The sequence below is a fragment of the Jaculus jaculus genome, chromosome 19 (assembly GCF_020740685.1).
Source record: "Jaculus jaculus isolate mJacJac1 chromosome 19, mJacJac1.mat.Y.cur, whole genome shotgun sequence".
In the NCBI taxonomy this organism is placed as follows: Eukaryota; Metazoa; Chordata; class Mammalia; order Rodentia; family Dipodidae; genus Jaculus; species Jaculus jaculus.
The window spans coordinates 44,220,846-44,363,159 of record NC_059120.1 but is presented as its reverse complement, the minus strand read 5'-3'; the positions used below and the strand labels follow the sequence as shown (position 1 = coordinate 44,363,159).

The 142,314-nt window shown below is 46.0% G+C and overlaps 3 protein-coding genes and 2 non-coding genes across 7 annotated transcripts; 4 read left to right on the top strand and 1 right to left on the bottom strand.

Annotated features, from left to right (window-relative positions):
- Positions 1 to 13,057: 13,057 nt before the first annotated feature.
- Positions 13,058 to 13,164, top strand: LOC123456093. Its single transcript, XR_006634314.1, has one exon. It is a non-coding gene; the product is annotated as a U6 spliceosomal RNA (small nuclear RNA).
- Positions 13,165 to 18,458: 5,294 nt separating this feature from the next.
- Tmem167b (transmembrane protein 167B) lies at positions 18,459 to 26,337 on the top strand. Of its 2 annotated transcripts, none has more exons than XM_004659052.2 (3): positions 18,459 to 18,576; positions 21,890 to 22,021; positions 23,664 to 26,337. In XM_004659052.2, exons 1-3 carry the CDS (start codon positions 18,567 to 18,569, stop codon positions 23,744 to 23,746), a joined length of 225 nt encoding a protein of 74 aa, XP_004659109.1. In that variant the 5' UTR covers positions 18,459 to 18,566; the 3' UTR covers positions 23,747 to 26,337. The 2 variants fall into 2 exon arrangements, with proteins under 2 accessions (XP_004659109.1, XP_044994688.1); XM_045138753.1 differs by having other exon boundaries at positions 21,890 to 22,086; positions 23,668 to 26,337.
- Positions 26,338 to 28,001: 1,664 nt separating this feature from the next.
- LOC123456173 lies at positions 28,002 to 28,416 on the top strand. The gene has a single exon (XR_006634387.1).
- A 1,762-nt stretch (positions 28,417 to 30,178) lies between these two features.
- Positions 30,179 to 38,198, bottom strand: Cfap276 (cilia and flagella associated protein 276). Its single transcript, XM_004658919.2, has 5 exons — positions 38,073 to 38,198; positions 34,501 to 34,617; positions 33,222 to 33,337; positions 31,770 to 31,897; positions 30,179 to 31,150 (listed from the first exon to the last, which is right to left on the bottom strand). Exons 1-5 carry the CDS (start codon positions 38,133 to 38,135, stop codon positions 31,080 to 31,082), a joined length of 495 nt encoding a protein of 164 aa, XP_004658976.2. The 5' UTR covers positions 38,136 to 38,198; the 3' UTR covers positions 30,179 to 31,079.
- A 1,251-nt stretch (positions 38,199 to 39,449) lies between these two features.
- Positions 39,450 to 139,285, top strand: Elapor1 (endosome-lysosome associated apoptosis and autophagy regulator 1). 2 transcript variants are annotated; one of them, XM_045138576.1, is made up of 22 exons: positions 39,450 to 39,671; positions 87,303 to 87,423; positions 90,669 to 90,861; positions 97,753 to 97,900; positions 98,694 to 98,774; positions 99,482 to 99,587; positions 99,734 to 99,883; positions 109,676 to 109,764; positions 115,408 to 115,585; positions 118,326 to 118,454; positions 119,652 to 119,742; positions 122,798 to 122,903; positions 123,337 to 123,474; positions 125,914 to 126,177; positions 129,809 to 129,982; positions 132,909 to 133,089; positions 133,657 to 133,753; positions 134,456 to 134,557; positions 135,430 to 135,556; positions 135,650 to 135,828; positions 137,327 to 137,498; positions 139,006 to 139,285. In XM_045138576.1, exons 1-22 carry the CDS (start codon positions 39,519 to 39,521, stop codon positions 139,072 to 139,074), a joined length of 3,048 nt encoding a protein of 1,015 aa, XP_044994511.1. In that variant the 5' UTR covers positions 39,450 to 39,518; the 3' UTR covers positions 139,075 to 139,285. The 2 variants fall into 2 exon arrangements, with proteins under 2 accessions (XP_044994511.1, XP_004659105.1); XM_004659048.2 differs by having other exon boundaries at positions 39,451 to 39,671; positions 137,327 to 137,492.
- The last annotated feature ends 3,029 nt before the right edge of the window (positions 139,286 to 142,314 follow it).

Below are 142,314 nucleotides of genomic sequence, written 5' to 3'. Positions count from 1 at the left end.
CATGATTATAAAAAAAAATAGCCCATTGTAATTCCCTCCCTCCCCCCTGACGCTTTCCCTTTTGAAATTCCATTCTTCATCATATTACCTCCCCATCTCAATCATTGTACTTACATATGTACAATATCAACCTATTAAGTACCCTCCTCCCTTCCTTTCTCTTCCCCTTATATCTCCTTTTTAACTTACTGGCCTCTGCTACTAAGTATTTTCCTTCTCCCGCAGAAGCCCAATCATCTGTAGCTAGTATCCACATATGAGAGAGAACATGTGGTGCTTGGCTTTCTGGGCCTGGGTTACCTCACTTAGTATAATCCTTTCCAGGTCCATCCATTTATCTGCAAATTTCATAACTTCATTTTTCTTTACCACTGAGTAGAACTCCATTGTATACATGTGCCACATCTTCATTATCCACTCATCAGTTGAGGGACATCTAGGCTGGTTCCATTTCCCAGCTATTATAAGTTGAGCAGCAATAAACATGGTAGAGCACTTACTTCTAAGGAAATGAGATGAGTCCTTTGGATATATGCCTAGGAGTGCTATAGCTGGGTCAAATGGTAGATCAATCTTTAGCTGTTTTTGGAACCTCCCCACTGATTTCCACAATGGCTAGACCAGATTGCATTCCCACCAGCAGTGCAGAAGGGTTTCTCTTTTTCCACATCCCTGCCAACATTTATGATCATTTGTTTTCATGATGGTAGCCAATCTGACAGGAGTGAGATGGAATTTCAATGTAGTTTTAATCTGCATTTCGATTCTGGGTTCTTTGTATGTTGATGCACCAACAACTTGGGTTGTTTCCCGAGCCTTGTCCTATGAATTCAAAGAATGAAATCTACAGACCAGAGGAGAAGGTTCAGAAAGATTTGACCATAGCTTTTAAAGCTTTAGGAGAGAGAAGAGAAGAGGTGTGGCTTAAGCCAGGAAGTATGAGCCAGAAGCAAGGTGGAGCTCTTGCCCAGGAAGCCAAGAGGGGTTCCCAACAACTCCATGCCAGAAGGCCAAACTCTTGCCTAGAGAGGCAAGAGGGAGTTTGAGAAGTCCACCTGGGGACTCAGATCTGGGCTTTTTTTTTTTTTTTTATGAGAAGTGACTACATGAGGAAGATCAGGTTTGCACGATTTTATGAGCCCCATCGTCAGAACTGGCAAACCAATTTACTCTTGACGCTAGAAGTCTGAGGTTAAGAATCTTGGTATTCTCTAGGAACAGCATGGACGGACTCCCTAAGGGGGAAGAGATAAGGAAAGGCCAGACCCTTCTGACAGGTTCTGACCTGTAGAAAAGTGTAATTCCTACGCTTAAGACAAGTCTATCCCTTTGAGGTCCATCACCCCTAAGCCACCTAGCTGATTTCTGTCTGTCAATACCAAAACATTATTAACTAGTTAAATAAATGAGTAATAGGGCTGGAGAGATGAGTCAGCAGTTAAGGTGGTTGCCTGCAAACTCTAACTACCAAAGTTGGATTCCCCAGTGCCCACATAAAGCCAGATGCACAGTGGCACATGCATCTAGAGTTTGTTTGTGGTGGCTAGAGGCCCTGAGGTGCCCATTCTCTCCACTCCCCCTTCACTTCAAATGAGAAAAATCAGGGCTGGAGAGATGGCTTAGCGGTTAAGGTATTTGACTGCAAAGCCAAAGAACCTGGGTTTGATTCCTCAGGACCCACATAAGCCAGATACACAAGGTGGTGCATGCATCTGCAGTTCTTTTGCAGTGGCTGGAGGCCCTGGCACACCCATTATTTATCTCTCCACCTTTCTCTCTCTCAAATAAATAAATAATTTTTTTTTAAAGGAGCCAGGTGTGGTGGTGCATACCTTTAATCCCAGAACTTGGGGGGCAGAGGTAGGAGGATCACTGTGAGTTCGAGGCCACCCTGAGACTACATAGTGAATTACAGGTCAGCCTGAGCTAGGGCGAAACCCTACCTCGAAAAACTGAAATAAATAAATAAATAAATAAAAGGGAAAAGGCAAAAGGGAAAGTGGCCTTAAGAGAGCAGTAAAATCAAGGAAAGTACACTGAATGACTACTTGAAAATGAGGCTGTGAATTTTACCAACTAGCTAACTGTTCCGAAAAAACAGATTTTCCTTATAACAAAGAGAGAAAGAGATGTTACTAAAGACAAGGGAAATGACAAAAGAGATCCATTCATAAAAGAACAGTCAGTAGAGGCAGATATGGACAATTGAAAGAAGATGTATGACTGAGCTATATGAGAATGATTTGGGTGGGATTATCTGAAATGAGTAAAGGAAGGGGTTGCATGGATGGTTTCAGGCATGTGTTAGTGATGGGAAGGGAGAAGACAGGTAGGTAGCACCAGTCATATTCCAAACTCAGCTGGGTGTGGTGGCACATGCCTTTAATCCCAGCACTCACAGAAGAAGCAGAGGTAATAGGATCGCCATGAGTTCAAGGCCACCTTGACACTACATAGTGAATTCCAGGTCAGCCTGGACTAGAGCAAGATCCTACCTCAAAATACCAAAACCAAAACAAAGCAAAACAGCCAGTTGTGAAAAACAAAAAATCAAAAACCAGCAAAACAAAAAGATAGCTTTCTGGGCTGGAGAGATGCATGTGCCACTATGCGCATCTGGCTTATGTGGGACCTGGAGAATTGAACCAGGGTCCTTAGGCTTTGCAGGATGCACCTTAACTGCTAAGCCATCTCTCCAACCCTAGGCAGTGATTTTTAAAAAAATTTTTTATTTATTTATTTGAGAACGACAGACACAGAGAGAAAGACAGATAGAGGGAGAGAGAGAGAATGGGCGCACCAGGGCTTCCAGCTTCTGTAAACAAACTCCAGACGCGTGTGCCCCCTTGTGCATCTGGCTAACGTGGGACCTGGGGAACCGAGCCTCGAACTGGGGTCCTTAGGCTTCACAGGCAAGCGCTTAACCGCTAAGCCATCTCTCCAGCCCGGCAGTGATTTTTTTAATTTTGTTTATTTTATTTGCAAATAGAGAGAAGAGAGACAAACAGAGACAATAGGCATGCCAGGGCCTTCAGCAAAAGAATTCCAGATGCCTATGCCACCTTGATCATATGGCTTCTGTGGGAACTGGGGAAGCAAACTGGGGTCATTAGACTTCACAGTCAAGCACCTCAATCGCTAAGCCATCTGTCTGGTTCTAGGGAGTGGTTTCTATGTTTTGTTTTGTTTGTTTTTTGTTAACAACTTCCATGATTGTAAACAATATCCCACGGTAATGCCCTCCCCCCCCCACTTTCCCCTTTGAAACTCCATTCTCCATCACATCCCCTCCCCCTCTCAGTCTCTCTTATTTTGATGTCATGATCTTTTCCTCCTATTATGATGGTCTTGTGTAGGTAGTGTCAGGCACTGTGAGGTCATGGATATCCAGGCCATTTTGTGTATGGGGGGAGCACGTTGTGAGGAGTCCTGCCCTTCCTTTGGCTCTTACATTCTTTCTGCCACTTCGTCCACATTAGACCCTGAGCCTTGGAAGGTGTGATAGAGATATTGCAGTGCTGAACACTCCTCTGTCACTTCTTTCCAGTGCCATGATGCCTTCTGAGTCATCCCAAGGTCACTGCCATCTGAAAAGAAAAGCTTCTCTACCAAAAGTGAGGGTAGCATGAATATATGGCTATGAACATTAAGAGAAGGGCTTTCTGGGCAGTTTAATAAGCATAGTATGTATATTTAGCCAGATAGCAGCAGATGTTACACCCTGAGGGCTCATGACTACCCCTGTTTTAAGTTTTCAGTATCAGGGATGTATTCCCTCCCATGGAGTGGACCTCCAGTCCAATTAGAGGGCAGTTGGTTTCCAACATGACAGATATGCCACTATTGCACCCCTTGGCTCATTTGGCCTAGCTGGCAAAATTTAAGACTTGCAGTGTCCACTATTGAGTATCCTCACTGGTGATTTCTCTCTCTCCCATTGAACTGCATGCAGAATGGCTTCTTCCAGCTTTCTGTCAGCTGGTCTACATGGAGGAGGTTTTCAGCTCAGTTCCAGCAGGCTTTCTCAATGGCCTTGCAGCCCAAGTATGTAGAGTCTTTAGCAATAGGGTCTTATCATTTATTCCTGGTGGGAAACCAAGGGCCTCAGCAATGGCCTATAATGTTTTGGGGGCATCAGGAACCTCCCTGGCCAACAGCTCACTGGAAGGTATCTCAGCCCTGGCACTGAAAATTTTCTAGCAACAATCTATGGCCCCTGAGTGTTCCATTGTCCAAAAAATTAGGTTTCCATATGATTTATTTATATCCTCTTAGATTTTTTTTTTTTTTTCAAGGTAGGGTCTCACTCTGGCCCAGACTGACCTGGAATTCACTATGGAGTCTCAGGGTAGCCTTGAACTCACGGCGATCCTCCTACCTCTGCCTCCCTAGTGCTGGGATTAAAGGCATGCACCACCACGTCCGGCTTCCTCTTAGATTTTGATTAGCCCTCCCTCCCCCTTTCCTTTACTCATAGGCAGTGCCTGGCTACTACTTGTTCAAGAACCCACTTCAGGGTTGGTGGGTACAGCTTAGTGGTGGAACACTTATCTCTCATGTGGGAGAAACCCTAGATTTAAAACCCAGTAACTTGGTTGGAGAGATGGCTTAGCGGTTAAGTACTTGCCTCTGAAGCCTAAGGACCCTGGTTTAAGGTTCAATTCCCCAGGACTCACATTAGCCAGATGCACAAAGGGGTGCACGGGTCTGGAGTTTGTTTGCAGTGGCTGGAGGCCCTGGCGCACCCATTCTCTCTCTATCTGCCTATTTCTCTGTCTGTTGCTCTCAAATAAGTAATTTTTTTTGTTCATTTTTATTTATTTATATGAGAGTGACAGAGAGAGAAAGAGACAGATAGAGAGAGATTGAGAATGGGCGCGCCAGGGCCTCCAGCCACTGCAAACGAACTCCAGACGCGTGCGCCCCCTTGTGCATCTGGCTAACATGGGTCCTGGGGAATCGAGCCTCGAACCGGGGTCCTCAGGCTTCACAGGCAAGCGCTTAACCACTAAGCCATCTCTCCAGCCCTCAAATAAGTAATTAAAAAAAACAAACCAGTAACCCTAAAAACAAAACAAACAAGCAAAAATAACTGCCTCTTACCATTATCTTTTGTTGTTCTCTATGGAGTCTGACATTCCAATTCCCCAGGCCACATTCAATTATTCATGCAACGACTATTTACTAAGCAGCTGCCAAATATTGAGCAAGTGCTGTGAGGCTTTGAACACTAAGTCGTGCCTGTAAGCCTTGCAGTAACAGTGAGGATGAGCTGACAGGGTATGCTGTGGAAACGTGCTGAGAGAAGAGTGCCTGAGGAGGTCACAGAAAGCCTCCCCCCAGCAAATGAGATTTGAGATGAGGCCTGAGAGGTGAGGAAAGGAAGGAAGCATAGTGTGGCCCAAATACGTCCAGTACTTTACTTCTGGCCCTTGACCACTCTGTCCCCTCCTGCTGGAATACTTTTCTGTTTTCCTATTGAAACACTGCGTGCTTCCCATGCCCAGCTGAAATGCCTGCTCCTTGATCCAGCCTTCCCCAGGTTCTGTGGCTGGAGGAAGTTTCTTCTTCTTATTCCCACAGCACTCACTTAGCTTTCACTTTTCTTTGATGGCTCTCACTTTCTATTGTGTTTTCTGGTTATTTGTTTATTTATTTTTTCTTTCTGGTTATTTATATACACAACTTCCCTTTCTCTACAAAATCTTAAACTTACTGAGAACAGAATCCGTTGCTCATTCATCTTCTCTGTGCTCCCAAAGCTTAGCACATTCCTTCGTCTTTGAAGTCCTGTGACAAATTTTTTGTAGCATAAATTAAGACCTACTTGACATTCCTTTTCAAATATGTTGTAATTCAAATGAAGCTATTGTTGCAAGCTGGGCTTTCAGGCTTGAGCTCACTCTTTGACTAAACCAGAATGCTAAGGTCCCCAGGGCTGATCAGCGTTCACTACAATGACCTCAATAGCCCTAACAAACGGGACACTGTTCTTGATTGACATGTGTTTGGCAACAACTGCCAGTTCTCCCGGGGTTGGTTGAAATGAACGGAGGGAGGACTGTGAATTGGGAGGCCCCAGCCCAGTGGGGCTCTGTTTATTCCTCACACTTGTGTTCCAAGAGCCAGTGACCCAGGCTTTGGTCTGATGTGAAACATGCCTGCCGGGGATGGGTGACAGTGACGCTATGCGGGCTTTCCAGGGTCACAGAACCGCAATGCTTGGAACAAAAATCATCAAAGACCCGTGTCAGCGGAAAGCAGTGAAATCTGAAGCAATGTGATAACAAGCAGGAGGGACTTTGAAGTGAGACCTTGTTTTGTATCCTAACTAGCTGCATGATGTCACCCACGAGCTTTCTTTGAAACTCCTATTTAAAAATGTCCTGCAAATGTTTTATAAATTCAAAGATCACATCTTCACATATACAATACTTGTATTCTGTTAAACTTGTTTATTCAAAATTATAAAAATAAAATAAAAACAGCCGGGCATGGTGGTGCACACCTTTAATCCCAGCACTCAGGACACAGATAGGAGGATTGCTGTGCATTTGAGGTCACCCTGAGACTCAAGGTCAGCCTGGGCTGGAGTGAGACCCTACCTCGAAAAAACAAAAATAAATAAATAAATAAATAAAAACAAAGAAAATAAATTGGTGTATTCATTTGTCTTACCCAATATGTTTGGTCTTTGAGAACAAGGAATTTTTTTTTTTTCCCTCTGTTTCTGCAAGATGTACCAGGTATTGGTAAATACTTTTAAGTGAACATCACAGTGATAGCTAGCATTGAGGGAGCAATACCTCACACCTGCTTTTTTTTTTTTTTTCCCAGGCAGGATCTCACTCTAGCTAGTTCAAACTGACCTGGAATTCACTATGTAGTCTCAGGGTGGCCTCAAACTCACAGCGATCCTCCTACCTCTGCCTCATGAGTGCTGGGATCAAAGGCGTGCGCCACCACGCCTGGCTGTCATGCCTGCTTTTGTTGTATATAGTAATGTAAGGTTCAAGACCGACCAAGACCACAGAAACCACTTTGAGACAAAGATGAAAGCTTTTATTTGGGAAAAACATGAGCTGCCAGGACTGACTCTCAAGAGCAGAGCACAGCCAACCTGAGATTCCAGATAGTGGGCTTTATACAGCTCTTCAGTTGGGGGAAGGTGAGGAAGGGAAAAGTTGAATATAAAAAAGGTTTCTTTAGGGGAGATCTAAGATAGCAAGGGTGTGACACCCAGAACAGTGACCAGGTGATTTACAAGATAAGGGGGCAAGAAATCTAGACCTGGGGCATTGTTAGGCAAGGAAGGGATAATGGCTGGGTTGTTTCTTGGGGAATATGGATAACCCACTTTATTAGGTCTCTGTCATCACATGGTGACTCCATTTTTGGAGCCTGTCCCAACCTAACAAGTAATTCACCTTATCGTCTAATAACCTTGGAAAGGAGCTAGCATTATAAAGAAATTTTAGCGTTGGAGAGATGACTTAGTTGTTAAGGCACTTGCCTGCAAAGCCAAAGGACCAGGTTTGATTCCCCAGAACCTACATAAGTCAGATGCATGAGGTACACCTGTCTGGAGTTCCTTTCCAGTGGCTAGAGGCCCCGGCACATCCACTCTCTCTCTCTCTCTCTCCCCCCACCAAATGAATAAATAAAATAAAATAAGAAATTTAAGGGCTGAAGAGATGGCTCACTGGTTAAGGGCACTTGTTTTCAAAGCCTATGACCGGGGTTCAATTTAGAAGCCACTTTCTGACAGATGCACAGAGTGCACATATGTCTGGATTTTATTTGCAGTGACAAGAGTCCCTGGCATGCCCATATTCTCTTTCTCAACAAATAAACTTTAAACATAAAGGAATTTTGCAGGGCTAGAGGGATGGCTTAGCAGTTAAAGCTTTCGTCTGCAAAGCCAAAGGCCCCAGGTTCAATTTCCCAGGACCCACATAAGCCAGATGCACAAGGGGGCACATGCATCTGGAGTTCATTTGCAGTGGCTGGAATCCCTAGTGTGTCCATTGTCTCTCTCCCTCTCTTTCTCCCTCTTTCTGTCTGTCAATAAATTTAAAAAAATAAAATATTTAAAAAAAAGAAATTTTGCAACCAAGTGTGGTGGCACATGTCTTTAACCCCAACACTTAGAAGGCCTAGGTAGGAGTATTGCTATGACTTTGAGGCAACCCTGAGACTACAGAGGGAATTCCAGGTCAACTTGGGCTAGAGAGATACTCTACCTCGAAATAACAAAACAAAAATTTGCACAGGAGAAGACGTTTTTAATTTTTTGTTTAATTTTTTTCTGTTATTTTATTTGAGACAGAGAGAACAGAGGGAGAGAGAGAGAGAATAGGCACATCAGGGCCTGTAGCCATTGCAAATGAACTCCAGACGTATGCGCCACCTTGTGCATCTGGCTTACATGGGACCTGCAGAATCGAACCTGGGTTCCTAGGCTTTACAGGCAAGCGCCTTTACCATTAAGCCATCTCTCCAGTCCTCTGTTTCTATTATTTATTTGTGTGTGCATATGTATGTATGCCCATGAGCAGGCACAGGACAACCTCGGGGAGTTTTTCCCATCCTTCTACTCTTGCCTCTGCAGCTGGCCAGTTCTCCGATTCTCCTGGCTCTGCCTCCCATAGTCACAGGCATCTTGGCCTGTGTCACTTTGGCTTTACATGGGCACTAAGAAATATCAAACTCAGATAGCAGGCATGCAAACAAGAGCCTTGAACTACTGATGCATTGCCCCAACCCCTTCTCCCTTTCTTATTATCCTGAGGTAGGGTTTCACTGTAGTCCAGGCTGACCTAGAATTCACTATGTAGTCTCAGGATGGCCTTGAACTCATGGCGATCCTCCTACCTCAGCTTCCTGAGTGCAGGGATTAAGGCTGTGGCCCATCATGCCTGGCTCTCCTTGTTTTTTGAGATAAAGTTTTACTAGTCTGATATTGAATTTACAGAAATCCTCCTGTCTGCCTTTCAAGTGTTGGGATTACAGGTTTGAGCCACCATGTGTGGCTACGTTTTCTTTTTTCTTTTCCAGGTAGGGTTTCACTCTAGCCCAGGCTGACCTGGAATTCACTATGTAGTCTCAGGGTTGCCTCAAACTCATTCATAGTAAACCTCCTACCTCTGTCTCCTGAGTGCTGGAATCAAAGGCATGCACCACTATACCCGGCTGTGGCTATTTTTAATTTAGCTTGTTTGTTTAACATACTTTAAATTTTTTTTTACTTAAAAAAATTTGTTTGAGGAAGATAGAGAAGAAGAAAAAGACAAAGGAGGGAGGGAGAGAGAGAGAGAGAGAGAACGGGCATGCCAGGGCCTCTAGCCATTGCAAACAAATTCCAGAAGCATGTTCCACTTTGTACATCTGGTTTGTGTGGGTCCTGGGGAATTGAACCAGGGTCCTTAGGTTACACAGGCAGTGCCTTAATCTCTAAATCATTTCTCCAGCCTTATTTTATTTTATTTATTTATTTTAATATTTTGGTTTTTTGAAGTAGGGTTTCACCCTAGCCCAGGTTGACCTGAAATTCAATATGTAGTCTTAAGGTAGCCTCGAACTTGTGGCGATCCTCCTACCTTTGCCTCCCAAATGCTGGGATTAAAGGAATGCACCACCATGCCTGGTCCTATTTTTGTTTTTAATATTTTTATTTGAGAGAGGGAGAGAATGGGCATATAGGGGCCTTTTGCCCTTGCAAATGAACCCCAAACACATGTGCCACTTTGTGCATCTGGCTTTATTTGGGTACTGGGGAATTAAACCAGGACCAGCAGGCTTTGCAAGCAAGTTCCTTTAACCACTAAGCTATTCCTCCAGTCTCTCAACATAATTTCTTTTATTTATTTACTTTTCATTTATTTATTTGAGAGAGAGAGAGAAAAAAAAAAAGGCAGATAGAGAATGGGCACATTAGGGCCTCCAGCCACTGCAAATAAACTTCAGATACATGTGTCCCTTGTGCATCAGGCTTACATGGGTCCTGGGTAGGTGAACCTGGGTCCTTTGGCTTTTCAGGAAAATGTCTTAACCACTAAGCCATCTCTCCAGCCCTCTTTTTTTTTTTTTTTTCATTTCAGAGAGAGGGAGAAAGAGGTAGATAGAGAGAGAATGGGCACGCCAGAGCCTGTAGCTGCTGCAGACAAACTCCAGACACATATGCCACCATGTGCATCTGGCTTACGTGGGTACTGGGGAATCCAACCTGGGTCTTGAGGCTTCCCAGGCAAGCACCTTAAGCTGCTAAGCCATCTCTCCAGTCCTGAACATAGTGTTTAGAACATATAATTTTTCTTTCTTGTCGGGAACGATATCAAAAGTGATGGTTGAAGTTGCAGATAATAGATCACCAATTGAATTAATAATGAGAAAAAAAAGGTGTAGGGGTCTTAGGACTATATCTAGGTGAAAGAAGAATTTGATACAGAAAAATCAATTAGGACCTGAAGAGATGGCTCAGTGGCTAAGGCACTTGCCTACAAAGCCTAACATCCTGGGTTTGATTCCCCAGTACCTATGTACACCAGATGAACAAAGTGGCCCATGTGTTTGGAGTCTGTTTACAGTGGCTGGAGGCCCTGGCACACCCATTCTCTCTCTCTTTCTATATCTCTCTGATTGCCAATAAATAAATTTTAAAAAATCAATCAGGGCTGGAGAGATGCTTAGTAAAGCACTTGCCTGTGAGGCCTAAGGACCCATGTTTGTTTGACTCCCCACATCACAAGTAAGCCAGATGCACAAAGTGATACATGCACTATGTCACATCTGGACTTCAATTACAGTGGCTGGAGGCCCTGGTGTGCCAATTCTCATTCCCTCTCTCTCTGTCTCTCACAAAAACAATCAATTAGAAGCAGGCCAGTAAAGATTTCTAGATTAAGCTTCCCCCTTCCTAGATGACAGAAACTCTGATCCTTATCTAAGATAACTGGAAAAGCTAGAACATCTGGTCTTTATCCATACCTGGTCTTCCTCACATAGCCATTCACCATAAAAAACCTGCATCTAGCTGGGCATGGTGGCTCACGCCTTTAATCCCAGCACTCAGGAAGCAGGGGCAGGAGGAACATCATGAGTCTGAGGCCATCCTGAGACTACATAGTGAATTCCAGGTCAGGCTGAGCTAGAGTGGGACCCTACCTCAAACAAACAAACAAACAAACAAAAAACCCAGATCTGAGGGCTAGAAGTGGCTTAGTAGTTAAGGTGCTTGTCTGCAAAGCCTAAGGACCCAAGTTCAATTCCCTAGTATCCACATAAAACCAAATATACAAAGTAATGCATGCATCTTTAGTTCATTTGCAGTAGCAGAAGGCCCTGGTGCTTGCCCATTTCCCTGGCCCCTCCCTCTGTCTCTCTGTGTCCCTGTCTCTGCTTACAAATAAATAAATAAATAAATAGGGCTGGAGAGATGGCTTAGTGGTTAAGGCGCTTGCCTGAGAAGCCTAAGGACCCAGGTTTGATTCCCAGTACCCACATAAGCCAGATGCACAAGGTGACACATGTGTCTGGAGTTTGTTTGCAGTGGCTGAAGGCCCTGGTGCACCCATTCTCTCTCTCTCTATCTGCCTCTTTCTCTCCCTCCCTCCCTCTCTCTCTCAAATAAATAAAAATAAATTTAAAAAATAAAAAAAAACAGATCTTAGTCTTGAGGGGGGCTTCTCAAGCCTTTCTTGCTTCTCTGAGAGTTTCTTGCTTCCTTCTGATAAGAATTTTGGGGGTTCAGGAGGGGTATGCCAATGTATGAACCCCAAGTTTTAGATTCTGTCCTATCTTTTTTGTTGTTGTTGTTTTGTTTTTTTGAGGTAGGGTCTCACTCTATCCCAGGTATTCACTATGTAGTCTCAGGCTGGCCTTGAACTCATGGTGATCCTCCTACTTCTGCCTCCCAAGTGCTGGGATTAAAAGGTGTGCACCACCAAGCCTGGCTTCTGTCCTACCTTTAACAAAGAATTAGAAGGATACATAATGAATCATTTAGTTTATTGAGGGGAAAAAAAATCACAAATTATGGAGTTTATTTAAGGGAAAAATCAGAACTTGTGGGGTTTAGTAAACACACTCTTATGTGGAAGCATTGCATAGTTTATAAGGTATGTTTAGGAGAAATTGAGGTCTTTTGGGGGAAAGTTGGAGTGGAGCTGCAATCATGTGGGCTTAAGAGAAACTGAGTCTTTTAAAAAGAAAGATTAGAGAAAAGCTGCTGGCACGTGGAAAGTCGAATCTAGAAGCTTGTGTAGGGGGAAATGGGAAGACATCCCCCCCCCCCACCCCCGCCACCACACACAGACATGGTAGATGCAGAAAGCAGAGGAAAATATCGCAAGTCATCAGAGACAGGTTACCCCACACAGTAAAGCAGAGACGAGCAGGAAAGCCATCCAAAACAAGAAACAGTTTTATGCTCTTCCTCCCCACCTAGCGGGAAGGGGGAATCACTTGTATTCTTGTAGCCATAACTACTGGGGGTAGGGGGGCTGAGCAGAAGCAAAAAGTCTAGGTAGTGTGGTAGACGGGACAGCAGGGGGTGCTATCGATCAGTCTCGTCAGACACGAGTTCCATTTCTGCCAAGTTCCCCCTTTTTGTTTCTTTCTCTTTTTGGAAGGGTTATCTAGAAAGAGGAGGGGCCCTACATTCCATTCTTGTGTTAGGGCAAGATGGTATGTAGGGTGCAATCTCCTGGTTTTCTCTCTTGAGCCTCAATCCTTAACTGAAGCTGCCTTAAAAAAAAATGTTGGTTGGGCAGGAGAGATGGCTTAGCAGTTAAGTGCTTGCCTGTGAAGCCTAAGGACCCCGGTTCGAGGCTCAATTCCCCAAGACCCACGTTAGCCAGATGCACAAGGGGGGGGGGGCGCATGTGTCTGGAGTTCGTTTGCAGTGGCTGGAGGCCCTGGCACGCCCATTCTCTCTCTCTGTTACTTTCAAAAAAAAAAAAAAATGTTGGCTTTCTCCTATCCTCCTTCCCGTATGTTCTAGGTTTAAGCACCCCCTTTCCTATCCCTAAAGTTTTAAACTACAAATAAAATCTTTTTGCTGCTCGCTTCAGCAGCATCTATACTAAAATTGGAACCACACAGAGAAGATTAGCATGGCCCCTGCGCAAGAATGACATGCTAATTCGTGAAGCGTTCCATATTAAAAACAAACAAAAACCTTCTTTTCTTTTCTTTTTTTTTCAAGGTAGGGTCTCACTCTGGTCCAGGCTGACCTGGAATTAACTCTGTCATCTCAGGGTGGCCTTGAACTCATGGCAATCCTCCTACCTCTGCCTCCTGAGTGTTGGGATTAAAGGCGTGCGCCACCACACCCGGCTCTTTTCTTTTCTTTTTCTTTTTTTTTAAAGAAAGACTAACATACTCATGAAAATAATCATTTGTATGACAACAGCAAAAATAAAACCCACAAATGTATTAAAAAAAATCTTTCTGAACCTTATCCTCTGGTCCATGAATTTCATTCTATGAATTCATAGGACAAGGAATTGGGAACACCCCAAATTATCGGTGCATTGGTGCACAAGAAATGCAAAATTCTTGTATCATTATTGTGCAAGTCTTGTATAGGATGCATCAGCCACTGTGCATCAGCACTTCACCCCTCTTTTGGCTCTTACATTCTTTCCACCACGTCTTCTGCAAGGTTCTGGAACCTTGGAAGGAAATGTAGTCTTAATTACTAATAATGCTAGTGCTGCTGTTGTTTTAGGCTATAGGTGGTGTGGTGGTTTGAGTCAGGTGTCCCCCATAAACTTAGGTGTTCTGAATGCTAGGTTCTCAGCTGATGGATATTTGGGAATTAATGCCTCCTGGAGGCAGTGTATTGTTGGGGGCGGGCTTATGGTATTATAGCCAGTGTCCCCTTGCCAGTGTTTAGCATACTCTCCTGTTGCTATGGTCCACCTTATGTTGGCCAGTGGGTGATGTCCACCCTCTGCTCATGCGATCATTTTCCCCTGCCATTGTGGAGCTTCCCCTCGAGCTTATAAGCCAAAATAAACTTTTTCCCAGAAGCTGCTCTTGGTTGGGTGATTTCTACCAGCAATGTGAACCTGACTGCAACAGTAAAGTGGTACTGAGAGTGGGGTGCTGCTAGTCACCTGACTGTGTGGCTTTGGCCTTTTGGAGCTGATTTTCAAGAGGAATGTGGGAGGATTTGAAACCTTAGCCTAAGAGATGCCTTGCAGTGCTTTAAGTACAGTTTGATGGACTGTTCTGGTCAGAGTTGAAAGACCTGAATGCAGTAAGAACTGTGGACTGTGAGGTTTGGCTTATGAGGGTGAGAAAGAGCATTGCTTAGACTGGGCCAGCAGTTTGTGTGAAGCTTTCTGTTATGCTCATGTCCTGAGAAGTCATGCAGGGTTGCTTTGCGTAGAAATGAACTGGTGTGAGCAGAGGGATATGGCACAGAAAGAAAAATCTTTGGATGAACTGTTGCCCATTCAGCTGCAATTGAGATTGGTCCAGCTGACCTGCACTGGGGCAACAGGAAGAATGTAGACTCTCTTGAAGGGACCTGAGTGCTCAAGGAGTGTCCTGTTCTTCTAAAGTCTGCTTTATCCCTCCCCACCAGATTAACAAATGGGCACTCTACCTGGTATTGTGGAGTATACGAAATGCAGGAAAGAGAGGGTCATTGAGTTTGCAACAGTCTTGTGTTTTGGAAATGGTCATGGGCAGTGTGAAGCAGGTTTGCTGGATGCCTGCATGGAGACCCCCATGGGACCATGAGATGGCTGCTAAGGAAACCTGCCAGGTTGATGAAGTTTTCCACGACTGTGAGTGGCCTGGCTGGAGGGGTGGAATTGGAATGCCGAAAACTTGTTGCACATTCATCTGGAGTTTGTTTGCAGCAGCTGATGGCCTCTGGAGGGCCCATTCTCTTTTTTCTTTCTGCCTCTCTTTTGCAAATAAATAAATATTTAAAACTTTTTAAAAATTTTACTTTATTTATTTGCAAGAGAGAGGGAGAGAAATAGGCAGGTAGAGAGACACAGAGAATGGGCACACCAGGGCCTTCAGACACTGCAAATGAACTCCAGACGCATGTGCCACCTTGTGCATCTGGCTTACGTTGGTCCTGGGGAATCCAACCTGGGTCCTTTGGCTTTGCAGGCAAGTGCCTTAACCACTAAGCCATCTTGCTAGGTCCCCCCCCCCCCTTTGTTTTTTCAAGGTAGGGTCTCACTCTAGCCCAGGCTGACCTGGAATTCATTCTGTAGTCTGAGTGAACTTGAACTCAAGGTGATCCTCCTACCTCTGCCTTCCATGCTGGGATTAAAGGCATGTTCCACCATGCCTAGCTCAAAGTAATTTTTTTTTTAACTTTTACTTTTTTGGTGTTTGTTCTTTGTTTTAGGGTTTTGGGGATTGAGCCCGGGCTTTGAGCATCTGGGAGAGTACCGTATATTAGTCCTTGGGTTTTGAGGTTTCACTACATGGCCCAGGCTGGCCTGGATCTCTCTTCCTAAACTGGCCTCCAACTCAAATCTTCCTGCTTCAGCCTCTGGAGGGCCTGCTTTGGTTTTGAGCGGTCCTGTGTGCATGCACATGCAATCTGAGTGGGTATGTGGCATGGTTTAGTTTTTGTCCTATGCATCAACCATTGTTTTGTTATTGTCTCCTCATTTTTCTCAAGGCATTTGTCTCATATCAACCTTTTTTTTTGTTGTTGTTATTGTTTTTTCAAGGTAGGGTCTTGTCCTAGCCTAAACTAACCTGAAATTCACTATGTAGTCTCAGGGAAGCCTGGAACTCACCACAGTCCTCCTAACCTCTGCTTTCTAAGTACTGGGATTAAAGGCACGTGCCACCATGCCAGGCTCATATCAAACATTTTTGGCTTGCCTTTCTACTCCATAGAAGGCAGGTTTTCTTCTAGGAAACCAGGCAGTCTATGACCAGCAGATGGCACCACACAGAAAGGGCAGAGTCCTTTAGGCTCCTGAGCAGTCAGTCACCTGTCAACTTTAGCCTCCATTGACTTACTATAGCCACATCCTTTTAAAAAAATATTTTTTATTTGACAAAGAGAGAAAGAGAGGGAGTGAGGGGGGAGGGAGAGAGAATGGGTGCACCAAGGTCTCCAGCCACTGCAAACAAAGTCCAGATGCGTGCACCCCCTGGTCCATCTGGCTAACCTGGGTCCTGGGGAATTGAACTTGGGTCCTTTTGCTTTGCAGACAAACGCCTTAACTGCTAAGCTATCCCTCCAGCCCTTCCTTTTTTTTTTTTTTTTTTTTTTTTTGAGGTATGGTCTCACTATAGCCCAGGCTGGCCTGGACTAATGCTGTAGTCCTAGGCTGGACTTGAACTCACTGTGATTCTCCCATGAAATGACCTACCTCTGGGATTAAAGGCACCCCCACCCCTGGCTCCTAGCATTCACTTCCAAGTGGTGTATGATTAAAGATTCCAATTTGCAAAGTGATTCTGAAACTTTGTCTCCTCCACCAAGTCCCATCATTAGTCTAGTGTCTTTTGTCATCTTGTCAAAATGTCTCCGGAGAAACACTGATTGCAGATTTCTGGTTAAAGTGCTTGAGGTGACTTCAGCGTGATTTAAATGCAGGATATAACTCAAACTGTCTTCACAGTTTAAGGAAATGAAAAATCCATTAGAAAAAAAAAAGGAAGTTGTCTTAATATTTCTAACAATGGAATTTTTAGGATCTGAGGTTGCACCCCCACCTCCAGGTAAGGTCTCACTCTAGGCCAGGCTGGCCTGGAATTCACTATGTAGTTTGTGTAGTCTCAGGGTGGCCTTGAACTCACAGTGATCCTCCTACCTCTGCCTTCTGAGTGCTGGGATTAAAGGCCTGCTCCATCACCACCACCAGTTTTAGGATCTGAAATACGACTTTTTTGTTTAAGGCAGACTCTCACTATACCCTAAACTGACCTGAAACTAACTCTGAAGCTCCAGGCTAGCCTCAAACTCACAGCCATTCCTCCTACTTTGCCTCCTGAGTGCTGGGACTAAAGTTGTGCACCACTACGTCTGGCTATGAAATGTGACTTTTGTTATAACTTTCCTTACTTCATTTAGAAAGTTCAGGAGCAGCCTCGTAGATTTCCACCAGAAAAAGAAAAAAAAAAAAAGCCACCTAGTGAGTATCATTCTAAAGGCCTCTCTACCCCATACCCTCTAAACCAATGCTTTGTATGTTACGGAGCCATCCTACTACTGCAGTGAATACAAGAAAAATCCTATTCCACAGAAGACCTAAGTATCTGAAAAATGGTGACACTTTCTAGTCTGTTATGGTAGGATGCTAGTGACTGCTGTAGCGTACATATGTATGCTATCTCACGTGCAGTTCCTTAGAGTTCCAGCTTGGCTCCGGCCCTTCTCCAATGTCTTGTTGAAATGGTACCTTTTTTCTTTTCTTTTCTTTTTTTTTTTTTTTTTTGCGGGGGAGGGTTTTGAGCCTGGAATTCACCATGTAGTCTCAGACTGGCCTGGAACTCACAGCGATCACCTCTGCCTCCTGAGTGGTGAGATTAAAAGGCGTGAACCACCATGCCCAGCTTCGTACCTGATGCATTTATTATTTATTTTTAAAGATTTTGTTTTAATTTATTTATTAGAGACACAGAAAGGGAGAGAGAGAACGGGTGCGCTAGGCGTCTAGCCACTGCAAACAAACTCCAGACGCATGCGCCACCATGTGACTATGGCTTATGTGGGACCTAGAGAATCCAACCGGGTCCTTGGGCTTCGCAGGCAGGCGCCTCAACCACTAAGTCATCTCTCCAGCCCTATTTATTTATTATTTATGAACGAGAAAGAAGCTGACAGAGGGAGAAAATGGGTGCACCAGGGCCTCCAGCCTGTGCAAACAAACTCCAGACGCGTGCGCCCCCTTGTGCAGCTGGCTTACGTGGGTCCTGGAGATTCGAACCGGGGTCCTTAGTCTTCGCAGGCAAGCGCATTAACCACTAAGCCATCTCTCCAGCTCCTGTACCTGATTTCATTACCAGTTTTCATCCGTATCCACTGGGGAATGGGATGATTCTGTTCTTTGGTTTCTTGGCTAGGGTTCTCTTGATCCTGAAAGTCTTGTTCTGAAGGAGATAATGGCGGGAAACGGAGTCAACCGCACCCTCGGCGACGGTGGGGAAAAGGAGAGGCAGCAGGGCTGCTTCTCGGACCCTGGGACCCGCGTTCCCGTCGCCGAACCTCCAGCCGTGACTTTTTCACGCTCTTGGTCGGCAGCCAGCTAGTCAGCAGCACTACTGGGCAAGGGCAGCCGGCGGAGACGCGGCGGCCGCGGCCACACGTCAGCGTCGCAGAGCACGCTCTCGTTTCCGGTCGTAAGCACGCCAGCACCGCCCGCTCCGCCCCCCAGCTCGGCGATCGGCTAGCGATGCCCGACGGCGTTCGGCGCTCGCCTCGCGGGCCTTGCGCTTGCGTACTACGGCTCCTTGCCGCCCGGAGCCGCGGCCCGGATCGGGAAGTGTCAAGCGGGAGCCGGGTTCCCCCGCCTTCGCCGCCGCCACCGCTGAGCCCGGAGCCCTTCACCCTCGCCCCGGGCCCAGCCACCATGACGAACGGTGAGCACCGATGCGCCGAGCGGAGGATGGGAGCGAAGGACGAGGGGGAGACGTGGCGGGCGGGGCTGGGACTGACGTGGTCGGGCTCCCCGCCCCCTCCCAGCCCTGACCCCCCGCCCCCACCCCGAGGCCTGGTGGTGCCCCCAGCTCTCCCGGGCTTGCAGACCCCGCTGCAGGTCCGCCGTCCCGGGCCCGTCTGTCCCCCGCCCCGTGCCCACACCCCCAGTCTTCCTTTAAAAAACTTTTTACTGACACCTTGCATGTATATAGACACTATATCATCCGTGGTCATAATCCCCTCCCACTACTCTCCCCTTTCCCACTCCCGAATCCCCTGTCCACTGAACCCCTTGGGTTTCTTTTTTCTTTTATTTCCTAGAAGTTCGTTCTGGCCACTAGGGAGGCAGGTCAGTTACCATAGAATTAGTGCCGTCTACCCCCAAGAAAGTGAAAAGCCTCCTTCTAGCCCCTTTGAGTTCTCTCACTTTCGGATTGTAGACTCGCTGAGACGAACAAGATAATCAAGAGGATATCAAACCCCACAATTTGAGGGTGGGGGAAAATGTAGACCCCCCCCCAAAAAAAAAGCCTCCAAAACTCCTAGCTGGGCGACCCTGTCTGGGGCTTCTGGCCAGTGTTGCTGAGGATGTATTTAGAAGCCACCCCTTCTAAATGATGTAGCAGTTGCACCTTGTTTATCTGACCTAATTTTCCTGGCCTCTTCAAACACTTTTATAGGCATGATTTGCGAATTCCAGGGGAGAGCAGGAAGCAGAGCCTTGGCAGTCAGCCTTACAAGAAAGGAGAAGAGAGAGCACTTTAGCCTGTATGATTGTTATTTATTTATTGGGGGTGGGGGCAGATAGATAGAGAATGGGTGCACCAGGGCCTCCAGCCACAGCAAACGAATTCGATATATGCTCAACCTTGTGCATCTGGCTTACATGGGTACTGGGGAATTGAACCAAGGTCCTTAGCTTCACAAGCAAGTGTCTTAACCACTAAGTCATCTCTCCAGCCCAGGAAGTATGATTTGAGGGGGACAAGAGAGCATTTTTTCTTTTTTTAAATTAAATGTACTTTAAAATTAAATATTTATTTAGAGAGAGATTGGGCACATCAGGGACTTCAGCTGCTGCAAAGGAACTCCAGACTCATGTGCCACACAACCTTGTGCATCTGGCTTACGTGGGTCTTGGGGAATTGAACCTGGGTCCTTTGGCATTGCAGGCAAGTGCCTTAACTGCTAAGCCATCTCTCCAGCCCATTTTTTTTTTTTTAAGGCATGCACCACTGCACCCAGCTGTTTTGGATATTTTATTTTAATTTTGTTTTATTTACTTGGGAGAGAAAGAAGCAGATACAATGGGTGCGCCAGGGCCTTCAGCTGCTGCAAGTGAACTCCAGATGCATGTGCCACCTTGTGTCTGGCATATGTGGGTCCTGGAGAATCAAACCTGGGTCCTTTGGTTTCGCAGGCAAGTAATTGCCTTAACTGCTAAACTATCCCTCCAGCCCCAGGAAAGCTTTTTTTTTTTTTTTTTTTTTTCAAAAGTACCTTTTCCATAGACTTGGGACTGAAGGCTCAGATTTCACCTCCTTGGAAATTTCAGTATTATTTACAAATGAGGGAAGCAGGAAAGTATGTTGTAGTTACCTTGTTGCTGGCACAAAATGCCCTACCAAAAGCAGCTTGTGGGAAGAAAGGGTTTATTTTGGCTTACAGACTTGAGGTGAATCTCTATGATGACCGCAGAATGATGTGGCAGAAGCAGAGGGTGGAAACCACCTCTGCATGAGAGTGAGCTGAACCCTGCAAGGGGGAGCTGGCTAAAGACCTATAAGCTCACCCCCAATAACACACCTCCTTCATCAAGGTTCCAATTCCGAAATGGCCTTCAGTTAGGGATGAAACATTCAGAACACATGAGTTTATGGGGGAACACCGAATTCAAACCACTACAAAGTAGTAAGTAAAGGTATCGTTTCTCATGAAAACGGTGAGTGTACTAATTGATTGCACCTAGCTGTGAAATAGTTCTACAGGAGGAAGACAAGTAAGAGTGTGGTTCAGCACTGGCAGAGACTGGTTATATACATGCTTTGGAGCTTCCTGAGTAGTCATACCATTCTATGGGAGGATTAGAGAGTGGATATCACCCAGAGGCGTAGTCTGAGCCTGGAAACAGAACATCCTGACATAATAGTTGGTAAATACATTTTGCCCGAGGTGATTCATTTTGCTTATCTTTATAACAGTTGGTTCACCTGTGTAAGAGGTGGAACAGTAAGCTTTCAAGTTAGCTAACCATTGCACTAGGGCCTTTCAGGGTGGGATGGTACATGCCTCTAATCCCAGCTCTGGGCTGAGGCAGATGGACCATGAGTTGAAGGCCAACACTGGCTACATAGGGAAACCGTGCCTTAAAAGCAAATAAGAAATGGGACATGGTCTCCGTAGCTCGGGCTGATGGTGAACTTGAGATCCTCCTGCCTCAGCTTTCCCTAAGCTAGGATTACAGAAGTGCAACATTGCCTTTTGACTGCTAATTTTTCCTTTTTTTGTTTTGTTTTGTTTTCTTACATAAATCTCTGATTCTGGCAGAAAGTTGGTTTGTAAGTAGAGTATCATGCATGAAGTATAAGTAAATATAGGAAAATTAGTCATGTGAAGTCTAACTCTTAGAATTTCCATTAAGTTTTACTATTTGCTTTCACATGTGTTCTGTACCAACACATGCAGCTCTCAAAGACTTAACTGAACATTGAGCTCTCCTTATTAAACAGTTTATCACAAGACTGTGTTTAGTTCTCCCACTCAGACTCCAAAGAATTTTATTCCTTACTCAACCTATTGCTAATATTAGTCATTCCTAGGAGGCTGATTCCACTTCAATGTGTTTATTTGGGATTGCTACTTCTTTTTGTTGTTGTTTTGTTTTTCGAGGTAGGGTCTTGCTGTAGCCCAGGCTGACCTGGAATTCACTATGTAGTCTCAGGCTGGCCTCGAGCTCTTGGCGATCCTCCTCCTACGTCTGCCTCCCGAGTGCTGGCATTAAAGGTGTGTACCACCATGCCCTGTGAATTGCTAGGTCTTGATAGGGGAGAGGAAGGGAACAGTGAACTTGTAAAGGGGAAGTCTGCAAACACTCGAGAACAGTAAAATACCATTGTTGGTCCCTGGACCTCAGCTGCTGCTTAACAAATGTTGACACTACCAGTTGAGGTTATCTTGACGTTGGATTATCAGGTAGGATCATCTCTCCCATACTAACCCAGAACTGAAGGTGTTCTTTGCTTCTTTATGTGACAGTGTACTCCTTGGATGGGATTCTGGTGTTTGGTTTGCTTTTTGTCTGCACCTGTGCCTACTTCAAGAAAGTACCTCGTCTCAAATCCTGGCTGCTGTCAGAGAAGAAAGGAGTTTGGGGTGTGTTTTACAAAGGTAAGGTCCTCACCAGGAAGGGAGAGAAGATGGCTACCTGTACACAGTGTGGCTCTGTAAACTTGAGGGTATAGGGCTAAAATGATATTTAGTTTTACCTGTAGAAAAATCCCTGAGATAGAGTCTGAGAGTATTTAAATTAAGACACCTATCAAGAATCTCTCTTGTGCTGGAGAAGTGGCTTAGCAGTTAAGGCATTTGCATGCAAAGCCAAAGGACCCAGGTTCGATTCTCCAGGACCCACTTAAGCCAGATGCACAAGGTGGTGCATGCATCTGGAGTTTGTCTGCAGTGGCTGGAGGCCCTGGTGTGCCCATTTTTTCTCTCTGTCTGCCTCTTTCTGTCTCTCAAATAAATAAAAATAGCCCTGTGTGGTTGCACACACCTTTAATCTCAGCACTTGGGAAGCAGAGGTAGGAGTATCGCTGTGAGTTTGAGGCCACCCTGAGACTACATAGTGAATTCCAGGTCAGCCTGGGCTAGAGTGAGACCCTACCTCGAAAAACCAAAATAAATAAATAAATAAAAATAAAATATATAAAAAAAACAAGAGTCTTTTTTTCCTTTTTTTTATATGAGAGAGAGAAAGAGGCAGTGAGAGAGGGGAAGGAAATGGGTAGACCAGGGCGTCTAGCCACTGCAGATAACTCCTGGTGCATGCACCACCCTGTGCATATGGGTTAAATGGGTCCTGGGGAATCAAACCTGGGCCCTTTGGCTTTGCAGGCAAGTGCCTTAACCACTAAGCCATCTCTTCAGCCCTGGTGCACACTTTTCAATTCCAGCACTCTGGAGGCCAAGGTAGGAGGATCATTGAAACTACATAGTGAATTCCAGGTCAGCCTAGGCTAGAGTGAGACCCTACCTTGAGCACCCCCCCACACACACAAAAAAATACTTGTTTACTTTCCAGGTGATTTTAATATTCTCCATGGAGGAAGAGTATACAAATTAAACACTTGTAGGCTGGCCTGAATTATTCTCACCAGTAGGAAGAATATTTTAACACTGAAACTTCCTGATTTTTTGGATAAGAATTTAATGCAACTGTAAATTTTGATTTAGTTAATTCAGATGTATTTTACTTTTATTTGGGGCACCTTCATTTTGCATCCTGCCTGCCTAAATCTTTCAAAATCAGGTAAAAATAAGGTCAGACATGGTGTTGCACCTCTGTAATCCCAGCTCTCAAGAGTCTGAGATAGGAGGATCTCAAGTTTGAGGCCAGCCTGAGCCATTAAGTGAGCTCTTGTCTTAAAACAAAAAGACAGGGGGGTGAGTCAGGCGTGGTGGCACACGTCTTTAATCCCAGCACTCGGGAGGCAGAGGTAGGAGGATCACCATGAGTTCGAGGCCACCCTAAGACTACAGAGTGAATTCCAGGTCAGCCTTGGCTAGAGTGAAACTCTACCTCGAAAAACAAGCAACAGCAGCAGCAAATAGGGGGTAGGGGATAAGGGATAAAATACACAAATGATGCATTCATCTAGTGCCTAGGGTACAAGGATAACATGCAAAAACACCCCCAGACCCTTGATACCCTTGCTAGTTCTCTTCTGAACTAGAGATCTCAGAACATCACCTTGCATGCAAGGTCTGGGGCAGGGCTTGGAGTGACTTTCTCTTTGCTTTTGCCTGCCAGCTGCTGTGATTGGAACCCGGCTGCATGCTGCTGTTGCAGTTGCCTGCATTGTAATGGCCTTTTACATCCTGTTTATAAAATGAATTTCAAAGTGCCCAGTTCATCAGCTGCCACCCAAGGCGACAGGGATGCAGAAGCTGTTGGAGGCCTGGACTCAGTGTAGGAGATGCAGCTAAAATCATCAGTCCCCAGGATGACACCAGAGCATCTCCCCCTGCCCTGTGCAGGGGAGCTCCTCATGATCATGAACACGAAGCTTCAGAGGACTTCAGAAAACCAACTTCTCTGACCTGTGTGCAAACCAGCCCTCGGCAGCGAGCATCTGTGTCCAAATAGATTTCACCCCTCGGGGATACAAGTACAAGCCTCCTACTTAAAAACCTGTCACCTGGGTTGGGGTTGTAGCTCAGTGGTAGAGCATTTGCTTAGCATTCTCAAGGCCCTGGGATTTCCCCAACACTGCAGAAAACAAACAAATACACAACCTGGTACCTATTTTGTTCTTCAGTCCTTCAGGATTTTTTCGAATGGAAACCCACAGGCTGTGCCCAGACTTCTTGAAAGCAGAGAGAATTTTCCAGACTTGACTTTTTCCACTGGTTGATTTTGTATTTGGCAAATGGGGGAGGGAGGGTAAGTGATGGGAATGAGAGTTATGTAAAAGGCCAAGAAATGGGTCGGCTTTAGAAACCTGCCCTTTATCCCCATCTGGGAATGTAGCTGGCGTAGCTCACCGCGAGCAGATGAAGCAGCCTGTGGTGTGCTGGTCGCGTCAGTTTGCCAGGAGCATCTGAGAGTGTGTGAGATTTGGGAATTATCTGTGATGAGACTAGTGAGCAGTGACTGAGAGGTGAAAACATCTTCTGTTTACCACTATCCCCCCAAGAAGACTTCAGTCAATCAGATGATGTAGAAATGAATCAGCCATTGCTATTTCCTAAAGCTTCTTCTTTTTTTTTTTTTTTTTTAAATTTCTAAGTTACTTAGCACTAAATGCTGTTACACAGTTTTAAATACCAACACTAGGGGGAAAGAAACTATTGAACAAATAATTGATTAATATATTTGAAATTATAATTAGTATGTCAATTCATGTACTAGTTATTTCATCTAGTATAAGAATTGATTGTGATGAAGGTTTAGATAGATAAAAATTTTGTCATGTTATAAAAGAGAGCCAGGCGTGGTGGTGCACACCTTTAATCTCAGTGCTCGGGAGGCAGAGGTAGGAGGATTGCTGTGAGTTTGAGGCCACCCTGAGAATACACAGTGAATTCCAGGTCAGCCTTGGCTGGAGTGAGACCCTACCTAAAAACAAACAAACAAATAAAAAGATATAAGCATTCTTTAAGTTTCTGTTAAAGCAATTTTTAGTTGATTGTTTTTCTCGGCCAACTCAGTTTTCTTCATATTGCAGTATTCTGTCATTGTTTCTGGAAAGTCTATTTGCTATGAAGAATATGAGAGACTGAAATGGAGAGAAGTTGCTGGTGTCCATTGCCATGTTTGGACAGCTCAGAGTCCATTAATAAAATGAGATGTTTACTGAGTCAAGGAAAATGGAGTTTTGCAATTGAGAGTGAAAGGCTTTAACTCCTGAGCTAATCATTTTAGATGACTCAACATTTGAGGGAAGACTTTTGCACTTCTTCCTGCTCCTATCAGTCTGCAAGGGAACTGTTGAACTTATGAAGCCTACAGCTTGAGTAAAAAAAAAAAAAAAAATGCAGGTCCAAAATGACAGTTAGCAAGTGTAGACATAGATCTTCCCATTGAACTGTCTCTTGCAGTCACGTTTCTTTATGGACAGGTTCGCTGTGGTTGACTCCACAAATGTGACAAATGATCTTGTTTACTACTCCAAACGAATAAAAACTGCTAAGAAGTTAGGCTCTGCCATCCGCAGTTTAGTGCTTTAAGGAGTTCTAGAAGAGAAGGTCACCGAGTAAACCCTCTCTTTGTCATCATCTCAGAGTTGTGGCTGTTCTCTCTTCAGGAACTGGTCCACAGGGTAAGAAATTTTCAGTGGTTTGTGTGTTTTCCATGGTCACTTCTGAGGAACTTTCACGTCAGCGAAGGGAAATCATTGCAATGGGAAAGAATTACACCTTGTGGGTGTGTGCTTGGGACCTGTTGGCCAAGTGGAACGTCACTCCTTGGAGGCAGGTTCAGCGTGTTTTGCACTTGTTATTTTGAGCTTTAATGACTTGTTTTCTAATAGGGCTTGTGGGTCTGGTGTTTAGATCTGCTTCATATTTTATGCTAGTTACATTGTACAGTTCTAATTCAAACCCATGTGGGGCAGCTTCCTGCATGGCCTGAACTCTGAAGCTGAATCGGAATGTACCAAAAAGTGCATGAGGTGAGAGAGGAGCAAAGACACACCCTAGTTCATTCTTGACTTTGTGTAAGCAGCGTATAGAACTTGGTTTACCCTATGCCTTGTCTTGGTTGATGTATCATATTTTGACTAAAAATGATTCAAAGTTCCCTGAGGGAGTGTTTTAGGGATGGAGATATGAGGATAGCAATATTGTCTCAGATTCAAACTGGCATCACCATAGCCTTGTATTCCAGGGCAAAATGAAGTCAGTTCCTTTTTATAGTTGAAATACAGTTTTTTATTCACTGTTGTCTGCACAAATCCTTGAAAATAAAATCTTTTTTCCCTATAGTCTGTTTTGTCACAGTAATTTTATTCAATTGTGTTCCATCTTCCCTTGGGTTCTACTAGAGTATTGCCTTTTTTAAAATAAATTTTTAAAAATTTATTTATGAGAGAGAGAGAAAAAAATAGAATGGGCATGCCAGGGTCTCTAGCCACTGCAAATGAACTCCAGATGCATGTGCCACCTCATGCATCTGGCTTACATGGCTATAGGAGAATCGAACCTGGGTCCTTAGGCTTCATAGGCAAGTACCTTAACTGCTAAGCCATCCCTCTAGCCTGCCTTTGTTTTTTCAAGGTAGAGTCTGTAGCCCAGGCTAACCTAGAATTCACTATGTATATCCTCTGGCTGGCCTTGAACTCACAGCAGTCTTCCTACCTCTGCCTCCTGAGCACTGGGACTAAAGGTGTGAAGGTGTGTACCATCACACTTGGCAAGCACACCTTTTTATTTTTTGGTTTTTCAGGCTGACCCAGAATTCACTATGTAGTCTCAGGGTGGCCTTGAACTCACAGTCATCCTCCTACCTCTGTCTCTTGAGTGCTGGAATTAAAGGCATGCACCACCATGCCTAGCACCTTTATTTAAAAAAATTACTCATTTATTTGAGAGAGAAAGATAAATAGGGGGGGAGAGAGAGAGAGAATGGGCATGCCAGGGCCTCAAGCCACCGTAAACAAATTCCAGATGTGTGTGCCCCCTTTTGCATCTGGCTTACATGGGTCCTGGGGAGTCGAATCTGGGTCCTTTGGTTTTGCAGGCAAGTGCCTTAACCGCTAAGCCCTCTCTCCAGCCCTCCACTTTTTTTTTAATAATTTTTTTTTCCAGGTAGGGTCTCATTCAGCCCAGGCTGACCTGTAATTCACTGTGTAGTCTCAGGGTGGCCTTGAACTCACGGTGATCCTCCTACTTCTGCTTCCTGAGGGCTGGGATTTTAAATAAATATTTTGTTTATTCATTTGACAGAGAATGAGGCAGAGAGAGAATGGGTGCACAAGGTCCTCTAGCCACTGCAAACAAACTCCAGATACATGTGCTACTTTGTGCATCTGATTTACTTGGTTACTGGGGAATCAAACCTGAGTAATTAAGGTTTAAAGGCCAGTGCGTTAACTGTTGAGTCATTTCTCCATCCCGCTTGATAGATACAGAGGCAGGCAGGCAGAGTGGAGATTAAGTATGAGTATGCCAGGGCCTGAACTCCAAATGCATGTTCCAATTTGTGCATCTGGCTTCACATGGGTACTGGGGAATTGAACCCAGGCCTTCAGGCTTTGCAAGCAAACCAGCCAGGTCCTTAGATAATTGTTGAGTCAGTAGGATGCTGGTGCAAAGATTGCTTTTCTTCCAATTGTTTATTGTAGGGGTTGGGTGGGACAAGTACAGATTATAGCATCAGAAGTCTAAAATGGGCGCGGTGGCGGACGCCTTTAATCTCAGCACTTGGCAGAGGTAGGAGGCCGCCCTGAGACTACAAAGTGAATTCCAGGTCAGCCTGGGCTAGAGTGAGACTCTACCTCCTCTCCTGTGTGACCTCCCAGCCACACGAGGGCGGCAGAGTGCGCCCTTGACGAAGTGGGTGTGCTGGGCTCACCACCTGCTCGATGATCCCTCCCAGAATCCTTCGCGGTGAGGCCGAGGGCTTTAAAAAGAAGGTGCGACTTCCGCTGCCCGGCGGTGGGAGTGTGGCCTGGGGCGGCGGTGTGCGTCCAGCGAGTGCGGTGTGGGAGGCGCGCGTGGGCCGAGTGTGAGAGCGCGGGTGTGCGTGCGTGTGCGCGCGCGTGGGGTGCAAGGCGAGCGTGTGCGTCCGCCCCTGCGCCCCTCCCCCGCCCGCCTACACTTTGATCTTATTTGATCGGGTCGTGACCCCAGCCCCGCCGGGCCGCCCCGACATGAAAAGCAGCCCTCCTGCGAAGCCCCACGGGGCGCTGTGCAGCGAGGCCCCCCCGGCGGCGGCTGCGCCGCGGACCCCGCGAGCCCGGAGCTGGTCCAGCGGGCCCGGCGCTCAGAAGTGATGAACTGATCAGATAGACGAGGCCGGGGCGCGTCCCCGGCCCCTGATTATCTCGGCGATTCTGATCTGAGCCCGGCCGCCGGCGGCCCGAGCGGATGTCAGGCCTGCAGTTGGGAAAGGCTCGAGGCTTTGTTCCCAACGCAGTTTGTCTTCCCAGCTCCCCTTTGGTTTTCTGATTTCGTATCTTGTTTTTAGCTTGGGCTGTCCTTTTTCTCAAAATACTTACTAGAGAGAGAGAAAGGCAGATAGAATGGGCACGTTACGGCCTGTAGCCACTGTAAATGAACTCCAGATGCCTGTGAAACCTTGTGCATCTGGCTTACGTGGGTCCTGGGGGAATCGAACTGTGGTCCTTAGGCTTCGCAGGCAAATGCCTTAACTACTAGGCCATTTACCCAACCCTTGGCTGTGTTTTTTAAGAAAAAATTTATTTATTTGCAAGCAGAGAGAACTCCAGGCATATGTACCACTCTGCATCTGGTTTACATGGGTACTGAGGAATCAAAAGGAATGTGACCATTAAAGAGAGTATAAATTTTAAAGGTGACAAGTAAAGGAACTTCAGATTTAGAGAATTAGAAATCAGGGAAGTCTAGTTTCTTTTTTGGTTTTTCGAGGTAAGGGCTCACTCTACCTCAGGCTGACCTCATGGTGATTCTACCTGTACCCTCTGAGTGCTGGGATTAAAGGTGTGCACCACCATGGCTGGCCTTTTTGTTTGCTTTTGTTTTGAGGTAGAGTTTTGCTCTAGGCCGGGATGACCTGGAACTCTCTGTATAGTCTTAGGGTGGACTTGAACTCACCCAAATCCTACTTTGCCTCCCAAGTGCTGGGATTATAGGCGTGCACCACCATGCCTGGCCTTCATGGTGTATCTTTATGCCAATGCTATGCTGTTTTTTATTTTGTTGTTTCAGTTTTTAAAAATATTTATTTATTTGAGAGAGAGGCAGATAGAATGGTGCATCAGGGCCTGTAAGCCACTGCAAAGCAACTCCAGATGCATGTACCACCTTGTGCATCTCGCTTATATGGGTACAGGGGAATTGAACCTGGGTCTTTAAATTTTGCAGGCAAGCGCGTCAACTATTAAACCATCCCTCCAGCCCTGTTTTAATTTTTTATTTCCACATGTGTGTGGGGTGGGAGGAGGGTGCACATGCCCCTCTGGCTTTACATGGGTAAAAGCAGAATTGAACCTGGGCCAACAAGAAAGCACCTTTAACCACTGTTGTACACAGCTTCACGTTGCTGGGATAAACACCAAACCCCGTGAAGTTTATGGGAGGAAAGAATTTATCCCAAGCTTACAGATTCAGGGAAGTTACATCAGTGACAGAAGCTGCTTCCATCCGTCCAAGCAGAGAGAAGCACCAAGGGCAGCAAACAGCAGGGACCGAGGCAGAGCTCAAACATCTGCCTACCTCTGAGCTGGAAAACGTTCTCCCCCAAACACCCCTTAGGGCTAGGCTCGAGGATCTGCCCCCAGCAACGTCTCCAGCCAGCTAGCTGGAGATCCAAGTTACAAATTTTATCTGAGACTTCTGGGGGAGGGGGGAGCGACATGCATTTAAACTATCACAACTACGATCCATCTTCCCAGCCCCTTGATTTTTAGAAGGATATCACTCTAGCCCAGGCTGACCTGGTGTTCACTTTGTACTCTCAAACTCATGGTGATCCTCCTACCTCTGCCACCCAAATGCTGGGATTGAAGAGGTATGCTACCACAGCCAGCTAACATACTTTATTTTGAAACAGAGTCTCAGTAAGTTGCTCAGGCTGGCCTGAGCTCTATAGCCCAAGCAAATCTTGAATTTGTGATCCTCCTGCCTCAGCCTCCCATGTAACTGGGATTATAGGCCTATATCATCAGGCACCAACTTCTGTGTTGACGTTTTAGTTCTGTAGACTTACTGAACATATTCTAATAGCTTTGGGTGAAAACTGGGGTTTTCTACACGTAAGATCTTGTCATCAGTGCACAGTGACAGTTTGATTTCCTCCTTCCCAACTGAGTGCTCTCTTGATTTCCACTGACTGATAGCTCTGGTGAGGACATTTAGCACCATGTTGAAGAAAGTAGTGAAAGTGGACATCCTTGTACAGTTCCAGATCTCAGAGAGGAAACGTTCAGCTTTTCCCTTTAGCGTTACGGCATGTGGGCTCATTACATAGAGCCAGATTGGTAAACTGTAGGTTCAGTGAAAGATCCTGTCTCAGAAAAGGTGGAGAGAGACTGGAGATGATGCCTACACCCATGCACCTGGATGTATGTAAGCGCACACGCACACACACATGGACCTGGATATACACATGTACATACACACCACACAAAGCAGCCCCCCCAAAAATCATGCTACTTGGATCCTCTGATATTACCATGATTATAAGCTCATAGAAAATAGGCTGTGCCCATTCTTGTGTTCTGAACACTTAGCGTCAGGATACATTGAATAGATTATTCTGTATGGTTATAGTGACTGCATTTTACAAAATATGAATACTTGAATCCTGTCAAAATCAGGGCTGTTCTCTTCTGAATCCTTACCTTTGGCAAAATGACTCAAAGCTGCAAATTAACTCAATAGGAATAATTTCCTTCTGCTATTTAAGAGTGGTTCAAGAGGTAATCCACAGTCATTAACACCAGGCTTCAACTAGAACAAACATTTAATGAAGGTGGATGGCTGGTGTCACACTATGATTAATTAGTCCAGGGTCTTGTAACCACTAAGTGGAGAAGAAGCCACCATCATTCTTTCGGGAGTAACCCCCATTGGTGGCTGCAGTGTGAGGAGACACTGTGGAGAAAAAAGAAGTGGGCTGAGCTGTGAAGTTCAGATCCTTTGCCTGCTTCGGAATCTTAATCCACACACTCATTGGTACCAAGAAAAAGATTCTCTGGGGAAATAGAAGCTGAGGATGTAGCTTAGCTGGTACAGTGCTTTCCTCACATGCACGAAGGCCTAGGTTTGATCCTCCCACTGTATAAAGCCAGGTGTGGTGGTGCATGCCTGTAATCCCAGCACTCAAGAGATGAAGGCAGGAAGATCAGAAGCTCAAGGTTATCTCGGGCTACACAGTATGAGGCCAGCCTGAACTACATCAGACCCTGTCTAAAAACAAAACAAAAAGCTCAAGGGGAGTAATAATAATAATCCCATTGGGAAATTGGCATATGGAGGAGTGATGGGGGCAGTTACAGGTCTTTCATCCCCAAGTTTTGGTTCTGAAAAATTGAATTTCCTAGTTCTATAGTGTGTCCCTTGATTATCAGTCTGATAGATGCCAAATTAATAGTTACTTTCTAAGACCCATCCCCATGTATCCTACTAGCCAGTAACCTCAAGCCCCTAGTTCCTGGGTCCATTCATAGATTTCTACGGCGCCCCATGTGCGTATCAGTCCTCTAGCCCTCACCGATGGATCCCTGGATGCTGTGGATGGACTCCTTCTTAGGGTTGATCCATTGCCTGATGTGAGCCAGGGAAGTGATAGGGGATGGAGAAGCAAGGTGTAAATTTTCTCCAGGAAACTTGATCTTGTGTCTAGAACATGGTGTGGGGAAGAACAGAGGAGAGTGTAATCAGAAAGAGAAAGGTAAAGAGGGAACAATAATTCAATGAGACCTCAAAAATAAAGCAGTCAGGGCTGGAGGGATGGCTCAACAGTTAAGGTGCTTGTCTGCAAAGCCTAATGACCCCAGTTCAGTTCTCCAGCTCCGATGTAAAGCCAGATACACAAAGTGGCGCATACATCTGGAGCTTGTTTGCAGTGGCTAGAGGCCCTGGTGTGTTCTCTCCCTCTCTCTCCTTGCACATAAATAAAGTAAAGCAAGGCTGGAGATATGGCTTAGCAGTTAAGGTGCTTGCCTGCGAAGCCTAAGGACCCATGTGCCACTCTCCAGATCCCATGTAAGCCAGATGCACAAAAGTGAGGCAAGCACAAGGTCTCACATGCCCACTAGGTGGTGCAAGTGTCTGGAGTTCAATTTCAGTGGCTGAGGCCCTGGCAGCCAACTTTCTCTTCCCCACCTCCCAAATAAAAAAAAAAGTAAAGTAGTCAAAGGCCCTATTTATCTTCCACTATCAATCAAAGGTTTTGCTGCTTCTTTTTTTTTTTTAAGTATTGCATTGTATTTATTTATTTATTTGAGAAAGAGAGAGGGAGGGAGGGAAAGAGAGGAAGAAGCAGATAGAGACAGAATGGTGCATCACAGCCTCCAATCACTGCAAACTTCAGACACATGTGCCACATTGTGCATCTGGCTTACAGGGGTGCTGGGGAATCAAACCTGGGTCCTTAGGCTTCACAGGCAAGTGCCTTAATTGCTAAGCCATCTCTCCAGCCCTGGTTTTGTTTCTTTATACAGATGAGCACAACCGTGGAGAATTCCGTTCATAAGTACAGAAATGAAGGCTTAGGGATATAGCTCAGAACACTTGCCTATGATGCATATATCCCAGGCTAGATTCCCAGCATGTTTAAAACAAAAATAATTTTAGGGCTGGAGAGATGGCTTAGTGGTTAAGTCGCTTGCCTGCAAAGCCAGGACCCACGTAAGCCAGATGCACAAGGTGGCGCATGCATCTGGAGTTCGTTTGCAGCAGCTGAAGGCCCTGGCGCACCCATTCTCTTTCTCTATCTGCCTCTTTCTCTCAAATAAATAAATAATTTTTTTAAAAATAAAGGAGTTTCCTCCCTAGATCTGTTTAAAAAATGATTTAAAAAACCCCAAATTATATTCTGGATATAAAAACTCTAGAAATGTATTTCTAATTGCGTGTCTGCCAATATTTCCAGGTGTTATTTTACCTGGTGTAATTGCGTGGCAGCATCCTCAGGGGAGGAGGCTCTCCCTCTCTCACTTACCCGTAGATTTCCTGGCTGGTCTCCTTCTGTTCCAGGATCTCACTTTTGTTCTTGAACGCCCCACTGTGGTGATTATACAAAGTTGCTAAGCGGAAATCCAGGTCATCTTTCGGTATCTACGGAAGAAGTTTACTAACTTCTTTACTAACCCCCATCCACAGGGTTAACTCAACAACCTGAACCTTCACTCTAGTCAGGTTCTGTTTGCCTCTACTATTCTCCTGACTAGTTGAAATCCATCAAATCAACACATTTAATTGTACAGGAAGATGACTTCCTATCTTTTGTCAATATGGAATTATGTCTTATGTTTAGGTCTAAGGAGTGTTGAGCTCACTGGGGCCATAGAAATATTGTCCCTGACTTGGGCTTCATTCAGTTTATTTCATTTGTGGATATATTCAGCCATTGTTCTCATACACTGCGTTACAGAAATTTAGTAAAAATAATTTATTCCAGCTACCAGACTAGAACAAAACCCAACCTTATGACTTAATAAAATGGTTTTGGATTTGGTCAAATCGTCAGTTGGGGACAAAAGAGAAGAAGTTGAAACACTTCAGACTGTGTTTAGAAAAGAATATTAATTCTAGATGCCCACAATCCAGTATCTAGAAGGCTCGACAGTCTCGAGCTACCTAGCAAGTTTGAGGTCAGCCTTGACTCTTGCCTAGAGAATCAAAAATAAGAGGACTGAGGAGATGGCTCAGTGGTTAAACGCACTTGCCTTCAAGGACTACCAGTGCAGGTTTGATTCCCCAGTGTCCACCTAAAGCCAGATGCACAAGATGGCCCATGTATCCCGAGTTTGTTTGCAGTGGCAAGAGGCCCTGGTACACTCATATTCATTCTCATTCTCTCTCCCCTTCTGTTTCTCTCTCTACTGACAAATAATTAAAAAAAAAAAACTTTAACTAGGCATGGTGGAACACACCTTTAGTCCCAGTAGAAGTAGGATTGCTGGGCGTGGTGGCATACACCTTTAATCCCAGCACTCGGGAGGCAGAAGTAGGAATATCGCCATGAGTTCGAGGCCACCCTGAGACTACAGAGTTAATTCCAGGTCAGCCTGGACCAGAGTGAGACCCTACCTCAAAAAAAAAAAACAATCTTTTTTAAAAAAGGAGCAAAGAGCCGGGCGTGGTGGCACATGCCTTTAATCTCAGCACTCTGGAGACAGGTGTAGGAAGATCACCATGAGTTTGAGGCCACCCTGAGACTACATAGTGTATTCCAGGTCAGCCTGGACTACAGTACATAGTATTTCAATGTTAGGTACCTTGGAATCAATGAAATAAATCTCTCGCCTCATGGATGCAACTGTGGGAGTTGAGTTGAGCCGTATCCAGGGATCCTGTTGCTGAGAGGGTTGAGTTGAGTTCTTGAACTGCAGTTTCTGCCGAATAGAAACACCCAGGACCTTGTTACAGCAGGCCTTGCTGATGTCACCCACTGCCTTACTCCACCCTATTTCATTTGAATCTCAGAGGGAGAAGAATCAAAGAGAGGAATTGTGTAGCTGCAAGACTTCTGATCTTTCTTAGAAATGACAGGAATGGACCAGAAAACCATCAGAAACAGTGGAGTGGATGGTGAGGGTCGAGGTTAGGGGAAGGTGTGGAGAACAGACAGGAGAGATGATGAACTCAGGGCTAGAGTTAATATTTAGTTGGAAGAAAAGCTGGTTTCATTTCTTCCTTCCTTCCTTCCTTTCTTTCCTTCTGTCTTTCTCTTTGTTTCTCCTTCCTTCCTTCCTCCCCTTCCCTTCCCCCTTCCCCCTTCCCCCTTCCCTTCCCTTTCCTTTCCTTTTTTCTTTTCTTGTTTTTTTGAGGTGGGGTCTCACTGTAACCCAGGCTGACCTGGAACTCACTAGGTAGTCTCAGGCTGGCCTCGGACTCATGGTGATCCTCCTACCTCTGCCTTCCAAGTGCTGGGATTAAAGGTGTGTGCCATGCCCGGCTTTCTTTTCTTTTTCCTTTTTTTCCATGGTAGGGTTTTACTCTAGTCCAGGCTGGACTGGAATTCATTATGTAGCCTCGGGCTGGCCTCAAACTCACAGTGCTCCTTCTACCTCTGCCTCCCAAGAGCTGGGATTAAAGGCAGGTGTCACCACACCCAGCTAAAAGCTGAGGTTTCTAATGCAACTAACAGTGGAAAAGTGGAAGTGAGCAGCTTATAGGAGGAGAACTTGAAGCATGCAAGAGTCTAAATAGGTGAAGAGAAGATTTCAGTAAGCAAGAAAGGGTCATTCATTGATGGAAGATATGTCAGAAAAAGTCCATCAGACAAACATGAATATGAAAAGCACAAAATTTATTGTGTATGAAACGACATGTTGTTTTAGACATATTTTATTTATTTATTTGAGAGAGAGAAAAAGGGAGGGAGAGAGAGAGAATGGGCATACCGGACATCCAGCCACTGCAGATGAACTCCAGACGCATGCACCAACTTGTGCATCTGGCTTATGTGGTTCCTAGAGAATCAAACTGGGATCCTTTGGCTTTGCAGGCAAATGCCTTAACCGCTAAGCCACCTCTCCAGCCCCCTAAAATGTTTTAAGCCAGGTGTGGTGGTGCATGCCTTTAATCTCAGCATTCTGGAGGCAGAGGTAGGAGGATCACCATGAGTTTGAGGCCACCTGAGACTACATAGTGAATTCCAGGTCAGCCTGAGCTAGAGTGAGACCCTACCTTAAAAGAAAAGAAAAGAAATAAAAACATGTTTTTACTTATCTTCAGTTACCTAGCAAAAGATCTAACACATAGTATTAAAAAATGATATATTGGGCTGGAGAGGTTGCTTAGTGATTATAATAGGCACTTGTGAGATATTTTTTCCCTATACTGGACCTTGTGAATGCGATGCAAACACTCTACCAGTGAACTACATCTCCACCCCTGACTATTTTTTAAATATCTTTGTGGTGGTTTGAATGTGAATGTATGTCCCCCCTCCTAGCCTAAGGGCCTTTTTATTTTTGTTTTTTCCGGATAGGATCTCCATCTAGCCCACACTGACCTGGAATTTACTCTGTAGTCCCAGCCTGCCTTGCACTCATGCAGTTCCTCCTACCTCTGCCCCCTGAGTGCTGGGATTAACATGTCCTACCATGCCTGCTAGGATTATTATTATTACTAATTTTTTGAGATAGGGTCTTATTCCAGCCCAGGCTGACCTGGAATTCATTATGTGACAGTCTCAGGCTGGCCTTGAACTCACAGTGATTCTCCTATCTCAGCCTCCTGAGGGCTGGGATTAAAGGCCAGCTTCCTACCTCAGTCTTTCCAGCAGCCTGTTGGAGGAGGTGTCACTGGGGGGAGCGGATCTTGAAGTCCAGCCCTAAAGGGCGCTCAGGGTCTGCTTGAGCTGGCTGTTGTCTCCCAGCTATGGATGTGTGGAAGTGAGCCAGCTTCTGCCACAGAAGTGCTCCCCCTGGAATCTGTAAGCCTCAAGTAAACCCTTTTGTCCTACAAGCTGTTTCTGTTTGGGTAATTGTCCAGCAACAAGAAAGTAATGCAGCAATCCCAAACACTTCTACTAGGAAAAAGAGTAACTCCCCAGATCACTAAATACAATCACACCAAACACGCACATGTGCATAAACACATTCGGGCATTAACCAGAGGACAGAAGCCTACATTGAAAGTATGAGTTGGTGTCTTCCAGACAGTTCCCTCTCTGTTTCCCTACTCTGTTTCTCATTTCTCTTTACAGAAGAACTTTCCAAACAAGAGAAAAGGAGCCGGGCGTGGTGGCGCACGCCTTTAACCCCAGCACTGGGGAGGTAGAGGTAGGAGGATTGCCGTGAATTCGAGGCCACCCTGAGACTACGTAGTGAATTCCAGGTCAGCCTGGGCTAGAGTGAGAACCTACCTCAAATAAACAAAAACAAAAAAACCTCACAAAACAAACAAGAGAAAAGGGTGGCTTGGAGGAACCCAGGCCCCTACATTGAGCTGGGGTAGCCCCTTATTTTTCTACACAATTCTTTTTAATTAATTAGTTTGGGGCTGGAGTGGTGGCTTAGCGGTTAAGGTGTTTGCCTGCAAAGTAAATTCCAGTTTGCCTCTCCAGGACCTATCTAAGTCAGATGCACAAGGGGGCGCACGCGTCTGGAGTTCGTTTGCAGTGGCCCGAGGCCCTGGCGTGCCCATTCTCTCTCTTACTCTGCCTCATTCTCTCTCTCAAGTAAATAAAGAAATAATATATTTAAAATCAAATAAATAAACAGAATGCTGGGATTAAAGGCATGTACCACCACACCTGGTATTACAAATTTTTTTGTTTACTTGACAGCTGGGAGTAATGGTGCACTTGGGAGGCAGAGGCAGGAGGATTGCCGAGAGTTCAAGGCCACTGTGGGGCTACATAGTGAATTCCAGATCCACTTGGGCTAGAGTGAGACCCTACCTTGAAAAACCAAAAAAAAATAAAAATAAAAAAATAAATGAATAAAAATATAAAAATTATTTATTAGAGAGAGTGGGTGTGCCAGGGCCTCTAACCATTGCAAACAAACTTCAGACACATGCACCCCCTTGTGCTTCTGGCTTACGTGGGCCCTGAAGCGTCCTTTGTGGGAATCAAAACTGGATCCTTAAGCTTCGCAGGCAAATGCCTTAATAACTAAGCCATCTCTCCAGCTCCACATCTACACACTTCAGAGGACGGGATTGCCGGCTCGACCCAATGATCTTGCCAGTGACCATCTCTACTGGTCATATCAACATCAAAGGGCCTGCTGACAACCCTATTGGGAATTTGCTCAAGAAACCTGAGGACCTTGGTAAAAGGAAAGTGGTTTGCAAGACGCGAAGAGAAACCAGAGTATTGGAGAACTCTCGGTACCTTGGACTCCCTCAGGTTTGCCAAGTAGCTGTCGTCATTTTTTAACTCCTGAATGAGTGACATGCTTTAAAGGCCCAGGAAACCGCTCTGAACGGGAGGAAATTATGCGCAGCCGCAGCACGATCGCCTTCCCAATTGTTTGGACCGCCCAGGTTTCGGTTGCCGGGCAACGCCGGCCAGTCCTTGTGGCCGAGAGGAATTGGGAGATGCGCCCCCTGGCGGTGGGACTCGGAAGGCTCCTCGCGACAAGGCCGCCGCGAATGCTGATCTACAGCTCCGCAGCCTGCCAGGGAGCCCTTGGGTTTGCACGCTTCAGCCTGTTGGGGGGCAAAACACGCTAGGGTCACACCCCCAGGACTTCTGCGCCGGGCATTTCCTTCTCCCTGTCTTTTTTTTTTAAACAGAAGGCTTCCCCATTTCCAAAGCTAGGAGCGCACGGGCGCATGAAGAGGTCGAAGAGCCCACGTGTACTACCTGGAAAATTGCCGGCGGATGGAATAAGATCCCCGGAAGCAGCTTTTGTAGTAGGAGGCGACTCCTGGGTAGGGGTGGGAGCAGAGCGATGGAGTTTCACTCTCTCTCTCTTCTTTTTTTAAAAATCATTTCACACGTCACGTTTGCAAACATCACAGGTGGTGGCGCACACCTTTAATCCCAACACTCGAGGAGGCAGAGGTAGGAGGATCCGCCGTGAGTTCGAGGCCACCCTGACATTATATAGTGAATTCCAGGTCAGCCTGCGTTAGAGTGAGACCTTACCTCACAAAACCAAAAATAAATAAATACAGAGAGAGAGAAGGAGGGAGAGGGAGAAAGGAGAGAGAGAGAGGGTGCTTAGAAAGAGCAGCTCTTTGCAGGGCGTGGTGGCGCACGCCTGTAATTCTGTAATCCCAGCAGAGGCAGGAGGAGGATCGCTGTGAGTTCAAATCCAGCCTGAGACTACACAGAGACTTCCCGATCATCCTGGGCTAGAGCGAGACCTTGCCTCAACGACAACAAAATAAAATAAAATAAGAAGAGATACCAGCTCCTACCCTGGAAAAGCAATTGGAAAAAAATTAATAATTTGTTGCTGATGGTTGGAAGGGTGCGCTTTACGTAATCCCCGTGGGGTCGCTCGCAGGCTCGGGCGCGCGCACTCCCACGCCGCGCGCGCCGGCGGTGGCGGCTGCCATGGAGACCGGCAGGTGAGCGGCAGGGGCGCGCGCGTGGTCCCTGCCCCACCCGCGCCGAGCGAAGAGGATGCGGTTGTCTAGGCGACGGGGCTAGGAGGAGAGGCCGGAGGGAGGAAGGATGGGCGGCCTTGGCGTAGCGGCAGGGAGGTGACTGAAGCGAGTCCAGCCCCTTGCATCCTCCCACTGTGTACCTCCCTCCTCCCCCCCCCCCCCAGCATAAGCAGCCGTCGCCGCACCTGAGCCGCTACTGCCGCTCGCTCAGGACAGCGCTATGGCTGAGGCTGGTCACAACCACCAATCCTCTGCCAGAGGCAGGGGACGGGCCCGGAGACGCGCACCTCAGCTTCTGCGGTTGTTGCTGTGGGCTGGGACCGCCTTCCAGGTGACCCTGGGAACCGGACCAGAGCTTCACGCCTGCAAAGAGGTACTGTCCACTCCACCCTCTGACCTGACCCCACTTTGGTCAGAGAAAAATCTTGGATCCAGATGGAGACCTTGGGGACCCTGGCACAGTTTCAGAGGCCTCAGAGTTCAGATTTCTTTGGGGATGAGACGCGGAGCGGGGTGTGTGTGTGTGTGCGGGAGGGGGGGGCAGGCTTGCGTCATAGGGGAGGCCAGTCCACTGGAGGACGCTCGGAAAATAGACCACCCTCAAAGCTTGGGGGTACTTGCTCAAAGAGAAAGGTCCGAGCTCCAAGAGAATGACCGGGTTTCTGGAAAGAACAGAAAAAGACATGGGTTGCCTTGCAGATGGGATGGAATTAGAGAGAGGCCGACTAGAAAGAGGAAAGGAAGGTGGTCGGGGTAGGATAAGATTAGAGTTGGGAAAACCAGGGGCTGGGGTGGGGCCGAGGAGAGGGGAAGTAGCAAACTAAACCCAAATTGGAAGTGTACGACGGACTGTGGAACCCTAACAACTCTATGCTCTCGGTATTCAGCACCTAGTTGCCTTTCTATCTGTGATCCTGGTATAGCACCCCCGCCCAGCACAATTTGTTTAGTGATTAGCCCATGTTCCACCTTTATCCAGATATTTTGAGTTCATTATGCGTCTGTTCCCCCCCACCCCGGTCTCTTTTTCTCTCGACTTCTGTTAACATATGTCGTAAGTTCAAGGTGTTTCCAAAATGTTGGCAATATGTAATTCAGGCAATAGATAGTGAATGTCTTTTAGCCAAACATGTCTTTCAGAACTTCTTTTTGGAAGGACATGACATCAGAAGTATCAAAATTCAGTAGTTTCTATATTAGTGAAATAACAATATTTGGTTTTTTGCTCTGGCTTTTATTTGAACCATATGGCAGAGGCAACAATAAAATACAAGAACTGCGCTGGGGAAAGGCAAAATGAAAGTTCAGTTATTGGAGAGAGCTGCGAAAGACTTGAAAATATGTCAAATAATTCTAAATGCTAAACCTGGCTATGATTTTGAGAGGTTAAAGTATCCTTATGAGTTGCCAATGTTAACTAGTAATGCCAGCTCCTTCCCATGTGGAGACAGTATTATGAATGGGTTCTCTGAGAATTCGACTTGTATAAAATCAGAAATCATGAAGAAGAGGGGGGGGATTTTGTGTGAATAAAGATGTTTGACTTTCAAGATTCATGACTATTTTACATGATCCCAGTCAGTGGGCCTTTTAGAACTTTTTATTTTTATTTATTTATTTTTGGTTTTTCGAGGTAGTGGTTCACTCTAGCTCAGGCTGACCTGGAATTCGAGGTTGGCCTCGAACTCATGGTGATCCTCCTACCTCTGCCTCCCGAGTGCTGGAATTAAAGGCGTGCGCCACCATGCCTGGCTTGCTTTTTACAACTTAAATTTTTTAAAAATTTATTTGAGAGATAGAGAAAGAAGCAGATACATAGAGAGAATGGGCATGTCAGGGCCTCTAGCCACTCCAGATGCATGTACATTTGGCATTACCTGAGTACTGGGGAATTGAACTTAGGTCCTTAGGTTTTGCAGGCAAACACCTTAACAGCTCAGCCATCTCTCCAGCCCCCATAGAACTTTTTTTTTGGTATGTATGTGTGCATGTTTGCATGTGTGTGGGAGCACATGTGTATATAAGTGTTTGTGACCACGCAGAGTCGATGAGAGCTGACAGTGGGTGTCTCAGCCACTCTTTATTTTTAAAAATATTTTTGTTGATTTGTGAGGCGAGAGAGGGAGGAAGGGGGAGAGAGAGAGAGAGAGAGAGAATGAATAAATATGATTGAGTGACAGGGTCTCTTGCTGCTGCAAACTAACTCCAGATGCATACACCACTTTGTGCATCTGATTTTACTAGGGTATTGGGGAATCAAACCCAGGTCATAAGGCTTTGCAAGCAAGAACCTTTAACTGCTGAGCCATCTCCTCAGCCCTATTTCATTTTATTTTTCGATTTTGGTTTTATGAGGTAGGGTCTCTCTCTCTAGCTCAGGCTGACCTGGAATTCACTGTGTAGTCTCAGGGTGACCTCAAACTCATGGTGATCCTCCTACCTATGCCGCCCAAGTGCTGGGTGGGATTAAAGGCATGCACCACCATGCACAGCCTATTTTATTTTTTTTTCAAAAGTTTTTTTTATTAACAAGTTACATGATTGATTATAAAAAAATACCCCATGGTAATGCCCTCTATCCCCCCACTTTCCCCTTTGAAACTCCATTCTCCATCATATCCCCTCCCCCTCTAAATCAGTCTCTCTTTTATTTTGATATCATGATCTTTTCCTCCTATTATGATGGTCTTGTTATTTTATTTTATTTTATTTTATTTTATTTTATTTTATTTTATTTTATTTTATTTTATTTTATTTTATTTTATTTTATTTTATTTTATTTTATTTTATTTTATTTTATTTGAGAGCGACAGACACAGAGAGAAAGACAGATAGAGGGAGAGAGAGAGAATGGGCGTGCCAGGGCTTCCAGCCTCTGCAAACGAACTCCAGACACGTGCGCCCCCTTGTGCATCTGGCTAATGTGGGACCTGGGGAACCGAGCCTCGAACTGGGGTCTTTAGGCTTCACAGGCAAGCGCTTAACCGCAAAGCCATCTCTCCAGCCCTTATTTTTTTATTACTTATTTCTCTCTCTCTCTCTCTCTGTGCACACCTACATGCACATGTACCAGGTCTGTTGCCACTGCAAGCTTATACCACATGCTTGTACTAATTTTTGCATCTGGCTTTATGTAAGTCCTAAGGAATAGAATCTGGGCTAGCAGGTTTTGCAAACAAGTGCGTTTGACCATTTAGCCACCTCCTGAGCCCCTACAGCATTTTGTTAGCCCCGGTGACATTTTGTCCTGCACTATTTACATTTCTATTAATGCACATTATGACATGCTTTTAAAAAGTATTTATTTATTCATCTGTGAGGAGAGAGAGAGGGAGGAGATAAAGACAAAGAGAATGAGTGTGCCAGGGCCTCCAGCCACTGCAAATCAACTCCAGATGCAGGTGCCACTTTGTACATCTGGCTTTATGTGGATACTGGGAATTAAACCTGAGTCCTTAGGCTTTGTAGGCAAGCACCTTAGCTGCTGAGCCATTGCTCCAGCCCTAATGGTATGCTTTAAAGATGTTTGGAAGGGAGACTGAAGAGATGGCTTAGCAGTTAAGGCACTTGCCTGTGAAGCCTAAGGTTCCAGGTTCAATTCTCCAGGTCCCACGTAAGCCAGATGCACAAGGTGGCGCATGCATCTGGAGTTCATTTGTAGTGGCTAGAGGTCCTGGCGTACCCATTCTCTCTGTTTCTAATAAATAAATAAAAATAAATCTTAAAAAAAAAAGTGTTTGGGAGGTGGGCATGGTAGTGCACACCTTTAATCCAAGCACTGGGAAGGCTGAGGTAGGAGGATTGCTAAGAGTTTGAGGCCATCCTGAGACTACACAGTGAATTCCAGGTCAGCCTAGGCCAGAGCCCTGGGGGCGGGGAGACAGATATCTGGGATCAGGATAATTTTCTCATTGACATAGCCCACTGGCCTTGGTGGTCTGTGGTCTAACCAACCAAAATAATAATTCCAAGTAAGTCCACTTGCCTAAGAATTAAACATTAGTGTCTCCTTTGTGGAAAATAAGATTCTTCCAGGTCAGCTACTAGTTTTCAGTAGATTTTTGTGTATTGTGGACGATCTGAGACATTTAAGGTATTAAACACTTGTATCATATTTAAATGACCAGTATGTGCTTAGTAATGGTCTTACCATAGAAAGAGTGAGCTGAAGGAAGTGGAAAGATATACCATACACAAGAATTCCAGTCCTGTGTCATAGCACACAGTTTGTGGATCTGTAGAGTGGGCATTGCAGAAACACTGACTTTACCAATAGCCTGGAGGAAAGAGAACATATGCCTAGAACAAAATAAAATTACCTATTTTTTTTTTTATTATTTGAGAGTGACAGACACAGAGAGAAAGACAGATAGAGGGAGAGAGAGAGAATGGGCGCGCCAGGGCTTCCAGCCTCTGCAAACGAACTCCAGACGCGTGCGCCCCCTTGTGCATCTGGCTAACGTGGGACCTGGGGAACCGAGCCTCAAACCGGGGTCCTTAGGCTTCACGGGCAAGCGCTTAACCGCTAAGCCATCTCTCCAGCCCTAAAATTACCTCTTCCCTTCCCTGCTCACCTTCTTCACTGTTAAATTCACGTCCTACAACAGGTTGAAAATGGCGAAGGAGGCATGCCCCCTGGCCACAGGCGTCTGCAAGCTCTGTTTACACTCTTCTTGTGCAAACAGTAGCCTCTGAGCACCCTTGTCTCCAAAATAATAAGGAAGAGAATAAACCCATTATTACAGTATTCTTCGTTAGGCAATACGAACTGATCCAACAAGTTTGGGGCCTTACAACCCCAAATGGTGAAAAACTAATTCAAAGTAAACTGGCCCTTCTCAGTGTTTATTTTTCATGTGAGTTTCTTATGCACCTATGTTTTGGTGTTAATGGCAAAGATTCTTATCAGGCCAAGGCTGATGCTGGTGACAATAATGCTGTCATAGGCTATTTATAAAAGCTGAGCTGTCCCAGTGAATCAAATGCGGGGTGGGAGCGGGGGATTTGGGCTGGAGGCTTGACAAGGTGGAAGTGGGTGTAGACCGCTGGTGTGTGTAGGGATTGTCTGTCCTGTCTGAGTTTGACAGTGAGCTAGGTCACTAATGAAACGAGCATCCTGTATGATGTTTGTCCTCGTGATTCATTTCTTTAGTCATGTGCTAGCCCAGGCTACGTGCTGCTGGAGAGCCAAAGCTGTGTTTTCTATGGTGCAAGGAGTCTAAATCAAATAAGAGGAGCAGAAAAGCTGCCTTTAACATGATCTACCGTGTCCTGAGGCAGCTGGACTAATTGCCCCCCGAGGGACTTCCCAGTCTATATTGAAAAGCCCAGGGGCCTCAGGAATCTAGCAGACATGGATTGGAATAAAAGTCGTTGAATGAGCCATGACTCTGCCATTAAGTGAGGTGCAAGATAATTAACTTCTGTCATCCTCAGATTCCTGACCTATAAAATGGGGATAGTCAAATCTATGTCACGGGACTCATCTGAGGATTGAATGAAATCAGACAACACAGTTTACATCACATGCATCCGAGAAGACCTGGAAGGCAAAACACAAAGGGGAAAGTGAGGTGGGGAGAGGGAATTGTCATGATTTATTTTGTCTATACCCTACCTTGGAAACAACAACAACATGGGTTGGAGAGATGGCTTAGTGGTTAAACGCTTGCCTGTGAAGCCTAAGGACCCCAGTTCGAGGCTCGATTCCCCAGGACCCACGTTAGCCAGATGCACAAGGGGGCACATGTATCTGGAGTTTGTTTGCAGTGGCTGGAAACCCTGGTGTACCCATTCTCTCTCTGTCTCTCTATCTGCCTCTCTCTCTCTCTGTCACTCTCAAATAAATAAATAAAAATGAACAAACAAAAAAAAAGAAAACAACAACAACAAAAGTACAGATTTTTGTATAGCTGATGAGATTCCTTATAGAGAAATTACTTTTTTTAATGTTTTATTTATTTATTTGAGAGAGGAATATATATAATCAAATCAAATAAATATCTCTTTCTCAAATAAAGATATATATATATATATATATATATATATATACATATATATATATAGAGAGAGAAAGAATGGGTACACTAGGGCCTCCAGCCACTGCAAACAAACTCTAGATGCATGTGCCACCTTGTGTATTTGGCTTACGTGGGTGCTAGGGAATGGGACCTGGGTCCTTAGACCTCATAGGCAAATGCCTTAAGCACCAAGCCATCTCTCCAGCCCTGAGAAATTACTTTTCTAACAATGAAAGTCATAGCTTTTTGAAGGGCTACTACATACAGTTAGATTTTTTAAGCTTCTGATGTTAAATGTCTCTAAATATTTAATGGCTTCTTTAATTTCGTATATGGTAGAACAGCAAACTTCACTGGTATTCATGTAACTAGTAAATTTTGGGATTTCTAGGCTGTTGAATATTTTTAAAAATTATAATAAAATTATGTACATTTAATAAACAATAAAACATACAAAACATCGCCCATAAATGCTGACCTAAAGTTCGTATGTGGTCAGCAAGGCTAGAGTAGCAATTAGATGTGAGTGGAAAAAAAGAGAGAAATAAAACCTTGTCTGAATAATTGGCCCTTCCTCCATGTATAGTTAGTTTCTCCTTGCCATGACAATTCATAAGAGCAACTTAAGGAAGGAGGGGTTTACTTACCGCTTGGAGTTTGAGGGGCGACAGTCAGTCATGGTGGGGGGGAGGAGGCATAGTGGAAGGTGCTGGAGGTAGCTCCACAGTCAGGGAGCAGAGAGTAGTGGAAGCTGGTGCTTGGCTTGTTTTCTGCTTTTATGTTTGTTTGTTTGTTTGTTTGTTTTTCAGGGTAGGGTGTTGCTCGAGCCAAGGCAGACCTGGAATCCACTATATAGTTCAGGGCGGCCTTAAACCCAAGGTGATGCTCCTGCCTCAGCCTCCCAAGTGCTGGGATTAAAAGCATGCGCCATCATGCATGGCTTTCTCTGTCTCTCTCATGCAGTTCAGGACCCTAGACCATGCAATGGTGCTGCCCCCGGTTAGGGTAGGTCTTCCCTCCTCAGTTAACCCAATCTAAAGCCTCCCTCATATAGACATGTCCAGAGACTGTCTCCTCGGTAATTCTAGATCCGATGAATTACAGTTGGCTGAAATGTAAAATGATGGGGGAATGAATAGGAGATAAGGTTGAAAGGCAGAAACTGAGTGGGGAGTCCCCAAAGGATTTCTTCCCGGGATAGCAGCCTACTCACAATGGATTAGCATGGTTGAGGGCTTGGGATATAGCTCAGTTTGAAGAGTGGTGTTTACCTAGCCTGCACAAGGCTGTGGGTTCAATCCCCAGCATTGCAGAGCTGAGCATGTTGGTATACTTCTGTAATGCCAGCACCCCAGAGGTGGAGGCAGAAAAACCAGGAACCCAGAGTCATTCTTGGCTGCATAGTTTGAGGCCAACCTTGGGTATATAAGATCTTGACTCAAAAAGTAAAACTAAAAAAAAACTAAACAACAACAAAAAAAACCAGGGCTGGAGAGTTGGTTAAGGAGCTTGCCAGCAAAGCCAAAGGCCCCAGGCCCCAGTACCTACATAAAGCTAGATGCACAAGGTGGCACATACATCTGGAGTTCCTTTGCAGTGTCTAGAGTTCCTGGTGTGCCCATTCTCTATCTGCCTCTCTCTCTCTCTCTTAAATAAATAAATAAATATTAAAAAAACAAGGCATTTGATAAAATTGAGCACACCTTATAGATAAAAACTGAAGAAGTCAGGAGTGGATGAACATAACCCTGGCATAATAAAGGTTATATGTAACAAACCCACAGCCAATATGACACCAAAGTAGGAAAGTTGGAAACTTTCCCTTTAAGATCTGAACTAGACAGGATGTCCTCTTTCAGTACTTTCATTCAGTATGGTGCCAGGAGTTCTCACCAGACCTGTCAGTCAACGGAAATAAAATACACCCACCTGGAAAGGAGGGGATCACGCTGTCATGAGTGCAGATGATGTGCTCTTACATTTAGAAAACTCCAAAGCTTTTACCCAAAGTTATTAGAACTAGTCAGTTCAGTAAAGATGCTGATTTTTTTATTTTATTATTATTCTTTTTTCCTCAACAGATTTTTTTTTTTTAATCAACATTGAAGCCTGTAATCCCAGCTACTCAGGAGGGTGTGGTAGGAGGATCACAAGTTCAAGGCCTGCCTGGCATCAGAGTGAGTTCAGGCTCGCTCGAAAATTTAGTGAAATGTCTCAAATAAAAGAAACAAAAAGGGCTGCGGGTATAGCTCATGGGTGAAGCACTTGACTCACAGGCATGAGACCCTAGGTTCATTCCATCCTCTGTACCTCAAAAAAAGAAATAAAAGAAAAATTAACATGCAAAATCAGTAGCATTCTTTATCCCTTAACATATTTTTTCGGATAGAGAAAGAGTGGGTGTGTCAGGGCCTCCTGCCACTGCAAACAAACTTTAGACACGTGAGCCACTTTGTGTGTCTGGCTTTACATGGGTATTGGGAGGATTGCATCCAGGCCATCAGGCTTTGCCAGCAAGCGCCTTTAACCATCGAGCCAACTCTCCAGCCCCAATTTGTAGGATGTTTATATGCCAATAGGGAATTATTTAAGTAAGAAATCAAGAAAACAATTCCATTTACAATAACTTTAACCCAGGAAGTAAAAGATCTCTGTAACAAAAAGTATGAAGCACTCATGAAAGAAATTGGGCTGGGGGGATTGCTCAGTGGTTAAAGGCATTAACTTGTAAAGCTTAAGGACCCATGTTTGACTCTCCAGGTCCCATGAAAGCCAGACACACAAGGAGACACAAACACACAAGGTTGTACATGTTCACAAGGGGGCGCATCCATCTGGAGTTTCTGTGCAGTGGCTGGAGGCCCTGGTGCACCATTTCTCTTTCTCTCTCTTTCTTGCTTAAAAAACAAGGAGCAGTTTATTTTATTTATTATTATTTATTTATTTGAGAGAGGGAAAGAGGCAGAGAGAGAGAGAGAGAGAGAGAGAGAGAGAGAGAGAGAGAGAGAGAGAATGGGCACGCCAGGGCTTCCAGCCACTGCAAACAAACTCCAGATGCATGTCCCACCTTGTGCATTTGGCTTACATGGGTCCTGGGGAATTGAACCAAGGTCCTTTGGCTTTGCAGGCGAGCACCTTAACCTCTAAGCCATCTCTCCAGCCCAGGAGCAGTTTTGTCTACTTGTCTGACACAATATTATGAGTGTACCAAAACTAAGTCAGAATGATTACTATCAGATTTATTTTAAACATGAACCCTGGCATGGTGGTGGGCGCCTGTAATCCTGGCACTTGGGAGGTCGAAGCAGGAAGATCAACAGTTCAAGGCCAGCTTCAGCTACATTGTGAGTCTGAGACCAGCATGGGCTGAACCTTGCCTACATTCAACAACAACAAACATTTGCGAAGGGGTGTGTTTCACTGGTGTACAAATTGGAATATATAGGTAAAACATGAAATGCTAATAAAAAAAACCTTATAATCCATCCCATTACCCAAACGATCATCCTCACATATATATACATGTGAGAGATAAAATATGGAGAGTCAATGAAACTGGGTCCAACTTCCAGCTCCTTCCCTCAGTAGCTTGGAAGTTATTTAATCTCCTTGTGCCTCAGTTTCTTCTCTTCAAAACTGGGAGGCTGGGAGCTGGGCATACAGTTCAGTGATAGAGCATTTGCCTAGCATTTGTGGGATACTGAATTTGATTGCACTGCAAAAAAAAAGGTATTAGCAGCATTCATTTAACTATTATAATAAGATAATTGATAATACATGCAAGGTGATTAGTGCATAGCAGTTATATTCAGTAAGTATTAGCTTTAATGATCAGCTGCTTAGTGAAAGTATGGTTCACACTGCCAGCCAGGTATAGTGGCACACACAACTTTAATCTCAGCACTTAGGAGTGAGGTAGGAGGATGACTGTGAGTTCAAGACCAGCCTGGGACTATAGAGTTCCAGGACAGTCTGGCCTTGAGTGAGACCCTATGTCAACCCTTCCCCACCCCAAAATATTGCTCTATAATAACAAAAATTATGAAGGATTTAAGGTTGATACAAGTAACTTGAATTAAGAGGCATGCATGGTGGCATATATCTCTAGTTATGGGAGGCAGAGGCAGGAGGATCACCAAAAGTTTGAGACCCTATATCTCAGAAAACAAAATAACAAAAAAATTACCAGGAATGATGGCTCACACCACTAACACCAGCACTTGAACAGCTGAGACAAGAGGATTACTGTGAGTTACAGAGCAGCTTGAGCTACACGCAAATAAGTTTCAGGTCAACCTGAGCTACAGAGTAAAACCTTGTCTTAAAAAAAAGGAAGGGGACTGGGCGTGGTGGCGCACGCCTCTAATCCCAGCACTCGGGAACAGAGGTAGAGGATCATCATGAGTTCGAGGCCACCCTGAGACTGCATAGTGAATTCCAGGTTAGCCTGAGTCAGGGTGAGACTTTACCTTGGAAAAAAAAAGGAGGGGGTCTGAAGAGAATGTTCAGTGGTTAAGGTACTTGTGTGCAAAGCCTAATGATCCCAGTTCGATTCCCTAGTACCCACTTGAGACAGATGTACAAAGTGGCACATGCATCTGGAGTTTGTTTGCAGTGGTTGGAGGCCCTGGTGTGCCCATTCTCTCTCTATCTGCCTCTTTCTCTCTCACTCTTTTTTTTTTCCTCTCTCACTCTTAAAAATATAAATAAATATTTTTTTTTAAAAAGGAGGGAGCTGGAGAGATTGCTTAGTGGTTAAAGCACTTGCCTGTGAAGCCTAAGGACCTAGGTTCTATTCCCAGAACCCACGTAAGCCAGATACACATCATGGAGCATGCATCTGGAATTTGTTGGAAGTGGCTAGAAACCCTGGCATGCCCATTCTCTCTCAAGTAAAAAAATTTTTTTTGTTGTTTTTTGTTTTTAGAGGTAAGGTCTCACTCTGGTCCAGGCTGACCTGGAATTAACTCTGTAGTCTCAGGGTGGCCTTGAACTCACGGTGATCCTCCTACCTCTGCCTCCCAAGTGCTGGGATTAAAGGCATGCGCCACCACACCCAGCCTAATAAATTTTTGTTTGTTTGTTTGTTTGTTTTGGTTTTTTGAGGTAAGGCCTCACTCTAGCCCAGGCTGACCTGGAACTCACTATGCAGTCTCAGGGTGGCCTCCAACTCATGGCGATCCTCCTACCTCTTACTGAAAACAAACTCCAGATGCATTGCCACCTTGTGCATCTGGTTTATGTGGGATTTGGAGAATCAAACCGGGGTCTCTAGGCTTCAGAGGCAAGCACCTTACCTGCTAAACCATTTCTCCAGCCTGTGACTTACATTTATATTGCCTAAAGATGTCAAGCCTGAGGCCTAGTTCTCCTATTTCACCTACATAACTTTTTTTTTTTTTTGAGGTAGGGTCTCACTCTAGCTCAGGCTGACCTGGAATTCATGATGTAGTCTCAGGTGTCCTCAAACTCAGTGATCCTCCTACCTTTGCCTCTCAAGTGCTGGGATTAAAGGTATGAGCCACCATGCTTGGTTAATTTCACACACTCTCTCTCTCTCTCTCTCTCTCTCTATTTTCAAGGTAAGGTCTCACTCTATCCCAGGTTGACCTGGAATTCACTATGTAGACTCAGGGTGGTCTTGAACTCACAGCGATCCTCCTGCCTCTCTTCGCAAGTACTAGGATTAAAGGTGTACACTACCATATCCAAGTCACCTACATAATTTTGAGCAAAACAGTTACCTCTTTTAGCCTCCACTTTTTCTTCTGTAAAATGGGGATAGCATATTTCTTGCCCTTTAGGGACTACTGGAAGGATGAAGCAAGATACTGCTCAAAAAGTGCTTGGCAAATGTATTGTTTGTATAGTTCAATAAATGTGCTTGTCACTGTTTTATGACTATTTTCTGCAAGTTTTACGGGATCATTATTAAATGGTCTTGTATGATATCATTTTAGTGATGAGCTGGAAGAACTAGTCAGGCTGACCTCTGCTGCTAACCCCTTTACCTTGACCTTTTACCTGACCCTCCCACCTTCTGTGGTAGTCAGCTCCACATTGCTGGGATGAACCTCCAAACAGACACATTTTATGGGCAAAACAGGATTTATTTCAGGGCAAGCTCCACAATGATGGAAGAAACTGGTTGCCTTTCACATATCCAAGCAGAAAGAGACAACCACACAGCCAGGACCACAAGCAAGCACACAAAACCATCAGCAGGGCTGGAAAGATGGCTTAGTGGTTATGACGCTTGCCTGCAAAGCTTAAGGACCCATGTTTGACTCTCCAGATCCCATGTAAGCCAGACACACAAAGGTCAGGCAAGCACAAAGTCGCACATTACCACTAGGGGGCGCAAGCATCTGGCATTCATTGCAGTGGCTGAGGCCCTGGTGTACCAGTTCTCTCTCTCTCTGTCTCTGTCTCTCTCTCTTTTTCTCTCTAAAATAATTAAAAAAAAAAAACAAAACCCAGCAGCAAACAGCAGGGACCTCAGCAGAACTCAGACTGTTCTGCACACCTTTGGTCTGGAAATCAAATCCATCCCCAAACACCTGAGGGTTGGCCCCCAGTGACACCTCTTCCAGCCAGGCAGTTGGAAATTCAAGGTTTTTTTAAAAAAATATTTTTATTCATTTATTTGAAAGAGAGAGAGAAAGAGAGAGAGAGAGAGAGAGAGAGGGGCAGATAGAGCATGGGCATGTCAGGGCCTTAAGCCATTGCAAAGGAACGCCAGATTCATGCACCATCTTGTGCATCTGACTCACATGGGTCCTGGGGAGTTGAACCTGGGTCCTGTGGCTTTGCAGGCAAGTGCCTTAACCGCTAAGCCATTTATCCAGCCCAGGAAATCCAAGTTTTAATAAAACACTTGTGCCTTTTTTTTTGGGGGGGGGGATACACTCAAATTATCCTCTAATCCAGATCAGTAGTTCTTCCCTTTTTCCTCTCACTAGAGTGCCAGTTTCTTTCTTTTTCCTCTTCCTTTTTTTTTTTTTTTTTTTGGTATATATTTTTATTTTTATTCATTTATTTGACAGAGAGAGGGAGAGAGAAAAAGAGGCAGATAGAGAGAGAATGGGTGCATCAAGGCCTCCAGCCATTGCAAATGAACTCCAGATGCATGCACTACCTTGTACATATGACTTATAGGGTCCTGGGGAGGTGAACCTGGGTCCTTTGGCTTTACAGTCAAATGCTTTAACAACTAAGCCTCTCTCCAGCCCCCCGCCCCTAGTTTCTTCTATTGAACTCTTTTTTTGTTTTTGGTTTTTCAAGGTAGGGTCTCGCTGTAGCCCAGGCTGACCTGGAATTCACTATGTAGTTTCAGGGTGGCCTCGAACTCATGGCAATCCTCCTACCTTTGCCTCCCAAATGCTGGGATTAAAGGCATATGGCCAGCTCTTTTTTTTTTTTAATTATTTATTTATTTATTTGAGAGCGACAGACACAGAGAGAAAGACAGATAGAGGGAGAGAGAGAGAATGGGCGCGCCAGGGCTTCCAGCCTCTGCAAACGAACTCCAGACGCATGCTCCACCTTGTGTATCTGGCTTATGTGGGTCCTGGGGAATCAAACCTGGGTCCTTTTGCTTTGCAGGCAAGTGCCTTAACCACTAAGCCATTTCTTCAGCCCTCCCTGGCTTATTAATTTATTATTATTATTATTTTGGTTTTTTGGGGGTAGGGTCTTACTCTGGCCCAAGCTGACCTGGAATTCACTATGTAGTTTCAGGGTGGCCTCGAACTTGTGGCGATCCTCCTACCTCTGCCTCCCAAGTGCTGGTATTATAGGTGGGTGCCACCACACCTGGCCCACCTGGCTTTTAAAAAAAAACAAACAAACTATTTTTTTTACAGGCTTATGAGAAAGAGAGAAAACATGAGAGGAGAAAGGGAAGAGGGTAAAGGAGGGGAGAGAAGAGAACAGTATGGAGAGGAGAGAGTGGGTGCACCAGGGCCTGCTACAGATGAACTCCAGATATATACACCACGTTGTGCATCTCACTTTACGTGGGTGCTGGAGAATTAATTGAACCTGATCCAGCAGGCTCTGTAAGCGATCACCTCTAACCGTGAGCCATCTTCCCTGCTCCCTTCTGGCATTTTATGTGGGGCCTGGAGGACTGGACTTGGGTGCTCAGGCTTGAGTGGCAAGCAGTTTATCCTCTGAGTCATCTCTGTGGCCTGAAATGCATTACTTTTTAAACTTTCTATAAAAATCACTTCAGCTGGGCATGGTGGAACATGCCTTTAATCCCAGAGGAGAAAGAGGTAGGAGGATTGCTGTGAGTTTGAGGCCAGCCTGGCACTACATTGTGGATTCCAGGTCAACCTGGGCTACAGCAAGACTCTGCCTTGAAAAGCAAAACAAACAAACAAAATCACTCCAAAATAGCTGTTCTGTTCCACACTTGAATCTTTTCATTATTAGAGCCCTGCCTCTTTTATTATTTGCCTGCCTGCCTGCCTGCCTGCCTGCCTATCTATCTATCTATCTATCTATCTATCTATCTATCTATCTATCTATCTATCTATCTGAGAGAGAGAGAATGGGCACACCAGGGCCTCCAGCCACTCACTGCAAACAAACTCCAGGTGCATGCGCCACCTTGAAACAAACTTCTTGATGAAAACATTGATTCTAGTCATTTATAACAATGCTTTCATGAATGTATGTGTACATGCATATTTAGTCTGTCTGTAGAATGGATTCTGAAAAATAGAAGTAGTGTGTCAAAGAGCGTGTTGCATGTTTTTGTAGAAGCGTGTGAACAGGCAGCATGGACTTGTGTGTAATCAGCAGCCTTCTCCATGACAGGCGCAGAGGAGGCGCTTTGTGAGGGCAGCCAGCAGAGCTTGTTGTCCCTGGAAATTCACACACAGGGCTCTGCTGCAGGGCGTGCTGGCTTTTTCAAGCTGCCAGCCTGCCCAAATCAGGGAAGAGCAGCGCAGGACTATTTTTTTGAGGAAGAGAAAGGGAGAGAGAGGGGGGGGGGGGAATGGACACACCAGAACCTTCAACGTGCTGCAAACTCCAGGTGCGTGTGCCCCCTTATGACGCATGTGTGAAATTGTGTGCTTGTATCACTGGGCGTCTGGCTATGTGGGACCTGGAGATTTGAACATGAGTTCTTAGGCTTCTCAGGCAAGTGCCTCAACTGCTAAGTCATCTCTCTGGCCCGGCAGTGGCTAGTTTTGCCAATTTTTTTTTTAAGAAATAAGTTGTTTTAACTCACTGGTTTTGCTCAGTCTGTACTGTTTTTCTGGCAAGTAGTAAAATTGTGCTGTTTGTCACATTTTTTTCTTAAGCTGTCATTCTATGTTGTACCAGATAAAGAACAGATCAGATCATTATAGCTCGTTCTTGGCATCTGCTGATGTTTAAGATCTCTGCTTTTCAAATTCCTATCTGAGACGTCTGAGCAGCTTAATATAAGGCTGTCATTTATTTCTTATCTTTCATTTGTCATGTACTATTAAATGCATCTTATTGTATTTTTTGCTTATGTGTGTGCATGCGTAAAGTAGTGTGGTGTGTGTGTAATGTCGTGTGTAGCACGCATGTGTGTGTCACACATGTGTGTATGGCATATGCATGTGCATGTGCCCTTTCAGCACCTCATACACTTGCATGTGGGGGGTGCTCACCTGTGGTGGCCAGAGTGTATCATCAGGCGTCCTGCTCCATTGTTGTTCCTACTGGTCTTGTTTTGAGCCAGTCTCTCTCTCTCGCTCTCTCTCTCTTTACAGGAGCTTTCAGGGCTTCTTAGATTCTCTGGTCTCTGGACCTGGGGATTTGAACTCAGGTCCCCTCAGGCCCTCATGTTTGCATAGGGGATGCACTTAACCACTGAGCAATCCATCCAGCCTTTTCTTTATTATTATTATTTAATTATTATTATTAAAAAATTTTTGAGGTAGGGTCTCATTGTAGCCTTGGCTGACCTGGAATTCACTGTGTACTCTTAGGGTGGCTCGACCTCATGGTGATCCTCCTACCTCTGCCTCCTGAGTGCTGGGAGTAAAGGCATGTACCACCATGCTCAGCTTATTATTTTATTTTATTTTTATTTTTATTTTTATTAGCATTTTCCATGAATTATTTTATTTTTAAAATGCAGTAAAAAAAATCCTGATAGCTGGGCATGGTGGCTTACACTTTTAACCCTAGCTGAGATAGGAGGATCTCTGAATGAGACCAGCCTGGGCTACAGAGAAAGTTCCAGGCCAGTCTGGGCTATAGTGAGACTCTGCCTTAAAAGAACAAATGAACAAACTCCCAGAAAATTGTGCATCATGAAAAATAGACTGAGTTTTATGGGTCTAGAATATGGGTTTCCAAACCTGTATCTTACTTCTGCTGTGAAATAAGTATTTTATTTGTTTATTTATTTGAGAGAGAGAAAGAGAGAGAGGCAAGGGGAATGGGCACACCAGGGATTCTAGCCACTGCAGGTGAACTCCAGATACATGCACCACCTTGTTCATCTGGCTTGACATGGGTCACATGACAGTCCTTATTATTTTTTTAAATTTATTTATTTTAGTTTTTCAAGGTAGGGTCTCACTCTAGCCAAGGCTGACCTGCAGTTCATTATGTAGTCTCAGAGTGGCCTCGAACTCACAGCCATCCTACTACCTCTGTCTCTGCTAGGACTAAAGGCGAGTGCCACCATGCCTGGTCAACAGTCCAACAGTCCTTATCTCCAACATTCATTTCCTCTACCTTATCTACCCTCTTCTTTTTTTAGAGAGAGACAGAGAGAGAGAGAGAGAGAGAGAGAGAGAGAGAGAGAGAGAGAGAGAGAGAATTGGTGCACTAGGGCCTCAGCTATTGCAATCAAACTCCAGATGCTTGCATCACCTAGTGGGCATGTGTGACCTTGCACTTGCCTCACCTTTGTGCATCTGGCTTATGTGGGATCTGGAGAGTCGAACATGGGTCCTTAGGCTTCTCAGGCAAGCACCTTAACTGCTAAGCCATCTCTCCAGCCATGCTCTCTGCTTTTTTATTCTCCTTTGGCATATTGAAAGACATCGTCCATATGGAGGCCTGGCTCCAGAGATATATCAGAATACTTACAGTTGGAATATGTCAGTGACAGATTCCTGATAGGAATAATGTTTTAATTCCAAATACTTGGCATATCTTCTCTAATATTTGAAAACTTATGTCCTCTGAACTTTAAAATAATGTATTCACCAAGTAGTGTTTACTGAACCAGCTACTGTCCACTATGATGGATAGAAGACATAAAAATGTAATACAGTGGAAACCCCCAGAACATGCGGCTTATAAAGGAGAAGGGAGTTGCATGTCGCTGCAGAGACGTGAGGTGCATGATCGAATGAGCTCAGGTAGGAGCCAGCAGCAGGCAGAGCACAGCCCCTGGAGACCAGGCTGATGTCCTAGGTGGTAGTGTCTCCCTGGCTTCGAGGCTTGGACACATTGCTGGATCTCAGGGTTTCACTTACCCACAGAGCTGATGGTGTTGAATTTGAAAGACTGTTAGGAAAACAAGAAAGAAGACACACATAGTGGCTGTATGTAGTCGCTGAGATTGCTGTACCGCAGTACCAGAAAGTGGACACTTTAAAACAACTGGAATCAGTTCTCTCAGTTACAGAGAAGTCGCAAGTCCAGGTGTCAGCAGGGCCCTCCTCCCCCGACTGTCCAGGAGAGAACCCTTCCTTCCACTCCTCTTCCCTGCTTCTCGAAGCTGTGGGCAGTCTTGGTAGTGCGTGGTTTGGAGCTAGATCCCTCCAGCCTCTGCCCCCGTCAGGTTATGGTGTTCTTCCCATGCGTCTCCTGCCTTCACAGGACCTAACCATATCAGGCACTGAATTCAGGGCCCATACTAATATGACCTCCAACTTAACCAATTATTTAAAAAATACTTTATTTATTTATTTGAGAGCGACAGACAGAGAGAAAAAGAGGCGGAGAGAGAGAGAGAGAGAGAGGGAGAGAATGGGCACGCCAGGGCCTCCAGCCTCTGCAAATGAACTCCAGACCCGTGCACCCTCTTGTGCATCTGGCTAACGTGGGTCCTGGGGAATTGAGCCTCGAACCGGGGTCCTTAGGCTTCACAGGCAAGCACTTAACCGCTAAGTTGTCTCTCCAGCCCTAAAAAATTACTTTATTGGGCTGGAAAGATGGCTTAGTGGTTAAGGCGCTTCCCTTCAAAGCCTAAGGACTTGGGTTTGACTCTCTAGGTCCCGTGTAAGCCAGACGCACAAGGTGATGCAAGTGCACAGGGTCACGCGTGTGCACAAGGTGGCCCACACGTCTGGAGTATGAGTGCAGTGACTGGAGAGCCTGGCACGCCTATTCCTCAGTTTCTCTCTCTGATAGAAAAAATATTTTATTTACTTATTTTAGAGAGAGAAAGGCAGATAGAAAGAGTGGGGGAAATGGGCATGTCAGGGCCTCCACCCACTGCAAACAAACTCCAGATTCAGGCACCACCTTGTGCATCTGGCTTACATGGATACTGAGGAATTGAACCTGGGTCTTCAGGCTTCTCAGGAAAGCACCTTAATCACTACACCATCTCTCCAGCCCCTAACTTAACCAATTATATCTTCAAGGATACTATTTCTTCCTTTCTGTTTCTTTTTTTTTTGTGTGTGTGTGTGGGGGGGGATTGTTTTGAGGTAGGGTCTTGCTTTAGCCCAGGCTGACCTGAAATTCACTCTGTAGTCTCAGGGTAGCCTTGAACTCATGGCAATTCTCCTACCTTGTCCTTCCGAGTGCTGGGATTAAAGGCATGTGCCATCATACCCAGCCTTCAAGGATATTATTTCTAATAAGGTTGCATTCTGAGTTTCTAGATGGGCATGAATTTTGGATGGAAATGCCATTCACTATACAAGCCCAAAGTATGCTGGTTATCAAGTGGTGAGATGTAAATGAAAGCTGGAGATGGCAGAGGGCTTGCTTAGCATGCATGAAGCCCTGGGTTCAATTGCCCTTACCACATAAACCCTTGTGGCATATGCCTGTAATCCCAGCACTTGGGAGGCTGGAGACAGGGGGATCAGCAGTTCAAGGCTAGCATTAGCTACATAGCAAGTCTGAGGCCAACCTGGGATACATGAAACTATGTCTTAAAAACAAACAATGGGGGCTGGAGAGATGGCTCAGCACTTTCCTGTGAAGCCTAAGGACCCAGGTTCAATTCCCCAGTACCCACGTCTGCATGCGTCTGGAGTTCATTTGCAGTGGCTGAAGGCCCTGGCGTGCCCATTCTCTCTCTGCTTCTTTCTCTCTCAAATGAATAAATAAAAATAGAAATACTGAAGAAACAACAACACACATAAATGCAAATAAGCAGAGAAAAATGACTGTGTGGCTTAGAGTGGTTAATAGAGTGTAACAGAAGTAAGTTCATGTAAGACCTTTAAGCACAGTAAGCTTATGGGCTGGGGAGATGGGTCAGCAGGTGGAGTGAGAGGCCCTGAGTTCAGCTCCCCAGAACACACACAGTGTGGTAGTGCCTCCCTAGTGGAGCTTTTGTATCCCAGTGCCGGGGGAATGGAGAAAGCAAATCCCTAGGGCTTGCTGGCCAGCTAGAGCAGTTGAATTGGTGAGCTGTGGGTTCAGTGGAAGACCTGTCTCAATACATAAGGCAGAGAGAAGACAGAAGACACCTGAACATGGTATCTGGCCACTGTATGCACACGTGTGCGCACACACACACACACACTCACAGTGGTAATTTTAACAATAGAGTAACTAACCTCGCAAAAGCAGCTACTAGTGAGACAGAAATGTCCTTTGGTCCAAAAAGGAATCAGAAACTATAATCTTTCTGAATGGAACTTTGGAGGCTATACAAATATAACATATTTTATTTTATTTTTTAAACACTGTAGTTTCATTTTGTCTCAATTGAAATAGAAGAGGCTATGATGTTTAATTACTATCTGTTGCCCATTATGGAAGTTGGCACCGATCAGAGCAGGAGGGGGCAAAAGGCGGCTTGTTTGTCTTCGTTATGAAATAAAGTGATGGCAGGCTCTTTTGTCCCGTTTCTCCCAGTGACTGCTAGACAGAAGGGTTCTTCAAGGCCTTCGTGAAAATCACGGGTGCTTGGCATCCTGCCTTCATTTCTTCCACCAAATTTCATGCCTGGACACAGGCCACTTCTGCCCAGCAAAGAGCAAGCTGCTAAGGTTCCGAGTGCTGAGCTGCCCATGGGAAGCTCTGTGTGTGGCGGGGCGGGGCAGAGGGCTGCCTGGGCCGGGAGGGGACAGGGGACAGGGGACAGCTGCGGGTTACTCCTACTGCTTTGACTTCACCGGGAAGGAGCCTTTCATCTTCTACCCATAGCAGAAGCCACACAGGAACGTGGCCTTTGGCCAATGCTTTGCATCCTATTCCAGGAGCCATCCAAGCAGGGCGTGGTGGCTCACGTCTGTAATCCCAGCGCTCAGGAGGCAGAGGCAGGAGGATTGCTACAAGTTTGAAGCCCACAAGGGCTACAGATTATGACCCTATCTCAAAATTAATTACTTACAGAAAAAAAAAATAAATAAAACTTCCATTCTGAGCCAAGCATGGTGGCGCACATCTTTAATCTCAGCACTCAGGAGGCAGAGGTAGGAGGATCGCCATGAGTCCGAGGCCACCCTGAGACTACATAGTGAATTCCAGGTCAACCTGAGCTAGAGTGAGACTTTACTTCGACCCCCCCCAAAAAAATATTTCTATTATTTTCTTTAAAATATTTTAAAAACACTTTTAATTTGAGAGAGAGAGAGAGAGAGAGAGAGAGAGAGAGAGAGAGAGAGAACAGGCATTCTAGGGCTTCCAGCTGCTGCAAATGAACTTCAGACATATGACCACAAGACCCACCTTGTGCATCTAGCTTATGTGGGTCCTGTGCAGCCCTTTATTTATTTATTTATTTATTTATTTATTTATTTATTTATTTATTTATGAGAGAGAGAGAGAGAGAGAGAGAGAGAGAGAGAGAAAGAAAGAAAGAATGGGTGTGCCAGGGCTGCTAGCCACTGCAAATGAACTCTAGACACATGTGCCACCATGTACATCTGGCTTACATGCGTTCTGGGGAATCGAACCTGGGTCCTTAGGCTTCACAGGCAAATGCCTTAACCACTGAGCTATCTCTCCAGCCCACACCTCTCTTTTTCACAGCAGATGATATTGCAGTGTACTCATGGAAACCTGGAAGGCCAGGCAGTGGCCCAGCTCCTTCTCCTGTTAGCAGATTTTATTCTGTAATGTCTCCGAACCTTACCCAGGTGGAGTAAAGTCAAAGGAGTGGGGCCTGGTTTGGGGTCTCGCCTTGTTGGTCCATGGCCCTTTTCCAGCACCCGGAGAATGGCTGCCACCGTCTCATGCCACCAAAACCTCCAAGAAGAAAAGTAACTTCCTTCAAATTTTAAGTTAGGGGCTGAAGTTCTTTTGCAGTTGCTAGAGGCCCTGGCATAACTATTCTCTCTCTCTGACTCTTTCTCTCTCTCAAATAAATAAATAAACAAATAAGTAAAATATTAAACACACACACACACACAAACCAGGTTGCTCCTGGGCTAGAGTGGTTAATGCACACACCTCACATGTCCTGCTAAAACCAAACCAAAACAGAAATGTCATTCTTGCAAACAGTTCTGAGCCCGGCCCTCTGAGTAACACAGTCAATATCTGTCCAGTGAACAGCTGGCTGGTAGGGCCAGTCCTGTTGACTCACTGATAAGACCTGGTTGGTTGCTGGGTTGGCTCTTCGCCCGCGGGCTCACTGGACTTCCTTAGGACGTGTAGTTGGCACTGCTCTGTGGAGCCCAGCCAGACCCTCCTTTGTCATGGTTACAGTCCAAAGGACTCTGGCAGCTTTCAACATTTATTTATTTATTTATTTATTTATTTATTTATTTATTTATTTATTTAACAAAGAAAGGTGGGGAGAGAGAGAGAGAATGGGCACGCCAGGGCCTCCAGCCACTGCAAACAAACTCCAGCTGTGTGTACCCCTTTGTGCTAATGTGGCTAATATGGGTCCTGGAGAATCAAACCTGGGTCCTTTGGCTTTGCAGGCAAACACCTTAACTGCTAAGCCATCCGTCCAGCCCCTCTGGCAGATTTCAAAAGACCCTGACTGTCTTATCCTAAGAGGACCAACAGTTCTGTTCCCCAGGGGAGAGGGGAACCGAAGTGGAAGTGAGGAATTCTCCTCAGGGCTGCTTCCCTGGAAGCCTCACCATTTCCAGTGGAGGAAAGAACCTTGAAGAGAGCTCAGATTTAGGGAACTCCTTTCACTCTTTTCTCTCTTCCACTCTGTTTTAAAAATGGAGGAACTGAAGGGGGCTGGAGGTTGGACCTTAGCATTCACAAGGTTCATCCCTAGCTCCAAAAATAAAATAATAAAAATAGTACAGTAATGTATTTCCAGGCTCAAACTTGCTGGCATAAAAATAAAAAAGACACTGGGCATGGTGGCCCTCACCTTTAATCCCAACACTCGGGAGGCAGAGGTAGGAGGATCACCATGAGTTCAAGGTCACCCTGAGACTACATAGTGAATTCCAGGTCAGCCCGGGCTAGAGCAAGACCCTACCTCAAAAAAACAAAATAAATAAATTAATTGAATAAATAAAAATGATAGCAGTCCTGGATAGCAAGATGGTTGTCTGTGGTGGGTGCGGTGGTGGGGGGGGACAAGGTAGATTTTTGGAAATCCTGCAACTGCATAGATGACTTAAAAGGACAAGAAAGGACTGTGGCAGTCTAACTCTATTCTGACTCTTGTCTCCTGCCAGGCAGCATTGGAGACCCTCCTCTTCTGACTCCTGAGTGTTTTTTGTTTGTTTGGTTTTTTTTTTTTTTGCAACTTTTTTTTCGCAACTTTTATTAACATTTTCCATGATTATAAAAAATATCCCATGGTAATACCCCCCCACACTTTCCCCTTTGAAATTCCATTCTCCATCATATTACCTCCCCATCTCAATCATTGTACTTACATATATACAAAACCAACCTATTAAGTACCCTCCTCCCTTCCTTTCTCTTCCCTTTATATCTCCTTTTTAACTTACTGGCCTCTGCTACTAAGTATTTTCCTTCTCCTGCAGAAGCCCAATCATCTGTAGCTAGGATCCACATATGAGAGAGAGAACATGTGGCACTTGGCTTTCTGGGCCTGGGTTACCTCACTTAGTATAATCCTTTCCAGGTCCATCCATTTTTCTGCAAATTTCATAACTTCATTTTCTTTACCACTGAGTAGAACTCCATTGTACAAATGTGCCACATCTTCATTATCCACTCATCAGTTGAGGGGCATCTAGGCTGGTTCCATTTCCCAGCTATTATAAATTGAGCAGCAATAAACATGGTTGAGCATGTACTTCTAAGGAAATGAGATGAGTCCTTAGGATATATGCCTAGGTGTGCTATAGCTGGGTCATATGGTAGATCAATCTTTAGCTGTTTTAGGAACCTCCACACTGATTTTCACAATGGCTGGACCAGATTGCATTCCCACCAGCAGTGTAGAAGGGGTCCTCTTTTTCCACATCCCCGCCAACATTTATGATCATTTGTTTTCATGATGGTAGTCAATCTGACAGGAGTGAGATGGAATCTCAATGTGGTTTTAATCTGTATTTCCCTGATGACTAGTGACGTAGAACATTTTTTTTTAGATGCTTATATGCCATTCATATTTCTTCCTTTGAGAATGCTCTATTTAGCTCCATAGCCCATTTTTTGATTGGCTTGTTTGATTCCTTATTATTTAACTTTTTGAGTTCTTTGTATATCCTAGATACTAATCCTCTATCAGATATATAGCTGGTGAAGATTTTTTCCCATTCTGTAGGTTGCCTCTTTGCTTTTTTCACTGTGTCCTTTGCAGTGCAAAATCTTTGTAATTTCATGAGGTCCCAGTGATTAATCTGTGGTTTTATTGCCTGAGCAATTGGGGTTATATTCAGAAAGTCTTTGTCAAGACCAATATGTTGAAAGGTTTCCCCCACTTTTTCCTCTAGCAGTTTCAGAGTTACAGGTCTGATGTTACTGAGTGTTTTGATGACAGGCATATATGTCACTATGGCCTATCCTGCTTTTATCCTATTTTTTGCATGTGTATGTGTGTGTGTGTGTGCACTTCTGTGTGTGTAGGCACATGTGTGTGCAAGTGCACGTGTGTTTATGTGTGTGAATGTGTGGAGGCATTAGTTAATGTTAGGTGTCTTCTTTGGTTGCTGTCCACATTATTATTATTATTATTTCGGTTTTTTGAGGTAGGGTCTCACTATATCCCAGGCTGACCTGGAATTCACTTTGTAGTTTCAGGGTGGCCACGAACTCACAGTGATCCTCCTACCTCTGCCTCCACCTTTTATTTTTTTGGAGGCAGGGTCTCACTGTAGCTCATGCTGACATGTAATTCACTATGTAGTCCCAGGGTGGCCTCAAACTCAGGGCGACCCTCCTATCTCTGTCTCCCAAGTGCTGGGATTAAACGTGTGTGCCACCATGTCGGCTACGTCTTTTTTTTTTTTTTTTTTTTTTGAGACAGGGTTTCTCCTAACTTAGAGCTTACCTACTAAGCTAGACTAGATAATAATTCCCAGGGATCCACTTCCCCAGTATAGGGATTACAGGCACATGTTGCCACATCTGGCTTTTTTTTTTTTTTTAATCCAGGCATTTGCACTACCTTGTGCATCTGGCTTTACGTGGGTCCTAGGGAATTGAACCTGGTTCCTTTGGTTTTGCAGGCAAGTGCCTTAACCGCTAAGCCATCTCTCCAGCACACACTTCCAGAATTTTTTTTAACATATATTTTAAATTTTTTAAAAAATATTTTATTTATTTACTTATTTCAGAGTTAGAGAATTGGCACACCAGGGTGTCTAGCCACTGCAAGCAAACTCCAGACACATGTGCTACCTGTGTATCTGGCTTATATGGGTAAATAAAGAAATAAAGTATATATATATATTGTTAAAAAGGAACAAGCCAGGCACATGCCTTAATCCCAGTGCTCAGGAAGGCAGAGGTAGGAGGATCACTGTGAGTTCGAGGCCACCCTGAGACTACATAGCGAATTCTAGGTCAGCTTGGACTAGAGAGAGATCCTACTTCGAAAAACAACAAAGATTAATTTAAAAATATAAAGGGGAGAAATTTGGACGTAGAGGCAGAGTGGAATGCCCTGTGAAGGTGGGAAGTCTGAGGCAGCAGCATTGTGAGTTCCAGCCTGGGCTCCATAGCCAGAGCCAGTCTTGAAACAATACAAAGACATCCAAACAAGCAAACACAGATGGGAATTAGGCTGTAACAAAGCAAAGGACACCAGTGACTGCCAGCTGTCACCACAAACCAGGGCAGAGTCATAGGTCAGAGTCTCTCAGCTGAAGAAGGAACCAACCCTGCTGACCCCTGGAGTTCAGACATTTGGCATGTAGAACTGTGAGATAATAAATATTTGTGGATTAAAGCCACCCAGCTCTCTCTCCCTCTATCTGTCTTTCTCTCTGTGTCTGTCGCTCTCAAATAAATAAATAAATAAAAATTAAAAAAAAATAAATAAAGCCACCCAGCCTGTGGTTATTTGTTACAGCAGCTTGGGCACTGTGGAGTGTAACACATCTCTATCAGCACCAAGGAAACGTGAAGGAAGACTTTATTTCATGATTTTTTTTTGGTTTGTTTTTATTTTATTTATTTATTTGAGAGTGACAGACAGAGAAAGAGTCAGATAGAGAGAATGGGCACGCCAGGGCCTCCAGCCACCACAAACGAACTCCAGATGTGTACGCCCCCTTGTGCATCTGGCTAACGTGGGTCCTGGGGAATTGAGCCTCGAACCGGGGTCCTTAGGCTTCACAGGCAAGTGCTTAACCACTAAGCCATCTCTCCAGCCCCTTATGAATTTCTTTTAATGAATCTTTTTTAGACAATATTTTATTAGCCAGGTGTGGTGGCACATACCTTTAATCCCAGCACTTGGGAGGCAGAGGTAGGAGGATAACTGTGAGTTCAAAGCCAGCCTGAGACTACATAGTGAATTCCAGGTCAGCCTGAGCTAGAGTGAGACCCTACCTTGGAAAACCACAAAAAAAAAGAAAATTTTTTATTTATTTATTTAACAGAGAGAGAATGGATGCATCAGGGCCTCTAGCAACTGCAAACAAATTGTAGATGCATGAGCCACCTTGTGCACCTGGCTTATGTGGGTCCTGGGTAATTGAACCTGGGTCCTTTGCCTTTATGAGCAAATGCTTTAACCAGTAACCCATCTGTCCAGCCATCACTCATCTCTTTATTATTTGATATTGATTGATTGATTGTTGGGGACCTAGCCCAGAGCCTTGCATATACTAGGCAACCTCAACCAGCCCTCTAGATATTTTTAATCTTTTTGGGACAGACAGATGGCTCAGCAGCGGAAGTGCTTGCTTGCAAAACCTGATTACCTGAGTTCAATTCCCCAGTGCCCAGTTAGGGCCAGATGCACAGAGTGATGCATACATCTGGAGTTCGTTTGCAGCATCTGGAGGCTCTGGCACACCCATTCTTTCTGTCTGTCTCTCCTCTCTCTCTCTCTCTCTCTCTCTGCTTGCAAATAAATAAAAAAAAAATCTTTATAGGTATTTTTAATCTTTCAGAAGCCTTTATCTACCACGAGAGTCTGCACCGGGTCAGAGTGTCGAAGACCTCACTCCAATTCTAAAATCATTTTAAACTCTTCAAAATATTCGTGAAGCGTTTGTTGTGGGCAGAGCACAGTTGGATATTCAGGGGTTGTCACACAGAAATATGAGTCAAGGAATTTGCCATCTTCACAGGTCCAGGTCTGAGAAGTGATAGCACAGTCTGGCAGCTGGGAATCACTGCTAGAGCATCGTGAAGGATGGAGCATCAGGGTTAGCATCATGAAGAACCAGGAAAAGAGTCTGAAGTGGGGCAGGTGGGACATGAGGGTGATGGGGTGAGCAGGGCATTCTTCAGGGCAGGGTATAGGGTTTTAATTACATATACACACATACATACATATATATATATATATATGAAAAAGGCAGAGGGAGGGCTGGAGCGATGGCTTAGCGGTTAAGCATTTGCCTATGAAGCCTAAGGACCCGGGTTCAAGGCTTGATTCTCCAGGACCCACGTTAGCCAGATGCACAAGGGGACGCACACGTCTGGAGTTCATTTGCAGTGGCTGGAAGCCCTGGTGCGCCCATTCTCACTCTCTCTCTCTATCTGCCTCTTTCTCTCTCTGTCACTCTCAAATAAATAAATAAAAATAAACAAAAAAATTTAAAAAAAAGGCAGAGGGAGAGAGAGAGACAGAAAATGGGCACACTGCCTCTAACCACTGCAAATGAACTCCAGATACATGTGCCACCTTGAGCATCTGGCTTATGTAGGTACTGGAGAATTGAACCCAGGTCCTTAGGCTTTGCAGGCAAGCTCCTTAACCTCTGAGCCCTCTTTCTAGCCCAGGTTTTTCTCTTTTCTTTCTTTCTTTCTTTTATTTTTTTTTGAAATAGGGTTTTACTCTAGCCCAGGATGCCCTGGCATTCATTATGTAGTCTCAGGGTGGCCTCGAACTCACAGCAATCCTCCTACCTTTGCCTCTGAAGTGCTGAGATTAAAGGCATATGTCACTATGCCTGGCTATTCCTATTCTTTTAATTAGAGGACCAGTTGCAAATGCACATACATCTCTCTGGAAGGGTAAATAATAAAGGCAAGGGAGTGCCTTTTTCAGATTTTTAAAATTTATTCGCAAGCTGAGAGAGAGAACTCCAGTTGTAAGTGCCACTTTGTGCATCTGGCTTATGTGAATAAATATTGGGGAGTTGAACTCAAGTTGTTAGGCTCTGAAGGCAAGTGCCTTAACCACTGAGATATCTCTCTAGCATTTATTTTTCATCATGAGTATACACAGTAGACTAATGTCTTAGCTGATTCTAGAATAAAGGTCACATTAGCTAGGGCACAGGAAGAATAGATCCCAGTTTTGAGGCATAGTGGCTGGACTCTTGATGGAGAATCTGTCAACATGTGAGACTTTTTCTTTTCCTTCCCTCCTTCCTTCCTTTTCTTTTCCTTTTCTCCCCTTCCCCTTCCCCTTCCCCTTCCCCTTCCCCTTCCCCTTCCCCTTCCCCTTCCCCTTCTCTTTCTTTCTTTCTTTCTTTCTTTCTTTCTTTCTTTCTTTCTTTCTTTCTTTCTTCTTTCTTTCTTTCTTTCTTTTTTTTGTTCAAGGTAGGTTCTTGCTCTTGCCCAGGCTGACCTGGAATTCACTATTTAGTCTCAGGGTGGCCTCAAACTCGTGGCGATCCTCGTACTTCTGCCTCCTGAGTGGTGGAATTGAAGGTGTGCCCACCACGCCTGGCTGTGGGACTCTTGTCTAAACCATCTGCCCATCTTTGCTCCCTGCTCTTGGTCCCAGGCAAGAGCTGAACCCATGTTTAGGAGCAGACGTCTGTGTGCCTTTGTGAACAGGTTGGTCAAACGAGGTCTCTTGAGCCGGCCTGGTGGCGCACGCCTTTAATCCCAGCACTCAAGAAGCAGAGGTAGGAGGATCACCGTGAGTTCAAGGCCATCCTGAGGATACACAGTGAATTCCAGGTCAGCCTGAGCTAGAGCGAGATCCTGCCTGCCTTGAAACCCTCCCCCTCCAAATAAAAAAGAGGTTTCTCAATTGAGCAATGACTTCACTCAGTCATCTCCAGCCCGCCCAGTGACCAGAGGAGGCTGGGTCAGATCTCAGTTGGTGACACTTGGCAGTGGCTAAGAATGAGACTTCTCTGAATAACTTGAAGCTTTGATTCTAAATTTCCTTTTCAAATACCATCTCGACTTTCACAGCTACCGCAGTCGTCAGTGCAGTCTTTGTTTTATACGACACGGTGGCACCATAGCCCAGGTGTCTCTTTAGCTTCTCTGCTTGGAGCCTCACCCATCACAGGTGTGTAAAGCTTAGATAAAATTGCAAACATAAAATGAGGAACTTTCTCTCATCATCTTTCTAACAGCAGGATAAGATTCCCAATCTTCTTTCCTTTTTTAAAAAATATTTATTTATTTGTGTATTTACTTACTTGGACAGAGACAGACAAAGAGGTAGACAGGTGGAGAGAGAGAGAGAAAGAGAATGACAGCGAGAGAAGGAGAGGGTGAGCACAGGTATGCCAGGGCCTCTTGCCATTGTAAACCTACTCCAGACGCGCGTGCGCCACTTTGTGCATCTGGCTTTCCATGTATACCGGGGAATTCAACCTGGGTTGTCAGGGTTTGTAAGCAAGTGCCTTTCTCTGCCGAGCCATCTCTCCAGCCCTCCTTTTCTTTTTGGTGTGTTTATAGTATGTACTGTGTGTGAATGGTGTGTGCACATGTGTTTGCAGATGTCTATACCCACGCACACATGTGTGGGAGGTCAGAGGACGGTGTTTTGTGTCCTTTATCACTCTTATTTCCCTGAGATGAGGGTCAGTCACTGAACTTGGAACTCACTGGTTTTCAAGTAGACGGGCTCATCAGTGAGTCCCAGGGACCCTCTGTCACTGCCACCCTCACGACTGGGGTGACAGGCATGCACAGCTCTGCCTGGTGTTTTTTTTTCTTCTTAATTATGAAATTTACTGCATAAACATATTCCACATTGGTCATAATCTCCTTGGGTTATATGCTTTTTAAAAATATTTATTTATGGGTTTAGCAGTCAAGGCATTTACCTGCAAAGCCAAAAGACCTTGGCTCAATTCCCCAGGACCCATGTAAGCCAGATGCACAATAAATAAAAATTAAAAAGTATTTATTTATTTGAGAGAGAGAAAGATACGTATATATATATATGGAGAGAGAGAGAGAGAGAGAGAGAATGGGTGCACCTGGACCTCCAGCCACTACAAACAAACTCCAGACACATGTGCCACCTTGTGCATCTGACTTACGTGGGTCCTGGGTAATGAATCTGGGTCCTTTGGCTTTGCAGGCAAATGCTGTAACTGCCAAGCCATCTCTCCAGCCTTCTTTTTAAAATATTTTATTTATTTATTTATGAGAGAGAGAAAGAGACATATGGGGGAGGGATTATACTCTTATATTCCCCCTCCCCCACCCCATTCCCCTGGGAGCCCTCCTCAGTGGGGTTATCAGTATTTACTGTGGGTTCAGGAATGCACCAGTAAGTCTGTTGGGGGGGGGGGCATACTTCAGGGTCTCTTTCCTACCCTGCGGCTTAAAATCTTTGTACTCCCTCTCCGCAATGTTCTCTGAGCCTTTAGTGTTGAGCTCTCAGCAGCCTCTGATTTGCTGTTTAGATGATTTTTTTTTTTAAAGTTACTGTTTGGGACATCTTTCCCAAGTTTACTGCTCTGAAGCAGTATTTAAAATGTTTTTTGTTTTTATTTTTATTTTATTTGAGAGTGACAGACAGAAAGAGAAAGAGGCAGATAGAGAGAGGGAGAGAATGGGCGTGCCAGGGCCTCCAGCCACTGCAAACGAACTCCAGACGCGTGCGCCCCCTTGTGCATCCAGCTAACGTAGGTCCTAGGGAACCGAGCCTCGAACCAGGGTCCTTAGACTTCACAGGCAAGCACTTAACCGCTAGGCCATCTCTCCAGCCCTGTTTAGATGAATTTTGAGTCTCCTCAGTGTGTGCAGTGATCTCCCTGGAGGAGGTTCTCAGGCTGTGAGAGCAGCACCCATATTTCATCTGCCACGTCCACTGTAATGTCTCCTGGGACCTCCCACATGTGATAGAGAGGGCTGAACTCGTGCTACGCGCTCGGCTTCCTTTTCTTGTCATGCTGATGACTCTTGGGTCGCCCCTGTATTTGTGCCATCTGTGAAAAGCGGATTCTCTAACCAGGAATGGGAGCAGCATGGATCAAAGGGGATAAGCATGTGTACTTAGAAGACATTTTGATGGACATACCCTCTCTCTCTCTCTCTTTTTTTTTTGGTTTTTTGAGGTAGGGTCTCACTCTGGTCCAGGCTGACCTGGAGTTAACTCTGTCATCTCAGGGTGGCCTTGAACTCATGGCGATCCTCCTACCTCTGCCTCCCGAGTGCTGGGACTAAAGGCATGTGCCACCACACCAGGCTTTCTCTCTCTTTTTTAAAGTAGGGTCTCACTCTAGCCCAGGCTGACCTGGAATTCACTCTGTAGTCTCAGAGTGGCCTTAAACTCATGGCGATCCTCCTACCTCTGCCTTCTGAGTGCTGGGATTAAAGGCGTGTGCCCTCTCATTTTAGCCAAAGAACAGTGAGAGCCTCCCTCTAGAGTCTATGACCTTCCAAGCCATAGACTTCTGACTTGGCTCTCAGCATCAGATATGAATTCCCTCCCACTGAGCAGGCCGCATATCCACTCAGAGAACAGTTGATTACCTCCATAACCTATATACCACTATTACACAGGTATGTACATCTTGCCCAGCTAGTTGATTTTACAGCTTTCAGGATGCCCTGCTTGTTCATACTGTTGGTAACCATTGTCCCGTAGCAGCTCACGTAGCATTTTCCGGCACCAGGAGGGCTAGTCATCAGGGAACTGGTTTCCTTCTTAGCTCATCATAATCTCTCAATGTCTTGTGACTGTAGCCTGTGGTGTCTTCCGCAATAGGGTCTTACCATTTAGATTGGTTGGGTAACCAAGTGCTGGCAATGGCCTGCATTGTTTTGGGGACCTCATGGGCCCATTGACCAATAGCTCACTATGGGGGAGGGGTAACCCAGTTTTGGCCCTGGGATTTCAGCAATAGCATATGGGTTTAGGATTAAGCTTTCTCCACCCCCACAGGGCACTTTTGCCCAGACTATTCCCCTACCCCTCTTATTAAAAGTTACCTTTTGGGCTGGAGAGATTGCTTAAGTGGTTAAGACGCTTGCCTGTAGAGCCTTAGGACGTGTGTTTGATTCCCCACATCCACATAAGCCAGACCTAAAAGGTGACACATGTGCAAAGTTGCACATGTGCACAAGGTGGTACAGGCATCTGGAATTCGATTATAGTGGCTGGAGGCCCTGGCATGCCAATTCTTTCTTACTCTCTATCTAAAAAAAAGACCAGTCTGTCGGGCTTGCCTCAATTAAAATAATAAAAAAAAAGAGTTATAGCTTTTAATTAGCTAACCAGAAGGAAGGTTTCTGTGGTACTGATTCATGCCATCCTTCATTTTGTATATTTCCACCCTCTCACCCTCCTTTCCCCAAGTTCCCCCAGGACTCTTCCGCCCGCTGTATTCTGTCCCTTCCCTTGCCTTCCTCTCGTCCCTCCCTTTCCCCCCTCTCTCGTGGCCTCGTTCTAGTTCCTTGCCAATACCACTGTTGCTTGCTATAACCTACAAACAAATGAAGCTGTTCCAAGCCTGGCTTTTTACATGGGTGCTGTGGACTGACGTCAGTTCCTCATGCTTGCTCAGCCAGTGCTCTTCTTCAGTGAGCCATCTCCTCAGCCCTCCCCCGAAACATTTCCCCACCCCACCCCATTTTCCCTTTAAAGAACATTTTCCTAGGGCTACAGATGTAGAATAGTTGCCTAGAATTTGTGAAGAGTGGAGGCAAGAAGATCAGGAGTTCAAGACCAACCTAGGCTACATGAGATAGTATCTTAAAAAATAGGAAAGGAAAAGAACAGCTTCTCCGTTGACTACAGTCATCTGAGAGGCACATGGTAGACGTGTCAGCTCCTGTTCAGAGTGGCTGAAGTGCTGCTTTGGTCATGTCCCCGTTTCCCCAGTGCTGAAAATCCTGCTGCAGAATCTTCTCATTAAGGGAGACATCACATTTTATTTATTCATTTGAGAGAGGGAGAGAGAAAGAGAGGGGCAGATAGAGAGAGAATGGGCACGTCAGGGCCTCCAGCCATTGCAAATGAACTCCAGATACATGCTCCGCCTTGTCCATCTGGCTTATGTGGGTCCTAGGGAATGGAACCTGGATCCTTAGGCTTTGCAGACAAGTGCTTTAACTACTAATCCATCTCTCCAACCCAGCATTACATTTGTTTTGTTTGTTTTTGTTTTTGTTTTTGTAGGTAGGGTCTCACTCTTGCCCAGGTTGACCTGGAATTCACTATGTGGTCTCAGGTCCGTCCATCCTCCCTTCTTTCCTTCCTTTCTCTCTCTCTCTTTTTCTCTTTCTCTCCTTGCAAATAAATAAGTTTGGCTTGCCCTGAAGTTAAAAAAAAAAAAAAAGGCAGTTGCTCACAGACTCTCACTTCTGAGCAGCCTGCCTTGAAAAAAGTTTTGAGGGCCCGAGGACTCGAACACACACATGGCCACCCTCGGGGACATAGGGACTCGAGCTTCAGAACCAGTCAGCTAGGAGCCTGGGGGTCATGGTGGCTTCGATCTGTTTGCTGTAAATCCAGTCTTCTGTTCTCCAGGTTCAAGTTCTCCATCCCAAACAGCTAACATCTGGACAGGCCATATTGGCCTGGGTCTGACTTGCTGGGTTAAGAAGTACTCAGGTGAAACAATTTAATAGAACATTTTGATCTCATTAAAAAGCAAGAGAAACACATCTCTGAAATACAATCTCATAAAGCCCTGCTTTGTAGACAGATAATATGCACCTACCAGAAAGCTATTGGAATTTCTAAAATTTTAGTTCTTGGCATCAAAGCCTTTTCAATCCCAGGGATATTTACAACCAGTCCTGGGAAGCCCCTTGCACCTCAAGGTCTGGCTGTGTTTACTGAGTGTCATAAATGTCAGCAGCCAGCTTTTGTCTTTGAGAGATTGGCTTTGGGGAGTCACTGGGGAGAAAAGCTGAGAAAAGGACAGATGTTATTCCATATACATGAGAAGACTGGGATTAGAGAAGAGGGAATGGTCAGGGTGGGAACATCCAGCCAAGCCCAGGAGGATCTTGATGTTGATCATCTCTGATAGGGCAGAATGTCAGCTGGGCTCACTCCTGTTCTGTCAGCCGGAGAGACAAGATGAGTCATGAGCTCACTCTACAAAGCCTCCTCAGGCCGGGCTTGAACTAAGGCCTTCCGCATGCTAGACAGGCGCTCAATGCTTGAGCTCATCTCCCCTCTCTTACCTTTTTTTTCTTTTTTTAAAATATTTTTAAGCCAGGTGTGGTGGCGCATGCCTTTAATCCCAGCACCCAGGAAGCAGAGGTAGGAGGATCACCATGAGTTCAAGGCCACCCTGAGACTACAGAGTAAATTCCAGGTCAGCCTGAGCTAGAGTGAGACCCTACCTCTAAAAAATGGAAAAAAAGAAAAAAGAATTATTTGAGAGAGAGAAAGAGGCAGAGAGAGAGAGAGAGAGAGAGAGAGAGAGAGAGAGAGAGAGAGAGAGAGAATGGATGCATCAGAGCCTCTAGCCATTGCAACCAAACTCCAGACGCATGTGCTCCCTTTGTGCATCTGGCTTGCATGGGTCCTGGGGAATCGAACCTGGGTCTTTAGGCTTCACAGGCAAGTGCTTTAACCACTATGCAATCTCTCCAGCCCTCTGACCTTTTTCATTTTTGGCATATGTATGTGTGTGGTTTTGGGGTGTGTGTGTGTGGTGTATGCACATGTGTGTGCAGATGCACACACCCCATGCTTACATGCATGCAGAGGTCCAGAGGAGAATGCCTGGTGTCCTCTTTTTCTCTTCGGCTCACTTCCTTGAGACGGACTCTCTCCCTGAACCCAGAGCTGTTGTTTTTGGTCAGACTGGATGACCAGTAATTCTTTGGTCTCTTCCCCCAGGTCTGGGGTTACAGGCATACAGAGACATGCCCAGCTATTTACACAGGCACCGGGGAATCGAACTCAAGGTCAATCAGGCCTAGGCCTGGGTGGTGAATGTAGCTGAGGCTGAACACGCTTGCTTGTCATGCACGAAGTGCTGCGCCGGATCCCAAACGCTGCACCACGGGGACGAGGTGCCCCTGCGATCCCAGCACCCGAGAAGTGGAAATAGTGGCTACCTGGCAAGTTCAAGGCCACTCTGGGCAATGTGAAAATAAGTCTCCCAACCACCCCCCACAAAACTTCCAACCTCCTGTTTTTGAGGATGAACTTTTGGGTTATACTTAGAAATATAAACATGTAAAAGAAGTTTTTCCCTTGGAGGGGGTGGTTGTTCAGTGTTACCCAACTAAAGGGACAATTCTCTATTCACATCTGGGCTCAGGAGTGTAATTTGAAAATCACTGGGTTAGGGGCTGGAGAGATGGCTTACTGGTTAAGGCGCTTGCCTGCAAAACCAAGGGACCTTGGTTCGATTCCCTAGGACCCACGAAAGCCAGATGCACAAGGGAGTGCATACATCTGGAGTTCATTTGCAGTGGCTGGAAGCCCTGGGGTGCCTATTCTTTCTCTCTCTCTCTGCTTCTTTCTCTCTCTCAAATAAATAAATAAAATACATCTTTTTAGAAAAATCACTGGGTTAAAGTATTATACCCTTAGCTTAGTAAAATATTAAATGACTTTAAAATTGCTAATCCATTATGGCAGGTTTTGGTGTGATTTTTGTGTGTAGGGAGGAGGAGGGCCTAGTAGACTTTTTAGAGGATTCAATGAAAAGTGTCTGGATCTGCTGCCCAGAAAAATGAGCCTATGGTGGTGGTGGTGTGGGGAGGGGAGAATAAATGCATTCTGCATCCTGTGGTCTGAGGACCACAGGTGAAAATTTTCATCCTGTGGGAAATTTATCAGATAACAAATTGGGAATGGAAAACTAAGCTTTGAAAGAGGGCAGAAGGAAGGAAGATATTGAGGAGAATCAGAAGTTTGGGGGGCAGAGTCAAGGGGTGTGTGTGTGTGTCTTTAACATTGTCCAGGCAGTTTTGATGATGGTCAGGTAGATATAGGTACCAGAAGACCAGCACAGGTGAGTGCAGGACCCAAGAGACACCGTCTGTTCTAAAGGGGGGGGGGGGTAGGAGAAATGGCTCCTTTCCCAGCTTCATTCAGGGAAGCTGGAGAACAGTAGCAAAGGTCCTCCTGTCCCTGCCCTTCACAATGGACATGGGAGAGGTCACCATGCTCCATAGCCTTAGTCTGACCAGTGCTCCCAACACCCATGTTGGCACATCCCAGTGCAATAATACGAAAGGAGTTCAGGAAACCGCAGCATTTGATAGTCTCATGTGAGGCACTGATGTTTCAAGTTCTGGCATTTCTTTGTGGTTTTCCAAGGTTCTAAGCTGTTCCCACTTTGCAGCCAAGAGTTAGTCTCCCTGCTGGTAGAGGAACTTTAAAAAAAAAATTATTTTTATTTATTTGAGAGAGACAGAGACAGAAAGGCAGGGAGAGAGAGAGAGAGAGAGATGAGAGAATGGCCATGTCAGGGCGTCCAGTCACAGCAAATGAACTCCAGATGTGAGCACCTCCTTGTGCATCTGACTTACGTGGGTCCTGGAGAGTTGAACCTGGGTTCTTTGGCTTTGCAGGCAAGCGCCTTAGCAGCTAAGCCATCTCTGCAGCCCTGCTAGGGGAAATTTTGCAGGATGTCAGAGGAAACAAAGGGCTTCCGTTAACCTGGTGTGATAGGTAGAATGGATGGCTCCCAATATATTCAGGATTTTATTAAGGTTTGGATTTAAGATCTGCAACCACCTTGCTAGAGGAGGTGTCACTGTGGGTGGATCCTCCCTTCCAGCCCTAAGGTGGGGAGGTGGATTTGGAATTCTGGTCTGAAGACATGCAAAGTGCCTGAGCTTTGCCTGGAATTCCTAGGTGTGCTGTGTGATGTGGCTTTTGGGTTTTGGTATGTGGCTTTTCTCTCTCTGCTTGGACCTGTGAAGCAGGCCAGCTTGTGCAATTATGGAACTTCCTTCTATCTTCAATAAATCCCTTCCTCCATAACTGTACCTGGTCTGTAAATTCATCCCAGTGACATGAAGCTGTCTGCTATACCTGGCTTTCTTTTCTTTTCTTTTCTTTTATCTTGAGAAAGAGAGCAAAAGGGGGAGGGGGAGAGAGGCATATATATAGAGAGAATGGGCATACCAGGGCCTCTAGCCATTGCAAACCAACTCCAGATGCATGTGCCACCTTGGGCATTTGGCTTATGTGGGAACTGGGGAGTAGAACCTAGATCCTTAGGCTTCACAGGCATGTGCCTTACCCACTAACCCATGTCTCCAGCCCCTGAGTTGGGTGCTTTCTATGCAAAGACAACCACCTCCTATTGCCCTGATGTCCCCAGCTCAATGGCATGTACCAATTGTCATATCTTGATATTCTTCCCAAATGATCTGTTTTACAGGAAAGGTGTGAGATAAGCCAGCCTGTAGGGAGAGGGAAGGCAGGAGATGGCCTCTCTCAGGCCCCAGGGCCTTAGTCACAGTTGGCTAGTGAGAGCCCAGGTTTACTTAAGAACCAGTTCCTAAGTGTCCCTTCTCCCAGCCAAGGCAAACCCAGGCCCGGCTGATCTGCTTCCTGGGGCTAGCATGACTATGTAGCCTTGGCTTTGGGGTTTGAAGATTCAGCAGGGGAAACTCCTGCCTGGCCCTGGACTGTCTTGAGGGCCAAGGAGACAGAGGGGTTAACTCTCTGTGGCCAACAGTCTCTGGATAGCTGCGTCTGCCTGAGCCCTGGTAATGTTTTACTCAGTAGAATCCATTCATCAAAATTATGGAGTAGAGCCGGGTGTGGTGGCGCACGCCTTTAATCCCAGCCCTCGGGAGGCAGAGGTAGGAGGATCGCCGTGAGTCCGAGGCCACCCTGAGTCTCCATAGTGAATTCCACGTCAGCCTGAGCTAGAGTGAGACCCCACCTCGAAAAACTAAAAAAAAAAAAAAAAAAAAAAAAACACCCCAAAAAAACAACTCCATCTACCTCCTTTGAGACAGAGTCTCTCACTCACTTGGAGCTCACCAGTTATGCTAAACTACTTGGCCACTGAACCCCAGGGACCCACCTGCTCCACAGCGATGGGATTACAAGTGCATGCAACCACACCCAGTTCTGGGGCTCAAACCCAGGTCCTCATGAGTTGCCTTTGTGTGACAAACATTTTACTGACCGAGCTATCTTCCTAGCCTCTAAAAACTTGTTTTCTAAACCCTTAAAAATATCTGTTCTCTCTTATAAATTTTCCTTCCTGAACAACAAACAGTCTTAAAGAAATTCATATTCTCCAACCTAGTAATTCCACTTCTGGGAGTCTAGCCAAAGGAAATAGTAAGAGAGACACTGGAGGCCTCGCGTTAGTGTGAATTAAAACAAGAAAAGTGTTGACGAAGCTCAATATCCAACAACAGGAGGGCGCTTGAAGAAGCTATGGTGCAATCATTGAATACATAGGGAAGTGCTTTTAGTGACCTGAAAATCACTGGGGACAAAGCCACCAGGAAAAATTCTATGCCATATGACCTTCCCTTTGTGTTTGTTGTGAGTTGTGGGCAGCCTCACAGTGCTGGGAGGAACATCCAAACCAGGCACAGTTTGGGGGAGGGGAGGGTTTATGTGAACCTTCCTGATCCAGGGGAGGCTCCATACGTGGCTGAAGAAGCTGGCCGCCTTTCATAAATCCACCGCAAGACAGCCAGCGCCACGGGCAAGCGCAAAACCGGGAGCAAACAGCAGGGACCCTTGCCAGGGCTCAGACCGCTCTGCGTACTTTTGGGGTAGAAATAAGATTTGCCCCCCAACACACCTCTTCCAGCTAGGTGGCTGGAAATCCAAGTTAAAAAAATTTTTTTGTTGTTCATTCTTATTTATTTATTTATTTATTTATTTATTTATTTATTTATTTGAGAGTGACAGAGAGAGAGAGAATGGGCTTTCTCTCTGTGTCTGTTGCTCTCAAATAAATAAATAAAAATTAAAAAAAAACCCAATAGGACATTAGAGCTGGGAGAACATTCTCATTGTTAGGAGAGGAGTGAGTGCATGGCTGGTGAGGCTGATCCTTTTTGGCTTCTCAGACACCTTCCCTTAGCAACTGCTCGCTCTTACTTCCCCTGAGGACCGTTACAGGCCAAGTGAATCCCAAGATGCCTTGTTTGGGGACCTGCCTTTTTATTTATTTAAAAATTTTTTTTTCTTTGGTTTTTCTAGGTAGGGTCTCACTCTAGCTCAAGTCGACCTGGAGTTCACTATGTAGTCTCAGGGTGGCCTGAAACTCAAAGCAAGCCTCCTGCCTCTGCCTCCCCAAGTGCTGGGATTAAAGGTGTGCACTACCAAACCCAGCTCTATTTCAAATATTTTATTTTCATTTATTTATTTGAGAGAGAGAGGCAGAGAGAGAGAGAGAGTAGTTGTGCCAAGGCCTTCAGCTGCTGTACACAAACTCCAGATGCATGTGCCATTTTGTGCATCTGGCTTACGTGAGTCCTGGGGAATTGAACCTGGGTCCTTTGGCTTTGCAGGCAAGCACCATTACCACTAAGCCATCTCTCTGGCCCCCATTTATTTACTTGAGAGAGAGGAGGGGAGATGGATCCGCTAAGGCCTCTAGCCACTGCAAACGAATTCCAGACTCATGCACCACCATGTGCATCTGGCTTTATATGGGTACCGGGGTATTGAATTCTGGTCATTAGGCTGAGCCATCCCTCCAGCCCTGAAAGCATTATTATTATTATTATTATTTTGGTTTTTGAGGTAGGGTTTCACTCTAGCCCAAGCTGACCTGTAATTCACTATGTTTTCTCAGGGTGGCCTTGAACTCACAGCGATCCTCCTACATCTGTTTCCCAAGTGCTCGGGTTAAAGGCGTGCGCCACCACGCCTGGCCTGAAAGCATTATTTTTTTAGAACTTAATATTTACTTGTTCAGCTGTAACGACTTGCTTTAAAAAGCTATTAACAGCAGCACGTAAGCCTTGGGGACCCACTGCTACAGGGGGCCATCCAGAGAGACTGCTGAAATGCGCGTCTTGCCACCCTCCACTTCCCTCTTGACGTCTCCTTGAATTTGGCTTATCAATTTAGATGATAAGTCAAACCATATTTTTTCCAAAAATAGTTGGAGATGTTTCTTAAATTCAGACTAGCAGATTTCTACTCTAAGGCATACTTAATAGAGGAGGAACTCAGAAATTGGGCATTTCTTCATGACTTACAGCGTAACTTTTGTTTAACTTTTTTGCATGTGTGTGTGTGTGGGGGGGGGGGCACATGCATGTGTGTGTGCAGATGCACTCATAGACTCACAGAGGCCATTGGAGAAAAGACAGCCTCTTCAGCAAATGATGCTGGGAAAACTAGATATTTACCTGTAGAAGGATGAAAATAGATTCTTCTCTCTCTCCATGCACAAGAATTAAGTCCAGATGGATTAAAGACCTTAACATCAGACCTGAAACTCTGAAACTGCTAGAGGAAAAAGTAGGGGAAAGCCTTCAACATATTGGTCTTGGCAAAGACTTTTTGGATATAATCCCAATTGCTCAGGCAATAAAACCACAGATTAACTGCTGGGACCTAGTGAAATTACAAAGATTTTGTATTGCAAAGGACACTGTGAATAAAGCAAAGATGCAGCCTAAGGAACGGGAAAAAATCTTTACTAGCTACACATCTGATAGTGGATTAATATCTAGGATATGCAAATAACTCAAAAAATCAAATAATAAGAAATCAAACAAGCCAATTAAAAAATGGGCTATGGAACTAAACAGAGAGTTCTCAAAAGAAGAAATACAGATGGCATATAAGCATCTAAAAAACTGTTCTACATCCCTAGTCATCAGGGAAATGCCAACTAAAACCACATTGAGATTCCATCTCACTCCTGTCAGATTGGCTATCATCATGAAAACAAATGACCATAAATGCTGGCAAGGATGTGGAAAAAGAGGAACTCTTCTACACTGTTGGTGGGAAGGCAATCTGGTCCAGCCATTGTGGAAATGAGTGTGGAGGTTCCTGAGACAGCTAAAAGTTGATCTACCAAGTTTACTTTTTAATTTTATTAGATATATATTATAACAGGTTATACTCTTGTCCCCTCACCCCAGCTCCCATTATCCTAGGGGCCTTCCTCAGTGGGGTTATGGTATTCACTATGGGGTCATGAAGGCCTCGGTCAGTCCCTGTGGGGTAGTAGGGGACGGTGCCTCAGGGTCCAATCGTACCATTTAAAAAAATTGTCCTGCAGTGCACATAGCATAACATGAAATTTGCCATCTTAACCGTCTTTCCCCTTGACCCCCATCTTAACCGTTTTTAAGACTTCCATTCAGGCCATTAAGGACACTCACATTATTGTGCTGCTCCCAACAAGCATGGATCCACAGAATTCTTTTTGTCTTGCAAAACTGAAACTTGGCTCCCACTAAACACAGTCTTCCACTACTGTCCCTCTCCTCAGCCCCTGGCAACCACTGTTCTTTTGTTTGTTTTGTTTTGTTTTTTGAGGTAGGGTCTTGCTGTAGCCCAGGCTGACCTAGAATTCACTATGTAGTCTCAGGGTGGCCCTGAACTCATGGCAACCCTCCTACGTCTGCCCCCCCCCCCCCCAGGGCTGGGATTAAAGGCGTGCGCCACGCTCGCCTTCATCTGACCACTCTGCATACCTCGGATATGCGGCTTCTCAGTGTTTGTCCTTTTATGCCTGGGGTCTTTCACTTGGTGTAATTCTTATCACTGTGGACTTGCGTGGGAGGGAGCTGGGAAGCAATGAGAGGCTTAATCCCAGCCCTTCCTGAATTGGACAATTCCATCGAGCGGGTCTGGGGTCAGGAGGGACGAATGCTCCCACAGGACGCTGAGCAAGCCAAACCAGTGGGTGTCCATGACAGAGGAGGTTCTCCAGCAGGGTGCACAATGCCTTCAGCTTTCCCGTTCCACATTACTTTAGTTCTTTTAAAAAAAATATTGTTTTTTTTAAAACAATGGAGAGATGGTTCAGTGATGAAGGTGCTTGCCTGCTCAATGACCAAGGTTTGATTCCCCAGCACCCACATAAAGGCAGATGCACAAAGTGGTGTCTGCCTCTGGAGTTTGTTTGCAGTGGCTAAAGGCCTTGCCCGCTCATTTTCTCTCTTTCTCCTTGTAAATAAATAAATAAATAAAATATTAACATGTGTTATTTATTTATTTGAAAGAGAGAGTATAGGTACACCTGGTCCTCTTGTCAGCACAACTGTGCTCTAAATGCATGCACCGCATTGTGCATCTGGCTCTACATGGGTGCTGGAGGATTAAACCTAGGCAGGCAGGCTTTGCAAGTAAGCACCTTTAGCCACTGAGCAATCTCCCCAGCCCTGTTCTTTTTTTCTCTTTTCCTTTTTCTTTGGGGGGTAGGGTATCACTCTAGCCCAGGCCAACCTGGAATCTTGGAATTTACTATGTAGTCTCAGGCTGGCCTCAAACTTAAGGCAATCATCCTACCTCTGTCTCCCAAGTGCTGGGACTAAAGGTGTGTGCCACCACACCCAGCTCCTGCTTTTGTTCTCACTGGAGAGATTTGTGATTCACTTTCCTTTCAAAGTCCACAGCAGCTTGAGAGCCTGTGCCGAGCCGCACATGCATTTGTGAAAGTGACAGGACTCAACACTGCAGCGTGTTGACAAACTTGGATTCAGACAACCTGGGTCCAGATGACTTGGCAATCACCTGATCATGAGCAAATGGCTATACCTTTCAGGCCTGAGTTTTCTCATCTAGCACTTTTAAAAAGAGGTTCTGGCCTGGTGAGATGGCTTAGAGGTTAAGGCGTTTGCCTGCAAAGCCAAAGGACCCAGGTTGGATTCCCCAGGACCCATGTAAGCCAGATGCACAAGGGGGCACACATATCTGGAGTTCATTTGCAGTGGCTGGAGGCCCTGGCGTGCCCATTTTCTCCATCTCTCTCTACCTATCTCTGTCCCTGCCTATTTCTCTTTCTCTCAAATAAATAAAAATAATTTAAAAAAGCAGAAAGAGGTTCTGCTGCTGGGACCAAGGCCAAATAGAAAAGCAAAACCAGCCCTCTTGTTGCTAGGGACCTCCAAGGCCACTTGACCTAAGGTCTTGGTCCTCTCTAGTCCCTTCCTGACTCTCTGTGCATCCGGGGCTCCAGGCCCATAGCCTGGGTCAGGTGCTGTGGAGCATCTTCCCTCCCACCGAACCTTATGAATGTAAGGAACTCCTTTTGTTCGGGGGGGGGGGGCGGGAACTGAACATTCTCTCTCTCTCTCTCTCTCTCTCTCTCTCTCTGGCTTTGGTGACCCTATCATGCTCTTCCATGGCGTACTAACCCCCCTCTGGGGAATTGGAACCTGTCTCTGGCATTGGGATGTCATCATGCTGCCTTTGGCATGAAGTTAATAACCTCCTGATCAAGCTCTAATTCTGAAGGGCAGAGGACCTCTTTCAGGTCAGCAGTCACCATCGTAACTTGGTGATCTCTTGTCCAGCAGTCCATTCAACACATCAATAGCAAGGATCAAAAATTGGGAGTATAGGTGAATATCTTTTTTTCAAGGTAGGGTCTCACTCTAGCCCAGGCTGACTTGGAATTCATTATGTACTCTCAGGGTGGCCTCGAACTCAAGGCAATCCTCCTACCTCTGACTCCTGAGTGTTGGGATTAAAGGCGTGCACCACCAAGCCCATAAGGTGACATTTTTCAAAGCTGAAAGATCAGATAACACAATTTAGTTTGTAAAGAGATTCTAACTTCAGGGTGTTCCTCTCCTTTCTAGGTGCCCTGGAGTGTTACATGGCTGGGTGATATTGGAGGAGGATTGATTAAAGGTTCCCACCCTCATTTTTAAAGCCTTCTGTTGTTGTTGTTATTATTATTATTATTATTATTATTATTATTATTATTTTGATGAACAGGAGGCAACCCATGCTTGTTGTGCCTGACACTTTGATTTAGATAGGCTCCCTTAACTTGCTGCTTGTCAGGTTTTGGTCACAGCAATGGGAATTGAGTTCAGGGAACGCGAAGCAGAAGTCAGGTTCCTGATTCCACTATTTCCCGGCTTCACTCTGTCCAAGCCTGTCTTGCATGGGTAACCCTAAAGCATAGTTCGTATTTGAAACAGCTGCGTCAGAGCCAGGGCCTTGGATGCCGTGAACTTCCCCAAGTGGCATGGGGAAAATTAGTGCCCTTTGAAAGGGAAATTTTCTCAGGCTTGGAATCACCACTTTTTTTCTCCTGGGAGATACCAAATGAAAGCCAATGAAAAGGGATGGACGTGGCTCCTGTGTTTCCAAAGGTCCAGGTGAGTCACAGTTGTCTGCTGGAAGAGATAAGCGATTGGAACACCCACCCTCAGGCCTCAGAGCTGAGCCGAACCTGGCCGCTGGCAGATAACCAATCGTGTCATATTTCATTTCTAGACTTGTCTGTGAGATTTGGCCCAGTGTGAGTTTGGATTTGGTCAGTCCTGCGAACCTGGAGGTTGACTCCTGGAGGAACAGCCTGGTTCTAGCTCTGCTTGGCAGGGAGCTGTGAATCCAAGTGAGGCTGGAGATGGGGAAAGAATCACAGGAATGGCAGAGACATAGTTGACTGGAGAATTCTGTCTGCCTATTTACCAAATTCACCATGAATATATGCATATGGTGGATTTTACTTAACCTACATGATTGCAACAAAGTCCTTTGAAAGCATCATTTATTTATTTATTGAAGTAGGGTCTCACTCTAGCCCAGGCTGACCTGGAATTCACTATGTAGTCTCAGGCTGGCCTGGAACTGCAACCAGCCTCCTACCTCTGCCTCCCAAGTGCTGGGATTTATAGGGTGCGCCACCACATCGGGCAGAGAAATAGAAAGAATGGGTATACCAGGGCCCAAGCCACTGCAAATGAGCTCCAGATGCATGTGCCACCTTCTGCATCTAGCTTTACATGGGTACCAGGGAATTGACTTCACTTTACAGGCATGCACTTTAACTGCTGAGCCATCTCTCCAGCCCTGAATTAAAATAAATATATGCTTTGCTTCCCTATTTATCCTCCATGTCCTCTGAGATGAGGAAACAACTGAAATTAGGAAGAAAAATGGGCCCAAAAGAGATAGTAGCCCAGAGACACAAAGACTTCCCATTCTGAGGGTCTTTTTTTTCCCGTTGGTGACACCAAAATTTAAATCCAAAGTCATAAATTCAGGTTAAAAAAAATGAAACCTCAGGTAGAGGCTGGGGAGATTGCTCAGTGGTTAAACATGCTTGCTCAAAAGCCCTGCCTGCCCAGGTTCAATTACTAAGCCACTCTTGTAAGCGAAGCCCAAAAAACAGCACAAGCGTCTGGTGTTCATTTCCAGCAGCAAGAGGATCTGGCATGCGCCGCCCTCATACGCAAATAGATACTTTTTTTTTTAAATGGCAGATGACGTTCCTGAGAGTGACACATGAGGGTGTTCTCTGGCTTCCACAAGTACTACACAAACACACACACACACACACACACACACACACACACACACACACACACACACATTAAACCTCAGTGGTGAGGGATGGTGGTATATGTCTGTAATCCCAGCACTTGGGAGACAGAGGGAAGGAGGATCGGTTCAAGATCATCTTCTGGTACATAGAAAATCAGAGGCCTGCTGAGTTATATGAGCCCCTAGCTTAAAAAAAAGTGTGTGTGTGTGGGGGGGTGCTGGAGAGATGGGTCAGCAGTTAAGGCACTTGCCTGCAAAGCCTAAGGATTCAAGTTCAATTCACCAGTACCCACATGAAGCCAGATGCACAAGGTGGCACATGTGTCAGGAGTTCATTTGCAATGGCTGGAGGCCCTGGTGTACCCATTCTCTCTTTCCCTCTGTCTCTTTCTCTCACTGTCTCTCAAATAAATAAATTTACAAATAAATAAAATAACTATTTTATAATTACAGGGCTAGGAGATGGCTCAGTGGTTGAAGACCCTTGGCTGCAAAGCCTTCTGGCCTTGGCTCAGTTCCCTAGGACTCATGTAAAGTCACATGCACAACATGGCACAAGCATCTGGAGTTTGTTTGCAGTGGCTAGAGGCCCTGGCCTGCACATACTCTCCTTCCCCACCACTCAATAAATAAATAAAAATATTTTGAAAATAGGAACAAAAAAGGTCAGGCTTCCGTTCTCCCAACTTCTTTTGCCCTGTGTCTCTTTCCTCAAGGTGAAATGGTCCAGTTGATGTTGCTGTCCCAAATCGCACTGGGTACAGCTCAGACCTGTCCATTCTGGACATACAACATGAGTTTGGTAAATATTCACAAGAGAGGGAGATTAAAAATGGAGCCCGCAAGTGGTTTTTCCTCATCCTAAGTTTCTGCAGTCACAGAATGAGAAACAATCCATTCGTATCTGAACAAATCTGTGATACCACTGCTTCTCAGACACAGTTTATTTTAGACACATGGTTATTTTTTTAAATCTAGCATAAAGAAGGAAAAGGCTCTATCCATTAAAATAGGACAAAATGCTTCCTTGTCATACCAACTCTAAGATATATTTTGATTTTATAGATGTTAAATATGATAGATTATGCACGTCAGGAGAGATGAGATGTACTGTGCTTGCCTCTAACACAAGGCAGAGCTTTCCCTCGTGGTCCTGGTGTGATAGATCAGCAAACTTCAGACCGTCTCATGTTGAGCCTCAACTGCTTACAGTGAGGAACATTAGAGAATCATGCTTACATGTGCGTAGATGGGGAGCATTCATTCTGGCGATCCTCCTACCTCTGCCTCCTGAGTGCTGGGATTAAAGGCATGTGCCACCACGTCCGGCCTGATTTTCTTATAGACACAGTAACACAAAATATAGGCGTGAACATAGTTCTGGGGAAATGCAGATCATGAAAACATCATCATAACAAAAATAATTATATTATGTGGTCTATGGTATATTACAAGATTGGAAAAGTAACATTCGTCCAAGAGAGCCTGGCATGTCAGTGTGGTTTCTTTCTCCTAGGCAGTGCTTTCTGTTGTTTTCTTCATAAAAAAATATATGTTTTAGCCGGGCGTGGTGGTGCATGCCTTTAATCCCAGCACTCGGGAGGCAGAGGTATGAGGATTGCTGTGAGTTCAAGGCCACCCTGAGACTACGTAGTGAATTCCAGGTCAGCCTGGGCTAGAGTGAAACCCTACCTCAAAAAAAAAAAAAATATATATATATATATATATATATATATATTATTTGAGAGAGAAAGAGAGAGAGAATGGGCATACTAGGGCTTCCAGCCACTGCAAACAAACTCCAGATGCTTGCACCACCTTGTGCATCTCTCTTCCATGGGTACTGGAGAATCAAACCTGGGTCTTTAGGCTCCATAGGCAAGTGCCTTGACTGCTAAGCCATCTCTCGAGCCCCATTGTTGTTCTCTTTAATGCTTGGTTTCACTGTTGTCATTGTTACTCAGTTTATTCTAGCTCAGTTAAGCATCTGCACAGGGAAATTCAGCACAAACAGGTGCATGGGATGAGCTCATCACCTGCCGGGTTAAATACGACATTCTCATAACACAAGTAGGAATTCAGCCTTCCTCCCCAGAAGGGAGTGAGGAGAACTAAAATACAGCTTTGTGTGACAGTCCCTCATAAATTTTTTGTGGATCAGCCCTTGCATTTCGAATGTCCTTGCTCATAAATACAACAGTTTGGGATGACAAGAAAGACTTCTGTATTCTAGCTTGTTCTTTAGTTATCTAATTCTTCTGCTCCATTAAGATATTTTTTATTCACACTAAAAGATGCACTTCTAGGGCACTTGCCTGTAAAGCCTAAGGACCAGGGTTCAACTCCCCAGTACCCACATAGAGCCAGATACACAAAGTGGCGCATGCATCTGAAGTTTGTTTACAGTGGTTTAGGCCCTGGTGTGCCCATTCTTTCTCTCTGTCTCTCTCCTTGCAAATAAATAAATGAATATTTTTTAAATGCACTTCTAGAGACCAGATCACAGTTAGATGGAAAGAAGCAGTATAAATACTGTGTTTCTCATATGGGTTCTGTAATGATTTGGGTTCTGTGGTGTCTTGCTCCCTGCCATCGCTGATAAAGGGTGTCAGTAGCTGTCACTAGCCGGGCAGGAAACTGTTACTGTTTGGTCACTGCTAACGCACCTTGCCACCGCTGTTCTCTCCCGCAGTCAGAGTACCACTATGAGTACACCGCGTGTGACAGCTCGGGCTCCAGGTGGAGGGTCGCCGTGCCGCACAGCCCGGGCCTGTGCACCAGCCTCCCCGACCCCATCAAGGGCACCGAGTGCTGTAAGCAGCCTTCCTGATCCCGGGCCTCCCCGCCGGGCCGCTCTGGCCTCTAGCCCAAGCATCTCACCACCCAAGCTAGGCTCTTCCTGATAGCGCAGCTGCCTTAGGGGATCACTTGCCCCAGTTTGAGCCCATCCCTAGAGCCCTTTTGAAATTTGGTGAGATGTTATTTAATGCATGCAAACTGGAAATATGAATTTAAAAAAAAACATAGAATCTAACCAACTGATACAACATAACAAGCTATTCTAGCTGCAACACACACACACACACACACACACACACACAATATATATATATATATATATATATATATATATATATATGTATACACATTCATTTTCTTTTTTTCTTTTTTGCCTGTATTTTTCGCTAATCTACATTCACCAGCCACAAGCAGTCATTAGGCAATATTGCGATTTGCTTTTGTTCCTGGAAAGGAAGCCAGAGAAAATGAACCGCGGCCAAGAACGGGCTTTCAAAATGCACTGGGCACCACTTCAGGGTGACTATGGACTCTGACTATGGACGTGACCACGCAGCTCGACCGGCAGGGACTTGCAGCAGCTCCCACCCCGCCTACCTGACTAGCTGCAGCTTTCGACAGCGAACTGCTATGTCCCACGTTCTTGCCTTTTGGAAGTGCACAATTAAAACCAGAAGCTGGGATTAAGGAATTATTTGAAGAGTTGGAAAGGAGATTGAGGATATTTAAATTGCAAAATCCGTTTAGCCCAGTGTCTCGTTCAGCGAATGAAGAAATAAATATTTCTTAAATGAATGAATATTGCTGAGATCTGGGCGAAAATGAGGCATAACCAACAAAAACAAATAAGCCATCCTCAGTGGATGCAGCTGACATTAGTGAGTCCCTATCATGTGTAAACATCTACTGTGTGTATGCATGATGGCGTGTCCAGGCACACATCTAATACGGCACAGTCTCTGCCCACGGGCTCTTACAGCCTGGAGGGAAGAAGCAGACATTTAGCACTCCCTGGCTTCAGCAAACCTCTGTGGCGTTCCTGTGATGTCAGTGCCATACCTGAGCCAGCTGTCTCCTGGGGGGCTCAGAGCCCCATGGGTAGCAGATGGGTAGGATGTGCAAATTAGGATGGGAAGAGGCATGGGAGTTACGTAGTCTTAGTAACAAGGAATTACTGGGAGGATCACCTGACCAGAACTCTGGAGGTGGAAGACCAGAGAGAGAGATTCAGGGAAGAGTCCAATCCAGTGTGGAGGCAATGCGGGAGACAGTGTTGAGGTGGAGAAAGCTCTGTAGGAGGAAGTCAGGCCGGAACATCATGTTCGAGGAAAATTGTCAGAGATCAGATTCTAGGCTAAGAGCCTAATGTAACCCAAAGGGAGCCCCTGATTGTTTTTTCTGCCATTGTTTGCTCATCATGTCAATTTTAGCATGAGTGCTGCCGGTGTGAACACGTGTTTCCAAAGAGAATAATGGTTTGAATCAGTGGTAGAATGATGGCTCTGACTATAGAATGAGCCAAAGTAAGAAACTAGTTCAAAGGACATTGCGCTGGCTAACAGGTCCTGAGACTCTCAATTAGCATGGTGGCGGTAGATTGAGAAAGCAGTTGCTGGGAGCCGAACTCGGTGGGGATTCAGAGCTGAAGGACCTTGCACTGTCTAGAGGCCCAGCATGCTCCTCACTGGAGTGCTCCCAGAATGGCGGAGGCATCTCCAAGGAAACAAGGTCATCAGGGGTGAGCCCCAAGTTCTACAGCACGGCAGAGCCTGGCCCTAAATCTTTTTTCATTATCTTTATTTTTATTTATTTATTTGGGAGACAGAGTCTCATGTCGCTGAGGCTGGCCTTGAACTTGTGATCCTCCTGCCTGTCTCCACATCCCAAGTGCTGGGATTACAGGTATACACCACTATAATGCCCGATTTACTCTTTTTCTTTAAAAAAAAAAAATTTTTTTTTTTGAGAGAGAAGGAGAGAATGGGTGAGCCAGGGAGTCCAGCCACTGCTTGACACATATACCACCTCGTGCATCTGGCCTATGTGGGTCCTGGGGAATCAAACCTAGGTCCTTTGGCTTCACATGCAAGTGCCTTAACCTCTAAGCCATTTCCCCAGCCCCAACTCTTTGTTCTTTTCTTTAAAAAAAAAATATATATATATATATATATATAATTTATGTATTTGAGAGAGACAGACAGAGAAAGAGGCAGATAGAGAGAGGGAGAGAGACAGAATGGGAGCACCAGGGCCTCCAACCACTGCAAACGAACTCCAGATACATGTGCCCCCTTGTGCATCTGGCTTACGAGGGTCTTGGGGAATCGAGCCTTGAACCAGGGTCCTTACACTTCACAGGCAAGCACTTAACTGCTAAGCCATCTCTCCAGCCCATTTTTAAAAAATATTTATTTATTTATATGAGAGACAGAAAGAGAGAGTGAGAGAACGGGTGCACCAGGACCTCCAGTCACTGCAAACGAACTCCAGATGCATGCGCCCCTTTGCACATTTGGCTTACGTGGGTCCTGGAGAACCGAACTGAGATCTTTTGGCTTTGCAGGCAAACGCCTTAACTGCTAAGCCATCTCTTCAGCCCCACCAATTCTTTTTCTTTAACAACAGTGTTAATAAGATATAGCTGGGTCTTTTTTTCTTTTCTTTTTTTTTTTTTTTTTGAGGTAGAGTCTCTCAAGGTGGCCTCAAACTCGTAGAGATCCTCCTACCTCTGCTTCCCCTCTATGGAGTGCTGGAATTAAAGGCATGCCCCACCATGTCCAGCTCTGTTGTCTATTGAGACAGGATCTGACTGTGTAGCATTGGCTGGCTAGAACAGGCTAATCTTGAACTGGCAGTGATCCTTTTGCATCTGCCTCTACCAACACAACTTCTTACACACCATAAATTCTATGCCTTATTCAGTAACTTTCAGTGGCTTTTAGAATATTCACAGAATCATCACTACTCTCGTAGAACATTTTAATCTCCCTGAACAGACACAATCTCTTTGCAATTCCTTCTTCCAACTTTGGCAACCACAGATTTACTTTCTGCCTCTGTGGTTTTTGCCTCTTTCCATTATTCCACAGAAATCACATCACACAAGATGGGACCATGCCATGACCCTGAGTTTTAGTAAGCCGGATCCCGAGACCCCTACCCTGAGCGCCTCCGTTTAGAATGCCCGAAGCCGTCGTTTCTCTCTGGACCATGGCACCCTACCTCAGCACCCTTCCCCTGTCCCTGCTCTGCTTTCTAGCTTTCTCCTGCAACGCTGGGGAGTTCCTGGATATGAAGGACCAGTCCTGCAAGCCATGCGCTGAGGGCCGCTACTCCCTTGGCACGGGCATCCGCTTCGATGAGTGGGATGAGCTGCCTCATGGCTTTGCCAGCCTCTCAGCCAACATGGACATCGATGACGGCGCCACGGAGTCCACCGAGAACTGCACTCTGTGAGTCTGGGAGCGCCCACATCCGTCCGCTGGGGGAGGAGCAGCAGGGCACCGCGGACAGCGTCCCTCCATACTGGTCAGGTCGCACAGAGAGGTTGGAGGGAAGAGGTCAATGTTGCCCCGGGGGGAAAGGCAATAGCAGGTCCCTATGGGATTGCCAAAAATGACTGCCACCTTAACATGCCCTTGCCTGAGCTCACCACTGATTGGCTGGTGTTTGAGAGAGAAAATCCTGAAGAAATAGAGGCAGGGAGACTAGTCAAGGGCCCAGTCTGTTTTTTTTTTTTAATTTTATTTTTATTTATTTGAGAGAGAGAGAGAAAGGCAGATATAGAGATATAAAGATATAGAGATAATTGAAATAGGTATTATAATTCCCATTTAAGAGTGGAAAACTGGAGGTTCAGAGAAGTTGTGCAGTCTGCCTTCATTCCCTAGTTCACAGCTGGTGAGATTGGAATTCAAACCCAGTGCCATGCTCTCAAATGTCTCATACTCTCACTCCTTAAAAATATGATTATGTGCAAGGCAATGCTGGGCCCTAGGGAGGAAAATACAGGATGCAGAGGTGCAGAAAGCAGTCACACATGGCTTTTTGTTCAATATTGACAATGAGAATTGGAGGAAAGAAAAGTTTCTCTTATATCCAAGCACCAGATACATAAAAAGGACCAAAGAACTGCATTATGCTTAGATTTCTAAAACTGTCTGTATTTATATATATTTGAAAAAGAAACAGGCAGAAACAAAGTTAGAGAAAGAATGGGAGAGAAAATGGGCATGCCAGGGCCTTCAGCCACTGCAACTCCAGATGCATGTGCCACCTTGTGCATCTGGCTTATGTGGGTCCTGGGGACTCAAACCGAAGTCCTTTGGTTTTGCAGGCAAACACCTTAACCGCTAAGCCATCTTTCCAGCCCAACAGTCCAATTTTTTAAAAAATATTTTTATTTATTTTAGAGGGAAAGAGACAGAATGGGCGCACTGGGGCCTAGCCACTGCAAACAAACTCCAGATGCAATGTGCCACCATGTGCATCTGGTTTAAGTGGGTTCTGGGGAGTGAAACCTAGGCCGCTAAGCTTCGCAGGCAAGCGCCTTAACCGCTAAGCCATCTCTCCAGCCCAATGGTCCAATACTAATATGATTTTGGAGTTCAAATTAATGTATCATCATCCTTACCATATGGTATTGAGGGTAGAAATAAAACTACAGAGGATGCAAGTCCCGAGAGGCATTGTGTGCGTTGAGACAATCAGACCTCCATCCCATCTGAGATGCAATGGCAAATGCCATTTGACCTGGGGCAAGACACTCAATCAGTTCCTACCCAGGGAACAGGAAGAATTTCACCTCTCTCTGGAGATGGCTGTGAGAGGGGAATAATCATCATCTCTCGGCAAGGCAGGATGTGGGCCAGTTAATAACAACTTGTGTTTCCAAGGCACGGACAGGCTTGGAGCCCGGGTCTTAAGGCATTCTAGGGAAAACTTTCCTCCTAGGAGGAAATGGCCTCCCGCGGAGGTTTTGAAAGGCCATAGGAACGCAGCCCTGCTGTCCCCAGACCGGCCTGGCCAGTGTCCCTCCAGCGTGTTCCTCCTAAAGCCCTCCCAGCTGTCCTGCTCCCAGCTCTCGGCCTCCTCAGGGCCATGCCCACCCAGCAGCAGAGTAATGCATGTAAGTCTAATCACAAGATTCTTCTGCTCAAAACCCTGAACTCCCAGAAAACCCATTTCTCTTGGGATAAGATCCAATACCTTCCCACCACCGCTTGCAGGGCCTGCTGGTTTGCTCTGCCTCTGCCACTAACCCAGACTCTCACTGCTGGACTGTGCGTCATTACAGCCACGCCAGGCACCTAGCTCCTTTGGGCCTGGGGCCTTCCCCATCCCTTTCCCTAGCTGACTCTTACCCCCCAACTCCCACCAGCCACTTTTCCTTTAAAAAATAAGCCATCCCCGAACCTACATATTCCTATCACATACTCTTTTTTTTTTTTTTTTAAACAAAATGTTTATTTCAGAGAGAGAGAGGGGGGCAGATGAGAGAGAGAACAGGCACACCAGGGTCTCTAGCCACTTCAAATGAACTCCAGTGCATGCGCCACCTTGTGCATCTGGCTTATGTGTGTACTGGGGAATCAAACCTGGGTCCTTAGGCTTTGCAGGCAAGTGCCTTAACCGCTAAACCATCTCTCCAGCCCCTATCACATATTCTCATATCACTTTGTAATTCTCCTTAGGACATTTAGCATAGTTATTTATATGTGTTTAATTATATAATTAGTTGTGTTTTGCTCTCATCAAGTAAAAGCAGAATGCAGGCTCCACATGGGACAGTAATGAGTCCTTCTTGGTCTTTGCTGAGTTTCCAGCATCTAACATAGCATCTGACACTAAACTGACGCAGTAAATCATTGGGAAGAAAATAGACAAACTGGACAGGTGCTATGGCAGGATCCAGAGCTCCAGGACTGCTTCGTGCTTTCTGGGTGTAGGTCACAGAGATGAAGTCCTGGAAGCCATCAGCCACCGAAATAGCCACATGAGAGACGAGGGAAGAGGGGATAATAGACTGGATACAGGACAATTAGTGGAGAAGGAGGAGCCGCAGACCAAATACAGTGACAGTGAAACAGAATGAGGGAGAAATAGATACAGACATTAAAAAGACATAAGCATTAAAAGCTAATAACACATGTAGATCACAACTCCCTGACCTATTAGCAAGTCTGCTCATCTCTGTGCTCAATTTCCTCATCTTAAAAACTGATGAGACTCTGCTGGGTGTGGTGCCACACACCTTTAATCCCAGCACTCGGGAGCCAGAGGTACAAGGATCACCGTGAGTTCAAGGCCTCCCTGAGACTACATAGTGAAGTCCAGGTCAGCCTAGGCCAAAGCAAGACCCTACCTCAGAAAGCCAAAAGAAAAAACAAACAACAACAACAAAGTCTTCTTCAAGGTTGTGGTAATGATTAAGTGAAATGCTACAAGTGAAGAGTTTAGCCCATGCTTGTAGTCCCCGCACTTGGGAGGTCAGGACAGGAAGATAGAGAGAGAGCTCTAGGCTAGCCTCGGCTACATAGTGAGACACTGGTTCACAAAAGCCAATGGCTGGGAGTGTAGCTCAGTAGTACAGCACATGCGTTGTATGTGTAAGGCCCTGGGTTCAATCCTTAGACCCTCAGCACGAGGGCAGAAAAAGCAATCAGAACGATACTTCTGGCACTAGAAATCAAACAGGGACAATGGTGGCAAAAATCAGAACAGTAATGCATTCTGCAAATGTAACCCACTTGTGACATCCTTTTCATTATTCATCAAAATTCAAGAGTTATTTATGGCTGATGCTGTGGAATACATAGGCTTCAAATATCTCTTTCAACAAGGGGAATCAATGAGACATTTTGGAAGAACTCAGCTTATGTTTCCATTTTGATAGTATTACTAACTACTAAGGACTTGAAAGGTATGACATTTTAGCAAATGCAGAAGAAACCCTGTGACCTGTAGACTAGTTTGAGTTTCTTTCTTTCTTTCTTTTTTTTTTTTTTGGAGGGGGTATTGAGATAAGGTCTCACTCTAGCGTAGGCTGACCTGGAATTCACTATGTAGTCTTAGGGTAGCCTCAAACTCACAGTTATCCTCCTCCTAACTCTGCCTCTTACGTGATGGGTTAAAGGCGTGCACCATCACACCTAGGAGAGAGAGATAGAGAGGGAATGGGCATGCCATTCTAGCCACTGCACATGAACTCCTACAAATGAGCTCCAGACACATTTGCCACTCTGTGCATCTGGCTTTACATGGGTACTGGGAAACTGAACTCTTTAGGCTTTACAGGCAAGTGCCTTAACTGCTGAGCCATCTCTCCAGCCCTCTTTCTTCTATTTTAATGTCATCATTGGTCACTCCTTTTATTCAGGTCTTATGAAGGTCGTGTCAGCTATGGTGAGGTCATGAATACCATGGCCCCTTTGTGTGTGGACAACAGTATTGCAAAGCACTCCCCCCCTTCCTTTGGCTCTTACATTGTTTCTGCCACCTCTTCTGCAGTAGTCCATGAACGTTAGAGGGTGTAATAGAGATGTCTCACTTAGTGCTGAACACTCTATTCTTCTTAGCAGTTTGATGAGTTTTGGAGTCTCCCCACTAGTCCAAACATGCTAAACATGAGAGTAGTATTAATGTGTGGGCATAACCATAAGTATTCAGAGGGTAGTTTGGTGGGTATAATATATCCATTTAGCCAGACAAGTAGTAGCTTCCCACCTAGGGCTTATGACCTTAGTGTGAGGTTCTCTTAACTGGCCATTATGAAGCAGTGGAGTCTCAGGCTAGTCTCAGGCAAAACAATGAGCTGGTGCGATTGTGTAGGCTCATCCTTTCCCCATATCATCTGTTCAGTGCCCCCAAAGGCCTCTTGGGGGCAGTCTCAGGGCTTGGTCTCTGCCATCCCAGAACCCCCCAGGCCAGCCAGGAAGACAGACAGTTGAAGAGGGTTTAAAGCATGTCCAGAAGAGGAACGAATGCAGGTTGCAAATAAGCTCCAGAAGATTTCACCAGCAATCAAGGAACGAGATGTAAAGCCCAGCTAGACTCTGATTCTCCAGCACGTCATGATGGCAGTGATTAGGTCTGTTAGTTCCAACATTGGAAATGCAGCATAATGAGGGCTCGCACACTGCAAGCCGCTGTAAACTGAGACCCTGCAGAGCAAGGTTGCGGCAGCCAGTGAAGCTGTCGGCTCACGTGTCCTCTGAGCCAGCCATTCCTATGCTCTCCACTCAGACAGGTGTCTAAGGACACAGGAACAAGATTGTTCATAGCAGAGTAAGCATAACAGTAAAAGACTAGAAACAATCTAAATGTCTACCAGCCAGAAATAACTAAATAGTGTAATCAATAAAGAAGGGCTGGAGAGATGGCTTAGCGGTTAAACGCTCGCCTGTGAAGCCTATGGACTCCAGTTCGAGGCTCGGTTCCCCAGGTCCCACGTTAGCCAGATGCACAAGGGGGCGCATGCGTCTGGAGTTCGTTTGCAGTGGCTGGAAGCCCTGGCACACCCATTCTCTCTCTCTCCCTCTATCTGTCTTTCTCTCTGTGTCTGTCGCTCTCAAATAAATAAATAAAAAATGAACAAAAAATATTTAAAAAAAAAAGAAATATGGGGGCTGGAAAGATGGCTTAGTGGTTAAAGTGTTTGTCTGCAGAGCCAAAGAACTGAGGTTCGATTCCCCAGGACCCACGCAAGCCAGATGTACAAGGTGGTACATGTGTTTGGAGGTCATTTTGCAGAGGCTGAAGGCCCTGGCACGCCCATTCTCATTCTGTCTCTCTCTCTCAAGTAAATAAATAAAAATAAACTCAAAAGAAAAGAAATATGGGCTGGAGAGATGGCGTAGCGGTTAAGCGCTTGCCTGTGAAGCCTAAGGACCCCGGTTCGAGGCTCGGTTCCCCAGGTTCCACGTTAGCCAGATGCACAAGGGGGCGCACGCGTCTGGAGTTCGTTTGCAGAGGCTGGAAGCCCTGGTGCGCCCATTCTCTCTCTCCCTATATCTGTCTTTCTCTCTGTGTCTGTTGCTCTCAAATAAATAAATAAATAAAAAAGAAAAGAAATATGACTCACTCCCTGCCCCCCAAAGAAAAGCTCAAAAACAAAACAAAACAAAAAGGCCAGGTGTGGTGGTACATTCCTTTAATCCCAGCACTCGGGAGGCAGAGTCGGAGGATTGCCATGAGTTCAAGGCCACCCTGAGACTACATAATGAATTCCAGGTCAGCCTGGGCTAGAGTGAGACCCTACCTTGAAAAACAAAAAAGCAAAAAACAAAAACAAAAATAAACAAACAAACAAAAAAAAGTAAGGTAGAACGGGATTGTGGGATTGTGAAGATGAGAAGCAAACAGACAAAGCTCTGGGCATTTTTGCAGAAGCAGATAGAATCAGGGAAGGCTTGAAGGGAGAAGGAAGTTAGTTACAGGAAGAGGATGAGCCTGGGGGTTAGAGAAGGTTTAGCAGAGGAATTATGAGAGACTCCAAAGGGCTTCCGTTTGAAGCATGGGCCAGGAAAGTATGCGGGCTCCCAAGGACAACAGGACAGAGGAGTGGTGTGGTCATAATTCCACTCTAGAGGAGGTCTCCAGCCCCGGTGTGGAGAGGGATTGGACTGGAGGACGTAGGACCAGGAGCAAAATGAATTCGGAGGCCACTCCAGAGTTGGTGTGGTGGGGAGGGAGGGAGAGCCAGGCGGATAGGGTAGGACAGACGTAGGAGACCAAACAGTTGTCACAAAACCGACCATCCCCGGGGTTCTCTGGCTGTTCTCTTCTGATAAAAATGATGTTCAAGGTGCATCTTAAAGTAGACATTTCTGGAAAAGCAAATGGACTAGATTGAACTTCGGACATCTGTGTCTATGGGCTTTGACAACTTTGGGGTTCAGCAGTCTTGGGTTTGGATCCTAGCCCTGCCACTTGAAGGCTTTGTGAGGTTGGGCAAGGTATTCTCCAAGCCTCAGGTTCCTCACCTATTAGATAAAAAAAAAAAAAAAAATCCTTTTGTTGGTGAGCATAAATCATAGATACAAAACATGTACCTCAATGTCTGGGTGACAATAAAGTTTTGCACACTCCACTTCATCTGCCAAATATCTCTAGGCCCGATCTCCATAATGTTGAGGCACACCGCCTGTCCTCTGTTGGCTGCGTCCCGGGCTCCCTGATCTACCTCAGCGGGCCTGTTGTCCTCTGGATTCCTCACTGGGCATGGTCAGGTTCAAGCTTGTGACTCTGAAGTCTGGATTCCCCCCACCCCCTGCCGCCAGAGACCCAGCAAGACCTACACGTGGCACAGAACCTAAGTGTACTTAGTCCCTTTTCCATTGCAGGTCCAAATGGGTTCCCCGGGGTGACTACATCGCCTCCAACACGGACGAATGCACAGCCACACTGATGTACGCCGTCAACCTGAAACAATCGGGCACGGTTAACTTTGAGTATTATTACCCGGACTCCAGCATCATCTTTGAGTTTTTCGTAAGCCCTAGGCTGAGGGGCAGGGAGGGAAGGAGGGAGGGAGGGAGGGAGGGAGGGAGGAAAGGAGGGAGGGAGGGAGGGAAGGAAGGAGGGAGGGAGGGAGGGAGGGAGGGAAGGAGGGAAGGAGGGAGGGAGGGAGGGAGAGAGTGAGGGAGGGAGGGAGGGAAGGAAGGAGGGAAGGAGGGAGGGAGGGAGGGAGGGAGGGAGGGAGGGAGGGAGGGAGGGAAGGAGGGAAGGAGGGAGGGAGGGAGGGAGAGAGTGAGGGAGGGAGGGAGGGAAGGAAGGAGGGAAGGAGGGAGGGAGGGAGGGAGGAAGGGAAGGAGGGAAGGAGGGAGGGAGGGAGGGAGGGAGGGAGGGAGGGAAAGACTCTCTGAGGCTCAGATTCATTTGCAGGAGTCAATTTCAAGTGTAACCCTGCTTGCGGAACCACAGTTGTTTTTCCTCTGGAGAGAACTGTGGGCAAAGTAAACTGAGGCCTAAAGAGGCAAGGAGTAAGGCCTCTGAGTGGGGAAGACAAAACCTGTGAAATTTCTAGGTGTTTTGTCTTGTTCAGACACGAAGTAGCACATAAACAGTTGAGCAGCAAATTATTTCCTTGGTGTCTGTGCTCAGAGGTTGTGTATGTACGTGCGCGCGTGTCTGGCCCCCATCTTCCTTCAAGATTGTATGTTCTAAGTTTGGTTCTGGAGGACATAGCAGCTCTTCCCCAAGGAGAAGGGCGCTCTAGAGCACTGTGCAGCGGGGGCAAGGCCCTCACGTGCTCAGGAACTGAGCCACACTCCTTCCACCTCAGGTTCAGAATGACCAGTGCCAGCCCAACGCAGATGACTCCCGGTGGATGAAAACCACGGAGAAAGGATGGGAATTCCACAGTGTGAGTGTGGCACCAGCCCTCCCCTGGAGATCTCAGAGAGCGGGCCAAGGGCATTCTTCAAGGAGGACTTTGCTCCAATGCCCCTGGAGGGAGGAGTCTGAGATGTGGAGGATGCCTTGACTCCTCTCCTCTCTTCCATCAGTCCTCTTATGACTGATTTTTGTAATAGTTTGCTCGTGTGGCTGCATCTTAAGAACCAGAGATTAGGGCTGGAGAGATGGTTTAACGGTTAAGGCACTTGCCTGTGAAGCCCAAGGACCCAGGTTCCACTCTCCAGGTCCCACGTAAGCCAGATGCATATGGTGGTGCATATGTCTGGAGTTTGGTTGCAGTGGCTGGAGGCCCTGGCATGCCCATTCCCTCTCTCTCTTTCTCCCTTTCTTTCTGTATCAAATAAAAATAAATAAATAACAAAAGAACCAGAGCTTAGCAGCTTTAAGACTAGGCTTTCTGGAGAACCAGAGAAGAATGCAGGAATGCCAGTCAGCCTTACTGCCAGTCCCTTTATCACTTCTCCATAGGAGATGCAAGGGTGCAAGGTACAAAGGTGGAAAGACAGGACTATAGTTGAAGGCAAGGCTACGGAGGGGAGGGAGAAGGCCAGAACAGGCTCTGACTACTTGGCTAGAGGCTAAACCAGCAAGATGGCGATGCTTGTGTCTATGATGAACTAACATGTCCTTTATGTCATTTTTTTTTTTTTTTAGGTTGAGCTGAATCGAGGCAATAATGTCCTCTATTGGAGAACCACAGCCTTCTCAGTGTGGTCCAAAGTTTCCAAGCCTGTGCTTGTGAGAAACATTGCCATAACAGGTACAGAGAGCAGGGCTGAGTCTGGTCTCATGCTGGTTCCACGGCCTCTTGGCTATGTGGGAAGGGTGGAAGTCAGTCCCCAAAGCCTTGGCATTCAGCAGGCCTGTATTCGTGGCTTTTCTAAACTATGTTCTCTTTCTCCCCAGGGGTGGCCTACACTTCAGAATGCTTCCCCTGCAAGCCCGGCACATATGCAGCCAAGCAGGGCTCCTCTTTCTGTAAACTCTGCCCAGCAAACTCTTACTCCAGTAAAGGAGAAACTTCTTGCCACCCATGTGATCCTGACAAATACTCAGGTGATGTTTCTGAGGGAGGGAAACGTTTGAGATGGTACACCAGCAATGACACAGGAGAAACCAAGCAGTGATACCATCTTTTGGACCAAGAGAAAGACAATTTTTTTTTGAGACAAAGTCTCATGTAGCCCAGGCTGGCTTCATTATGTAGCTGAGGCTACTTGAATTCCTGGTCTTCCTGCCTCCACCCCCAAATGCTGAGATTATAGGTGTGTACTACCATGCTGACTATATTTTAAAGCCTTTAAAAAATAGCTATTTAAGAGCCAGGCATGGTGGTGCACGCCTTTAATCCCAGCACTTGGGAGGTAAAGGTAGGATTGCCGAGAGTTCAAGGCCACCCTGAGACTACATAGTGAATTCCAGGTCAGCCTGGGATAGAGTGAGACCCTACCTTGAGAAACTATATATATATATATTTACAAGTAGAGAGGGAGATATACAAACAGAGGTATAGAGAAAACGGGTTTACCAGGACCTCTAGCCACTGTAAACAAATTCTAGATGCATGTACCACTTTGTGCATTTGGCTTTAAGTGAGCACTGGGGAATTGAACCAGGGTTGTTGGGCTTTATAGACAAGCGCCTTAACCACTAAGCTATTTCTCCAGCCTTATTTTATTTTTATCAATTTTTGGTTTTTCAAGGCAGGGCCTCACTCTAGCCCAGGCTGACCTGGAATTCACTTGGTAATCTCAAGGTGGCCTTGAACTCATAGCAATCCCCCTACCTCTGCCTCCCAAGTGCTGGGATTAAAGATGTGTACCATCATGCCCGGCTATCCAGCCTTATTTTAAAACTTTAAAAAAAATATTTATTTGAGGGAGAGAGAGCTGGGGAAAGAGGCAGATAAAAAGAGAGAGAAAGGTGTGCCAGGGCCTTTAGCCCCTGCAAACAAACTCCAGACCCATGTGCCACCTTGTGCATCTGGTTTGCGTGGATCCTGGAGAATCAAACCTGGGTCCTTAGGCTTCTTAGGCAAGCACCTTAATCACTAAGCCATCTATCCAGCCCTATTTTAAAGCTTTTTTTTTTCCCTGTTTTATTTTTATTTATTTGAGACAGAGAGAAGGAAGAAAGAGAGAGAGAGAGTGCGTGAGAGAGAGAGAGAGAATGGGCCTACCAGGGCCCCTAGCCCTAGCCACTGCAAATGAACTCCAGACACATGTGCCACCATGTGTGTCTGGCTTACATGGGACCTGGAGAATTGAACCTGAGTCCTTAGGCCTCACAGGCAAGCACCTTATTTGCTAAGCCATGTCTCCAGCCCTATTTTAAAGCTTTTTAACACTTGTTATCAAAATTAGTTAAAAAGAACCAAGATCACAAACTTTTCAAACATTTCATTTATTTATTTTTACTTTATTTATTTTTTTTTTTAGGTAAGGTCTCACTGTAGCCCAGGCTGTTCTGGAATTCACTCTGCAGTCTCAGGGTGGCCTTGAACTCACAGCGATCCTCCTACCTCTGCCTCCCAAGTGCATTTTATTTTATTTATTTATTTTTGGTTTTTCAAGGTAGGGTCTCACTCTAGCCCAGGCTGATCTGGAATTCACTATGGAGTCTCAGGGTGGCCTTGAACTCATGGTGATCCTCCTACCTCTGCCTCCCAAGTGCTGGGATTAAAGGTGTGTGCCACCATGCCCAGCTTTGCATTTTTTTTAAAGGCGTGCGCCACCACGCTTGGCTCTGTTTTGCTTTCTTTTTTATTTTATTTTATTGTTTATTTTTATTTATTTATTTGAGAGCTACAGACAGAGAGAGAAAGAGGGAGGGAGAGAGAGAGAATGGGCGCACCAGGGCCTCCAGCCACCACAAACAAACTCCAGACGCGTGCTCCCCCTTGTGCATCTGGCTAATGTGGGTCCTGGGGAATCAAGCCTCGAACCAGGGTCCTTAGGCTTCACAGGCAAGTGCGTAACCACTAAGACATCTCTCCAATCCCCCCCCTTTTTTTTTTGTTTTTTAGGTAGTCTCACTCTGGCCCAGGCTGACCTGGAATTCACTATGTAGTCTCAGGGTGGCCTCGAACTCATGACAATCCTCCTACCTCTGCCTCCCAAGTGCTGGGATTAAAGGTGTGCACCACCATGCCCAGCTAAACATTTTATTTTTAAATGACAAATTATGTTTGTGAGGTACAATGTAATGTTCCAATACATGTCTGCCTTGTGGAGTGATCAAGTCAGACTATAAGCACAACCATTTTGATAGCAGAAGGTAAAGATGAAAGTTAGAATCCATTTTCAGACTAAGCAGCATCCAGTGGATTTGCAGAAGGCTTGTTTGTTTTCTTGCAAATACGTGCATATGTCTGGGCAGACCTGTGTGTAGACCAGAGGTTGACATCAGGTGTCTTCTTCAATCTTTATCTTAGTTTCTTAAATATTGTTATTCATTTATTTTCAAGGAGAGAGAGAGAGAGAGAGAAAGGGAGGGAGAGAATGGGTGTGCCAGAGCCTCCAGCCACTGCAAATGAACTCCAGATGCACAAGCCACTTTGTGCATCCAGCTTTACATGGGTGTTGGGGAACTGAACCTGGGTTGTTAGGCTTTGCAGACAAGTGCCTTAACTGCTGAGCCATCTCTCCAGCCCTCAATCTTATTTTTATTGAGACAGGACCTTGCACTAAACCTGGAGCTCACCAAGTAGGGCAGTTTTGATGGCCATCAGGCCCCAGAGACTTTTCCTGTTTCTGTCTCCCCAGTAATTACAGACACCCACTGGCACACCAAGCTTACAGCTTTTCCATGGGTGCTAGGGATCTGACCTGAGGCCCTCATGCTTATGTGGCAAGATCTTTACCACCCGAGTCACCTCCCCAGCATCTGTTTGTTTTGCTTTTTTGTTTGTTTTATTTTTGTTTTTTAAGGTAGGGTCTCACTCTAGCTTAGGCTGACCTGGAACTCACTATGTGGTCTCAGGGTGGCCTTAAATTCAGTGATTCTCCTACCTCTGCCTCCCCAGTGCTAGGATCAAAGCCATGTGCTACCATGCCCAGCTGTTTTGCATTTTTGTGGTGGATCTTGCTATATTGCTCAGGCTAGTCTATGGCCCAGAAACCCTAGGCTCAAGCTATCTTCCTACGTCAGCCCCGTGAGTAGCTGGAGCCACAGGTATGAGCCACCTTACCAGGCGCTAGAGTAGACATTTGTGAGGAAACCCAAGGTTACTTAGAGCCCATTTTGAAAACCACTGCTGCAGGGAACGTGAAAGGACAGTTGGAATCTGCCTGTTTATATAGTTCCTGAAAGCATTTCAAATCAAAAAACATCATACAGTCATCTGAGGAGATATGAGGAGGCATCAAGGCATTGATCTAAGAGGCAGAGTCACCACAGGGCCTTCTGTTTAGGCAGCCCATTGACAGGCACCAGGTCTAAACTCCAGAGCAGGTTCTAAAACAAGGAAGAAAGGAGAGATGAAGAACCTCTCCCATGTTTGTCCCTGAAAATATTCACCACTACTCTATTTTTTTTTTTCATTTCTGTCACAGAACTAAATACAAACCCAGCACAAGGCCCTCTCGAGCCCGCTTGCAGCCCTCCATGGACAAGTCCACATGTCACACGGGTGCCGTGGCGTGGGCTTACTTACTCCAGACCAGCCATTGACCTTGGAGGTTGCTCATTCCTCAACTCCTTTAAAACAAAAGTCCCATTCACCTGCACAGATCTTGTGTTTTCAGCCAGAATAGTGTAGTTTAGCTCTTGGAGGAAGTGTCTAACTATAGTCTAATTCCTGTTTCTCCACTTGAATTTCTTCTTCCCCTGCTCCACTTTGTCAATGGTGGCCTTTGTTAGTCGGTCTCTGGGGCCTATTCCAAATTAGCAGTTGTGCAAGGGCTTGAACGACAAGGTGGTTCTAGGAAAACTGCCCAGGAGCATTTTGGGTGAGTGTGTGTGCGCACAAGTGTGTGCATGCACGTGGAGGCCAGAGGTTGATGTTGGGAGCCTTTCTCAATCTTATTTTCTTTTCTTTTTTTTTTTAAATTTATTTATTTGAGAGCGACAGACACAGAGAGAAAGACAGATAGAGGGAGAGAGAGAGAATGGGCGCGCCAGGGCTTCCAGCCTCTGCAAACGAACTCCAGACGTGTGCGCCCCCTTGTGCATCTGGCTAACGTGGGACCTGGGGAACCGAGCCTCGAACCAGGGTCCTTAGGCTTCACAGGCAAGCGCTTAACCGCTAAGCCATCTCTCCAGCCCTCAATCTTATTTTCTGAAACCTGGTCTCACTCAACCTGGAACCTGGAACTTGCTGATTTGGCTGAACTGACAAGCAGGCGCTGAGGATCCTCCCGTCCTGCTGCCCCAGTGTTGGGGGTTCAGGTTCACGATGCTGCACCGGGCTTCTTTTTCCCCATGGGTGCTGGGATGCAAGCTCAGGTCCTCCCACTTTCACAAGTACTTTACCCACTAAGCCCTGTTTCCAAAAAAAGAGTAAAAAGAAATTGGAGGGTGCTAGAGAGATGGCTTAGCGGTTAAGCGCTTGCCTGTGAAGCCTAAGGACCTCAGTTGGAGGCTCGGTTCCCCAGGACCCACGTTAGCCAGATGCACAAGGGGGCGCTCGCGTCTGGAGCTCGTTTGCAGTGGCTGGAGGCCCTGGCGTGCCCATTCTCTCTCTTCCTCTCTATCTGTCACTTTCTCTCTGTCAAATAAATAAATGAATATTTTAAAATTGTTTTTATTTATTTGCAAGCAGAAAGAGTGAGACAGAGACAGGGAGAGAGAGAATGGGTGCACAGGGCATCTTGCCACTGCAAACAAACTCCAGATGAATGTACTACTTAGTACATCTGGCTTCACAAACACCTTAACTACTGAGCCACCTCTTCAACCCAAGATACTCTTCTCTTTGTTTTTCTTTTCTTTCTTTCTTTCTTTTTTTTTTTTTTGAGGTAGGTTTTCACTCTAGTCCAGTATGATCTGTAATTCACTATGGAGTCTCAGGGCAGCCTTGAACTCATTGCGATCCTCCTACCTCTGCCTCCCAAGTGCTGGGATTAAAGGCGTGTGCCACCACGCCCACCTTTCTTTTAATATGAAAATATTTGATATAATAAGAGCTAGCTTGTATAAAACTTTACAGTTGACACACATTATCTCACTTAGTACTCTGAGCTTGGAGTGGGGATGAGTTGCCCACTTACAAATGAAGAAAGAGAAGCTCAGAGAGGCTAAGGGGCTTTCCAAGGGTCTGGGCCGGTATGAGTTGTGCTTTGTGTTCATTCGGCCCTCAGATCTGCAAAGGAAATGTTTTCCTTTGATAAAATGGTCTGAGTGAGAGGGCTGTACTCCTGGAAGGGTGGCGACTATGTTGACAGAGGAGGGAGGGGCCGAAGGAGGAGTGGGGGTGCTGAGATAAGCTATCTTACTACAGGTTTGCCTGAGGCCAGTCCTCCTCAAACCATTTTTCACTTCCTCAGCCTGCCAAACATCTGAGATGCTCTTTGAAACTTGACAAGTGTCTAAACTGAACCCCTTGGTGAGGCCTGAGCTAGCAAAATGAGATCTGCTTCAGCATTTGGGTTAATCATTTATTGAACCCATTTTCAAAGTGGCCCATAGGTAAACAGCTGGACCCTTTCTGCTAACACCTGGATTCGAGGGGGTCTGGCTGAGCAAATATTTGACAAGCAGAGCAAAGGTCTTAGTGCCAAATGTGTTTTCTAACACACAGCCTGCGCTTTGCCAGATCTAATATACAAGGTCCTGGGAACTGGTCCATTTTCAGCATTCTCCCGCCAAATCTCTCCTGGCTAAATCAGTCAACAGCAGGAGTCCCTGAATCCCTCTGCTGAATTGGTCCTTCTGCTTATTAATGAAGTAAATGAGCTGAGAAGACCCCAGCTGTTTCTCGGCCATTCATTCCCTCTTGCCCAGCCCAATAAGACAAGGACAGAAGAGATGGCCCTGCATAGGCCCACAAGGCTGCCATTAGGAGATTCTCTGATCTAGAAAGTCATTTGGGAGAAGGAAGGGATCAGTTGAGAAATAAGCCCTTCACTGGAAGGGAGGGAAAGAGACTTTTAATTTTCATTAAAGCTCCTGGGACAGTTCTGAAATTAGAAAAAAACAAAACAAAACAAAAAACTTGTAGGTTGGAGAGATGGCTCATTGGTTAAAGACACTTGCTAGAAAAGCCTGAAGGCCCAGATTCAATTCTCCAGTACCCCTGTAAAGCCAGATGCACAAGTGGCACATGCATCCTGAGTTTGCAGTGGCAAGAGGCCCCAGCATGCCCATTTTCTCTCACTCTCCCTCCTCTTGAAAATAAATAAATAAAAATAATTTAAAAATATTTTTTTGGGCTGGAGAGATGGCTTAGTGGTTAAGCGCTTGCCTGTGAAGCCTAAGGACCCCGGTTCGAGGCTCAGTTCCCCAGGTCCCACGTTAGCCAGATGCACAAGGGGGCGCACGCATCTGGAGTTCGTTTGCAGAGGCTGGAAGCCCTGGCGTGCCCATTCCGTCTCTCTCCCTCTATCTGTCTTTCTCTCTGTGTCTGTCGCTCTCAAATAAATAAATAAATATAATTTTTTTAGAAAATATTTTTTTAAGCTGGATATGGTGGCACATGCCTTTAATCCCAGCACTAGGGAGGCTGAGGTATAGGATTGCTGTGAGTTCAAGGCCAGCCTGGGACTACAGAGTGACTTCCATGTCAGTCTGGGTTAGAGCAGACCCTACCTCAAAAAAAAAAAATTAAAATTTTTACTTTATTTATTTGAGAGAGAGATAGAAAATAGGCATGCCAGGGCCTCTAGCCATTGCAAATGAACTGCAGACATATATGTCAGCTTGTGCATCTGGCTTACATGGGTACTGGGAAATTGAGCCTGGGTCCTTAGGCTTTGCAGGCAAGCACCTTAACCACTAAGCCATGTCTCCAGCCCTAAAGAAAAAAAAAAAACATACATACATACATACATACATACATACATACATACATATATATATATATATATATATATATATTGGAACTTTCAAACTTCCAGGTAATCATATTTACTGTCATATGAAAGTATCTACTGATGACTTCAGCAAGGTAGACAGTATTATTCATGCTGAACAGATGAAAAGGAAGTTAAGTCACTTGCCTAAAATGGTAGACTACTAAATGATGATGCAGGCCCAAACATAGAAATGTCTAGCTTGAAGTCTCATTCCATGACACCATACTGCCTATCAGGTAATGTACAGAGTGGAGGTCTCACGGTCATTAAATGCTTACTTGCAGAGTACTCAGGATTCATATTAGAAGTAGTGATAATAGCAGTGGGAGCATTATAAAGTGTACCCTACAAAGCAAGAGTTTTTAAAAAATTCTTCAAAAATAAAATTTCATGGGAAATTTTACTAATTTTTTGTTGTGTTTTTCCAGTAGGGTCTCACTCTAGCTCAGGCTGACCTGGAATTCACTATGTAGTCTCAGGGTGGCCTCAAACTCAAGGTGATCCTCCTACCTCTGTCTCCTGAGTGCTGGAATTAAATGTGTGCACCACCACATCTGGCAAACTTTACTAATATTTTTTTAAATATATTTTTTATTTGTTTATGAGAGAGAGAGAGAGAGAGAGAAAGAATGGATGTGCCAAGCCCTCTAACGACTGCCAACAAACTCCAGATGCATGTGCCACCATGTGCATCTTGCTTATGTGGATACTGGAGAATTGAACCTGGTTTCTTAAGCTTTGAAGGCAAGTGCCTTAACTGCAAAGCCATCTCTCCAGCCCCAGATTGTACTAATTTTTAAAAATATTTTATTTATTTACTTATTTGAGTGAGAGAGAAAAAGAAAGAGAGAAGGAGAGAGAATGGGCACACCAGGGCCTCCAGCCACTGCAAACTAACTCCAGATGTATGCATCACCTGGTGCATCTGGCTTACGTGGGACCTGGAGAATTGAACCTGGGTCCTTAGGCTTCACAGGCAAGCACCTTAACTGCTAAGCCAACTCTCCAGCCCAAATTTTACTTGCATGAATTATGCTTATTTTTTTAGGTAGAAGAAACAGCTTTTTCTTCTTCAAAAGTCTTTTAAGCTGAGTATAGTGGCATGTGCTTATATCCCTGCACTTGGGAACTTGAGATATAAAGATCAGGAGTTCGAGGCTAGCCTGTGCTATAGTGTAAGACTCTGTCTCAAAAAAAAATAATAATAATATTAACAAGAGCTGGGCATAGTGGTGCACGCCTTTGATCCCAGCACTTGGGAGGCAGAGGTAAGAGAATTGCTGTGAATTTGCAGCAAGTCTGGAATTACAAAGTGACTTCCAGGTCAGCCTGGGCTAGAGAGAGACCCTACCTGGAAAAAAACAAAGAACATGAAATCCATTGCTTTAAATTGGGATCCACGGGCTGGGGAGATGGCTTAGTGGTTAAGGGTGCTTGCTTACAAAGCCTATTGACCTGGGTTCAGTTCCCTAATACCCAAATAAAGCCAGATGCACAAAGTGGTGCATGTGTTCTGAGTTTGTATGCAGGAGCACACCCACTCTTTCTCTTTCTCTATCTATTATATATATAATCTGTCTCTCTCTCTCTCTCTCAAATAAATAAATATAAAAATTTAAAAATTAAGTGGGATTCATTGGAATAGTTGTTACACAGGGTTCATTCCAAGGGAATACCAACAGAGAGTAGGATAAAACAACTGGGAAAAAGGCCCAGGGGTAGGGTATTTGTTTCCCATGCCCAAGGTCCTGGTTTCAATCTCCAGTACTCCAGTGGGTAGTTAGCATCTCTTAGCAGGATCAGGTCAGAGTTAAAGTCAATGCTGGCATGCTTCAGTTGAGGAAAATAGAACCTTCTGCTTGAGTGGAGTCCCATTTGTGAGGATGGTCTCGTGGAGAAGAGGCAAGGTCAAAGGTGGACATTCAAATCTTGGGGATAAAAGCAATACACTAGCTGGGTGTGGTGGCCCATGCCTGTGATCACAGTGCTCTGAGTGGCTATGGCAGGAGAGTCACTAAATTTGAAGCCAATTTGGACTACATAATGAGTTCCAGGCTAGTGTGGTCTACAGAGTGAAACTCTATCTCAAAAACAAAAACAAATCAATCCCCCCCCCCAAAAAAAAAAGCTGGATGTGGTGGCACACATCTTTAATCCCAGCACTTTGGAAGCAGAGGTAGGAGGATTGCTGTGAGTTCGAGGTCACCCTGAGAGTACATAGAGAATTCCAGGTCAGCCTGGGCTAGAGTGAAACCCTACCTCAAAAAAAAAAAAAAAAATGGGGTGATTGCTCAGTGGTTAGATGTGCTTGCTTACAAAGCTTGCTGACCTGGGTTCGATTCTCCAATACCTATGTAAAGCCAGATGCACATCTGGAGTACATTTGCAGCAGCAAATTGCCCTGGTGTGTCCATATACTCTCTTTTCTCCTAAATAAACAAAATTTTCAAAAGGGCTGCAGAGATGGCTTAGTGGTTATGATGTTTGCCTGTGAAGCCTAAGGATCCAGGTTTAATTCCCCAGGACCCACGTAAGCCAGATGCACAAGGCATCTGGAGTTTGTTTGCCATGGCTAGAGGCCCTGGCGCACCCATTCTCTCTATCTGTTTCAATCTCTCTCTTTCTCAAATAAAAAATAAAAATAAAAATAAAACAGCAATGCCAAACAAACAACAAACAAATCAAACAAAACCAACCAAACAACAACAACAGCAAAATGCATCCGTAGGTCTATGCGGTAGTGTACCCCAAGGAATGGAGAGTGCTAACTAGTAATGGGCACCAGAGCTCTGCTCTCTGACATAACTGCACTTTTTCCCCCCCTTTGATCATTCAGAAAAAGGGTCTTCCTCTTGCAAGGCGCGCCCAGCCTGTACGGACAAGGATTACTTCTACACACACACGGCCTGTGATGCCAACGGAGAGGTGGGTAGCACTCTGAGAGCCCATCTTCTCCTCCCTGGGCTTTATGGTGGTCAGTGAAACTGACAGTAACTAAAACCCCACAGACGATGCGGTGTCCCCCCAGGGCTCAGGATGGGATGGCTCCGTTCATTTCTCAGCTCAGAAGCTGTTTTGGTCCCATTCGTTTCACTGGGTATTCACATTTATATGCTCTGTTTCGAAAACCACTTCATTTTCTTTTGCTGTGTTCCCGCCATTTGCGTACTGACACCCCGTCCACCTGCTGGGCATGAGCAGCTGTCCACACGTGCTTATTTCCACATAGAGCTTGTCATTCTCCTCTCCTTCTCAGCTCCCGCTGGGACTGGCAAAGAGAACCGTACTCTCCAGTTCCCTGGAGAATGACCTGACCGGTTCAGTTCCTGCTGGTTCTCCTACCTCTGGGCTTCCTGCCTCAGGAAAGAACTTTCCAGAGCCCGGTCTTATCCCAGCACTTGGGAGGCAGAGGTAGGAGGATTGCTGTGAGTTCAAGGCCACCCTGAGACTCCATAGTGAATTCCAAGTCAGCCTGGGCTAGAGCGAGACCCTACCTCGAAAAACCAAACAACAACAAAAAAGAACTTTCCTTATGGTTGAGCTGACAAGTACTTATGTGGGGACCGATGTGCTGGGGAACTAGAGATGACTAAGACAGATCCCTGTCTCCACAGTAGGGCTGGGTGAGGCTCAAGAGGATAATGGGGTGACATACAGGACCCTGGGGAAGCCCATGAGAATGACAGCCACACTAGCAGCGGGACAGAGAAGACCTCTTATTTGTTTAGCAAATATATATATGTTTCTTTTCTTTTTATTCACATATTTAAATTTTATTTATTTACTTATTAGAGAGAGGGAGAGAGAATGGGTGTGCCAGGGCCTCCTGCCCCTGCAAATGTACTCCAGATACATGTGCCACCATGTGCATCTGGCTTACATGGGTTCTGGGGAGCCAAACCTAGGTCCTTAGGCTTTGCAGGCAAGTGCTTTAACCATTAAGCCATCTCTTCAGCCCCATTTTATTTTATTTTTATATAGGGTCTTGCCCAGGCTGACCTGGAATTCACTACGAAGCCTCAGGGTGGCCTCGAACTCACAGTGATCCTCCTACCTCTGCCGGGGATTAAAGGCATGCGCCACCCCACTCAGCTTTGTCTTTGTTTCTTGAGACAAGGTCGCATGTAGCCTAGGCTGACCTTGAACTCCCAATTCTCCCGCCTCTTCCTTCTCCTGGGGGCTGGGATTGCAGGCGTACTTCACACCTGGCATAGAGCTCAGTTCTTGGGGAGACAGAGGGAAGATGGACCACAGATGGTGTATAGTCTCTCGGGTGGTGAGAAGAAACAAATACAACAGGATGAGGAGACGGAGCATGACAGAGGATGGGGCACTGTTTCTGACGGGTTAAGGATGGGCTTTGTGGAGGCGACGTTGTACAGAGCTGGCTGATGGGAAGGGGGAGCTCTGGAGCTTCCCAGTGAAGAGTGAGTGGGTCAGTCTGTGCTGGGCAAAGAGGAGGACCAGAGTCCAGTGAGGGTGGATGCGCTGGAGGGTGTAAGTGGCAGGATCTACTTCAGACTGAACATTCTTTTTTTAAAAAGAACTTTTTGGTTTGTTTTGTTTTTGTTTTTCGAGGTAGGGTTGTCTCAGTCTAGCACAGACTGACCTAGAATTCACTGTATCGTCTCAGGGTGGCCTCAAACTCACGGCGACCCCTCTACTTGTGTTTCCTGAATGCTGGGATTAAAGGTGTGCACCACCACGCCTGGTATGCTTTTAACTATATTTTATTCATTTATTTATTTGAGAAAGAGGCCAAGAGAGGGAGAGAACGGGCATGCCAGGGCCTCCAGCCACTGAAAACAAACTCCAGATGCATGTGCTCCCTTGTACACCTGGCTTACGTGGGTCCTAGAGAATCGAAGCATGATCCTTTGGCTTAGTAGGCAAATGCCTTAACCGCTAAGCCATCTCTCCAGCCCTAATAAAAGAACCTACTATTATTTATTTATTTGAGAAAGAGAGTGAGAGAAGCTGATAGTGAGAGAGAATGGGAGCAACAGGGCCTCTAGCCACTGCAAATGAACTCCAGACAAATGCGCCACCTTGTGCATCTGGCTTATGTAGGTACTGGGGAATTAAACCAGGGTCCTTAAGCTTCACAGGGAAGCATCTTAACTGCTAAGCCATCTCTCCAGCTCAACTTTCTTTTTAAAAAATATTATTTATTTATTTACTTATTTGTAAGCAGAGATAGAGAGAATGGGTGTGGCATACAAACTTCAGATGCATGTACCTCTTTGTGCATCTGCCTTTTGGGGAATTGAACCCAGGTCATTAGGCTTTGCAGGCAAGCACCTTAACGACTGAGCCATCTCTCCAACCTGACTCAACATTCTTTTTATATAAAATATTTTACTTCTTTATTTATTTGAGAGAGAGAAAGAGATAGAGGTAGATAGAGAATGGGCACGTCAGGGCCTCCAGCCACTGCAAATGAACTCCAGATGCATGCACCACCTTGTGCAAACCGGGGTCCTATGGGTTTGCTAGCAAGTTTCTTAACCCACTAAGCCATCTCTCTAGCCCTAAACATTCTTTCTCTTTTTTCTGTTTTTGTAGAGCCTTGCTCTAGCTCAGGCTGACCTGGAATTCACTCTGTAGTATCAAGGTGGCCTTGAGCTCACAGCAGTCCTCCTACCTTGTCCTTCCAAATGCTGGGATTAAAGGCATGCACCACCATGCCGGGCCCAACTAAATATTCTTGATGAACTGTCAGTATCTGTAGGCCAGAGCCTCTCGAGGAGATAGAATCATATCAGGTGTGGTAGCTCACACCTATAATCCCAGTGGAGGCAGGAGCTTGATCAGACTGAGTTACATAGCAAGACCCTGTCTTAACAAATGAAGGGGGAGCCAGGCATGGTGGCGCACACCTTTAATCCCAGCACTCAGGAGGCAGAGGTAGGAGAATCACTGTGAGTTTGAGGTCACCCTGAGACTCCATAGTGAGTTCCGGGAGAGCCTGAGCTAGAGTGAGACCCTACCTCAAAAAACCAAAAAAAAAAAAAAAACAAAAAAGTTAATAATAATAAATGAATAAAGGGAGGTAGGATTTGTGAATGTTGCTGTCAGCACTGGCAGACTGCTAGGCTGCTAGGATGCATGGATGTTTCATCGATGGCTTACGCCTCCATTTGCTCAGTAACCATGAGACAAGCCTGGTCCTTAGCAGAGGTCATTCTTCATAATCTCCCACACCAGCCTCTGCTCTCATGTGAGGTGAACATTCTGCTCTTTGACAGCAGCCAAGAAAAGAATGTCTGTTATTGTCCCTTGGACCTGAAACTCAGTGCTACAGTTCCTGGTGTTCCATGTGACCTTGTAAAATTATTTTCATTTCCTTGATCTTAAGTGACTCACCAATAATACAGGCTGGGTAGCGCATACCCACCCGCAACCCCAGCACTTGGGAGGTGGAGGCAAAAAAACATCTGGAGTTCAAAGCCAGATTCGGGTACATGCTGAATTTCGATCTAGTTTGGGCTACATGAGACCCTGTCTCAAAAAAAAGCAAAAAGGATAAACTGGGCCTGGTGGCACATGCCTTTAATCCAAGCACTAGGGAGACAGAGGTAGGAGGATCACTGTGAGTTTGAGGCCAACGGGAGGCTACATAGTGAATTCCAGGTCAGCCTGGGCTAGAGTGAGATCCTATCTTGAAAAACCAAATAAACAACAACAACAAAAGACAATTCATTAATCCTTTTTCTTTTTGCCCTACTAGACATAAAATTGACCATATTTAGCTGTTTTTCTTCCTCTCTGCCCCATTTTGCCCTCTCTTAGGCTCAGACCGAGGTCTTTCTGTTGCCTGGAGCCCAGATGTCTGCCCTTGCCAGGCCAGAGCTCGGGGGCCTCTAGGTGCTGGGGCCAGGCCGGCGCTGGGTTCTCACCACGCAGGGCCGCCTAAGCCTGGCTCAGAGGGTTTGCGCCTGCAGCAGAGCGCCCGACAGAGCCCCCTTTGTGCCTCCCGCCACGCTGGTTCTGCTCCGCCTGATGATTTCACTCTGTCCTCTAAATGGTTCTTTAAAAATCAAAGGACGGCTCAGGCCGGGTGCTGGTTGCCCCTGTGATCTTTGCTGGCTCCAGTGGTTTCTCATGTACCAGAATAGCCGGTCCTTTGAAGCCACTAAATGAGCTGCTCCAAAGAAAGCCAAGTCGGTGTTCCTGACTGGACCTCCTCTCCATGAGGCCCGCGGGAGATAGGCGGGCAAGATTAAGGCTGAGACACAAGCCTGGGGACCAAGTGTGGTGGTAGAAACCTGTAATTTTAGCACTCAGGTGGCTAAAGTAAGAGGAACTTAAGTTCAAGGTCAGATGTTGAATGTAGCAAGACCCTATCCTAATATATATATATAAAGTCTCTGGCCATTGTCTGTTCTTCACAGTGAGGATGGCTGAGCTAGGGGGAGGAAGAGCCCAATGAAGGCAGCCTAGGCCCCTTCTTATGACTACAACCTTGTCACGTCTTACCCTGAATGAAAGGGACAGAGCCTTACTTGGCAATCTTTTCACCTAGGTGGCATACAGCTCAGACCACAGCTCAGCGCCACCCGTTAGAGAACCGTTTTGTCTCTGGCTTGATCTGAGGGCTATGTGGGAAGAATGTAGCTGCCCACCTTGCCCTGACGCAGCAGGGGTCTCCTGAAGGTTACTCCACCATCTGTGCCTACTGCTTCCATCAGAGGATGGAGCTCACTTGGTAAAATGCTTGTCCAGCATGCACAAAGTCCTATGTTCAATCCTCAGCACTGCATAAACTGTGTGTGGTGGTGAACAAAAATCCATGTAGTGCGGGGCTGGAGAGATGGCTTAGCGGTTCAAGCCTTTGCTGCAAAGCCAAAGGATCCCGGTTCAATTCTCCAGGATCCACATAAGCCAGATGCACAAGGGGGCGCATGCATCTGGAATTCATTTGTAGTGGCTGGAGGCCCTGGTGTGCCCATTCTTCCTCTCTCTCTCCCTCTTTCTCTCTTTCAAATAAATAAATAAATAATATTTTTAAAAAGTAGTGCAAGTATATGGTGTTTGCAGCAGCAAGAGATCCTGGGACACCCATACACACACACACACACGCAAATAAGTAATTTTTAAAAGTACCAGGGAGCTGGGTGTGGTGGCACATATCTGTAGTCCTAGCATTCAAGAGGCTGAGGTTGGAGGATCGCTGTTGAGTTCCAGGCCACCCTGGGGCTATGGGGTAGTGAGTTCCCAGTCAGGCTGGGATAAAGTGAGACCCTGCCTCAAAAAAAAAAAAAATAATGACACAGCCGGGCGTGGTGGTGAACGTCTTTAATCCCAGCACTCAGGAGGCAGAGGCAGGAGGATCGCCGTGAGTTCAAGGCCACCCTGAGAATACAGAGTGAATTCCAGGTCGGCCTGGGCTAGAGTGAGACCCTACCTCAAAACAAAACAAAACAAAGCAAAGCAAAACAAAACAAACAAAAAACATGGGCTGGAGAGAGACGGCTTAGCTGTTAGGGCCCAAACTTCCTCTTCCTTGTCAGTCCAAAACGGGCTAAGTCCCACACATACTGAGCCCTGCTTAATCCATTTTTGCAGACGCAGCTCATGTACAAATGGGCCATGCCGAAAATCTGTGGCGAGGACCTTGAGGGGGCTGTGCAGCTGCCCGCTTCTGGTATGAAGACCCGCTGCCCACCCTGCAACCCAGGCTTCTTCAAGACGAGCAACAGCACCTGCGAGCCCTGCCCGTACGGCTCGTACTCCAACGGCTCTGGTAACCGCCCTGGGCCCCATTCCCCATGCCCGATCCACCATCACACGGCCATGCGGACACTCAGAGCAGCCAGCTGAATGCTCTCTGCCCATCCATAGGACACAGTGAAAAGCAGGCCATCTCTGAAGACCAAGTTCTGGAGAACAGAGGTCAGGGCTGCCTGTAGGACAGGGTCAGATTTAACATTTTTCCTGCCTTCCTCTTCATCGAAACTCCAGGTGTATCTCAGGCCTCAAGGGTCCCAATCTTCTCAACACAGGCTTCCAGTATGTGGCACAGATGCTGACCAAAAGGTTTAGGGAGCTGAGGTGACCAATTGAACTCAATCAGAGCCTGTAAACTATACCGCACCAAACAAGTGGGGAAACTGGGCATTGTGGCACACCCCTTTAATCCCAGCACTGGGGCGGGGGTGGGGGAGGGCAGAGGTAGGAGGATTGCCGTGAGTTCAAGGCCACCCTGAGAGTACATAGTAAATTGCAGGTCATGCTGAGCTAGAGTGAAACCCTACCTCGGAAAAAATAAAAAAGAAAGAAAGAAAGAAAGAAAGAAAGAAAGAAAGAAAGAAAGAAAGAAAGAAAGAAAGGAGGGAGGGAGAGAGACCGAAAGAAAGAAAGTAGAGTAGAATTTGTGTACCTGCTAATGTGAATGCATTTAAGTGATGGTAATGTGAAGTACACGGGGCGGGTTTAACAGAGACATCTAAGGGCTGGGGAGGTCGCTTACTGGTTAAAGCTCTTGCTGTGCCAAGCCTGCTGGCCAGAGCTTGAATCCTCAGCACCCATGTAAAACTGGATGCAAAGTGGTGTTGCAGAAATTCTCTGGAACGATCACTGCAATGCCAGTATGTGTGAAAGTGGAAGAGTTTATTGACCCGGGGGCCAAAGAGCTGGGATAACTCCCAAAAGCGGCCATGACACCCAAGCTGAGAATTTTATTTTCATTTTATACTTTTCATAGCTGAGGGGAGGCGTTAGCAACAAGTAGGGCATGGCAATTTGCATATCAGTCATTCCTGTAGTCAGGCTGCCCAAACCATGAACTCCCTTGTACTTTGTGTTAGCCTGAACTGTCCTTTCTTCCTCTTCCTCTTCTTCTTCTCCTCCTTCTTCTTTTTGGAGTAGGGTCTCACTCTGGTCCAGGCTGACCTGGATTTCATTATGTAGTCTCAGGCTGGCCTCAAAGTCACAGCGATCCTCCTACCTCTGCCTCCCGAGTGCTGGGATTAAAGGCGTGCGCCACCACGCCCGGCTGTCCTTTCTTCTTACCGCCCCTCTGGGCCCTTTCTCCATCGTTCCCTCTATGAGATTTTTTTCCATCTGCTGTTCAACTTTCAGCTTCATTTCCACTACAGTGGCACCCATCTGCGATCCCAAAGCACCTACGACAATGGGAGGTGGACTCAGGGGAAACCCAAACCAGAGAGAACCTGTCTCAGGCAAGGTGGAAGGAGCGGACGCACACCCAGATGTTGTCCTCTGACATCCACATGTGCGCTCTGTATGCATGCTTGTGCCCGTGTATACACACCCATCCCTCATTCACAGACCACACACACACACACACTGACTGCCTTGCTCGTGCCCGTGTATACACACATCCCTCATTCACAGAACACACACACACACTGCCTTGCTCATGCCCGTGTATACACACACATCCCTCATTCATAGAACACACACACACACACACACACACACTGACTGCCTTGCTCTTGCCCGTGTATACACACACATCCCTCATTCACAGAACACACACACACACTGACTGCCTTGCTTATGCCTGTGTATACACACACATCCCTCATTCACAGAACACACACACACACTGACTGCCTTGCTTATGCCTGTGTATACACACACATCCCTCATTCACAGAACACACACACACACACACACTGACATCCTTGCTTATGCCCGTGTATACACACACATCCCTCATTCACAGAACACACATACACACACTGACTGCCTTGCTCGTGCCCATGTATACACACACATCCCTCATTCACAGAACACACACACTCACACACACACGTCCTATTAATGTTTTTACTTCAAAACTTACATGTACCTTCTATTGTTTTGTGTTTATTAAATTTGTGTGTTTTTTTAATTTGTGTATGTCACACTTGCACATGCCACACACACATAATGCCACATCACACATACCCTACCACGTAAAAAACTTGTATTCAAATGAAGGCTCAGTATTCATACCTCAGGAGATATATTATGAGATATATTGGCATGTCTTTTAAAATATTTTATTTATTTATTTGCAAGCAAAGAGAGACAGAGAGAATGGGCATGCCAGGGTTTCTAGCTCCCACAAATGAGCTCCAGATGCACGTGTCACTTAGTGCCTCTGGCTTTTCGTGTGTACTGGGGAATTGAACTCGGTCATTAGATTTTGCAGGTAAGTGCCTTAATCACTGAGTTGTCTCTCCGGCCCTGTTGGCGTGTTTTTTAATTCATCTGTGTGTATATGTGCATGCACACATGCACCAGGTCCTCTTGTTGCTGGCTTTAGGTGGGTGTCTGGTGAATTGAACCCAGGCCGGCTTTGCAAGCTAGCGTCTTTAAGCACTGGGCAATTTCTCCAACCTCCTGGAATGTTGTTTCAATCTGTTTGACATATATATTTGTGTGACAACACCAGCCATTTCTCTCTTTGGCTGTCACTTGTCTGTGTGGCAGCTGTCTTTCCTGCTGAGAGACGTACCTTGTGGTTTCTGCAGATTGTACCCACTGCCCAGCTGGGACTGAGCCTGCCGTGGGATTTGAATACAAATGGTGGAACACGCTGCCTGAAAACATGGAAACTACTGTTCTCAGCGGGGTCAACTTTGAGTACAAGGGTCTGACAGGTGATGGCCTCTCCCCTTCCATGAGCTTATCATTCCCTGTACCCTCACAGATGTTCTTCCAAGCTCACATTTCTTCATAATACACTTACCAAGCCATCATTTTCTGGAAAGTTCCAATTCTATGTGCAGATATGCTAGAAAGTTTAGTTTTAGAAACAGAATGGAAATAGGAAAAACATTTGCAGGCTGGGCTTGGTGGCTCCTCATGCCTGTAAACCCAGCACTCAGGAGGCTGAGGCAGGAAGATTATGATGAGTTTAATACCAGCCTGGAGCTACATAGTGAATTTCAGAATAACTGAGTCTACAGTTTGAAGTCCTGTCTAAAAAAATAAGTTAATAAATAAATAAAGCCAAGTGTGATGGTGCACGCCTTTAATCCCAGCACTTGGGAAGCAGAGGTAGGAGGATTGCCACAAGTTCAAGGCCACCATTAGAGTACATAGTGAATTCCAGGTCAGCCTGGGCTACAGTGAGACTCTACCTCAAAAAAAATTAAAAATTAAAAAGAAAACCTTCGCATACCTGAAGTCTTGCCCTGAATGCTTCAGTCTGGCAAAGTAGCAGGGTAAGCCAAGTGTGGCAACTCACCCTTGCACTCTTAGCTGTTCAGTGTGAGACAGGAGGATTACTACAAGTTCAAGACCAGAACCTGGGTTTACAGAGTGAGACCTTGAGAGAGGTGGGGGGGGGGGGAGAGAGAGAGAGAGAGAGAGAGAGAGAATGGAGGAAGGAAGGAGAGAAGAGAAGGGAAGGAAAAAGAAACAGGCTGGGGATGTTGCTGAATTGATAGGGTGTTTGTCTCGCATGGGTGAAGCCCTGGGTCTGACCCCCAGTACCGCATAAACACGTGTGGTAGCATATTCCTGTTATCCCAGCACCCAGGAGGTGAAGGCCATAGATCAGTAGTTTGAGGCCATCCTCAGCTACATTGGGAGTTTGAGGCCAGCCTAAGATACATGAGACCCTCATGAAAAAGACAGAGAGAGAGAGAGAGAGAGAGAGGGAGGGAGGGAGGGAGAGATTGGGAGAAGAAAAAGGAGGAGGAAGAGAAGAAAATTAAAAAAAAGAAATAAAGAAAAGAAACATAGTTTCCGGGTATGCACCAAGGGTGAATATCTTGGACAGTGCCTCATCTCCCTGAGTGTTGCCAAGCACTCAAGGCTACAAGGCCATTAACTCTCTTCTCCTTCTCCAGGCTGGGAGGTGGCTGGTGACCACATTTATACGGCTGTCGGAGCTTCGGACAATGACTTCATGATTCTCACTCTGGTTGTGCCAGGATTCAGGTGAGGAATACCAAGCCAAGCGGAAGCCCAGGCCAGCTGGGCCACGTCTAGATCCCACACGCTTGGGAATGTGGTGCAGGAAGAGGGCTTCAGAGTTGAGTTTTACTTCCAGAATGGAGGGGAATCACAGTGCTGGGGGTTTGGCCGTGTTGACGCTAACACCTTTTCTTCGTTACTGTCTGTTATGGTTAATTTTGGTCGTTGTCATTTAGAATCACCTAGGAGATACAATTCTGGGCATGTCCGTGAGAACGTTTCCAGAGAGTTTTAGCTGAGTAGGGCAGACTCACCTTGAATGAGGGAGGTGTTATTCCGTGGGCTGGGATCCCAGGACTGAATGAAAAGGAAAGATCAAGTAGTGCACCAGCATTTACCTCTCTGTGCTTCCTCACTGAAAACATAACAGCTGCCTCGGGCCCCTGCTCCCACGCTTTCCCGCTACGTGGACCTCAAGCCGTGAGCCAAAATAAACCATTCTCCTCTAAGTTCCTTCTTGTCAGATATTTTGTCACAGCAAAGAGAAAGGTAACATTGCCCACACTGATTTACCATTTTCTCTCTTATATAGCTTCTTTCTTTCTTTCTCTTTTTATTAAGAAAATAATCCTCTGTTTTCATTTAATTTAATTAAATTAACTTATTTATTTGAGAGAGAGAGAGAGAGAGAGAGAGAGAGAGAGAGAGAGAGAGAGAGGGAAAGCAAGAGACAAAGGGAGAGAGAATGGGTGCTCCAGGGCATCTAGCCACTGCAAATGAACTCCAGACATATGCACCACCTTGTGCATCTGGTTTTACGTGGGTTCTGGGGAATCAAATCTGGGTCCTTTGGCTTTGTAGGCAAGCACTTTAACCACTAAGCAATCTTTCCAACCCCTTGACTGGCCACATGCTCCCTGAATACTTCCTCCTCGCCAGATCAGAGAGATTGTTAGAAACTTAAAAATAGAGCCAAGCTTGGTGTGGTGGGGCACGCCTTTAATCCCAGTACTCAGGAGACAGAGGTAGGAGGATCGCCATGAGTTCAAGGCCACCCTGAGACTCCATAGTGAATCCCAGGTCAGCCTGTGCTAAAATGAGACCCTACCTCAAAACAAAAAAAAAAAAATAGAGCCAGACATGCCCATACACAGTTCATCTTTATTTGAGGCAAGAAGACTGAGCAGGACTCTTTCCATTGTTTCATATCCCAAGATGATGGAGTATAACAACAATTTTTTTAACAGAGAAAGAAAGAGGCAGAGAGAGAGAGAGAGAGAGAGAGAAAGAGAATGGGTGTGCCAGGGCCTCTAGCCACTGCACAGGAACTCCAGACACATGTGCCACCTTGTGCATTTGGTTCTGGGGAGTGAAATCTGGGTCTTTTAGCATTGCAGGCAAGTGCCTTAACTGCTAAGCCATCTCTCCAGCCTGAATTTGCTACTTTAAAAGACAACAACTCTAGACTGTGTGGTATAGTGGGAAAAGCAATGGGAAGAAGACAGGGCACCAGAACTGTGGCATATAGTGACTTTGAGGACTTGGGAAGGCACCTTTACCCCTGTAGGCCTTAGGCTCTCTCTGTGATACAAGACTCAGATAAATTGTGAGGATTCTCCACCCACTGGCTGGCACAACTGTGGAGTAAAGAGCCCCTCAGAATCCAAGTCAATGCAGTGGTGCAAAGAAACCATAATAGCCGGGTGTGGTGGCCCACACCTGTAATCCCAGCACTCAGGAGGCAGAGGTAGAGGATTGCAGTGAGTTCGAGGCCACCCCGAGACTAGCCTGGGCTAAAGCAAGACCCTACCTCAAAAAACCAAAACCAACCAAACAAAAAGACTGTAATAGATTTCCAAAAGCCAGAGCGAGCTCTCTTGCCCATGAGTGACTTAAAGATGGAGAACCACTGAACATACTCCCCTGTTGCCAATTTGACTTCTCCATCCCTCCTTGGAAGCCTCTGCTTTCCATCCCTGGGATGGTGCTTAACCAATGGTAGTCATTCAAAAGGATTAGTTTTCCTTTCCTTAACCTACATCACTTAGAATGGACCACATAGATCCTGTGTTTGCAAGATGAGGAAACTTTGCCAGTTGTATGTAAGCCTGTAATTCCAGTGCTCAGGTTGTTGAAGCAGGAGGATCATGAGTTCCAGAGCAGCCTGGCACTGTCTTTGGAAAAAAATTTTAAAAAAGCAAACTTTAGGCCCATTGCCTAGCATGGACAAGGCCTTGGGTTCAATCCCTAGTGCCATGTAAAACTAGGTTTGGTGGCACACACCTGTAATCCTAGCACTTAGGAGGTAGAGGAAGGAGGATCATGAGTTGGAGGTCAAGTTGGAGAGATCGCTCGATGGTTAAGGTTAAGCCTGCATAGCCTGACAACCCAGGTCCTATTTCCCAGTCCTCATCTGGAGTCAGATGCATAAAGTGGCTCATGTGTCTGGAGTATGTTTGCAGTGGCTAAAGGGCCCTGGTGCACCCATTCTCTCTGTCTCTCTTCTCTCTCTGCTTGTAAATAAATAAATAAATAATATTTTAAGCCAGGCACCTTTAATCCCAGCACTCGGGAAGCAGAGGTAGGAAGATTGCTGTGAGTTCAAGGCCACCCTGAGACTACATTGTGAATTCCAGGTCAGCCTAGGCTACACTGAGACCCTACCTGGAAAAAAAAATTTTTTTTTTTAAGTTCAAGGTCATGTCTAGCTACATAGGGAGATCAAAGCTGGCCTAGGCTATATGTGATTCTTTTTCAAAACAAATAAACCAAATTATACTTTTTAGCTTGCAAATTTGATTACTACTGTTAGCCTTCAGTTGCTGTAACAAAATGCCTGAGGTAATCAACTAAAAAGGTAAATGATTTAATTTGGCTCACAGTTTCAGAGGTTGTGGTTCATGATTGGTTCAGCCTACTGCTTTGGTCCTGTGGTGGGATAGCTAATCATGGCAGAGAGCATGTGGTGATACAGTCTGTTCAAGAGCAAAAAGGGGCTGGAGAGATGGCTTAGCAGCTAAGGCACTGTTCATAAACACAGCCTGGCCTCTGCGCTGACCCTCACTTTCTGCCTCCACAGACCTCCGCAGTCAGTTGCAGCAGACACAGAGAACAAAGAAGTGGCCAGGATCACATTTGTCTTCGAGACCATCTGTTCTGTGAACTGTGAGCTCTACTTCATGGTGGTAGGTTTTTCTCTCTTTGCGGTTGTGGGACTTTGGTAGGCGGCTTGGCCTCACCTGCCCCAGTGGTGAGTCGACACCCACTCATAGTGATTCTGCAGAGGATGAGCCCTCAGGGACCACCAGGGACTCCTCGGTTTTTAACATGGGTCTGACCACTGTGATAGCCACCATGCCTTCCTCTATTTATTATTTGTTTATTTATGGGGGGGCAGAGAATGGGCGCACCAGGACCTCTGGTCACTGCAAACAAATCCAGACTCATGCACCACCTTGTGCATCTGACTTTACATGTGTTCTGGAGAGGCGAACCTGGATCCTTAGGCTTTGCAGGCAAGCATCTTAACCACTAAGTCATCTCTCCAGTCCATAAATATTTTATGTATTTATTTGTTTGTTTGTTTAATGCCTTCCTCATTGTCTGTCCTGGGTGCAGGGCATGAATTCTAAGACCAACACTCCTGTGGAGACCTGGAAAGGTTCCAAAGGCAAACAGTCCTATACCTACACCATTGAGGAGAATGCCACTGTGAGCTTCACCTGGGCCTTCCAGAGGACCACGCTTCACGAGACGGTGAGCCCTCCCCTTCTGATGCAAGCTCCTAGAAGTGACCTTGTGGGTCCAGGAGTTCATCCAGGAAGTATGGGTCCACAATCCAAGGGCTAGGGGAATCTTCAAGAATGGAACAAAATACCTCTGAGGTTGTTTAGCCTTGTCCAAATGACTTCTAGGAAAGATGAGGCTGTGCTCCTTCAATCATCCCTCCCTCCTTCCAGTGGAGTCTGACTTCTGGCTATTTTTAATAATAACAATAACTCTGATGGCTGTCTTTTCTATTATTTTCTTTCTCTCCCTCCTTACTTTCTCCATTTATCCATTTTTTTCTTCTGAGAGGGTCTTATTATGTAGCTCAGGCTAACCTGGAATTTATGATCTTCCTGCCTCAGACTCCCAAGCACTAAAATTACAAGTGTGTATCACCATACCCAGTCTAGCTTTCTTTTTTTTTTGTTTATTTTTATTTATTTATTTGACAGCGACAGACAGAGAGAAGAAGAGGCAGAGAGAGAGAAAGAGAGAGAATGGGCGTGCCAGGGCATCTAGCCTCTGCAAACAAACTCCAGATGCATGTGCCCCTTTGTGCATCTGGCTAACGTGGGACCTGGGGAACCGAGCCTCGAACCGGGGTCCTTAGGCTTCACAGGCAAGCGCATAACCGCTAAGCCATCTCTCCAGCCCTTTCTTTTTTTCTTTTCTTTTCTTTTTAATGTTTTAGGGGCTGGAGAGATTGCTTAGTGGTTAAGGTGCTTGACTGCAAAGCCTGAGGACCAAGTTCTACTCCTCAGGTTCCACATAAGCCAGGTGTACAAGGTGACACAAGTGTGCAAGGTTGCACATGCACACAAAGTGGCGCTTAGTTCTAGAGCTCAGTTACAGCAGCTGGAGACCCTGGCATACCAATTCTCTCTCCTGTTATTACTCCCATTCTCTCTCATAAAAAATGAGGGGGCAGGGGCTGGAGGGATGGCTTAGCGGTTAAGGCACTTGCCTGCAAAGCCAAAAGACCCAGGTTCGATTTCCCCAGGACCCACATTAGCCAGATGCACAAGGGGGCGCACGCGTCTGGAGTTTGTTTGCAGTGGCTGGAAGCCCTGGCGCGCCCATTATCTCTCGCTCCCTCTCCTTCTTTCTCTGTCAAATAAATAAAAAATAAAGTATTAAAAAAAAGAAGGGGCAAGCTGGGTGTGGTGGTGCATGCCTCTAATCCCAGCACTCAGGAGGCAGAGGCAGGAGGATCGCTGTGATTTTGAGGCCACCCTGAGACTACATAGTGAATTCCAGGTTAGCCTGGGTAGAGCAAAACCCTACCTCAAAAAAGGGGGGCGGGGCGGGCGTGGTGGCGCATGCCTTTAATCCCAGCACTTGAGAGGCAGAGGTAGGAGGATCGCTGTGAGTTCGAGGCCACCCTGAGACTCCATAGTGAATTCCAGGTCAGTCTGGGCCACAGTGAGACCCTACCTCGAAAAACAAAAACAAAACAAAACAAAAAAAGGGGGGGGACACAGTCTTTTGGGCTTGCCTCAAAATTTTTTTAATTTTTATTTATTAAGAAGAGAGATAATGGGTGCATCAGGGCCTCTAGCCCCTGCAAATGAGCTCCAGACGTATGTGCCACCATGTCCATCTGGCTTATATGGGTCCTGGGGAATCAAACCTGGGTCCTGAAGCTTCATAGGCAAGCACCTTAACTGCTAACTCATCTCTCAAGCTTTGTTTTCTTACCTCAAAGAAATACAAAGAAATATTGCAGAAAACAAGAGAACAGAAATAAACAAAAACAAGAAATAAAATCGGGCTGGAGAGATTGCTTAGCGGTTAAGCACTTGTCTGTGAAGCCTAATGACCTCAGTTTGAGGCTCGATTCCCCAGGACCCACATAAGCCAGATGCACAAGGTGGTGTATGCGTCTGGAGTTCATTTGCAGTGGCTGGAGGCCCTGGTACACCCCTTCTGTCTCTATCTGCCTCTTTCTCTCTCTGTCTTCCTGTCACTCTCAAATAAATAAATAAAAATAAAACAAAAAAAGAAAGAAGGAAGGAAGGAAGGAAGGAAAATCAACCTGGGCTAAAATGGATCAGTTTTATTTACAAGGGACACTGGTTTTTTTTTTTTTTTTTCAAAGTAGGGTCTCACTCTAGTTCAGGTTGGCTTGGAATTCACTCCGTAGTCTCAGGGTGGTCTCGAACTCCTGGCAATCTTTCTACCTCTGCTTCCCAAGTGCTGAGATTAAAGGCATGCGCCACCACACCCAGCTGAGACACTGCTCTTTTTAAAATTGAATCTATTGTTTACTTTTATTCTGTTTAGCTAGCATCCAAAGAGCCACCATAAAATGAGTAAAGCAAGAAGGAAGCTTCTGAGAGTTTTCTCCACTACCACGGGGTAAAGCGTTGTGAAGTTCTTTTCTACTTTCATGGTTACCGCTGTCTCTTGCGTCTCCCTTGTTTCTAGGGAAGAAAGTACACCAGTGACGTTGCCAAGATCTACTCCATCAACGTCACCAATGTCATGGGCGGAGTGGCCTCCTACTGCCGTCCCTGCGCCCTGGAAGCGTCCGACACGGGCTCCTCCTGTACCTCGTGTCCTGCTGGATATTACATTGATCGAAGTTCCGGGACCTGCCACTCCTGCCCCACGAACACCATCCTGAAAGCCCACCAGCCTTATGGCGCCCAGGCTTGTGTGTCTTGCGGTCCAGGAACCAAGAACAACAAGGTGCCAGCAGTGTGCCGCATCCTTACCTTGACCTTGTGGTTGGATGGCCTCAGAGGACGCTGGGTCCTAGATGCAACTCTTGAAGGGCTGATACCCTCCTGATCCCCCCTAGCATGCTCCCAGGTTGTAGCAGAGGGTACCATCCACTGTGGGTGCTGAGTTCTTAGTGATGGGGCCTGGTTCCCTGAGTCATAGGCAAGTCTTGTCTTCCGCTGATGGATGGGTAAAGGAGATTGATGATCTTATGGTCTAGAAGGAAAGGAATTATGGTGTCTATAACTCAAATTCTGCCTCGAGCCAGGTGTGGTGGCACACACCTTTAATTCCAGCACTGAGAAGGCAGAGATAGGAGGATCACTGTGAGTTTGAGGCCAGCCTGCGACTACATAGTGAATTTCAGGTCAGCCTGGGCTAGAGTGACACCCACCTCAAAAAAAAAAAAAAAAAAAAAGAAGAAGAAGAAGAAAGAAAAGAAAAAGAATAGCAAATTAAAAAATATAAACATTGTCAGGCATGGTGGCTGCTCATGCCTTTAATCCACCCTGAGCTACAGGGTGAGTTTCAGGCCATCCTGGGTTATAGTGAGACCCTGCTTCAAAAAAAAAACACACCAAAAAAAAAACCCCAAAACTGCCAGGCAGAGTTGAACACGCCTTTAATCCCAACACTCAAGAGGCAGAGTTAGCAGGATCACTGTGAGCTCAAGGCCACCCCAAGACTACATAGTGAATTCCAGATCTGATCAACATGGGCTAGAGTGAGACCCTACCCTAAAAAAAAAAAAAAAAAAAAAAAAAAAGGCAATTGTCTGCAAAGTCTAAGGCCCCAGGTTTGATTCCCCAGGACCCACGTAAGCCAGATGCACAAGGTGGCACTTGAGCCTGGAGTTTGTGCGCAGTGGCTAGAGGCCCATTCTCTCTCCCAGAACACCCTACAACCAATCAAATAAACAAACAAAAAGTACATATGAGTAAAAGCTCTGAGATATTCGTTACTTAGACACTTCCACTTGCAAATCTTTTTGTGTTGTACTGATTACAACCAGATAGGCATACGTTTATCTATAATATTTTATGTTTTTAAAAATTTATTTCTTCATTTGAGAGGCAAAATGAGTGCACCAGGGCCTCTTCTAGATGTGTGGGCCACATCGTATATCTGGCTTTATATGGGTAAGGGGGAATCAAACCCAGGCCTGCAGACTTGGCAAGCAGGTGCCTTTAACCACTGAGCAACCTCCCCAGCTCTGCTTTTCCTTTTTTAAGATAGAGTCGCATGTAGCCCACGCTGGCCTCAAACTCAGTATGTAGTGCTGGGATTGTATTATGTGCCACCATGCCTAGTGTTTGTGGCACTGGGAATCAAACTCAGGGCCTTGTGCATGTTGGGCAGGTGCTCTACCCATTGAGCAACATCTCTAGCCCCTAACTTTTTTTTTTTTTTTTTTGAGATAGGGTCTCATATGGTCCAGGTTGACCTTGAACTGGCCATGTAGCTAAAGGTGACCTTAAACTCCTGATCCTCCTGTTTCCACCTCCCAAGTGCTAGGATTACAGGTGGCTTATGCCACCAAAATCTGCAAGACATTATTTGCGTACTCTGCAAATGTCACTCTATTTAGCTGCAAAATGTGTGTAATTAATGATTCTTACAGATCTCTGACGAAAAAGGTACCCTGAACATTTTCTATAACCTTCTTCCCCTGCTGCTGTGGAAGGGAATACCAATGTGTAGGGCTGCTCCTGAATGGGGGCACTAAGAGCAAGGCACAGGAAACAAGCCCCTTTCAGAGTTCCATTTCCCTGGGCTAGAGAGATGGCTTAGCGGTTTAAGGCACTTGCCTAAGGACCCAGGTTCGATTCTCCAGGTCCCATGTAAACCAGAGGCACAAGGTGGCACATGCGTCTTAAGTTTGTTTGCAGTGGCCCTGGCGCTGAGTATGAGTATTCTCTCTCTGTCTCAAATAAATAAAAATAAAATCCCAGCACTTGGGAGGTAGAGGTAGGAGGATCACCATGAGTTTGAGGCCATCCTGAGACTACATGGTGAATTCCAGATCAGCCTGAGCTAGAGTGAGACCCTGCCTCAAAAAAACAAAACAAAACAAACAAATAAATAAATAATCAACCTACCAGAGTTCCATTTCCCATAGAGAACCTGAGTAAGAGGAAATGGGGTTTCGGTGTTTTGAAACAGGCACCCTTGGCCACTTGGCCTCACAGGGGCGGGGCGTGCTTCAGGACTGGACAGGCAGTTGCCAGGAAGACGTGCAAAAGTTCTCTGTGCACGAGGTTGTGGCAGCCTCTGCACACTGCTGGTTTTAACAGAATCAGTCTTTCTCTATTTCTTCATTTCTTTCCCTTTTTTTTGCTGTTGTTTTGCTTCTTTGTTTTTATTTTTTATTTTTTGAGGTAGGGTCTCACTCTAGCCCAGGCCGACCTGGAACTCACTACGTAGTCTCAGGGTGGCCTTGAACTCATGACAGTCCTCCTACCTCTGCCTCCCGAGTGCTGGGATTAAAGGCGTGCGCCACCACACCCAGAATCTTTCCTGATCTTTGTTCTGTGTGCATCTATGCATGTGTGTTTGTGTGTTCATATGCATGTGAGTGCATTCATGGGTGTGAGGCCAGAGGTCCATGTCAGGTGTCTTCCTCAATTCCACCTTCATATTTTTTTTTCAAATTTTTATTAACAACTTCCATGATTATAAAAAATATCCCATGGTAATACCCTCTCTCCTCCCACTTTCCCCTTAGAAACTCCATTCTCCATCATATCTCCTTCCCTTCTCAATCAGTCTCTCTTTTATTTTGATGTCATGATCTTTTCCTCCTATTATGATGGTCTTACATAGGTAGTGTCAGGCACTATGAAGTCGTGGATATCCAGGCCATTTTGTGTCTGGGGGAGCACGTTGTAAGGAGTCCTACCCTTCCTTTGGCTCTTAGATTCTTTCCGCCACCTCTTCCGCAATGGACCCTGAGCCTTGGAACCACCTTCTTATTTTTGAGACAGGGTTCTCACTGAACCTGGAGCTCACCACATTGGTCAGACTAGCTAGCCAGCAGGTCCTGGGAATCCTCCTTCCTCCACCTTCCCAGCACTGGGGTTTCAGGCATGTGCCACCACGCCCAGCTTTCACATACATGCTGGGGACCTGACCTCGGGTCCTTTGCCCACTTTAGCAACTGAGTCAGCTCTCCTGCTCTCAAACTCTTTCATGATGACTGTGATAGACCATTGTATAAAAACCATTCCTTCGGCTTGTACATCTTGTGTCAAGTGGTAAGATACACATAATTTCCACCAGTGCTCATTTCACTTCTTTTAATGTCCATCTCTCAAGTCCTTTCTTCCTCCTCTTTTTTTTTTTTTTTTTTTCAAAGTAGGATCTTGCTCCTTAGCCTAGGCTGGCCTGGAATTCACTATGTAGTCTCAGGGTGGCCTCGAACTCACGACGATCCTCCTATCTCTGCCTCCCGAGAGCTGGGATTAAAGGTGTGCGCCACCACACTGGCCTCATCTTTCGTTTTCACTGCACTTGGGCTGGGCCTGGCTGGGGGAAGGTCTGCTCCGCCGCCCTGCAGCCCTCTGTGACTCACAGCCAGCAGCCTTGACCTCCTTTTCAGATCCACACTCTCTGCTACAACGACTGCACCTTCTCACGAAACACCCCCACCAGGATTTTCAACTACAATTTCTCAGCTTTGGAAAACACCATCTCTCTGACCGGAGTGCCAAGCTTCACTTCAAAGGGGCTGAAGTACTTCCATCACTTTACCGTGAGTCTCTGTGGAAACCAGGTAAGATGTGCAAACTGACTGTGGAAACTGGAAAAGTGAGGAAGGCCAGAGAGGGACACAGGAGGAAAGAGAGTAGCTCTGAGCAGCAAGGGAATGAGCAGGTTGAAAGGGTTTCAGTGATTATAATCCTCCCCAAAGGGCCTTTCCCCTCAGATTAGGTAGACGATACACGTTTTGGAAAATAAAGATGTTTAAAGGGACTGGAGCGATGGCTCAGCAGTTAAGATGCTTTTCCTGCACAGCCTAATAATCTGGGTTTGATTCCCCAGTACCCACATACTGGAGTTTGTTTGCAACAGCTGAAGGCCCTGGGGTGCCCATTCTCTCTCCTTCCCACCTTACTTGCAAATGAATATGAATAAATAAAGAAATAAATATTTTGCTGGGTGTGGTGGTGCACACCTTTAATCCCAGCACTCAGGAGGCAGAGGTAGGAGGATCACCATGAATTTGAGGCCAGCCTGAGACTACACAGTGAATTACAGGTCAGCCTAGGCTAGAGTAAAACCCTACCTAGAAAAAAATATTTAAAATACTCTCTCTCTCTCTCCTCTCCTTTCCTCTCCTCTCCTCTCTCTGTCTCTGTCTCAAATAAATAAATTAAAATAAAATCTTTTTTTAAAAAAAATTAAGTGCCGGTTGTGGTGGCGCACACCTTTAATCCCAGCACTAGGGAGGCAGAGGTACTACATAGTGAATTCCAGGTTAGCCTGAGCCAGAGTGAGACCCTACCTTGAAAAACCAAAAACCAAAAACAAACAAACAAAGAAGAAATTTTAAATAAGATCTTCATTTACTTGACCTAGGAGCACTCCAAAGTTTCAGATTTGGGATATTGGAATTTTAGGTGAGGGATGCTCAACCGGGAAAGGCTATGAAAATATTATAAAATCTAAAAAAAAACTTTGAAAACTGAAATACTACCAGCTTCAAGGATTTCAGAGAGGGGACACTTCTCCTCTCCACAAGCATATGCAGAGCCAGGCATGGTGATAAACGCCTAAGTGCCATCTATTGGGGCAGGAGGATCATTTGATCCCAGGAGTTCAAGATCAGCCGGGGCAACATGGACATTTTAAAGACGTCCATTTTTAAAAAAATAAAATAAAGGGCTGGAGAGATGGCTCAGGATTTAAAGCACTTGCCTACAAAACCTAAGTCCCTGGTTTGATTCTCTAGGACCTATATAAGCCAGATGCACAAGGTGGTGCATGCATCTGGAGTTTGCAGTGGCTGGAGGCCCCGGCATGCCCATTTTCTCTCTATCTGCCTCTTCCTCTCTATCTCTGTCCCTCCCTTCCTCTCTCTCTTTCTCAAATAAGTGATAAATAAATATTTTAAAATAAAATAAAAATAGGAGACTCTGCTTCATACAGCCAAAATAAAATAATAAAATGGCAGGAAGAAAGCCTTAAAAATAGCTGTCAGTGCTGGAGAGATGGCTCAGCAGTTAAGGTGTTGGCCTGCGAAGCCTAAGGACCCAGGTTTGATTCCCCCATCTAGAGTTCATTTGTAGTAGCTAGAGGCCCTGGCATGCCCATTCTTTCTCTCTGCCTCTCTGTAATAAATAAAAATAAAATATTTTTAAGCTGGGCATGGTGGCTCATGCCTTTAATCCCAGCACTTGAGAGACAGAGGTAGGAAGATCACTGTGAGTTTGAGGCCATTCTGAGAGTGTATAGTGAATTCCAGGTCAACCTGGGCTAGAGCAAAACCCTATATTGAAAAAAACAAAAACAACAACAACCAAAAAAAAAAGGCGGGATAGCTTTCAGAAATCAATGCATTTGCCACTGGAAGAAAAGGAAACTTCCTTCTCTTACTACATATTTGTTTGTTTAATAGAGAAGTTGGGAAAGGAATCTCATTAGGAGAATACACACCTTGCATGCACAAGGCACTGGGTCCATCCTCCAGAGTCCAAAGAAAGTTCATCGTTAAGCCATATACTTATCCCCTTATCAGTCACCTAGTTGGGAGAAAATACCCAACCAGAGGCCGCTTAAGGAAAGAAAGGTTTGATCTTCAGCTCATAGTTTCAAGGGGAAGCATCCAATGTGGCAGGAAAGGCATGGCCAAGCCGATGCAGGAAGCCTTAAGACATATTTATGTATTTTAATTTTTTATTTTGTTTTATTTGAGAGGTAGAAAAGCAGAGAGAGAGAGAGAACAGGTGCACCAGGGCCTCCAGACACATGTACCACCATGTGCCTCTGGCTTATGTGGGACCTGGAAAATCGAACCTAGGTCCTTTTGGCTTCCCAGGCAAGCACCTTAGCCACTAAGCCACCCCTCCAGCCCATATGCCTTAGTTCATATACATCTGTAATCCCACCTACTTGGGAAACTGAGACATGCAAACGGTTAATTCCAGGCCAGTCTGGGCTACATAGCAAATCCTGGATAAATCAAAAGGAGGGGGATTCTAATTGCTCTTAGATGCCCTGCCTCAAGGAAGGGGCTGGCTGTAGGGTCTGTTTGCACTCCTGGCAGTTTCTGTCTAGTGTTTAGACAGTGCTCCTGAGACAAACAGGAGAATTACAATATCAAGGGAAACAAGAAAACATGGACTACGCCAGGTGTTCAAATAAATGTCAGTGGCTTCTGGGATCAGTTGCATATCTCATTTCCGTCTAGAAAATGCATTTGGATTAGGAAGGACCCTTAGTTGGTAGACTGGGTGGTTAGAACTCCAAATCAGTTGTCATGAAGTGACTCCAAAGAAATCAGATGTTAGGCAAAAACTGGGACATATGCCTTATTTTTAGCATTTTTTTTTTTTTTAGTCTGTCTTTTCAAAATCATTCTACAACAACATGACACTTGGAAGGCTAAATCTTTAGAAGTGAAAAAAAAAAATACACCTTCCCTGTTCCCTTTATTTGCTTTTTCCCCTCCACTCTCTTCTCACATCTTCCCCCACCAGGGAAAGAAAATGTCCATATGCACTGATAATGTCACTGACATCAGGATCCCTGAAGGAGAGGCAGGTTTCTCCAAGTCCATCACCGCCTACGTCTGCCAGGTGGTCATCATCCCCTCAGAGGTGACCGGCTACAAGGCCGGGGTGTCCTCACAGCCTGTCAGCCTTGCTGATCGACTTGTTGGTGAGTTACCTGGGCGCTCCAGGCTTGTTTGTGAGAGAGAGGCCTGGGGAGGTGGCTCAGCAGTTAAAAGTGCTTGTTTGCAAAGCCTGCCAGCCTGGGTTTGCTTTCCCAGCGCCCATGTAAAGCTGGATACAAAGTGGCGCATGCCTCTGGAGTTCATTTGCAGTAGAGACAGACAGAGAGAGAGAGAGAGAGAGAGAGAGAGGTGGTCCCATGCGAGGGGCCCTGACCTCTGTTTTCTATTCCAGCCTGTATGCCAAATGCCACTAATGCCTCTGATAAACTTTTTTTTTTTCTTTTTTGGTTTTTCATCTAGTCCAAGCTGACCTGGAATTTGCTATGTAGTCTCAGGGTGGTCTTGAACTCACTGCAATCCTCCTACCTGTGCCTCCCAAGTGCTAGGATTAAAGGCATGTGCCACCACGCCCGGCATGATAACCTTTTGATTCACTTTTACGTGAATGACTCAGGGGTATGATGAAATGAAGTAGGTTGGAAGTTGGCAGGTCTTGAAAGCACTAAAGCTAATGCTGTGAGTAAAAGCTAACAGGATCTCGAATTTGCCAGGGGTGTCCACAGACACGACGCTGGATGGAATCACCTCCCCAGCTGAACTTTTCCACGCAGAAAACTCAGGAACACCTGACATCATCTTCTTTTTTAGGTGACTATGAGGGCCCAGGCTAATGCAGGTGACAGCCAGGACTTGCCCAGAAATGTGGTGGCACCCCACCCTCTTAGCCCCCTCCTACTTACCAAGCCAGAACACATCTGAGGCCTAGCAGATCTGCCCAGTCATAAGCGTGAAAGCTGGTTGTACTCTGACCTTGGCATTTTGGACATTACTCATCCCTGGAGGCAGGGAGAAATACTGGGGGACCTGTAGCTGACTGTACTTCCACCTCAGAGAGGCCATGTGGTCCCTACGTCAGTATATTGCCCCCTTGACTCAATCTCCCTGGTCCCCACTCTCTCCATATAAAGACCAAAGTCTGGGCTGGAAAGATGGATCATCAGTTAAGGCACCTGCCTGCAAAGCCTAAGGACCCAGGTCTGATTCCCTAGTGCCCATGTAAGCCAGTTGCACAAAGTGGCACATGCATCTGGAGTTCGTTTGCAGTGGCTAGAGGCGTTGGCATGCCCATTCTCTCTCTGTCTCTCTCTCTTTCTCTCTTTCTCCCTCTCTCTGTGTCAAATAATTATTTTTTTTAAAAAAAGACCAAAGTCTGTGCATTTCTGGGTGTCAGGCTAGAGCCTGAGTCCCGACTTGTCCAGTAAGAGAAGCACCCATGTTGATCTCACGTCATGACTCTCCAATAACATGGTGTGGTGACTTCTTCCCCTTGGGGGTTGGCTTTCACTGCAGATCCAACGATGTGACTCAGTCCTGCAGTTCTGGAAGATCCACCACCATCCGCCTCAGATGTCATCCACTGAAAACTGCCCCTGGAAATCTGTTGCTACCCAGGTAATTCCCAAAAAGGGAGGCAATGTCAGCCACGGTCTCTCTTCCTTGGATTCATCCCATCCCAGAGCCAAAGATTACTGAGAAAGAAAAAAAGATTCAAAATCATTTTAGATCTACTCATGACCCCAAGTCCTTAGTCTTCAGGTGGTAAGAATGAGGCATAGGGCTAGAGAGATGGCTTAGCAGTTAAGGCAGTAGTCTGCAAAGCCCAAGGACCCAGGTTCAATTCCCTAGTACCCATGTAAGCCAAATGCACAAGGTAGCACATGAGTCTAGCTAGAGTTCATTTGCAGTAGCTAGAGGTCCTAGTGTGCCCATTCTCCACACCCCCCACCCTCTCTCAAATAGATAAATAGCTAATTTAAAATAAATAAAATAAAATGGCAGGTGTGGTGGCCACGCCTTTGATCTCAGCGTTTGAGAGTCTGAGGTAGGAGGATCCCTGTGAGTTTGAGGCCAGCCTGAAGCGACAGAGTAAGTTCCAGGTCAGCCTGGGCAGGAGGAAGAGCCTACCTTGAGAAAGAAAAACGGAAAAGAAAGGAAAGGGGTGGGGGGGAAAGCTGGGGGATAAAAGAAGAACACACATCAGAGATAAGGAGCGGTTAGCAGGATCCTGGTGGAGCGGTTTGGGCAAGGAGGAGCTGCAGCAGCCGTGGGCGCAGGGCATGAGGGCTCAGAGCCGCGGGCGCGGGGCACGGGGGCTCAGAGCCGCGGGCGCGGGGCACGGGGGCTCAGAGCCGCGGGCGCGGGGCACGGGGGCTCAGAGCCGCGGGCGCGGGGCACGGGGGCTCAGAGCCGCGGGCGCGGGGCACGGGGGCCCAGAGCCGCGGGCGCGGGGCACGGGGGCTCAGGCCGCCCGTCTGCCCCGCTAGCATGTGCGCTGACGGGACCTGCGACGGCTGCAACTTCCACTTCCTGTGGGAGAGCCAGGCCGCCTGTCCGCTCTGCTCCGAGTCTGACTACCACACCTTCGTCAGCAGCTGTGTGGCTGGCATCCAGGTAGGTTACCCTCTGCTGGGGGCGGGGGGGGGGGGACATGCCCAGGTGAAAAGAGAACGTGACCTCTGAGGCCCTGGTTTCTCTCCCCAACAGAAGACCACTTACATGTGGCGAGAACCAAAGATATGCTCCGGTGGCATCTCCCTGCCTGAGCAGAGAGTCACCATCTGCAAGACCATAGATTTCTGGCTGAAAGTGGGCATCTCCGCAGGCACCTGTACTGCCATCCTGCTCACCGTCTTGACCTGCTACTTCTGGAAGAAGAATCAAAAGTACGCGATGGGATGATGGAATTGGTGGAGGTGGGGGGGGGGGATGGAATCACTGAGCAGGGAGAACGTCTGAGGAAATGCGCATGGAGCTCGTCCCTGGAGCTGGCTGCAGACTCGGGGACGACTCAGAAACTCGCCAAGCCACCTGCCCAGCATATACCTTCACCGCCCGCACTTCTGACCAGGGCCGGTATCACGACACTGTATAGAAATGGCTACTCAGGCTGGGTTGTAGCTCAGTGGTAAGAGACCCTAGGTTCAAAGTCTAGCACACAAAAAGGAGACTATTCTTAATTTGATGGTGTTATCTACAATACAAAAGCCAGATGTGATCCAGGTATGGTGGCTGCATGTCTTTAATCCCAGCACTTGAGAGGCAGAGATAGGAGGATCGCTGTGAGCTGTGACCACCCTGAGAGTACCTAATGAATTCCAGGTCAGCCTGGGCTAGAGCAAGACCCTACCTCAGAAAAAAAAAAAAAAAAGTCAGATGTGAGCCAGGCATGGTGGTGCACATTTTAATCACAGCACTCAGAAGGCAAGAGATAGGATGATCAGTGGCAATTCGAGTTGGAACTACAGATTAAGCTCCAAGTCAGCCTGAGTTAGACTGTGACCCTACCTCGAGAAACAACGAAACAGAAGCCAGAGTGGTGGTACATGCCTGTAATCCCAGCACTCGGGGGTGGGGGGGGGTAGAGGTAGAAGGTTCGCCATGAGTTAGAGACCACCCTGAAAGTAAATTCCAGGTCAGCCTAGGCTAGAGTGAGACCCTACCTCAAAAAAAATAATAATAATCCTTAAACTAGGATCCAAGATTCCTTCTATACTTACCCAGCCCTTACCCCACTTGGCTAGGCTTCAGCTTTCTTTTTTTTTGTTTGTTTGCTTGTTTGTTTTTTTCAAGGCAGGGTCTCACTCCAGCCCAGGCTGACCTGGAATTCTCTATGCACCATGTAGTCTCAGGGTGGCCTTGAACTCGTGGTAATCCTCCTACCTCTGCCTCCCCGCACCCCCCGAGTGCTGGATTAAAGGCATGCGCCACCCCTCCTGGCTGGCTTCCGCTTTCTTACCTATGACAAGGGAGTACCTGCTTGTAGACCAACTTCTCATCTCACCTGTCCCTTTCCTCCCATATGCCCATTGCTGTAGTTACCTTCAAGTTGCTAGGACAAAACACCAGCAACTGATGGGAGGAAAGCGTTTATTTTGGCTTCTAGTCTCAAGGGAAAATTTCAGCATGGCAAGAGAGGAAGGGTAGAGCAGAGGCAGGACATCACTTCTTACTGGAGCAGCTGGCAGACAGCAGCAAGAGTGAACTAAGCTCCAGCAAGGGGGAAGCTGGCTATGACACCCCGAAGCATCATTCCTCCAGTAAGGCTCCACATCTCAGATTGGAACCAGCTGGGGATAAAACATTCAAAACACATGGGTTTATGGGAAACATCTGATTCAAACTACCACACTGGTCTCTTGTCTCTCCAACCCTGTTTCACAGACTAGAGTATAAGTACTCCAAACTGGTGATGAACGCCACCCTCAAGGACTGTGACCTGCCAGCAGCCGACAGTTGCGCCATCATGGAAGGCGAGGATGTGGAAGATGACCTCATCTTTACCAGCAAGAAGTCACTCTTTGGGAAAATCAAATCGTTTACCTCCAAGGTAGAGGTACTAGCAGTGTACCCAGATGAGCCTGGAGAGGACGCTGGTTCTTCCCGTTCTAGAACACTAGAACTAGCCCATACGCTGCTCCCCTACTCTGTTCTTTACTTATTTCTGTTATTTATTAGAGAGAGGGAGAGAGGGAGGGAGGGAGGGAGGGAGGGAGGGAGGGAGGGAGGGAGGGAGAGAGAGAGAGAGAGAGAGAGAGAGAGAGAGAGAGAGGCAGAGTGAATGTGAATGGATGAGCCAGGGCCTCTAGCCACTGCAAATGAACTCCGAACACATGCGCCACCTTATGCATCTGGCTTAAGTGAGTACTTGGGAACTGAACCTGGGTCCTTAGGCTTTGCAGGCAAGCGCATTAACTGCTAAGCCATCTCTCCAGCCCTCCTGCTCTGTATTTTTTTTAATTTATATTGAGAGCGACAGACAGAGAGAGAAAGACAGATAGAGGGAGATAGAGAGAATGGGCACGCCAGGGCTTCCAGCCTCTGCAAACGAACTCCAGACGCGTGCGCCCCCTTGTGCATCTGGCTAACGTGGGACCTGGGGAACCGAGCCTCGAACCGGGGTCCTTAGGCTTCACAGGCAAGCGCTTAACCGCTAAGCCATCTCTCCAGCCCCTGCTCTGTATTTTATACCAATCCTCTTTCCCCCGAGAACAAGGCTGCTTTTGACTGTGCTCCTTCTCTCCCACCATGCACTGCAATGGGTGGACTGTTGGGGCTATTTAACTTCCAGGAGTACTGAACAGATCATGCTGGAAGAACCACCACCCACCCTCTTTTTATTTTGTTTGTTTTTGTTTTTCTTTTGGAGGAGGGAAGAGGCCACCTCTGGATCAACTTCAGGTAGAAGCGAGGCTCTCCTTTGACCAGTGGAGGGTGCTGTCCCCCAGGTGTCTGGGAGACTGTCATGGCTGAGCAAACCTGAGCAGGGAGGGCTGTCTGTGTGGGTTAGTGTGAAGCTTATAAATGTCCCTGGGCTTGGGGCCAGCAGAGGGCGTCCAGGCGACTCCTCCCTGCAGCCACAGCCCCATTCTGCCTTAAGGCGCACATGACTGGACTGCCCTAGCCAGTCAAGCGAACAGGTAGGACTGGGGAGGGTGGAAAGATGGGGGAGAAGACAGGCAGAATAGTGAAGAAGAAATGGCAGTAGGTGTTTTGATGACTTAATCTTTTTGCTTACTTGCTGGGTGATGCCTTGGGCCTTGATGATTCCCCCCCACCCCACACAACTAATAGGAGAGCAATTAACCTGGGGCCTCTTAAGTCTGTCTAGAATTCAACAAGATGTAAAGCTTTGGGCAGGGGAGGGATTCTGTAGATTTTTTTTTTTCTTTCTTATTCTCTGAGCAAGAATAGAGGATCTCTCCTATCTCTGTTTCCACAAAGCCACTGAAAACAGCAATTCCAGAAGGGTTCCTTCTGTCACCTATTTTCCATTTCTCTTCTTTGTCCCCACAAATTTGGCCCTGTGCAGCAGCCAGCGCCTGTCACCATCTCTCTTTCAGAGGACTCCTGATGGCTTTGACTCAGTGCCGCTGAAGACATCTTCAGGAGGCCCAGACATGGACCTGTGAGGGGCGCCGCCTGTCTCCTCACCCGGGCACGTCACCTCGAAGCCTGTGGTGATTTGGATGCCAGCATCCTGCAATACCCACTGCTGGAAAGCTCTTCATTGTGGCCTTATCAGAAGTTTGGATTTCAGATGTTTGTTTTTTATGGAGTATCTAAGCTCTTTTCTGCTTGCCTCAAACCTGCCAAATATACCCACGTTTTGTTTGTATAGTATTCCCTTGCTTGTATCTATCTCGTTTCCTACAACGGTCCAGCCGTCAGGGTCAGAGCCTCACTTGCCCAAAATTCATATAGCTCTAGAGTGAAAAAAAAAAAAAACCTCTCTTTTTAAAGTATAGAATTCACGTCTCCCCTGAGCTGAGGGCAGGATCAGCTGCGGGAAGAGCTGGGCACTTTCCTCACCAGATGCCTCAGCTCATGATCTCTTTGAGCAAGAGGCGGGGTGCGGGGACGGTGGGGCCCTGATGGGCATTCTCCGTGGTAGCCTGCGTTCATTTCTCCTGGATAATGAGCTCAGGTGGAGGTCAGTGGCAGACCGAGGGCAAGGTGACTGAGGCCTGTCTAAGAAGACACCTGACAAGCACAAGGAAAGGCAAGAAGGAGGGGGGTTGTTTGTTACGTGGTACCTCATTTCCTTCTCAAGTGATAAATATTCTCACTGTAGCCAAAGGAAGGTTCCTGTCAAGAACACGCGCCAAACCCCGGTGTGTCTATTCCTCGTGTTTTTATTTTTAATTCCCACTGCCCCCCTATTATAATAAAGAGAACCAGGTAAGTTCCAGATGGTCTCGTCTTATCCCGTTTTGGGAGATAGCAGATCCTACTTCTGAGGAAAAGTTCCATCCTTGAGTGCTGCAGTCCTAGAAGTCTGGGCACATCACACAATGGGGTATCTTATTTTGAAGGAACACAGGAGGCCCAGGTTTTAATGGGCAGTAGTACCAAAGGCCTCAGCCCACTGTGGCAAGGACCAGAGTGACCCGTCTGCTCTGCCACCGAGTCACTAGGTTCTAGATGCTCCAGAAAGGAGCTGAATGTCAGGTCCGTAGCCCAGCAGTAGACCCAGCTCAGGCTTCAAGAGGGAAAAGTAGGGATGTGGATGCAATGAGGTTCATATGTAACAAGGTCTGCGCCACATGGAAGGGCTGCTCACCTCCAAATTCCATTTCCTTTGTGCACTAAAAATCTAACAGACCTCTGGCTCTGATTTCTGGCAGCATGCCCTTTGAAAGGTGAGTAGAGTGGGGACCATCTCCACCCCTTTCCCACGATGGCTCCAGCCATAACTGATGAACTTGAAGTACCTAGAATGGTAAAACCAGAGCAAGGCTTTCAATTAACCTTCTTCTTACAAAGGTGATTCTCTCTGTCACTTCCGGCGAGAGTGACGATCTCTTGATCAAGTCCCAGTTGTACATGGTCAGTGCCCGAGGCCTCTCACTGGTGACCATGTGGTGACCCGATGGTCCGGTATGGAATTTCCAAGCCATCGGTCTGCCACACAACATCTTGCTTGTTCGATTGGTCATGGTTGCCCTGGCAATAGTCTGGTAAGAGTCAGTGTGAAGTGGAGTTGGGCTTTGACTTCTGGCCATCAAAGGTATCAGGGGTGGCTCAGTAAATCTAGAAGCCTTTATCTGGGCATCCACGTTCTCTCATTTTGTGGAGGTTGAGCCCTCAGAACTTGGCCATGCTAGGATGTCCCATGTGGGCATTACACTTAGCCCCAGGGCAGTCTCCTGTGGCCTCTGGGGCTTCTGCCTCATGCCGAATAACTAACTGCCTCCCTGCTGAAGGCCATAGAAGGCCCTCAGACCATTCTGGAAGAAATAGGAAAAAGTTCGTCCCCTTTGACTTTTTTATTCTGACATCTTGAAATCAAGTGTTCCAAGATCAACCTCAAATTCCATGGATTTAGTATTTTTTTTTTTTTTTTGAGGCAGGGTCTCACTCTAGCTCAGGCTGACCCAGAATTCACTATGTAGTCTCAGGGTGGCCTTGAACTCATGGTGATCCTTCTACCTCTGCCTCCCGAGTGATGGGATTAAAGGCGTGTGCCACCACACCAGCCTAGTATGTTGTTTTTTTTTGTTGTTGTTATTTTTATTTATTTATTTGAGAGTGACAGAGAGAGAAAGAGGCAGATCTTGAACCCCAGACACATGTGCCCCTTTGTGCATCTGGCTAACATGGGTCCTGGAGAATTGAGCCTCAAACCAGGGTCCTTAGGCTTCACAGGCAAGTGCTTAACCGCTAAGCCATCTCTCCAGCCCCCAGTATGGTATTTGAAAGATCTCCTTTTTATCACTCTTGACTGGGTTGACGTCTAAAGGAAGGAGGTTACTTTCCCTTCTTTAGCCACTTAGACACTTAATTTTTTTTTTTAAATGTAAACCAAAGGAAACTTTTTAATTTTTTTTTTTTTTCCAAGAAGACAGTGAGGAAGCCCAGAGTGTCAGAGCACACATGCTTAGGATTTCTGCCAATATCCCAAGGAAGGATAGAAAGTAAGAAAAGAAAGACTGGGCTTTTTTGAGTTAGGACCCAGAAAAGTATGCAGGTTTAGCTGTGAAGATCTATAAGCATCTGCTGACACTTGAGACATTTTTACGCTTTGTTGAGATCTAATTCACATACCATATCATTCCCCCTTTCAAAGCATATCATTCCATGGCTTTTAGTGTACTCACAGGGTTTTACATCCACTTTATTTCTCACAGATGCTAGGCAAGTGCTCTACCACTGGGCCACATCCTAGCCTGATACATCTGTGTTCAAATAGACACATTAGGCCTGCCGTGGGAGAAAGGCTTTTGCCTTTGAACCAGGGCTGCAGAGGTCTGCAACAGCTATTGGGGGTGAGAGTGAGCTCAGGAGATCGTTTAAAACAGTTATCGAGAGTCCCAGATAAGTAACTTTCATCTTGTAGCTGTCACTTGTATATATTTGGCTGGGGTACAAATGAAGATGGTGACATATCCAAGGACCAGGGAATTTCATATGCCAACAAAATGTGTTTTATCTTTTTTTTTTTTCCCCCCTTGGTGTGATTCTACATTAAAGACTGACTATATTTATACAACAGAGACTTTGTAACGGATTTTTCCAAATTTGTGTTCCTTCAGGATAGGTTGGATTTCCTTTTTATTCTGTACTCCAAGCATTTATAGTTTGTTAGGGGATTGGTATTGCATGTCATATTTTTTGGTAAAATAAAAACATACCTTTCAAGTTGTCGTCTT

Excerpts from the sequence above, each read along its gene's own strand:
- Tmem167b (XM_045138753.1), top strand. Across the intron at positions 22,087-23,667 it reads AGTGTGGCTCTGTAAACTTG|TGTGATTGGAACCCGGCTGC; the intron begins AGGGTATAGGGC and ends CCTGCCAGCTGC.
- Cfap276 (XM_004658919.2), bottom strand. The coding sequence starts at position 38,135 with ATGTCACTCATTCAGGAGTTAAAAAATGACGACAGCTACTTGGCAAAC. Across the intron at positions 34,618-38,072 it reads CAAACCTGAGGGAGTCCAAG|AAACTGCAGTTCAAGAACTC; the intron begins GTACCGAGAGTT and ends TCTATTCGGCAG. Across the intron at positions 33,338-34,500 it reads TTTATTTCATTGATTCCAAG|ATACCGAAAGATGACCTGGA; the intron begins GTACCTAACATT and ends CTTCTTCCGTAG.
- Elapor1 (XM_045138576.1), top strand. The coding sequence starts at position 39,519 with ATGGCTGAGGCTGGTCACAACCACCAATCCTCTGCCAGAGGCAGGGGA. Across the intron at positions 115,586-118,325 it reads CTCGTACTCCAACGGCTCTG|ATTGTACCCACTGCCCAGCT; the intron begins GTAACCGCCCTG and ends TGGTTTCTGCAG. Across the intron at positions 122,904-123,336 it reads GTGAGCTCTACTTCATGGTG|GGCATGAATTCTAAGACCAA; the intron begins GTAGGTTTTTCT and ends TCCTGGGTGCAG.